A 121,896-nucleotide genomic window follows, 5' to 3' on the forward strand; every position below is an offset into this window, starting at 1 on the left:
GACGAGAAGCGGGAGCTGCGGGCCATCCGCCTCTCGCGGGAGGAGTGCGGCTGCGACTGCCGCCTCTACTGCGACCCCGAGGCCTGCGCCTGCAGCCAGGCCGGGATCAAGTGCCAGGTGGGCGGCGCCGCGGGGGCGGAGGGGGCACGGCGCGGAAGGGGGCCCTGATGATAAGAACGATAATGACATTTATTTAGCGCCTACTGTGTGCAAAGCGCTGGGGAGGCTACGAGGTGATCAGCTTGTCCCACGGGGGGCTCACAGTCAATCCCCATTTTCCAGATGAGGTCACTGAGGCCCAGAGCAGTGAAGTGACTTGCCCACAGTCACCCAGCTGACAACCGGGGAGCCGGGATTTGAACCCATGACCACTGACTCCAAAGCCCGGGCTCTTTCCACTGAGCCACACCGCTTCTCACGCTGATCGTACCTGTGGTGTGCTTATTATGCGCCCACCACTGTTCTGAGCAGCGGGGGGAGGTTCAGGGTTAACACCTTGGACGTGGTCCCTGTCCCGCCTAGAGTTTATGGATTAAATCCCCATTTAATGATAATAATAATAACTTATTTAGCACTTACTACGTGCAAAGCGCTGGGGAGGCTACAAGGTGATCAGGTTGTCCCACGGGGGGCTCACAGTCTTCATCCCCATTTTACAGATGAGGTAACTGAGGCCCAGAGAAGTGAAGTGACTTGCCCGCAGTCACCCAGCCAACGATCGGGGAGCCGGGATTTGAACCCATGACCACTGACTCCAAAGCCCGGGCTCTTTCCACTGAGCCACACCGCTTCTCACGCTGATTGCATCTGTGGGGCACTTACTATGCGCCCGCCACTGTTCTGAGCACTGGGGGGAGGTTCAGGGTTATCACTTTGGACGCGCGGTCCCTGTCCCTCCTAGGGTTTGTGGATTAAATCCCCATTTAATAATAATAATGATGATGATGATGATGATGATGATAAGCAGCATGGCTCAGTGGAAAGAGCCCGGGCTTTGGAGTCAGTGGTCATGGGTTCAAATCCTGGCTCCGCCACTTGTCAGCTGGGTGACTTTGGGCAAGTCACTTCACTTCTCTGGGCCTCAGTTCCCTCATCTGGAAAATGGGGATTGACTGTGAGCCCCCCGTGGGACAACCTGATCACCTTGTAATAATAATAATAATGCTGGCATTTATTAAGCGCTTAATATGTGCAAAGCACTGTTCTAAGCGCTGGGGAGGTTACAAGGTGATCAGGTTGTCCCATGGGGGGCTCACAGTCCCTTGTAGCCTCCCCAGTGCTTAGAACAGTGCTTTGCACATAGTAAGTGCTTAACAAATGCCATCATTATCTTCTAGCTTGTGAGCCCGTTGTTGGGTAGGGACCGTCTCTATATGTTGCCAATTTGTACTTCCCAAGCACTTAGTACAGTGCTCTGCACACAGTAAGTGCTCAATAAATGCGATTGAATGGATGAATGATGGCATTTATTAAGTGCTTACTCTGTGCAAAGCGCTGGGGAGGTTACAAGGTGATTAGGTTGTCCCACGGGGGGCTCCCAGTCTTCAACCCCATTTTCCAGATGAGGGAACTGAGGCCCAGAGAAGTGAAGTGACATGCCCAAGGTCACCCAGCTGACAAGCGGCGGAGGAGGGATTTGAACCCATGGCCCAGTGCAGTTCAATTCAGTCGTACTTCTCGAGCACTTTGTGTGCGCAAAGCACCGTACGGAGCGTAACAGTCAGCACATCGGCTGCCCACAAGGAGAGTGCTTTGCCCGTAGTACGCGCTCAAGAAATACGATTGAAGGAATGAACGGGTGACTCGCCCAAGGTCACGCAGCGCGGGTGTGCCGGGGGGTGGGGGGATTAGAACCCGGGTCCTCTGCCTCTTAGACCCGGGGTCCTCCCGTATCGAGCGCGGGGACTCGCGGTGCGCGCCTCACGTCCGTCCGCCCGCCCGTCCCTCCCTCGCAGGTGGATCGCATGTCGTTCCCGTGCGGCTGCTCCCGGGACGGCTGCGGGAACGCGGCCGGCCGCATCGAGTTCAACCCGCTGCGGGTGCGGACGCACTACCTGCACACCATCATGAAGCTGGAGCTGGAGAGCAAGCGGCAGGTGGGCCGGGCGCCGCCGCCGCCGCCGCCACCTCCGCCGGCCCCGGCCCCCGCCGGCCCGCCGGGCGCCGAGACACAGGACTTCCAGGAGTTCCTCGCCGAGAACGAGACGGCCGTGCTGCACCTGCAGAGCGCCGAGGAGCGCGAGCGGCTCCAGGCCGGCGACCCCGGGGCGGCCGGCCCGGCCTCCGTCTGCCTCCTGGAGGAGGAGCCCCCGTGCCCCGGCCTGGCCGCCCCCCTCCTCATCCGGGCCCGCCTCCCGCCCGGCTCCCCGCTGCTCTGCTTCGCCGCCGAGGGGCCGCCCGCCGGGCCCGCGGACCCCGCGCACCCCGCGCTGGGGGGCGGCGGGGGCCCCGTGCTCTACTACCAGCTGGAGCCGCGGCCGGCCGGGGACGGGGCCCCGGACAAGGGGCTGGGCGTCTTCGCCCTCCCCGTGCCCGAGGGGGCGGCCGGCCCGGAGACTCCGCCGCCCGCCGAGGCCGAGGCGGGCGGCCCTCGCCCGCCCTGGGCCCCGGGCCCGGACAGCGCCGGGGGCGGCCCCCGCGAGGAGCCCCCGCTCCACCCCACGCTGGCCGTCTGACCCCGCCCCGCGATCTCTATTTATTCCCACGTCTGACGGAAGGCAGGGCCCCAGCGCCGCCCGGATGGACCACCTGCCCGGGCGGGGTGCCGTCCCCGGTCGGACGGCCCCGGCCCGGAGCGAGGAGGGGCCGTGCCCTCCCGCCGCCTCGGTCTCCGGACGTCATGCGGGTGATGCCCGGCTCCCGTGTGGTCACTTGTCCTCACGTTACGCGGAGGGAGGGGGCCTCCGGCCCCCGCCCCTCTCTCTGCCGGGGCCGGGGGGCCCTCTCCGCTCCCCACGGGTGCCCCCCGGCACAGCCGTCTGCCGCCGCGCCAGCGGGTCCCGGCTCAGGCCGCGTGCAATCCTTTCCCCGAGCACTTTGTGACTGCCACCGTGAAGGGCGGGCCCGCTCGGGCCCTCTGGCCCCTGGGGCTCCCGGGCGGAGCAGAGCCGTCTTTCCCCTCAACGCGGCCCCTTGCCCTCCTAAGGCGGTGGCCCGCCGGAGTAGAGGAGGGGTCGTCCTCGTCCCTATGAGGGGTGCCGTCCGAGGGGCCCGGCCTCCCCCAAACCCCCCGCGCTTCTGCTGTGAACGTCTCTGGGGGGACGGCGACGGGGACGGGGGCGGCGGCCGAGACCCCCACACCCCGTCGACCGTATTCTCAATGTGAATCCAAAGCTTGTCTGGTTCGCCTCAATTCCATCCACGCGTCCTCTCCAGGGTTTTGGGTTTTTTTGGGGTTTTTTTTTTTTGGCCTTTTCGGTTCACTACATTGTGATAACGCTGTATTTAAAGAAAATATTTAAATGTCAAATTAAAACACGTGCTCCGAGCGCGGGGCCTGCCGGTGGTCTGCGCCGCAGCACGGAGGGGGAAGGGGCGGAGTGCAGTCTGGTTGGGGGGGGGCGGCGGGCTCCCGCCGCTTCGGCCAGGCAGCCCACCGGGCTGACCCGCCTCCCCGGGCGGGCCCGAGGGTCGTGCGTCCCGTTGGCGTGGTGACGTCAACCGTGCCAGGCCTCTGTGGGGGTGGGGCCGCGTCTTCCCGGGAGGGCGAGGGGGGTCCCGGACCCCCCTCCGGTGACCCGTCGGGGGTCCGACCCCGCTCAGCGCTTCGTCCCCGGGTAGTTGGTGGCGAGCAGGACTAGGCTGTGCAGCAGGAGGGACAGCTCCTCCTCTGAAACGGGAAGCGCCGCCCGCGTCGGCCAGGGCACCGAGGGCCGGAGAGCCGGGGAACGGCCTCCCTGCCTCCCCTTCCCACCACGCTCTGCCCCCAGGACCGGGACGGGGGAGGGATGGACAAACCCGGCGAGCGGGAGCAGGGAGGGGCGGCCCCCAGGAAAGACCGCGTGGCCCCGGCCGGCCCCGGGGGAAGCCCCACGTTGGCTCGGGGCCTCTAGCTGATTTACGGTCATTGGGTGACCAAAACTGCAAGAGGAGGATGGAGGAAGAAGAGGAGGGGGCAGGAGGAGGAAGAGGAGCTCCTTGTGGACAGGGAGTCTACCAACTGTTGTGTTATCCTCCCCCAAGCGCTCAGTAAAGTGCTCGGCACACAGTAAGCTCTCAAAAACTACCATTGATTGATGGATGGGTGGACAGAGGTGGTGGGAGGAGCTCCTTGTGGAAAGGGAGTCTACCAACTGTTGAAGTATCCTCTCCTAAGCGCTCAGTAAAGTGCTGGGCACACAGTAAGCTCTTAAAAAATAACATTAATTGATGGATGGGTGGACAGAGGTGGTGGGAGGAGAAAGAGGAGCTCCTTGTGGACAGGGAGTCTACCAACTGTTGTATTATCCTCCCCTAAGTGCTTAGTAAAGTGCTAGGCACACAGTAAGCTCTCAAAAACTACCATTGATTGATGGATGGGTGGACAGAGGTGGTGGGAGGAGCTCCTTGTGGACATGGAGTCTTCCAACTGTTGTATTATCCTCTCCCAAGCGCTCAGTAAAGTGCTTGGCACACAGTAAGCTCTCAGAAAATACCATTGATTGATGGATGGGTGGACAGAGGGGGTGGGAGGAGCTCCTTGTGGACGGGGAGTCTACCAACCATTGTATTATCCTCTCCCAAGTGCTCAGTAAAGTGCTCGGCACACAGTAAGCTCTTGAAAAATACCATTGATTGATGGATGGGTGGACAGAGGGGGTGGGAAGAGAAAGAGGAGCTCCTTGTGGACGGGGAGTCTACCAACCGTTGTATTATCCTCCCCCAAGCGCTCAGTAAAGTGCTCGGCACACAGTAAGCTCTCAAAAAATACCATTGATTGATGGATGGGTGGACAGAGGTGGTGGGAGGAGCTCCTTGTGGAAAGGGAGTCTACCAACTGTTGAATTATCCTCCCCGAAGCGCTCAGTAAAGTGCTGGGCACACAGTAAGCTCTCAGAAAATACCATTGATTGATGGATGGGTGGACAGAGGGGGTGGGAGGAGCTCCTTGTGGACGGGGAGTCTACCAACCATTGTATTATCCTCTCCCAAGTGCTCAGTAAAGTGCTCGGCACACAGTAAGCTCTCGAAAAATACCATTGATTGATGGATGGGTGGACAGAGGTGGTGGGAGGAGAAAGAGAAGCTCCTTGTGGACAGGGAGTCTGCCAACTGTTGTATTATCCTCTCCCAAGCGCTCAGTAAAGTGCTCGGCACACAGTAAGCTCTTAAAAAATAACATTAATTGATGGATGGGTGGACAGAGGTGGTGGGAGGAGATAGAGGAGCTCCTGGGCGGGGAACGTATCTACCAACTCTGTTAAATGGCGCTTAGTACAGTGCTGTGCACCCAGGAGGCTCTCAAACGCCGCTGACTGATTGCTGGAGGAGGCGGCGGGGTCCGGCAGGCTGACCTTTCAGGTTGCAGGAGAGCTTGAGCCACTCCCCCAGCCAGTCCCGACACTGGGCTTCCCCGAGGTGTGTGGAGTCCAGGCCGCGGGTGTAGCACGCCTGGACACAAGGGAGGAGAAGAGGGTCAGTGAGAATAATAATAATAACAATAATACTAATAATGGCATTTATTAAGCGCTTACTATGTGCAATGCACTGTTCTAAGCGCTGGGGAGGTTACAAGGTGATCAGGTTGTCCCACGTGGGGCTCACAGTCTTAATCCCCATTTTATAGATGAGGGAACTGAGGCCCAGAGAAGTGAAGCAACTTGCCCAAAGTCACACAGCTGACAATTGCCAGAGCCGGGATTCGAACCCATGACCTCTGACTCTAAAGCCCGGGCTCTTTCCACTGAGCCTCGCGTTCATTCAATCGTATTTATTGAGCGCGTACTGTGTGCAGAGCACTGGACTAAGCGCTTGGGAAGTCCAAGTTGGCAACGCATAGAGACGGTCCCTACCCAACAGTGGGCTCACAGTCTAGAAGGGGGAGACAGAACAAAACAAAACATATTAACAAAACAAAATAAATAGAATAAATATGTACAAATAAAATAAATAGAGTAATAAATACATACAAGCATATATACATATATACAGGTGCTGTGGGGAGGGGAAGGAGGTGAGGCGGGGGGGTAAATATGTAATATATATATATATATATATATTTACAGGTGCTGTGGGGAGGGGAGGTGAGGCGGGGGGATAAATATGTAATAAATATATATATATATATATATACAGGTGCTGTGGGGAGGGGAAGGAGGTGAGGTGGGGGGATAAATATGTAATATATATATATACAGGTGCTGTGGGGAGGGGAAGGAGGTGAGGCGGGGGGATAAATATGTAATATATATATATATATATATATATATATATATACAGGTGCTGTGGGGAGGGGAGGTGAGGCGGGGGGATAAATATGTAATAAATATATATATATATATACAGGTGCTGTGGGGAGGGGAAGGAGGTGAGGTGGGGGGATAAATATGTAATATATATATATATACAGGTGCTGTGGGGAGGGGAAGGAGGTGAGGCGGGGGGATAAATATGTAATATTTATTATAATACTTATAATGTAATATTTATATATATTTATTTATATATATATATATACACAGGTGCTGTGGGGAGGGGAAGGAGGTGAGGCAGGGGGATAAATATGTTCTCTCTATATATATAGAACATATTTATCCCCCTGCCTCATATATGTATATATATATATATATATATATATATACATATACATACATACATATATATACATATATATATATACATACAGGTGTCAGGGGACGCCTGGGTTCTTCCGGGCTGAAGGGAGCACGGAGAGCTGGGGGGTCACTCAAGAGTCGGGGCAACCCAAAGGGCAGCCTAGGGAGAGTACACGATTGAATTCCAACTTAATAATGATGGCATCTATTAAGCGCTTACTACGTGCAAAGCACTGTTCTAAGCGCTGGGGAGGTTACAAGGAGATCAGGTTGTCCCACGGGGGGCTCACAGTCTTCATCCCCATTTTCCAGAGTCACACGGCTTGCCCAAAGTCACCCAGCTGACAGTCGGGGGAGCCGGGTTTCGGACCCCTGACCCCCGACTCCAAAGCCCGGCCTCTTTCGGCGGGGCCTAGTGGACGGAGCCCGGGCCTGGGTTCTAATCCCAGCTCCGCCACTCGTCCGCTCCGTGACCTCGGGCCAGTCGCTTCACTTGTCTGTGCCTCAGTTCCCTCCTCTGGAAGATGAAGACTGGGAGTCCTGTGTGGGTCAGGGACTGCGCCCAACCTGATTATCTTGTATCTACCCCAGCACTTAGAGCAGTGGCTGGGACATAATAAGCGCTTAAATCATCATCAATCGTATTTATTGAGCGCTTACAATGTGCAGAGCACTGTACTAAGCGCTTAAATAACAACAAAAAAACGCACAAAAAGACTTCCTTCACCTTGGCAGGAGATCCAGTGTGTACTTGTGCTTTCTTCTACCCTCTTTCTTCTTTGGTCCCAGTCCCTTGTCCGGGACTGGGGTCCACCCCACCCCGCCGAGGGTCCCGGGAGACGTCGTGGGGACGGGGAACTCACCGACTTGACTTCGTGGACGGTCAGCTGGCCAGGCCCCAGCCTGACCAGGGCGCGGTCCAGGTGGAGGAGCTCGACCGTGTGGCTCTTCAAGCGGCGTCTCAGGACGGGGGCGGGCAGATACGGGGTCAGGAACAGCCCTCGGCTCAAGGCTCTCTGGGACGGGCGCAGGGAGTCAGCGGAGCGGAAGCTTTCGGGACGGACGCGGGCCCGAGACGCTTCCTGGGCGGGAGGGCGGGGGTCCGAGACGGAGGAGGAGGACAGGCGGGGCACTCACCAGGTGGGCGGCGGGGAGCCTGCGGAGGCCCAGGGGTCGGTCTGTGAAACAGTCTCGCACGGCGAGGAGCTGGGCCACTTTGGGGTGGTCTCCGGCCTGCAGCTGATGGGGCAAACGGGCGGCCCTCAGGGGTCCCGACTGGCCCCCTTCCCACCCGCCCCCGCCCACCACCCCACACGGAGCCGGGCCGGGCGGGTGGTCGGTGCCGGGCTCCGCGTGCCCCCGTCTCCGCCCCTCGGCCCCCCGCGAGGGGAGGGAAGCGCCAGCCGTCGGCGTCCGGCCGTTACCCGGGCGCAGAGCCGCTGCAGGTGGCGGCGGGCGGCGGGGCCGGCGGCCCGGTCCAGCCCGCTGAGGACCAGCGGGTGCGCCCGGCGCCGGACGGCGTGGTACACGTCCAGGAATTCCGCCCGCTGGGCCGGCGTCCAGAAGTGCCGGATCAGCAGCTGCCGGGGGAACAGGTACCTGGGCCGGGGGTCGCGCCGGGCGCTTCCCGGCCCTCCCTTTCCCACCCCGGGGGGCCGCCGGTGGCATCACTCACATGAGCAGGAACACCAGGTAGTTGGCAAACGGCGGGATGGACAGGATGCCCAGCAAGAGACACTTCATCACGTCTCGGCGGAACTGGCCGGGGACGATAGGCGGTGAGCCCCGCCTCGGCCCGGGCGCCGGGCGAGAGGCAGGACGGGGGGGCGGCCTCCCTGCCTCCCCGGGGCTGCCAGTCCAAAACGGGAGACTTGGCAAGCGGGCCCGCGGGCTGCCCCGGCTGCCCGGGGTCGGGGGGCAGAGAGGGAGGGACCGCCCCCGTCCTCCAGCGGCCTTCGGTTCATTTGGGGCGACAGGTAATCGATCAATGCCTTCGGTTCATTTGGGGCGACAGATAATCGATCAATGCCTTCGGTTCATTTGGGGCGACAGATGATTTCTAGACCGTGAGCCCGCTGTCGGGTAGGGACCGTCTCTATATGTTGCCGATCAATGCCTTCGGTTCATTTGGGGCGATAGATAATCGATCAATGCCTTCGGTTCATTTGGGGCGACAGATGATTTCTAGACCGTGAGCCCGCTGTCGGGTAGGGACCGTCTCTATATGTTGCCAACTTGGACTTCCCAAGCACTTAGTACAATGCTCGGCACGCAGTAAGCGCTCAATAAATACGATTGATTGATTGTAACCTCCCCAGCACTTAGAGCGGTGCTTTGCACATAGTAAGCGCTTAATAAATGCCTTTATTATTATCATTATTAGGAGGCCAGCAAACAATGCCCAGTAGGAACGGCGAGCCCGTGAGTGAGCCTTTTAGACTGTGAGCCCACTGTTGGGTAGGGACCATCTCTATATGTTGCCAACTTGGACTTCCCAAGCGCTTAGTACAATGCTCGGCACGCAGTGAGCGCTCAATAAATACGATTGATTGACTGATTGTAACCTCCCCAGCACTTACAGCAGTGCTTTGCACATAGTAAGCGCTTAATAAATGCCTTTATTATTATTATTAGGAGGCCAGCAAACAATGCCCAGTAGGAACGGCGAGCCCGTGAGTGAGCCTTTTAGACTGTGAGCCCACTGTTGGGTAGGGACCGTCTCTCTATGTTGCCAACTTGGACGTCCCAAGCGCTTAGTCCAGTGCTCTGCCCGCAGTAAGCGCTCAATAAATACGATCGATTGATTGATTGAGCAGGGTGCGGGGCTGGCACGGGGTGGGGGGGAGCGATCTGCGGCCAGAAAGCGACCCAGGCCGCCCCCGGCTTCGGCTCTGCTGCTCCAAGTTGAGAGTGGTGGGGTGCTGGGGGGGGTTTTGGGGAGCGCCCGGCCCCCCGCCCACCCCACCGCGGACCCCCGGGGTACCTGGCGGAGGTGCTCCATGTCTCTGTAGGGGAGCTGCTGCCGGCTGAGCCCCTGGTCCAGCCTCCTGAGCCGGATGCGGCGGGCCTCCTGGGCGTCCGCCACCAGCCCCCGAAACCCTGTCGCCGGGCGGGGACCGGGGTCACGGGGGGCCGCCGGGCCCGGCCCCCCGGGGTCAGTGGGACTCCGCCATTCGCAATGACGGCATTTATTAAGCCCTTACTCTGTGCAAAGCACTGTTCTAAGCTCTGGGGAGGTTACAAGGTGATCATCATCATCAATCGTACTTATTGAGCGCTTACTATGTGCAGAGCACTGTACTAAGCGCTTGGGAAGTACAAATTGGCAACATCTGGAGACAGCCCCTACCCAACAGCGGGCTCACAGTCTAAAAGGGGGAGACAGAGAACAAAACCAAACATACTAACAAAATAAAATAAATAGATATGTACAAATAAAATAAATAAATAGAGTAAAAAAAAAATATGTACAAACATATACATATATACAGGTGCTGTGGTTAGACTGTGAGCCCACTATTGGGTAGGGACCGTCCCTCTATGTTGCCAACTTGGACTTCCCAAGCGCTTAGTCCAGTGCTCTGCACACAGTAAGCGCTCAATAAATACGATTGATGAGGATGATCAGGTTGTCCCACGGGGGGCTCACACTTTTAATCCCCATTTGACAGATGAGGTCACTGAGGCCCAGAGAAGTGACCCACCCAAAGTCACACAGCTGGCAATTGGGATTTGAACCCATGACCTCTGACTCCAAAGCCCGGGCTCTTTTCCACTGAGCCACGCTGCTTCCTCTTCATTCATTCAATTGTATTTAGTGAGTGCTCACCGTGTGCAGAGCACCGTACTAAGCGCTTGGGAAGTCCAAGTTGGCAACATAGAGAGACGGTCCCGACCCAACAGTGGGCTCACAGTCTGGAAGGGGGAGACAGACGACAGAGAAGCAGCGTGGCTCTGTGGAAAGAGCCCGGGCTTTGGAGTCGGAGGTCATGGGTTCAAATCCCAGCTCCGCCAATCATCAGCTGTGGGACTTTGGGCAAGTCACTTCACTTCTCTGGGCCTCAGTTACTTCGTCTGCAAAATGGGGGATGAAAATAGTGAGCCCCCTGAGGGATGATCTGATCACCTTGTAACTCTCCAGTGCTTAGAACAGTGCTTTGTGCATAGTAAGCGCTTAATAAAAATGCCATTATTATTATTATGGGTTCAAATCCCCACTCTGCCAATCATCAGCTGTGGGACTTTGGGCAAGTCACTTCACCTCTCTGGGCCTCAGTTCCCTCATCTGCAAAATGGGGGATGAAGACTGTGAGCCCCCCATGGGACCATCTGATCACCTTGTAACTCCCCAGCGCTTAGAACAGTGCTTTGCACATAGTAAACGCTTAATAAAAATGCCATTACTATTATTATTATTATGGGTTCAAATCCCCGCTCTGCCAATCATCAGCTGGGTGACTTTGGGCAAGTCACTTCACTTCTCTGGGCCTCAGTCCCCTCATCTGCAAAATGGGGGATGAAGACTGTGAGCCCCCCGGTTGCAACCTCCCCAGCGCTTAGAACAGTGCTTTGCACATAGTAAGCGCTGAATAAAAATGCCATTACTATTATTATTATTATGGGTTCAAATCCCCGCTCTGCCAATCATCAGCTGTGTGACTTTGGGCAAGTCACTTCACTTCTCTGGGCCTCAGTCCCCTCATCTGCAAAATGGGGGATGAAGACTGCGAGCCCCCCGGTTGCAACCTCCTCAGCGCTTAGAACAGTGCTTTGCACATAGTAAGCGCTGAATGAAAATGCCATTAGTATTATTATTAGGGGTTCAAATCCCCGCTCTGCCAATCATCAGCTGGGTGACTTTGGGCAAGTCACCTCACTTCTCTGGGCCTCAGTTCCCTCATCTGCAAGATGGGGGGTGAAGACTGTGAGCCCCCCGTGGGACCATCTGATCACCTTGTGACTCCCCAGCGCTTAGAACAGTGCTTTGCACATAGTAAGCGCTTTATACATGCTATTATTATTATTATTATGACCCTCTAGGCCGCGTTTTGGGAAGGAACTGAGGGAGACTCGTGCCCCCTCGCCCCGGGGGGCCCAGCGGCCGCCCGTCCCGTCCCCCGCCGGGGTTACCTTTGAAGAAGGTGGTGTACAGGACGTAGAACCCGGGAAAACGACGCTCCAGGAACCGGTGGTATTGCTCGTTGACCATCTTGGCTCCGGCCCGGACGGAGGCCCAGAGGCCCCGACCGCTGGCCCGGGGGGACACGTGGAGCCCGCGGGGCCTGCAGGGGGGTGGACGGACACGCCTTGGCCAACGGGGGTCCCGCCGCCCGTGGCCCGCGGAGTGGGGGACGGACGGACGGACGGGACCCCGGGATGGAGGGTGGGATCCGGGAAGCCGGGAAGGGGTCAGATTTGGGAAGGAGCCCTGTGAGTAGGGGGCCAGGAAAGCCAAGGGAGGGGACAACGTGGGAGGATTAGGGAGACCCGGTGACGGGGGGACGCGCGCTGACTGGGCGGGAGTTGTCAGTCGTCAATCAATCAATCAATCAATCAATCACCCCACTAGCTGCTGAGCACCTAGTAAGTGGTTGAGGAAGCACAGCGGAAGCGAGGAGCCTGGCCTGGTGGAAACGGCCCAGGACCCGGGAACCGGAAGGCCCGGGGCTCTAATCCCGGCTCCGCCACTTGCCTGCTGTGTGACCTTGGGCAAGTCCCTTCACTTCTCTGGGCCTCAGTTTCCTCATCTGGAAAATGGGGATTCGAGTCCTCCTCAGACTGCGCGCCCCGGGTGGGACGGGTAGGGTGTCCGAAGCGGCGTGGCTCGGTAGGAAAGAGCCCGGGCTTTGGAGTCAGGGGTCGCGGGGTCCACTGAGGCGGCCAGCCTCTGCCGCCTCGCTCTCGCCCGTCCCGCCGTCGACCGCCGGCCCCCGTCCTCCCCCTGGCCCGGGACGCCCTCCCTCCAAACATCCGCCCGCTGTTGGGTAGGGACCGTCTCTATATGTTGCCAACTTGGACTTCCCAAGCGCTTAGTACAGTGCTCTGCACACAGTAAGCGCTCAATAAATACGATTGATGATGATGATGATCCGCCAAGCTCGCTCTCTTCCTCCCTTCAAAGCCCTACTGGGAGCTCACCTCCTCCAGGAGGCCTTCCCACGCTGAGCCCCCCTTTTCCTCTGCCCCTACTCCCTCTCTCTGCTCTACCCCCTTCCCCTCTCCACAGCACTGGTGTATATTTGTAATCAATCAATCAATCGTATTTATTGAGCGCTTACTTTGTGCAGAGCACTGTACTAAGCGCGTATACATATTTATTATTCTATTAATTTTATTAATGATGCATATGTAGCTCTAATCCTATTTATTCTGACGGTATTGACAGCTATCTACTCATTTTGTTGTCTGTCTCCCCCCTTCTAGACTGTGAACCCGTTGTTGGGTAGGGGCCGTCTCTAGATGTTGCCCACTTGGACTTCCCAAGCGCTTAGTACAGTGCTCTGCACACAGTAAGCGCTCAATACATGCGACTGAATGAATAAATGTCTACCTCAGCGCTTAGAACAGCGCTTGGCACATAGAGAAGCATCTTGGCTCAGTGGAAAGAGCACGGGCTTGGGGGGTCAGAGGTCATGTCTCCCCCTTCTAGACTGGGAGCCCGTTGGTGGGTAGGGACTGTCTCTGCTGTCGACTTGTAATAATAATAATAATAATAATGGCATTTATTAGGCGCTTACTATGTGCAAAGCACTGTTCTAAGCGCTGGGGAGGTTGCAAAGTGATGAGGTTTGTCCCACGTGGGGCTCACAGTCTTCATCCCCATTTGACAGATGAGGGAACTGAGGCCCAGAGAAGTGAAGTGACTTTCCCCAAGTCACCCAGCTGACAAGTGGCGGAGCCGGGATTTGAACCCCTGACCTCGGACTCCAAAGCCCGGGCTCTTTCCACTGAGCCACGCTGCTTCGTGGCTTGTACTTGTGTGGCTCAGTGGAAAGAGCCTGGGCTTGGGAGTCAGAGATCATGGGTTCGAATCTCTGCTCTGCCCCTTGTCAGCTGGGTGACCTTGGGCAAGCTACTTAACTTCTCTGTGCCTCAGTTCCCTCATCTGTAAAAAATGGGGATGAAGACTTTGAGCCCCCCGTGGGGCAACCAGAAGCAGCGTGGCTCAGTGGAAACAGCACGGGCTTTGGAGTCAGAGCTCAGTGGGTTTAAATCCCGACTCCGCCACGTCTGCTGTGTGACCTTGGGCAAGTCACTTAACTTCTCTGAGCCTCCATGACCTCCTCTGTAAAATGGGGATGAAGACTGTGAGCCCCACATGGGACAACTTGATCACCTTGTATCCCCCCCAGCGCTTAGAACAGCACTCTGGACATAGTAAGCGCTTAACAAATGCCATTATTATTATTATTAAGACTGTGAGCCCCACGTGGGACAACTTGATCACCTTGCATCCCCCCCAGCGCTTAGAACAGCGCTCTGCACATAGTAAGCGCTTAACAAATGCCATTATTATTATCATCCCCCCAGCGCTTAGAACAGTGCTCGGCACATAGTAAGCGCTTAACAAATGCCATCATTATTATGATTATCCCCCCAGCGCTTAGAACAGTGCTTGGCACATAGTAAGCGCTTAACAAATGCCATCATTATTATGATTATTATCATCCCCCCATGGCTTAGAACAGCGCTCAGCACATAGTAAGCGCTTAACAAATGCCATCATTATTATGATTATTATCATCCCCCCATGGCTTAGAACAGCGCTCGGCACATAGTAAGCGCTTAACAAATGCCATTATTATGATGATTATTATCATCCCCTCAGTGCTTAGAACAGTGCTCGGCACATAGTAAGCGCTTAACAAATGCCATCATTATTATGATTATCCCCCCAGCGCTTAGAACAGTGCTTGGCACATAGTAAGCGCTTAACAAATGCCATCATTATTATGATTATTATCATCCCCCCATGGCTTAGAACAGCGCTCAGCACATAGTAAGCGCTTAACAAATGCCATCATTATTATGATTATCCCCCCAGCGCTTAGAACAGTGCTCGGCACATAGTAAGCGCTTAACAAATGCCATCATTATTATGATTATTATCATCCCCTCAGTGCTTAGTCCACACTGAGTGCTCAGTCAATACGACTGAATGAATGAATACGACTGAATGAATGAGTGAATGAATGCCACTGTTGTCACGGAGGGGAGAAGGGCCGGGACGATTCAATGAATGAATACGACTGAATGAATGAAGACGAATGAATGAATGGATGAATGAATGCCACTGTTGTCATGGAGGGGAGAAGGGCCGGTATGACTGAATGAATGAATGCGATTGAATGAATGAATGAAGACGAATGAATTAATGAATGCCACTGTTGTCAAGGAGGGGAGAAGGGTCAGTACGATTGAATGAATGGAGACGATTGAATGAATGAATGCCACTGTTGTCACGGAGGGGAGAAGGGCCGGTACGATTGAATGAATGAATGAATGCGAATGAATGAAAGAAGACGACTGACTGACTGACTGAATGAATGTCATCGTCACGGAGGAGAGAAGGGCCGATACGATTGAATGAATGAATACGACTGAATGAATGAATGAATACGACTGAATAAATGAATGCGATTGAATGAATGAATGAAGACGAATGAATTAATGAATGCCACTGTTGTCAAGGAGGGGAGAAGGGTCAGTACGATTGAATGAATGAAGACGATTGAATGAATGAATGCCACTGTTGTCACGGAGGGGAGAAGGGCCGGTGCGATTGAATGAATGAATGAATGCGAATGAATGAAAGACGACGACTGACTGACTGAATGAATGTCATCGTCACGGAGGAGAGAAGGGCCGATACGATTGAATGAATGAATACGACTGAATGAATGAATGAATACGACTGAATAAATGAATGCGATTGAATGAATGAATGAAGACGAATGAATTAATGAATGCCACTGTTGTCAAGGAGGGGAGAAGGGTCAGTACGATTGAATGAATGAAGACGATTGAATGAATGAATGCCACTGTTGTCACGGAGGGGAGAAGGGCCGGTGCGATTGAATGAATGAATGAATGCGAATGAATGAAAGACGACGACTGACTGACTGAATGAATGTCATCGTCACGGAGGAGAGAAGGGCCGATACGATTGAATGAATGAATACGACTGAATGAATGAATGAATACGACTGAATAAATGAATGCGATTGAATGAATGAATAAATGAATGAAGACGACTGACTGACTGAATGAACGCCACTGCTGTCACGGAGGAGAGAAGGGCCGGTGCGATTGAATGAATGAATACGACTGAGTGAATGAATGAATGTGAATGAATGAATGAATGCCACTGCTGTCACGGAGGGGAGAAGGGAGGGGGGAGGGGAGGAGTCGCGACACAAGCCCCCGCCCCCCGCCATATCGGCTCACCTAAGGACTTCCGGGGTCACGGCCGGGGTCAGGGCGGGGGCGGGGCCGAGCCCCAGCCCCGGCCCCGGCCCCAGCCGGCTCCAGCAGCCCCGGCCCAGCGCCATCTTCACCCCGCCGGGGCAAAGGGCGAGCCGGCCTCCCAAGGCGCATGCGCGCCCCGGGTCCCCGGAAGTGCGTCACGCCCCTCCCGCCTCCGAAACCGGAAGTGCCCGGCCCGACTTCCGGTGACCCGCGCGTGCGCGGCGGGGACCGGCCGCTGCTCTTCCGCATTTCTAATCACCCACCTTCATTCCATCGTATTGATTGAGCGCTTACTGTGCGCAGAGCACACGGGAAGGACAAGTTGGCAACATCTAGCGACGGTCCCTCACCATAATGATGGCATTTATTCACCGCTCACTGTGTGCCAAGCACTGTTCTAAGCGCTAGTGACGTTCCAAGGTGATCAGGCTGTCCCATGGCGGGGCTCACAGTCCTCATCCCCATTTTCCAGGCGAGGTCACTGAGGCCCACGGATACTAATAATGATGGCATTTAGTTATGTGCCAAGCACTGTTCTAAGCGCTGGGGAGGTTACAAGGTGATCGGGTTGTCCCCCGGGGGGCTCACAGTCTTCATCCCCATTTTATAGATGAGGTCACTGAGGCACAGATAATATAATAATAATAATGGCATTTATTAAGCGCTTACTATATGCCAAGCACTGTTCTAAGGGCTGGGGAGGTTACAAGGTGATCGGGTTGTCCCACGAGGGGCTCTCGGTCTTCATCCCCACTTTACAGATGAGGGAACTGAGGCACAGATAATAATAATGGCATTTATTAAGCGCTTACTATGTGCAAAGCACTGTTCTAAGCGCTAGGGAGGTTACAAGGTGATCGGGTTGTCCCACGGGGGGCTCACAGTCTTCATCCCCATTTTACAGATGAGGTCACTGAGGCCGACAGGTAATAATAATAATGATGGCATTTATTAAGCGCTTACTATGTGCCAAGCACTGTTCTAAGCGCTAGGGAGGTTACAAGGTGATCGGGTTGTCCCTCGGGGGGCTCACGGTCTTCATCCCCATTTTACAGATGAGGGAACTGAGGCACAGATAATATAATAATAATAATAGCATTTATTAAGTGCTTACTATGTGTAAGGCACTGTTCTAAGAGCTAGGGAGGATACAAGGTGATCAGGTTGTCCCATGTGGGGCTCACAGTCTTAATCCCCATTTTACAGATGAGGTCACTGAGGCCCAGAGAAGTGAAGCGACTTGCCCAAAATCACCCAGCTGACAGTTGGCAGAGTGGACATTTGAACCCATGACCTCGAACTCCAAAGCCCGGGCTCTTTCCACTGAGCCACGCTGCTTCTCTATTTACTATTCTATTTATTTTATTTTGTTAGTATGTTTGGTTTTGTTCTCTGTCTCCCCCTTCTAGACTGTGAGCCCACTGTTGGGTAGGAACCATCTCTATGAGTTGCCAACTTGTACTTCCCAAGCGCTTAGTACAGTGCTCTGCACACAGTAAGCGCTCAATAAATACAATTGAATGAATGAATGAATGAATGAATGAATGCTTCCAACATGGCACCCGCTCGACCACCGGGCGGCGGCGCCCTCTGGCGGCAGAGGGTGGAGATTGAGCCTCGGCCAGGCGGCAGCGCGCCCTCTTGTGGTAATAATAATAATGATGATATTTGTTAATAATAATAATAATAATAATGGCATTTGTTAAGCGCTTACTATGTGCAAAGCACTGTTCTAAGCGCTGGGGGGGATACAGTGTGATCAAGTTGTCCCACGTGGGGCTCACAGTCTTAATCCCCATTTTTACAGATGAGGTAACTGAGGCTCAGAGAAGTGAGACTTGCCCAAGGTCACACAGCAGACTTGTGGTGGAGCCGGGATTCGAACCCATGACCTCTGACTCCAAAGCCCGGGCTCTTCCCACTGAGCCTCGCTGCCCTCCCGCTTGTTAAGCGCTTACTGTGTGCCAAGCACCGTTCTAAGCGCTGGGGAGGTTATAAGGTGATCAGGTTGTCCCACGTGGGGCTCACAGTCTTAACCCCATTTTACAGATGAGGTCACTGAGGCACAGAGAATAATAATAATAATAATAATAATGGCATTTATTAAGCGCTTACTGGGTGCCAAGCACCGTTCTAAGCGCTGGGGAGGTTACAAGGTGATCAGGTTGCCCCACGGGGGGCTCACAGTCTTCATCCCCATTTTACAGATGAGGTCACTGAGGCCGACAGGTAATAATAATAATGATGGCATTTATTAAGCGCTTACTATGTGCCAAGCACTGTTCTAAGCGCTAGGGAGGTTACAAGGTGATCGGGTTGTCCCCCGGGGGGCTCACGGTCTTCATCCCCAGTTTACAGATGAGGTCACTGAGGCACAGATAATATAATAATAATAATAGCATTTATTAAGTGCTTACTATGTGCAAGGCACTGTTCTAAGAGCTAGGGAGGATACAAGGTGATCAGGTTGTCCCATGTGGGGCTCACAGTCTTAATCCCCATTTTACAGATGAGGTCACTGAGGCCCAGAGAAGTGAAGCGACTTGCCCAAAATCACCCAGCTGACAGTTGGCAGAGTGGAGATTTGAACCCATGACCTCGGACTCCAAAGCCCGGGCTCTTTCCACTGAGCCTGGCTGCTTCTCTATTTACTATTCTATTTCTTTTATTTTGTTAATATGTTTTGTTTTGTCGTCTGTCTCCCCCTTCTAGACTGTGAGCCCACTGTTGGGTAGGAACCGTCTCTATGAGTTGCCAACTTGTACTTCCCAAGCGCTTAGTACAGTGCTCTGCACACAGTAAGCGCTCAATAAATACAATTGAATGAATGAATGAATGAATGAATGAATGAATGAATGAATGCTTCCAACATGGCGCCCGCTCGACCAGCCGGGAGGTGGCGCCCTCTGGCGGCAGAGGGTGGAGATTGAGCCTCGACCAGGCGGCAGCGCGCCCTCTTGTGGTAATAATAATAATGATGATATTTGTTAATAATAATAATAATAATGGCATTTGTTAAGCGCTTACTATGTGCAAAGCACTGTTCTAAGCGCTTGGGGGATACAGTGTGATCAAGTTGTCCCACGTGGGGCTCACAGTCTTAATCCCCATTTTTACAGATGAGGTAACTGAGGCTCAGAGAAGTGAAGTGACTTGCCCAAGGTCACACAGCAGACTTGTGGTGGAGCCGGGATTCGAACCCATGACCTCTGACTCCAAAGCCCGTGCTCTTTCCACTGAGCCACGCTGCCCTCCCGCTTGTTAAGCGCTTACTATGTGCCAAGCACCGTTCTAAGCGCTGGGGAGGTTATAAGGTGATCAGGTTGTCCCATGTGGGGCTCACAGTCTTAACCCCCATTTTACAGATGAGGTCACTGAGGCACAGAGAATAATAATAATAATAATAATAATAATAATTATGGCATTTATTAAGCGCTTACTATGTACCAAGCACCGTTCTAAACGCCGGGGAGTTTACAAGGTGATCAGGTTGCCCCACGGGGGGCTCACAGTCTTCATCCCCATTTTACAGATGAGGTCACTGAGGCCCAGAGAAGTGAAGTGACTTGCCCAAAGTCACACAGCTGACAGTTGGCAGAGCTGGGATTTGAACCCATGACCTCTGACTCCAAAGCCCATGCTCTTTCCAGTGAGCCACGCTGCTTCTCCATAATAATGATAAGGGCATTAATTAAGCGCTTACTATGTGCCAAGCACCGTTCTAAGCGCTAGGGAGGTTACAATAATAATAATAATAATAATAATGGTGGCATTATTAAGCGCTTACTACATGCCAAGCGCCATTCTAAGCGCTGGGGAGGTTACAATAATAATAATAATAATAATAATAATAATAATAACATTTATTAAGCGCTTACTATGTGCCAAGCACCATTCTAAGCACTGGGGAGGTTACAATAATAATAATTAATAATAATAATAATAATAATAATGGCATTTATTAAGCACTTACAATGTGCCAAGCACCGTTCTAAGCGCTGGGGAGGTTACAATAATAATAATGATGTCATTTATTAAGTGCTTACTAAGTGCCAAGCACTGTTCTAAGCACTGGGAAGGTTACAATAATAATAATAATGGCATTTATTAAGCGCTTACTATGTGCCAAGAGCTGTTCTAAGCACTGGGGAGGTTACAACAACAACAATAATAATAATAATAGCAATGGTGGTATTTATTAAGCACTTACTATGTGCCAAGCGCTGTTCTAAGCGCTGGGGAGGTTACAATAATAATAATGATGGCATGTAACCTATTATTATTATTATTTATTCTGTTGGTATTGACACCTGTCCACGTGCTTTGGTTTTTTTGGTCTGTCTCCCCCTTCTAGACTGTGAGCCCGTTGTTGGGAAGGGACCGTGTCTAGATGTTGTCCTTCCCAAGCGCTTAGTCCAGTGCTCTGCACACGGTAGGCGCTCAATAAATACGATTGATTGAATGAATGAATGAAGAGGCTGTTGGAGAGGGGATGGGGTGGGTTCATTCAATCAAAGGGAAGGATGGGGAGCAGGAGGTGGGTTGGACTGGGGGGATTGGAGAGGGTGTGGGGAGGGTGGAGGGAAAGGATTTCACCTTCACCCACCATTGGTAGGAATAGAAATAATAATAATAATAATAATAATAATAATAATAATAATAATAATAATGGCATTTATTAAGCGCTTACTATGTGCAAAGCAGTGTTCTAAGCACTGGGGAGGTAACAAGTTGATCAGGTTGTTCCACAGGGGGCTCACAGTCTTCATCCCCATCCCCAGATGAGGGAACTGGGGCCCAGAGAAGTGAAGTGACTTGCCCAAAGTCACCCAGCTGACAAGTGGCGGAGCTGGGATTAGAACCCACGACCTCTGGCTCCCAATAATAATAATAATGATGGCATTTGTTAAGCGCTTACTATGTGCAAAGCACTGTTCTAAGCGCTGGGGAGGTAACAAGGTGATCAGGTTGTTCCACAGGGGGCTCACAGTCTTCATCCCCATTTTCCAGATGAGGGAACTGAGGCCCAGAGAAGTGAAGTGACTTGCCCAAAGTCACCCAGCTGACAAGTGGCGGAGCCGGGATTAGAACCCACGACCTCTGGCTCCCAATAATAATAATAATGATGGCATTTGTTAAGCGCTTACTATGTGCAAAGCACTGTTCTAAGCACTGGGGAGGTAACAAGGTGATCAGGTTGTTCCACAGGGGGCTCACAGTCTTCATCCCCATTTTCCAGAAGAGGTATCTGAGGCCCAGAGAAGTGAAGTGACTTGCCCGAAGTCACCCAGCTGACAAGTGGCGGAGCCGGGATTAGAACCCACTACCCCTGGCTCCCAATGATAATAATAATGATGGCATTTGTTAAGCGCTTACTCTGTGCAAAGCACTGTTCTAAGCGCTGGGGAGGTAACAAGGTGATCAGGTTGTTCCACAGGGGGCTCACAGTCTTCATCCCCATTTTCCAGATGAGGTATCTGAGGCCCAGAGAAGTGAAGTGACTTGCCCAAAGTCACCCAGCTGACAATTGGCAGGGCTGGGATTCGAACCCATAACCTCTGACTCCCAAGCCTGTGCTCTTTCCACTGAGCCACGCTCCTTCTCCTTGTAACCTCCCCAGCGCTTAGAACAGTGCTTTGCACATAGTAAGCGCTTAACAAATATTATTATTATTATTATTATTATTATTATTATTATTATTATTATTACAAGGAGTAGGAGCATGGCTCAGTGGAAAGAGCCCGGGCTTTGGAGTCAGAGGTCATGGGTTCGAATCCCGGCTCCGCCACTTGTCAGCTGTGTGACTTTGGGCAAGCCACTTCACTTCACTGGGCCTCAGTTCCCTCATCTGTAAAATGGGGATGAAGACTGGGAGCCCCCCGGGGGACAACCTGATCACCTTATAACCTCCCCAGCGCTTAGAACAGTGCTTTGCACATAGTAAGCGCTTCATAAATGCCATCATCATTATTATTATTATTACAAGGCAATCGAACCCATGACCTCTGACTCCAAAGCCCGGGCTCTTTCCACTGAGCCACGCTGCTTCCCGACTGCTGTGACTGGGGGGGTCCTCGGCTGGGGCGGAGGGGGCAGAGGCCGAGGCAGCCATCATCATCATCATCATCAATCGTATTTATTGAGCGCTTACTGTGTGCAGAGCACTGTACTGAGCGCTTGGGAAGTCCAAGTTGGCAACATCTAGAGACGGTCCCTACCCACCAGTGGGCTCACGGTCTAAAAGGGGGAGACAGAGAACAAAACCAAACATACTGACAAAATAAAATAAATAGAATAGATAGGTACAAGTAAAATAAATAAATAAATTTATGACAGAAGGGACGTGGGGGTGGCACAGGGCGAGGCGGCTGGGCCACGGTTTCACCCTGACTCACTCTTGAGATAAAGCTCCTGTGTGGGTGTGCTATGTGTGTATAGCACACAAGTGGCTATATATGTGTGCGTGTGTGTAAATATATATATATATATATATATACACACACACATACATATACATTATATGTATGTGTGCGTGTGTGTATATATACACACATATATATACACGTATATGTGTGTGTGTACACACACACATATAAATACACATATATATGCATGTGTGTGTACACACACACACATATATACACATACACATGTATATGTATGTGTGTGTACGTATATATACATATATATGTATATATGTGTGTGTGTATATACACACACATGCATATATATGTATGTGTGGCTATATATACATATATATACACATACACACATACATATATATGTATATGTGTGTGTATATATATACACACACACACATATATACACATATACATGTATATGTATGTGTGTGTATATATACACACACACATACATATACATGTATATGTATGTGTGTGTATATATACACACACACACATATATATACACATATACATGTATATGTATGTGTGTGTACGTATATATACATATATGTGTATATATGTGTGTATATACACACACACATATACATATATATGTGTGTATGTATATATATATGCATATGTAGCCACACATACAGCGTGGCTCAGGGGAAAGAGCGTGGGCTTGGGAGTCACAGGTCATGGGTTCGAATCCCGCCTCCCCCACCTGTCTGCTGTGGGACCTTAGGCAAGTCACTTCACTTCTCCGGGCCTCAGTTCCCTCATCTGTAAAATGGGGATTAAGACTGTGAGCCCCACATGGGACAACCTCATCTCCTTGGATTCCCCCCAGGGCTTAGAAAGGTGCTTTACACATAGTAAGTGCTTAACAAATACCAACATTATTATTATTATTATTATATACATATATAAGTGTGTATATATGTGTGTGTGTGTGTATATATATATATATATATATATATACATATCTCCCTCCGCCCATCCGCCAAGCTGGCTCTCTTCCTCCCTTCGAGGCCCTACTGCGAGCTCACCTCCTCCAAGAGGCCTTCCCACACTGAGCCCCCTCCTTCCTCTCCCCCTCCTCCCCCTCTCCATCCCCCCCCGCCTTACCTCCTTCCCTTCCCCACAGCACCTGTATATATGTATATATGTTTGTACGGATTTATTACTCTATTTATTTATTTTACTTGTACATATCCTATTTATTTTATTTTGTTCATATGTTTTGTTTTGTCGTTCGTCTCCCCTTTCTAGACTGTGAGCCCGCTGTTGGGTCGGGACCATCTCTATATGTTGCCAACTTGGAGTTCCCAAGCACTTAGTACAGTGCTCTGCACACAGTTAGTGCTCAATAAATACAAGCTCTCTTCCTCCCTTCAAATCCCTATTGAGAGCTCACCTCCTCCAGGAGGCCTTCCCACACCAAGCCCCCTCCTTCCTCTCCCCCTCGTCCCCCTCTCCATCCCCCCCATCTTACCTCCTTCCCTTCCCCACAGCACCTGTATATATGTATATATGTTTGTACATATTTATTACTCTATTTATTTTACTTGTACATATCTATTCTATTGATTTTATTTTGTTAGTATGTTTGGTTTTGTTGTCTGTCTCCCCCTTCTAGACTGTGAGCCCACTGTTGGGTAGGGACCGTCTCTATATGTTGCCAACTTGGACTTCCCAAGCGCTTAGTACAGTGCTCTGCACACAGTAAGCGCTCAATAAATACGATTGATTGATTGATTAACGCTTAACGCAGAAGCAGCGTGGCTCAGTGGAAAAGAGCCCGGGCTTTGGAGTCAGAGGTCATAGGTTCAAATCCCGGCTCTGCCACTTGTCAGCTGGGTGACTTTGGGCAAGTCACTTCACTTCTCTGGGCCTCAGTTCCCTCATCTGTAGAAATGGGGATGAAGACTGTGAGCCCCCCATGGGACAACCTGATCACCGTGTGACCTCCCCAGCGCTTAGAACAGTGCTTTATTTTTATAATGACATTTACTAATCGCTTACTATGTGCCAAGCACTGTTCTAAGCACTGGGGAGGTGACAAGGTGATCAGGTGGTCCCACGTGGGACTCACAGTCTTAATCCTCATTTTACAGATGAGGGAACTGAGGCCCAGAGAAGTCAAATGACTTGCCCAACGCCACCCAGCTGATAAGTGGTGGAGCCGGGATTTGAACCCATGACTTCTGACTCTAAAGCCCGGGCTCTTTCCACTGAGCCACGCTGCACATAGTAAGCGCTTAATAAATGCCATCATTATTATTATTATTATTATTATTATTATTAACGCCCACTGTTGGGTAGGGACCGTCTCTCTACGTTGCCAACTTGTACTTCCCAAGTTGCTCTGCACACAGTAAGCGCTCAATAAATATCATCATCATCATCATCATCAATCGTATTTATTAAGCGCTTACTGTGTGCAGAGCACTGTACTAAGCGCTTGATTGATTGATTGATTAACAAGCGCTTAGTCTCGTCTCCCCCTCGTCCCCCTCTCCATCCCCCCGTCTTACCTCCTTCCCTTCCCCACAGCACCTGTATATATGGATATATATTTGTATATATTTATTACTCTATTTATTTATTTATTTTACTTGTACATATCTATTCTATTTATTTTATTTTGTTAGTATGTTTGGTTTTGTTCTCTGTCTCCCCTTTCAGACTGTGAGCCCACTGTTGGGTAGGGACTGTCTCTATATGTTGCCAATTTGTACTTCCCGAGCGCTTAGTACAGTGCTCTGCACACAGTAAGCTCTCAATAAATACGATTGATGATGAAATGCGATTGATGATGATCTGTAAAAACGGAGATGAAGACTGCAAGCCCCCAATGTGGGACAACCCGATCACCTTGCATCTGGTACAGTCCTGGCACATAGTAAGCGATTAAGGCCCGCTGTTGGGTAGGGACCATCTCTCTATGCTCTGCACACAGTAAGCGCTCAATAAATACGATTGATTGATTGATTGATTGATTGATTACCAAGCGCTTAGTCTCGTCTAGACCGCGAGCCCGCTGTCGGGTAGGGACCGTCTCTCTAGGTTGCCCACTTGGACTTCCCGAGCGCTTAGTCCGGTGGTCCGCCCACAGGAGGTGCTCAATAAATACGACTGAATGAATGAATGAACAATTGCCATTACTATTATTATCAATAATAAGTGGCTCTGCCACTTGTCAGCCGTGTGACTTTGGGCAAGTCACAACTTCTCTGGGCCTCAGTTCCCTCATCTGTAAAATGGGAACGAAGACTGTGAGCCCCACGTGGGACAACCTGATCAGCTTGTATCTTCCCCAGCGCTTAGAACAGTGCTTTGCACAGAGTAAGCGCTTAACAAATACCATCGTTTTATTATTATTACGATCTCAGTCCGGTGGCGGGAAGGGATGGCGGGAAGGCGGTGATTTCTCACCTGTCGGTGCGGCCTTCCCGCCCCCGGACGGGGCGGACTGGGAACCGGCCGGACGGCGGGCGGGGACCGGCCGGATTGGCTCCCCCGAATCCGCGTGGCCCCGGGTGGGTCTCGGGGGGGACCGCCAAGGAAAACCTGTTTGTCACCATGGCCCGGCGACAGGCGAAGAAGTCCGCCGTTTCCCTCTGCCAACTGAGTGAGTATGAGGAATGTGGGCAGAGGAGGGAATGGGAGAAGGAAAAATGGAATCGGATTCAGGCCAGAGGCCTCGTCAACCGCTCATCCGTCGATCGTATTTACTGAGCGCTTACCGTGTGCGGAGCACTGTGCACACTGGTGGGGAAACGCTGGAGAGAACCCAGGCTTTGGAGTCAGAGGTCGTGGGTTCGAATCCCGGCTCCGCCAATTGTCAGCTGTGGGGAATGGGAGAAGGGAGAATGGAATCGGATCCAGTCCAGAGGCCTCGTCAACCGCTCATCCGTCGATCGTATTTACTGAGCGCTTACCGTGTGCGGAGCACTGTGCATACTGGTGGGGAAGCGGTGGAAGGAGCCCGGGCTTTGGAGTCAGAGGTCGTGGGTTCGAATCCCGGCTCCGCCAATTGTCAGCTGTGGGGAATGGGAGAAGGGAGAATGGAATCGGATCCAGTCCAGAGGCCTCGTCAACCGCTCATCCGTCGATCGTATTTACTGAGCGCTTACTGTGTGCGGAGCACTGTGCATACTGGTGGGGAAGCGGTGGAAGGAGCCCGGGCTTTGGAGCCAGAGGTCATGGGTTCGAATCCAGGCTCCGCCAATTGTCAGCTGTGGGGAATGGGAGAAGGGAGAATGGAATCGGATCCAGTGCAGAGGCCTTGTCAACCGCTCATCCGTCGATCATATTTACTGAGCGCTTACTGTGTGCGGAGCACTGTGCACACTGGTGGGGAAACGGTGGAGAGAGCCCGGGCTTTGGAGTCAGAGGTCGTGGGTTCGAATCCAGGCTCCGCCAATTGTCAGCTGCGGGGAATGGGAGAAGGGAGAATGGAATCGGATCCAGCGCAGAGGCCTTGTCAACCGCTCATCCGTCAACTGTATTTACTGAGCACTTACCGTGTGCGGAGCACTGTGCACACTGGTGGGGAAACGGTGGAGAGAGCCCGGGCTTTGAAGCCAGAGGTCATGGGTTCGAATCCAGGCTCCGCCACTTGTCAGCTGCGGGGAATGGGAGAAGGGAGAATGGAATCGGATCCAGTGCAGAGGCCTTGTCAACCGCTCATCCATCGATCGTATTTACTGAGCGCTTACTGTGTGCGGAGCACTGTGCATACTGGTGGGGAAGCGGTGGAAGGAGCCCGGGCTTTGGAGCCAGAGGTCATGGGTTCGAATCCAGGCTCCGCCAATTGTCAGCTGCGGGGAAGGGGAGAAGGGAGAATGGAATCGGATCCAGTGCAGAGGCCTTGTCAACCGCTCATCCGTCGATCGTATTTACTGAGCGCTTACCGTGTGCGGAGCACTGTGCACACTGGTGGGGAAACGGTGGAGAGAGCCCGGGCTTTGGAGTCAGAGGTCGTGGGTTCGAATCCAGGCTCCGCCAATTGTCAGCTGCGGGGAATGGGAGAAGGGAGAATGGAATCGGATCCAGCGCAGAGGCCTTGTCAACCGCTCATCTGTCAACTGTATTTACTGAGCACTTACCGTGTGCGGAGCACTGTGCACACTGGTGGGGAAACGGTGGAGAGAGCCCGGGCTTTGAAGCCAGAGGTCATGGGTTCGAATCCAGGCTCCGCCACTTGTCAGCTGCGGGGAATGGGAGAAGGGAGAATGGAATCGGATCCAGTGCAGAGGCCTTGTCAACCGCTCATCCATCGATCGTATTTACTGAGCGCTTACTGTGTGCGGAGCACTGTGCATACTGGTGGGGAAGCGGTGGAAGGAGCCCGGGCTTTGGAGCCAGAGGTCATGGGTTCGAATCCAGGCTCCGCCAATTGTCAGCTGTGGGGAATGGGAGAAGGGAGAATGGAATCGGATTCAGGCCAGAGGCCTCGTCAACCGCTCATCCGTCGATCGTATTTACTGAGCGCTTACCGTGTGCGGAGCACTGTGCACACTGGTGGGGAAACGGTGGAGAGAACCCGGGCTTTGGAGTCAGAGGTCGTGGGTTCGAATCCCGGCTCCGCCAATTGTCAGCTGCGGGGAATGGGAGAAGGGAGAATGGAATCGGATCCAATCCAGAGGCCTTGTCAACCGCTCATCCCTCGATCGTATTTACTGAACGCTTACCGTGTGCAGAGCACTGTGCACACTGGTGGGGAAACGGTGGAGAGAACCCGGGCTTTGGAGTCAGGGGTCGTGGGTTCGAATCCAGGATCCGCCAATTGTCAGCTGCGGGGAATGGGAGAAGGGAGAATGGAATCGGATCCAGTCCAGAGGCCTTGTCAACCGCTCATCCGTCGATCGTATTTACTGAGCGCTTACCGTGTGCGAAGCACTGTGCCCACTAGTGGGGAAACGGTGGAGAGAGCCCGGGCTTTGGCGTCAGAGGTCATGAATTCGAATCCAGCTCCTCCAATTGTCAGCTGTGGGGAATGGGAGAAGGGAGAATGGAATCGGATTCAGTCCAGAGGCCTCGTCAACCGCTCATCCGTCGATCGTATTTACTGAGTGCTTACCGTGTGCGGAGCACTGTGCACACTGGTGGGGAAACGGTGGAGAGAACCCGGGCTTTGGAGCCAGAGGTCGTGGGTTCGAATCCAGGCTCCGCCAATTGTCAGCTGTGGGGAATGGGAGAAGGGAGAATGGAATCGGATTCAGTCCAGAGGCCTCGTCAACCGCTCATCCGTCGATCGTATTTACTGAGCGCTTACCGTGTGCGGAGCACTGTGCACATTGATTGGTGGGGAAGCAGTGGAAAGAGCCCGGGCTTTGAAGCCAGAGGTCATGGGTTCGAATCCAGGCTCCGCCAATTGTCAGCTGTGGGGAATGGGAGAAGGGAGAGTGGAATCGGATCCAGTCCAGAGGCCTTGTCAACCGCTCATCCGTCGATCGTATTTACTGAGCGCTTACTGTGTGCGGAGCACTGTGCATACTGGTGGGGAAGCGGTGGAAGGAGCCCGGGCTTTGGAGCCAGAGGTCGTGGGTTCGAATCCAGCTCCTCCAATTGTCAGCTGTGGGGAATGGGAGAAGGGAGAATGGAATCGGATCCAGTGCAGAGGCCTTGTCAACCGCTCATCCGTCGATCGTATTTACTGAACGCTTACCGTGTGCTTAGCACTGTGCACACTGGTGGGGAAATGGTGGAGAGAACCCAGGCTTTGGAGCCAGAGGTCGTGGGTTCGAATCCAGGCTCCGCCAATTGTCAGCTGCGGGGAATGGGAGAAGGGAGAATGGAATCGGATCCAGTCCAGAGGCCTTGTCAACCGCTCATCCGTCAACTGTATTTACTGAGCGCTTACCGTGTGCGGAGCACTGTGCATACTGGTGGGGAAGCGGTGGAAGGAGCCCGGGCTTTGGAGCCAGAGGTCATGGGTTCGAATCCAGGCTCCGCCAATTGTCAGCTGTGGGGAATGGGAGAAGGGAGAATGGAATCGGATCCAGTGCAGAGGCCTTGTCAACCGCTCATCCCTCGATCGTATTTACTGAATGCTTACCGTGTGCAGAGCACTGTGCACACTGGTGGGGAAACGGTGGAGAGAACCCGGGCTTTGGAGTCAGGGGTCGTGGGTTCGAATCCAGGATCCGCCAATTGTCAGCTGCGGGGAATGGGAGAAGGAAGAATGGAATCGGATTCAGTCCAGAGGCCTCGTCAACCGCTCATCCGTCGATCGTATTTACTGAGCGCTTACCGTGTGCGGAGCACTGTGCACATTGATTGGTGGGGAAGCAGTGGAAAGAGCCCGGGCTTTGAAGCCAGAGGTCATGGGTTCGAATCCAGGATCCGCCAATTGTCAGCTGTGGGGAATGGGAGAAGGGAGAATGGAATCGGATCCAGTCCAGAGGCCTTGTCAACCGCTCATCCGTCGATCGTGTTTACTGAGCGCTTACTGTGTGCGGAGCACTGTGCACACTGGTGGGGAAGCGGTGGAAAGAGCCCGAGCTTTGGAGCCAGGGGTCATGGGTTCGAATCCAGGCTCCGCCAATTGTCAGCTGTGGGGAATGGGAGAAGGGAGAAGAATTGGATTCAGGCCAGAGGCCTTGGCAACTGCTCATCCGTCGATCGTATTTACTGAGCGCTTACTGTGTGCGGAGCACTGGACTAAGCGCCGGGGAAGTCCAAGTTGGCAACATCTAGAGACGGGCCCTCCCCGACAGCGGGCTCACCGTCTAGAAGGGGGAGACGGACGACAAAACCAAACATATGAACAAAATAAAATGAATAAATGTGTGATTTGCCTCAAGAAACCACCTCCCTGCGCTTTCCTCTAAGCCAAGCTGCCAAAAATCAATCGTATTTACTGAGCGTTCACTATGTGCAGAGCACTGTACTAAGTGCTTGGGAGAGTAGCACATGGCCTAGTGGATAGAGCAGAGGCCCGGGATGATGGGTAGGGACTGTCTCTCTATGTTGCCAACTTGTACTTCCCAAGCGCTTAGTCCAGTGCTCTGCACACAGTAAGCGCTCAATAAATACAATTGATGATGATGATGATGGCATTTGTTAAGCGCTTACTATGTACAAAAGCACTGTTCTAAGCACTGGGGGAGGTTACAAGGTGATCAGGTTGTCCCACAGGGGGCTCACAGTTTTAATCCCCATTTCACAGATGAGGTAACTGAGGCACAGAGAAGTGATGCGACTTGCCCAGAGTCACACAGCTGAGAGTTGGCGGAGCCAGGATATTTCACAGATGAGGTAACTGAGGCACAGAGAAGTGAAGCGACTTGCCCAGAGTCACACAGCTGAGAGTTGGCGGAGCCAGGATTTGAACCCATGGCCTCTGACTCCAAAGCCCGGGCTCTTTCCATTGAGCCACGCAGAGACGGTCCCTACCCGACAACGGGTTCACAGTCTAGAAGGGGGAGACGGACAACAAAACCAAACCTGTGGACAGGTGGCAAGTCATCAGAATAAATAGAAGTAAAGCTAGATTCATTCATTCATTCATTCAATCGTATTTATTGAGCGCTTACTGTGTGCAGAGCACTGGACTAAGCGCTTGGGAAGTCCAAGTTGGCAACATAGAGAGGCGGTCCCTACCCGACAGCGGGCTCACAGTCTAGAAGACGGAGACATTCATTCATTCATTCAATCGTATTTATTGAGCGCTTACTGTGTGCAGAGCACTGGACTAAGCGCTTGGGAAGTCCAAGTTGGCAACATAGAGAGACGGTCCCTACCCAACAGCGGGCTCACAGTCTAGAAGATGGAGACATTCATTCATTCATTCATTCATTCAATCGTATTTATTGAGCGCTTACTGTGTGCAGAGCACTGGACTAAGCGCTTGGGAAGTCCAAGTTGGCAACATCTAGAGACGGTCCCTACCCGACAGCGGGCTCACAGTCTAGAAGACGGAGACATTCATTCATTCATTCATTCATTCATTCAATCGTATTTATTGAGCGCTTACTGTATGCAGAGCACTGTACTAAGCGCTTGGGAAGTCCAAGTTGGCAACATCGAGAGACGGTCCCTACCCAACAGCGGGCTCACAGTCTAGAAGGGGGAGACGGACAACAAAACAAAACATAACAAAACAAACATCCCAGCTCCGCCAACTGTCAGCTGTGTGACTGGGCAAGCCACTTAACGTCTCTGGGCCTCAGTTACCTCATCTGTAAAATGGGGATAAAGACTGTGAGCCCCCCGTGGGACCACCTGATCACCTTGTATCCTTCCCAGCGCTTAGAACAGTGCTTTGCACGTAGTAAGCGCTTAACAAATGCCATTATTATTACTACTATATTAGCAAAATAAGATAAATAGTTTTTATTAAGCGCTTACTATGTGCACTGTTCTAAGCGCTGGGAAGGATACAAGGTGATCAGGTTGTCCCACGGGGGGGCTAACAGTCTTCATCCCCATTTTACAGATAGGGGAATTGAGGCACAGAGAAGTTGTGACTGGCCCAAAGTCACCCAGCTGACAACTGGGGGAGCCGGGATTTGAACCCATGACCTCTGACTCCAAAGGCCGGGCTCTTTCGCTGCTTCTCACCCTTCGCTTCTCTGGGCCTCAGTGACCTCATCTGGAAAATGGGGATGAAGACTGGGAGCCCCCCGTGGGGGCAACCTGATCACCTTGGAACCTCCCCAGCGCTTAGAACAGTGCTTGGCACATAGTAAGCGCTTAATAAATGCCATCGGCACTGTGCGCAGAGCTCGGGGCGAATATGATGCAACGGAGTTGGTTGAGGCGTTTCCTGCCGGTAAGGAGCTTATCAGTCAATCGATTGATGGCATTTATGAGTTCTTGGCTGGGAAATATGTCCACCAATTATGTAACAAATGCTTATTTATTCATATTAATAGATGTCAGACTGAGCCCTCTCCTTCCTCTTCCCCTCCCCATCCCTCCCGCTTTAATAATAATAATAATAATGATGGCATTTATTAAGCGCCTACTCTGTGCAAAGCACTGTTCTAAGCGCTGGGGAGGTTACAAGGCGATCAGGCTGTCCCGGGGGGACTCGCAGTTTCAATCCCTATTTTACAGATGAGGTAACTGAGGCACAGAGAAGTTAAGTGACTTGCCCAAAGTCACACAGCTGACAACTGGCGGAGTCGGGATTTGAACCCGAGCTTTACCTCCTTCCCCTCCCCACAGCACCTGTATAGATGTATATATGTTTGTACCTATTTATTACTCTATTTATTTTACTTGTACATATTTATTCTATTTATTTTATTTGGTTTATATGTTTTGTTTTGTTCTCTGTCTCCCCCTTCTACACGGTGAGCCCGCTGTTGGGTAGGGACCGTCTCTAGATGTTGCCAACTTGGACTTCCCAAGCGCTTAGTCCAGTGCTCTGCACACAGTAAGCGCTCAATAAATACGATTGATTGATTCTCTCCCCCTCCTCCCCGTCTCAATCAATCAATCAGTCGTATTTATTGAGCGCTTACTGTGTGCAGAGCACTGTACTAAGCGCTCTCCATCCCCCCCTCCTTACCTCCTTCCCTTCCCCACAGCACCTGTATAGATGTATATATGTTTGTACGGATTTATTACTCCTCTATTTATTGATTTCTTTTACTTGTACATATTTATTCTACTTTTTTAATTTTGTTAATATGTTTTGTTCTGTTCTGTCTCCCCCTTCTAGACTGTGAGCCCGCTGTTGGGTAGGGCCCGTCTCTCTGTGTTGCCAACTTGGACTTCCCAAGCGCTTAATGCAGTGCTCTGCACACAGTAAGCGCTCAATAAATACAACTGAATGAATGAGTGAATGAATGAATGAATGAATGAAGGGGCGGCTCTGCGGCCCGCTCCGGGAGGCCCCGCCCCCGGACCCGCTGACGTCACAGCCCCCCCTCCTTCCGCGTCTCCCCTCCGGCCGCGCGGGGGCGCTGCGTCAGGCTCCGCGCTGGTCCCCGCCGGCCACGCGGCGCCCCGCCCTCCCGCCCCCGCCGGGGCGGTCGTCCAATGGGAGCGCGGGGCCGTGCGGCGTCGGCCAATAGGAGCGCGGGACCGCTCGGAGGCGGCGGCTGCCAATGGGAGCTTGAGGACGCGGCTGCGTCGGCCAATGGGAGATTGAGGACGCGGTGGAGTCGGCCAATGGGAGCGCGGGGCCGCTCGGTGGCGGCGGCCAATGGGAGCGCGAGGACGCGCGGCGGCGGCGACCAATGGGACCGCGGAGCCGCGGCGGCCAATGGGAGCGCGGGGCCGCGGCGGTATCGGCCAATGGGAGCGCGGGCCGCTCGGTGGCGGCGGCCATTGGGAGCGCGAGGACGCCCGGCGGAGGCCACCAATGGGAACGCGGAGACGAGGGCGGCCACCAATGGGAGCGCGGGGCCGCTCTGCGGCGACGGCCAATGGGAGCGCGAGGACGCGCGGCAGCTGCCACCAATGGGAGCGCGGGGCCGAGAGGCGGCGGCCAATGGGAGCGCGGGGCCGTGGCGGCGGCGGCCAATGGGAGAGCGGGTCCTGGTCCCGGCGTCGGGCGCGAGCTGGGGGTCACGGGATCCCGGGGATGGAGGCGCGGAGGGCGTCGCGGAGGAGGTGAGCGCCGCCAAGGGGGGTCGCGGGGTCAGGGGTCAGGGGGCAACGGGCGGGGCCAGCAAGGCCGGGAGGAGCGGAATACAGGGGGGCCTCGCCTTCTTAGAATAATTATAATAATAATAATAATGATGGCATTTATTAAGCGCTTACTATGTGCCAAGCACTGTTCTAAGCGCTGGGGAGGTTACAAAGTGATCGGGTTGTCCCACAGTCTTCATCCCCATTTGACAGATGAGGGAACTGAGGCCCAGAGAAGTGAAGTGACTTGCCCAAAGTCAGCCAGCTGACAAGTGGCGGAGCTGGGATTTGAACCCATGACCTCTGACTCCAAAGCTCGGGCTGTTTTCACTGGGCCAACAGTGCTTCGCACATAGTAAGCGCAGCGTGGCTCAGTGGAAAGAGCATAGGCTTTGGAGTCAGAAGGTCATGGGTTCAAATCCCGCCTCCGCCACTTGTCAGCTGGGTGACTTTGGGCAAGCCACTTCACTTCCCTGGGCCTCAGTTCCCTCATCTGTAAAATGGGGATGAAGACTGTGAGCCCCCCGTGGGACAACCTGATCTCCTTGTAACCTCCCGAGCGCTTAGAACAGTGCTTGGCACATAGTAAGCGCCTAACAAATGCCATCATCATTAACTCTGTCCCTTGTCTGCTGGGTGACTTTGGGCTAGTCACGTCAATCACGCGTATTTACTGAGCGCTTACTGTGTGCAGAGCCCTGTACTAAGCGCTTGGGAAGTGCAAGTTGGCAACATATAGAGACGGTCCCTACCCAGCAGTGGGGACATCGTAATATCATCATCATCATCATCAATCGTATTTATTGAGTGCTTACTGTGTGCAGAACACTGTACTAAGTGCTTGGGAAGTCCAAGTTGGCAACATATAGAGCCAGTCCCTACCCAACTGTGGGCTCACAGTCTAAAAGGGGGATGATGGCATTTGTTAAGCGCTTACTATGTACCAAGCACAGTTCTAAGCGCTGCGGGGGGGTACAAGGTGATCAGGTTGGCCCACATGGGGCTCACACTTTTAATCCCCATTTTACAGAGGAGATAACTGAGGCCCAGTGAAGTGACTTGCCCAAAGTCACACAGTTGATAAGCGGCGCAGCCGGGATTAGAACCCATGACCTCTGACTCCCAAGCCCAGGCTCGTCTCACTGAACCACGCTGCTGTGAGCCCGCTGTTGGGTAGGGACCGTCTCTGTCTGTTGCCAACTTGGACTTCCCAAGCGCTTAGTACAGTGTTCTGCACACAGTAAGCTCTCAATAAATACGATTGATTGATTGCCTCTACTCCTGTGAGGAAGGGGGGAATAAAGGGAGGAAATTAAGTGGCGCATCCTCCTCTCCCCCCAGATCTGATCCCTCTTCATTCCAGCGCTTAGAACAGTGCCTTGCACATAGTAAGCGCTTAATGAATACCATTATTATTATTATTATTCATTCAATCGCATTTATTGAGCGATTACTGTGTGCAAAGCACTGTACTAAGCGCTCGCCCCCTGTAACCCATCCTGGTGTCTCCCCAACTGCCCCTTGGTGCCCGCTGCTGCTGGGCCTTTCCTTGAGCAGAGCAAGGGCTTCCAACACCCAGGGCCTGGTTGCCCCTTCGTGGGAGGGGAGGGGATACATTCATTCATTCATTCAATCGTATTTATTGAGCGCTTCCTGTGTGCATAGCACTATACTAAGCGCTTGGGAAGTTGGCAACATCTAGAGACGGTCCCTACCCGACAGCGGGCTCACAGTCTAGAAGGGGGAGACAGACGACAAAACAAAACATGTTAACACATTAGAGAAGCAGCGTGGCTCAGTGGAAAGAGCCCGGGCTTTGGAGTCAGAGGTCACGGGTTCGAATCCCAGCTCCACCACTAGTCTGCTGTGTGACCTTGGGCAAGTCACTTCACTTCTCTGAGCCTCAGTGACCTCATCTGTAAAATGGGGGATTAAGACTGTGAGCCCCCCGTGGGACAACTTGATCACATTGTATCCCCCCCAGCGCTTAGAACAGTGCTTTAGCACATAGTAAGCGCTTAACAAATGCCATTATTATTATTATTATTATATTAACAAAATAGAATAGTAAATATGTCCAAGTAAAATAGAGTAGTAAATCTGTCCAAACATCTATACAGGTGCTGTGGGGAGGGGAAGGAGGTAGGGCGACGGGGATGGGGAGGGGGAGAGGAATGGGGGGCTCGGTCTGGGAAGGCCTCCTGGAGGAGGTGAGCTCTCAGTAGGAGTAGTGACTCTTTTACTTCCATTGTATTTACGATTATTATATTTGTTCAGCACTTACTACATGTCAAGCACTGTTCTAAACACCGGGACTGTACTGAGTTCTAAGCACTGTATATATGTATATATGTTTGTACATATTTATTACTCTATTTATTTATTTTACTTGTACATATCTATTCTATTTCTTTTATTTTGTGAATACGTTTGGTTTTGTTCTCTGTCTCCCCCATCTAGACTGTGAGCCCACTGTTGGGTAGGGGCCGTCTCTAGATGTTGCCAACTTGTACTTCCCAAGCGCTCAGTACAGTGCTCTGCACACAGTAAGCGCTCAATAAATACAATTGATTGATTGATTGATTTTACTTCCACTGTATTTACAATTATTATATTTGTTCAGCACTTACTACATGTCAAGCACTGTTCTAAACACCGGGACTGTACTAAGTTCTAAGCACTGTATGTATGTATATATGTTTGTACATATTTATTACTCTATTTTACTTGTACATATCTATTCTATTTCTTTTATTTCGTGAATACGTTTGGTTTTGTTCTCTTTCTCCGCCTTCTAGACTGCGAGCCCACTGTTGGGTAGGGGCCGTCTCTAGATGTTGCCAACTTGGACTTCCCAAGCGCTCTGCACACAGTAAGCGCTCAATAAATACGATTGATTGATTGATTGATTGGGACGATACGAGTTAATCAGGATGTGTATTCCCAAGCACCTGCTCCACACAGAAGATGTACTGGCCGCCCCCGGGGTCTCCGTCAGAACATTTCGGAGGGTGATCGAGGGTGGAAAGAAGGCCGCTCGCGTCCCTAATCGCATCAGACGCAGTCCCTGCCCCACCTCCCCGGGGCCCACAATCTAAAAGGCAGGGAGCCGCTTATCTTATCCCCCAGATGAGGAAACTGAGGCCCAGAAAGTTTCGGTTACTTGCCCCGGGCCACTGGCAGAGCTGGGACTAGAACCCGGATCTGCCGGTCCCGTGGTTTTTTGGGTTTTTAAAAAATGTTGTCTGTTAAGCCCTCAATATGTGTCAGGCGTTATTCTAATCATAATAATAATAATGATGGTATTTCTTAAGCGCTTACTATGTGCAAAGCACTGTTCTAAGCGCTGGGGAGATTACAAGGTGATCAGGTTGTCCCACGGGGGCTCACAGCTTTAATCCCCATTTTCCAGATGAGGGAACTGAGGCCCAGTGAAGTGACTTACCCAAAGTCACACAGCTGACAGTTGGCGGAGCCGGGATTTGAACCCATGACCTCTGACTCCAAAGCCCGGGCTCTTTCCACTAATAATAATGATGGCATTTGTGAAGTGCTTACTATGTGCATAGCACTGTTCTAAGCGCTGGGGAGATTACAAGGTGATCAGGTTGTACCACGGGGACTCACAGTTTTAATCCCCATTTTCCAGATGAGGGAACTGAGTCCCAGAGAAGTGAAGTTTTTTACCTGTACATATTTATTCTATTTATTTTATTCTGTTAATATGTTTTCTTTTGTTGTCTGTCTCCCCCTTCTAGACTGTGAGCCCACTGTTGGGTAGGGACCGTCTCTAGATGTTGCCAACTTGTACTTCCCAAGCGCTTAGTACAGTGCTCCGCACACAGCAAGCGCTCAATAAATACGATTGAATGAATAAATGAATGAATGAAGTGACTTGCCCAAAATCCCCCAGCTGACAAGTGGCGGAGCCGGGATTTGAACCCATCACCTCTGGCTCCAAAGCCCAGGCTCTTTCCATATATGTTGCCAACTTGTACTTCCCAAGCACTTAGTACAGTGCTCTGCACACAGTAAGCGCTCAATAAATACTATTGATTGGTGATTGATTGATTTCCACTGAGCCACGCTGCTTTTATTATATTCTTCCAAGCGCTTAGTACTTCACTTCTCTGGGCCTCAGTGACCTCATCTGTAAAACGGGGATGAAGACTGTGAGCCCCAGGTAGGACAAGCTGATCACCTTGTAACCTCCCCGGCGCTTCGAACAGTGCTTTGCACATAGTAAGCGCTTAACAAATGCTGTCATTATTATTATAGTACGGTGCCGTGCACACAGTAGGCGCTCAATAAATACAACTCCCAGGCCTGGGCTCTGCCCATTAGGCTGCTCCTCTTTGGGGTCTGCTCGTCTTCTGCCAGACTCCTCTGTTTGCTTTGCTTTGCTTTTAGACTGTGAGCCCACTGTTGGGTAGGGACTGTCTCTATATGTTGCCAACTTGGACTTCCCAAGCGCTTAGTACAGTGCTCTGCACACAGTAAGCACTCAATAAATACGATTGATTGATTGATTGATTGATGACCGGCACGTTCGGCGGCACTGCCGGCAGAGAACGGGGACTTGGGGCGAGAGGCTGGCAGGGCTGAGGCCCTCTATTTCATCATTATCAACATCATAACTGTGGTAATAATAATAATGCTGGCATTTGTTAAGCGCTTACTACGTGCCCAGCACTGTTCTAAGCGCTGGGGGGGATACAAGGTGATCAGGTTGTCCCCCGTGGGCCTCACGGCCTTCATCCCCATTTTACAGATGAGGGAACTGAGGCTCAGAGAAATTAAGTGGCTTGCCCAAGGTCACACAGCAGACACGTGGCGGAGCTGGGATTAGAACCCATGACCTCTTTACCTGTATATAGACTGTGAGCCCACTGTTGGGTAGGGACTGTCTCTGTATGTTGCCAACTTGTACTTCCCAAGCGCTTAGTACAGTGCTCTGCACACAGTAAGCGCTCAATAAATACGATTGATGATGATGCCATCATTATTATTATCATTATTATGTGTATATATGTTTGTACGTATTTATTGCTGTATTGATTCACAGTCTTCTAGACTGTGAGCCCACTGTTGGGTAGGGACTGTCTCTCTATGTTGCCAACTTGGACTTCCCAGGTGCTTAGTACAGTGCTCTGCACACAGTAAGTGCTCAATAAATGCGATTGATTGATTGATTTTATTAGTACATATTCTATTAATTTTATTTTATTATTTTATTTTATTTTGTTAATGTTTTGTTTTGTCGTCCATCTCCCCCTTCTAGACTGTGAGCCTGCTGTTGGGTAGGGACCGTCTCTATTTGTTGCCAACTTGGACTTCCCAAGCACTTAGTCCAGTGCTCTGCACACAGTAAGCGCTCAATAAATACGATTGAATGAATGAATGAATGAATGAATTACTCCCTACCCCGGGCTCTCTCCACCGAGCCACGCTGCTTCTCGGTGTTTGCCAAGCGCTTACTATGTGCCAAGCACTTTACTACACACCAGGGTGGCCACAAGATAATGACAGGGGTCACCATCTCTGTGCCACCCGGGACTCCCGGGCCGAGGGGGAAAAAAAACCAATGGCCACCGGTGCCCAGCTCTTCCCGGCTGAGAAAGGGGAGTTGGGGCTAGAGGATGCATGTCAGGGCCCTCTATTTCATCATCATCAAAATCGTAATTGTGGTATTTGCCAAGCGCTTACTATGTGCCAAGCACTTTACTACGCACCACGGTGGCCACAAGATAACAACAGGGGCCACCAGCTCTGTGCCACCCGGGACTCCTGGGCCGAGGGAGAAAAAACCAATGGCCACCCGTGCCCAGCTCCTCCCGGCTGAGAAGAGGGGAGTTGGGGCTAGAGGATGCGGGCCAGGGCCCTCTATTTCATCATCATTGACGTCGTAATTGTGGTATTTGCCAAGCGCTTACTATGTGCCAAGCACTTTACTACACACTACGGTGGCCACAAGATAACGACGGGGGCCACCGGCTCTGTGCCACCCGGGGGGTGGGGGGGGGAAACTAATGGCCACCCGTGCCCAGCTCTTCCCGGCTGAGAAAAGGGGAGATGGGGCTAGAGGATGCGGGCCGGAGCCCTCTATTTCATCATCATCAGCGTCGTAATTGTGCTATTTGCCAAGCGCTTACCATGTGCCAAGCACTGTACTACACACCACGGTGGCCACAAGATAACGACAGGGGCCACCAGCTCTGTGCCACCCGGGACTCCCGGGCCGAGGGGGAAGGACCCAATGGCCACCCGACTTCTGGATTGACCCCAGCCGAACCCCCGTCCAAGGAAGCCCTTTCCTGTTTCCCCATCTGTTTTTCCAGAAATCTCTGGAAGATGAGGAGGGCAAGGCTAGTCCTTCCCAGGATTTCAGAGAGGTGGGAAAACTGGTGCCACTTTCCCCTCTCTCCCCATCCCTGCCACCTCTAACACCCGGGAGGGATCTCGGCTTTCGGCTCACCCCGGGCCCGGCCTCTAATCCCCCCGGCCCACCGAGGTTATTTTCCTCGATCGGCACCGAGGCCGCTAATCCCCCAAAAAGATTAGACTCCGCGGGGCAAGAAATTTGCCGATTCCTGCACGTTCCCTGCCAGGGTGTTGGCGGGACGCCAGGAGGGGAACACGTCCCGGTCGTGACTAAGACCTCGTGGGGCCCAAAGGGAAGATTTTCCACTTCCTCCCGGCCGGAATCCAGACAGAGGGAATCAATCAATCAATCAGTCGTATTTATTGAGCGCTTACTGTGTGCAGAGCACTGGACTAAGCGCTTGGGAAGTACAAGTCGGCAACAACAGAGGGAAGGGCCAGCGGACGGGGGAACTGACCCACACAGGGTGTTTCGGGGGAGGCGGCGGCGGGGGGCTGGGGGAGATGACCCTCCCGCTCTCTTAAGGAGCCCTTTGAGAGAAGAAGTGCGGCCTAGTGAAAAGGGACCGGACTGAGAGTCGGGATGTGGGTTCATTCATTCAATCATATTTATCGAGCGCTTACTGTGTGCAGAGCAATCAATCAATCAATCGTATTTATTGAGCACTTACTGTGTGCAGAGCACTGGACTAAGCGCTTGGGAAGTACAAGTCGGCAACACATAGAGACTGTCCCTACCCAACAGCGGGCTCACAGTCTAGAAGGGGGAGACAGGGAACAAAACCAAACATACTAACAAAATAAAATAGATATGTACAAGTAAGATAAATAAGTAAATAGAGTAATAAATATGTACAAACATATATACATATATACAAGTGCTGTGGGGAAGGGAAGGAGGTGAGATGGGGGGATAGAGAGGGGGACGAGGGGGAGAGGAAGGAGGGGGCTGAGTGTGGGAAGGCCTCCTGGAGGAGGTGAGCTCTCAGTAGGGCCTTGAAGGGAGGAAGAGAGCGAGCTTGGCGGATGGGCAGAGGGAGAGCACTGTACTGAGTGCTTAGACTGTACAGTTCAGCAACAAATAGAGACCATCCCTACCCAACAACGGGTTCCCGGCTCCGCCACTTGCCCGCTGGGTGACCTTGGGCGAGTCACTTCACTTCTAGACCGTGAGCCCACTGTTGGGTAGGGACTGTCTCTATATGTTGCCAACTTGGACTTCCCAAGCGCTTAGTACAGTGCTCTGCACACAGTAAGCGCTCAATAAATATGATTGATTCTGTGAAGAAGCAGCGTGGCTCAGTGGGAAGAGCCCGGGCTTGGGAGTCAGAGGTCAGGGGTTCGCATCCTGGCTCTTCCACTTGCCCGCTGGGTGACCTTGGGCGAATCACTTCACTTCCGTGAAGAAGCAGTGTGGCACGTGTCAGCGTGTCACTCGCCCAAAGTGACGCAGCTGACAACTGGCGGAGCAGGGATTTGAACCCATGACCTCTGACTCCAAAGCCCGGGCTCTTTCCACTGAGCCACGCGGCTTCTCAGCGCAGGGCGCTTAACGAATGCCATCATCAGCGACTTCCCTTAAATAGTCGAAGTAGGGGGGAGGACAGGTACTGAGCGCCCGTTTTGCCAGTGAGGGACCGGAGAACCGGAGAAGTGAAGCGACTTGCCGGCGATTCTTCTTCTTCGAGGGCGACCCAGGAGACGGCGAGGGCAGCGAGGAGCCAGGGGTCAGAGGACTTCTCCTCCCCTTTCTTCATCATCATCATCAATCGTATTTATTGAGCGCTTACTATGTGCAGAGCACTGTACTAAGCGCTTGGGAAGTACAAATTGGCAATATATAGAGACAGTCCCTACCCAACAGTGGGCTCACAGTCTAAAAGCTTTCTTCAGTGGAAAGAGCCCGGGCTTTGGAGTCAGAGGTCATGGGTTCAAACCCCGGCTCCGCCAATTGTTAGCTGGGTGACTTTGGGCAAGTCACTTCACTTCTCTGGGCCTCAGTTCCCTCATCTGTAAAATGGGGGTGAAGACTGTGAGCCCCGCCAGGGGATAACGTGATCACCTTATAACCTCCCCAGCGCTTAGGACAGTGGTTTGTACATAGTAAGCGCTTAATAAATGCCATTATTATTATTATTATGGGGTGCTGGATGCTGGCTCGCTGAGGGCCCCCGGGCCAGGCCTCAGTCTCCCCATCTGGGAAGTGGGAGCACTGGCTTGGGGCGCACCTCTCCCGGGGGGCCGGGGGAGGCGGGGGTAGAGGGCGGGACCCCTGCTGGAGTCATAACTGCCGACTTGGACTTCCCAAGCGCTTAGTCCAGTGCTCTGCGCACAGGAAGCGCTCAATAAATACAATCGAATGAATGAAAGGGTCTCCCCAAAGAGGTCAGTCTGGTTCCGGAAGGCCGGCAACGTGTCCGGTGGCGAAATTGGCCATCGGCTCACGGTTGGTTGGAGGGTTATTTCAGGTCTGGATTTCATCTTGTAGACTGTGAGCCCGCTGTTGGGTAGGGACCGTCTTTATATGTTGCCAACTTGGACTTCCCAAGCGCTTAGTACAGTGCTGTGCACACAGTAAGCGCTCAATAAATACGACTGAATGAATGCCTGGAGCTGCCTCCTCCTTCACTGGCCTCTTCTCCCCCTTCTAGACTGTGAGCCCGCTGTTGGGTAGGGACCATCTCCATATGTTGCCAATTTGTATCTTCCCAAGCGCTTAGTCCAGTGCTCTGCACACAGTAAGCGCTCAATAAATACGATTGATGATGATGAATAAATACGATTGATTGATTTATTGATCTCTGGAGCGGTTTGAGAGACGCCAGAGAGGGGGTGATGGTGGTAGTCCTGGAGCTCTTCCTCTTTCCGGAGAGGCCTTCCTTCTTGGAATGAAAGGCTCCTTTGATCCTTCGTGGGTGTGGAGGAGGAGGACTGAACTTTTTACAATTAGTAGGTATTTATAGAGCTCCTATTGTATGCAGAGCAGGCTCTCCTAAAGCCAGTAGAGTTTGATCTCCAGGAATTCCCAGCTGGCTGGGACAGGGAAAATTAATTAAGGATGGGGGGGGAGGAATAAGTTCTCAAGGGCTCAGGGAGTGCTGAAGTAGCAGTGTGTGGTGGGGGGGAGATGAGAGGTCAATATGTTTTGTTTTGGAATATGTTTTGTTTTGGAATATGTTTGGTTGTCTGTCTCCCCCTTCTAGGCTGTGAGCCAGCTGTTGGGTAGGGACCGTCTCTAGATGTTGCCGACTTGGACTTCCCAAGCGCTTAGTCCAGTGCTCTGCACACAGGAAGCGCTCAATAAGTACGATTGAATGAATGTATACATGTTTGTACGAATTTATTACTCTATTTTATTTGGACATATTTATTCTATTTATTTTATTTTGTTAATGTGTTTTGTTCTCCGTCTCCCCCTTCTAGGCTGTGAGCCCGCTGTTGGGTAGGGACCGCCTCTATATGTTGCCAACTTGGACTTCCCAAGCGCTTAGTCCAGTGCTGTGCACACAGTAAGCGCTCAATAAATATGATCGAATCCGGGAAGGCTTCCTGGTGGAGGTGGGGTTGCCCCAAGGGCTCTGAATCAATCAATCAATCGTATTGAATCAATCAATCAAATCAGCGCTTTGAACAGTGCTTTGCACATAGTAAGCGCTTAATAAATGCCATCATTATTATTATTATTATTAGCCCTCATTTTCCAGATGAGGTAACTGAGGCCCAGAGAACTGAAGGGACCGGCCCAAAGTCCCACAGCTGACAATTGCTTAGTGCAGTGCTCTGCACACAGTAAAGCGCTCAATAAATATGATTGATTGATTGATTTTTCTGGGGTGGGGCTTGACCAGGTTGTAGTCTGAGTAAGCGCTTAATAAATGCCATCATTATTATTATTAGCCCTCATTTTCCAGATGAGGTAACTGAGGCCCAGAGAAGTGAAGGGACCGGTCCAAAGTCCCACAGCTGACAATTGGCGGAGCCGGGATTTGAACCCGTGACCTCTGCTTCCAAAGCCCCTACCCTTTCCACTGAGCCACGCTGCTTCATATGTATTCACATGCTGAAACGTAGAACACAGTTATCCATAAAAAGTGTCCGTAGGTATGCTAGTTTTGATTCTCATTATTAGGGAGGCTCTTTGGCACTTACTACGTGCCAAGCCCTGTGCTAAGGACACTGTTTATCCATAAAATGTGTCCGTAGGTAGGTATGCTAGTTTTGATTCTCACTATTAGGGTGGCTCTTCGGCACTTACTACGTGCCAAGCCCTGTGCTAAGGACACCATTATCCATAAAAGGTGTCCATAGATATGCTAGTTTTGCTTCTCATTATTAGGGAGGCTCTTTGGCACTTACTACATGCCAAGCCCTGTGCTAAGGACACCGTTATCCATAAAATGTGTCTGTAGGTATGCTAGTTTTGATTCTCATTATTCGGGTGGCTCTTTGGCACTTACTACGTGCCAAGCCCTGTGCTAAGGACACCGTTATCCATAAAATGTGTCCGTAATTATGCTAGTTTTGATTCTCATTATTAGGGTGGCTCTTCGGCACTTACTAGGTGCCAAGCCCTGTGCTAAGGACACCGTTATCCATAAAATGTGTCCGTAGGTATGCTAGTTTTGATTCTCATTATTAGGGTGGCTCTTTGGCACTTACTAGGTGCCAAGCCCTGTGCTAAGGACACCGTTATCCATAAAATGTGTCCGTAGGTGTGCTAGTTTTGATTCTCATTATTCGGGTGGCTCTTTGGCTCTTACTACGTGCCGAGCCCTGTGCTAAGGACACCGTTATCCATAAAATATGTCTGTAGGTATGCTAGTTTTGATTCTCATTATTAGGGTGGCTCTTCGGCACTTACTATGTGCCAAGGCCTGTTCTAAGGACACCGTTTGTCCATAAAATGTGTCCGTAGGTATGCTAGTTTTGATTCTCATTATTAGGGTGGCTCTTCGCCACTTACTACGGGCCAAGCCCTGTGCTAAGGACACTGTTTATCCATAAAACGTGTCCATAGGTATGCTAGTTTTGATTCTCATTAGTCGGGTGGCTCTTTGGCTCTTACTACGTGCCGAGCCCTGTGCTACGGACACCGTTATCCATAAAACGTGTCCGTAGTTATGCTAGTTTTGATTTTCACTATTAGGGTGGCTCTTTGGCACTTACTACATGCCAAGCCCTGTGCTAAGGACACCATTATCCATAAAATGTGTCCGTAGGTATGTTAGTTTTGATTCTCATTATTAGGGAGGCTCTTCGGCACTTACTACGGGCCAAGCCCTGTGCTGAGGACACCGTTATCCATAAAATGTGTCCATAGGTATGCTAGTTTTGATTCTCATTATTAGGGTGGCTCTTTGGCACTTACTACGTGCCAAACCCTGTGCTAAGGACACCGTTATCCATAAAATGTGTCTGTAGGTATGCTAGTTTTGATTTTCACTATTAGGGTGGCTCTTTGGCACTTACTACATGCCAAGCCCTGTGCTAAGGACACCATTATCCATAAAATGTGTCCGTAGATATGTTAGTTTTGATTCTCATTATTAGGGAGGCTCTTCGGCACTTACTACGGGCCAAGCCCTGTGCTGAGGACACCGTTATCCATAAAATGTGTCCGTAGGTATGCTAGTTTTGATTCTCATTATTAGGGTGGCTCTTTGGCACTTACTACGTGCCAAACCCTGTGCTAAGGACACCGTTATCCATAAAATGTGTCTGTAGGTATGCTAGTTTTGATTCTCATTATTAGGGTAGCTCTTTGGCACTTACTACGTGCCAAGCCCTGTGCTAAGGTCTGGGGTAGCTCAGGTCAGACAGATGGGGAAAGTGAAGGCCCAGAGAGGGGAGGTGACTTGCCCGTGGTCACCCAGCAGTACGGGGGGTGGGTGGGGAGGGTGTCTTTTCTAGACTGTGAGCCCACTGTTGGGTAGGGACCGTCTCTATAGGTTGCCAACTTGTACTTCCCAAGCGCTTAGTGCAGTGCTCTGCACACAGTAAAGCGCTCAATAAATACGATTGATTGATTGATTGATTTTTCTGGGGTGGGGCTTGACCAGGTTGTAGTCTGAGGGTGTGGACAGCCCTTTCAACATAGACAGGGAAGGGGGAGCAAAGGTTAGCACACAGGGGCTCTTTTTGTGTGTGTGTGTGTGTGTGTGTGTGTGTGTGTGTGTGTGTGTGTGTGTGTGTGTGTGTGTGTGTCCCCGTCTGTTGGGCTGGGGGTAGGGGGTAGGGGGGTGGCAGTGCCAGGATCCTTATCAGGCTCAGGCCGGTCGGGGGCGGCTGGCAGCGGCTGGCATCGGTCCACAGTGGCCGCGGTGGCAGAGAGAAGGAAAGGAGTGTAACGGGGTGGGAGTCGGTGGGCAATTCCCAGCAACCTCGAACTTCCTGGAACCCAGAGGGAGGGAGACCCCGGAAGACCAGGCCGGACGGGACCGGATCGCCCATGCCCGCCCATCCTCGGCTGGACCCGGTCGTTGGTGGGTGCCAGGGGCAGCCGTCCGGCCCCCAAAGCAGCTGGCTTCAACCCCACTGGTGTGTTTGGTGGGAGAGGGGAGGTTTCCAGCTCTCATTGTGGGGGGGTGAGGCGGTGTGCATGCTTGGGAGGGGGTGGGTTTCTAGCCCCACCCCAGAAGAGACACCCTCCCCATCCCCCGTACTGCTGGGTGACCACGGGCAAGTCACCTCCCCTCTCTGGGCCTTCACTTGCCCCATCTGTCTGACCTGACTGTCTAAAGTTAAGTGGCTTGCCCAAGGTCACCCAGCTGACAAGTGGCGCAGCCGGGATTCGAACCCACCACTTCTGACTCCCAAGCTCGTGCTCTTTCCACTGAGCCACGCTGATGGGCATGCCGGGTGGTTTACATGGGCATGTATGGGTTTGGCAGGGAGAGGAGAGAGGGGGGTGCATTCCAGGTCGGATTGGGGGGGTGGGAGAGGGTGTGTGTGTGTGTGTTTCCAGCTCTGATCAATCAATCGTATTTATTGAGCGCCTACTGTGTGCAGAGCACTGTACTAAGCGCTTGGGAAGTACAAGTTGGCAACATATAGGGACAGTCCCTACCCAACAGTGGGCTCACAGTCTAAAAGGGGGAGATGGAGAACAAAACCAAACATACTAACAAAATAAAATAAATAGAATAGATATGTACAGGTAAAATAAATAAATCAATAAATAGAGTAATAAATATGTACAAACATATACAGGTGCTGTGGGGAAGGGAAGGAGGTAAGATGGGGGGATGGAGAGGGGGACGAGGGGGAGAGGAAGGAAGGGGCTCAGTCTGGGGAGGCCTCCTGGAGGAGGTGATGGGGGAGTCGTGTGTATTTGTGTGTGATGGTTGGGGTGTGTTTCCAGCTCTGATGGGGGTGTCAATGTGTGTATTTGTGTGTGATGGTTGGGGGGGACGGGGGCGTAGGCGGGAGGGGTTCCAGATTCGGTTTATGTTAGGCGGGGGGTGGTGAGGGGGATGCTTTCCAGCTCCAGTTGATATTTGTATATGGATAATAATAATAATAATAATAATAATAATAATAATGTTGGCATTTGTTAAGCACTTACTATGTGCAAAGCATTGTTCTAAGCGCTGGGGGGGGGGAGATACAAGGTGATCAGGTTGTCCCACTTGGAGCTCCCAGTCTTCATCCCCATTTTCCAGATGAGGTCACTGGGGCCCAGAGAAGTTTAAGTGGCTTGCCCAAGGTCACCCAGCTGACAAGTGGCACAGCCGGGATTTGAACCCGCCACCTCTGACTCCCAAGCTTCGCGCTCTTTCCACTGAGCCACACTGATGTGCACGCATGGTGGTTTACGTGTGCGTGTGTGTGTTTGGCGGGGGGGGGGGGGGGGGCATTCCAGGGGGGTGGGAGGGTGGGTGTGAGTGTGTGCGTGCGCACACGCATCGCTTAGAACAGTGCTTTGCACATAGTAAGCGCTTAATACATGGCATCATCATTATCATTAATAATTATTATTAATAGTAATTATTAATTAATAACAATGGCATTTATTAAGCGCTTACTATGTGCAAAGCACTGTTCTAAGCGCTGAGCACTGTTCTGAGCGCTTATTATTATTACTCCGTCAGAGCTGGAAACACAGACACATACACACACACATACAGACACACAACACGTGCCTGTTCATGCTCACATGTGCGGGGGCCAAATTCCCCACATTCCCAGCCTATCACCCAGTGGTATTTATTGATTGCTTACCTTGCGCAGAGCTCTGTAGTGAGTGCTTGGGAAAGGGCAGTGCGGCCCAGTGGGTAGACGTGATCCCTGCCAATAAGGAGCTTCCATTCCAGAGGGGGCTGACCCCCTCTAGACTGTGAGCCCACTGTTGGGTAGGGACCGTCTCTAGATGTTGCCAGCTTGTCATCATCATCAATCGTATTTATTGAGCGCTTACTGTGTGCAGAGCACTGTAATAAGCGCTTGGGAAGTACAAGTTGGCAACATATAGAGACAGTCCCTACCCAACAGTGGGCTCACAGTCTAAAAGGGGGAGACAGAACAAAACCAAACATACTAGCTTGTACTTCCCAAGCGCTTAGTACAGTGCTCTGCACACAGTAAGCGCTCAATAAATACGATTGATTGATTGATTGATTGACCCCGGCCCCCCTCCGGGGCAGTTCAGCCCCCTTTTTCCCGGACTGAGCCCCCTTTTTCCTCTCCTCCTCCCCATTCCCCCCGCCTTACTTCCTTCCCCTCCCCACAGCACCCGTATAGATGTTTGTACAGATTTACCATTCTATTTATTTTACTTGTCCACATTTACTATTCTATTTATTTTGTTAATGATGTGCATCTAGCTTTATCTGTATTTATTCTGATGACTTGACCCCTGTCCCCATGTTTTGTGGTCCGTCTCCCCCCTCTAGACTGTGAGCCCACTGTTGGGTAGGGACCGTCTCTATATGTTGCCAGCTTGTACTTCCCAAGCGCTTAGTACAGTGCTCTGCACACAGTAAGCACTCAATAAGTACGATTGATTGATTGATTAATTGATTGACCCCAGCCCCCCTCCAGGGCAGTACAGCCCCCTTTTTCCCGGACTGAGCCCCCTTTTTCCTCTCCTCCTCCCCATTCCCCCCGCCTTACTTCCTTCCCCTCCCCACAGCACCCATATATATGTTTGTACAGATTTACCATTCTATTTATTTTACTTGTCCACATTTACTATTCTATTTATTTTGTTAATGATGTGCCTCTAGCTTTATCTCTATTTATTCTGATGACTTGACCCCTGTCCCCATGTTTTGTGGCCCATCTCCCCCCTCTAGACTGTGAGCCCACTGTTGGGTAGGGACCGTCTCTATATGTTGCCAGCTTGTACTTCCCAAGCGCTTAGTACAGTGCTCTGCACACAGTAAGCACTCAATAAATACGATTGATTGATTGATTGATTGATTGACCCCGGCCCCCCTCCGGGGCAGTTCAGCCCCCTTTTTCCCAGACTGAGCCCCCTCTTCCCTCTCCTCCCCATCCCCCCCAACCCTACCTCCTTCCCCTCCCCACAGCACCCGTATATATGTTTGTACAGATTTACCATTCTATTTATTTTACTTGTCCACATTTACTATTCGATTTATTTTGTTAATGATGTGCCTCTAGCTTTATCTCTATTTATTCTGATGACTTGACCCCTGTCCCCATGTTTTGTGGCCCGTCTCCCCCCTCTAGACTGTGAGCCCACTGTTGGGTAGGGACCGTCTCTATATGTTGCCAGCTTGTACTTCCCAAGCGCTTAGTACAGTGCTCTGCACACAGTAAGCGCTCAATAAATACAATTGATTGATTGATTGACCCCGGCCCCCCTCCGGGGCAGTTCAGCCCCCTTTTTCCCAGACCGAGCCCCCTTTTTCCTCTCCCCCTCCCCAGACAAGTGGCGGAGCCAGGATTAGATTCCAGGTCCCTCTGATTCCCAGGCCCGGGCTCTATCCACCAGGCTACACTGCTTCTCACAGGGTCACACGGCAGCCCCGTGGCGGAGCCGGGATCAGAACCCGATTCTGCTCCCGCCTTCGGTCCCTAGCAGCGTGGCTCAGTGGCAAGAGCCCGGGCTTTGGAGTCAGAGGTCATGGGTTCAAATCCCGGCTCCGCCAACTGTCAGCTGGGTGACTTTGGGCAAGTCACTTCTCTGGGCCTCAGTTCCCTCATCTGAAAAATGGGGATTAAAATCTGTGAGCCCCCTGTGGGACAACCTGATCAATCAATCAATCGTATTTATTGAGCGCTTACTATGTGCAGAGCACTGTACTAAGCGCTTGGGAAGTGCAAATTGGCAACATATAGAGACAGTCCCTACCCAACAGTGGGCTCACAGTCTAAAAGGGGGAGACAGAGAACAAAACCGAACATACTAACAAAATAAAATAAATAGGATAGATATGTACAAGTAGAATAAATAAATAAATAGAGTAATAAATATGTACAAACATATATACATATATACAGGTGCTGTGGGGAAGGGAAGGAGGTAAGATGGGGGGGATGGAGAGGGGGAACCTGATCACCTTATAACCTCTCCAGCGCTTAGAACAGTGCTTTGCACATAGTAAGCGCTTAACAAATACCATTATTGTTATTATTATTATTCCGGGAATCCGTCCGGGACCGTCGATCCCAGTCCTACAGGCGGAGGGCATTATCCTAGTTAACCTCCTGTCCCTTCTCCTTTCTGCTCTGCCTAGAATCCTATTCCACTAAGGATCCCGACTGCCAACCACCCACCATGGCACCAGGGACGGAGCGGCAGCCCCCGGACGGTAAGTGGGGGCCCAGCCCTCCGCCGGAGTCATTTTAAACCAGCTTGCATTCATTCATTCAGTCGTATTTATTGAGCGCTTACTCATCATCATCATCAATCGTATTTATTGAGCGCTTACTGTGTGCAGAGCACTGGACTAAGCGCTTGGGAAGTCCAAGTTGGCAACATATAGAGACAGTCCCTACCCAACAGCGGGCTCACGGTCTAAAAGGGGGAGACAGAGAACAAAACCAAACATACTAACAAAATAAAATAAATAGAATAGATAGAAGTAAATAGAATCAATCAATCGTATTTATTGAGCGCTTACTGTGTGCAGAGCACTGGACTAAGCGCTTGGGAAGTCCAAGTTGGCAACATATAGAGACAGTCCCTACCCAAAAGCGGGCTCACAGTCTAAAAGGGGGAGACAGAGAACAAAACCAAACATACTAACAAAATAAAATAAATAGAATAAATGGAAATAAATAGAATCAATCAATCGTATTTATTGAGCGCTTACTGTGTGCAGAGCACTGGACTAAGCGCTTGCAAATAGCGCGGAGGTCTTACCGGCCTGTTGTCATCCTTGGAGGTAATAATAATAATAATAATGGTGGCATTTATTAAGCGCTTACTCTGTGCCGAGCCCTGTTCTAAACGCTGGGGAGGTTCCAAGGTGATTAGGTTGTCCCACGGAGGGCTCAGTTCTCATCCCCATTTTACAGATGAGGTCACTGAGGCAGAGAGAAGTGAAGTGACTTGCCCAGAGTCACCCAGCTGACAGTTGACGGAGCCGGGATTTGAACCCGTGGCCTCCGACTCCAAAGCCTGGGCTCTTTCCACCGAGCCACGCAGCTTGACACTAGGTTGGGGACAGAGGGCAGTGAAGCCTCAGAGAAGCAGCGTGGCTCAGTGGAAAAGAGCCCGGGCTTTGGAGTCAAAGGTCATGGGTTCAAATCCCGGCTCCGCCAATTGTCAGCTGTGTGACTTCGGGCAAGTCACTTCACTTCTCTGGGCCTCAGTTCCCTCATCTGTAAAATGGGGATGAAGACTGTGAGCCCCCCGCGGGACAATCTGATTACCTTGTAACCTCCCCAGTGCTTAGAACAGTGCTTTGCACATAGTAAGCGCTTAATAAATGCCATTATTATTATTATTATTATTATGCCCCACTCGAAATGATGTCATTCGTGGTCACAAGACCCCTGACTTCCCCCTTCCAACCGGGTTCCTCATGTATTGCCTTTATTTACTCCTCTTTTTTTATGGTTGAGAAGCAGCGTGGCTCAGCGGGAAAAAGAGCCCAGGCTTTGGAGTCAGAGGTCGTGGGTTCAAATCCTGGCTCCGCCAATTGTCAGCTGGGTGACTTTGGGCAAGTCACTTCACTTCTCTGGGCCTCAGTGACCTCATCTGGAAAACGGGGATGAAGACTGGGAGCCCCCCGTGGGACAACCTGATCACTCTGTAACCTCCCCAGCGCTTAGAACAGTGCTTTGCGCATAGTAAGCGCTTAATCAGTGCCATTATTATTATTTTTACGGTACTTGTTAAGCGTTTATTACGTGCCAGGTATTGTTCTAAGTGCCGGGGTAGATACAGGCTGAATCGGGTTGGACGCAGGTGCCCTTCAGGTGTCATCATCATCATCAATCGTATTTATTGAGCGCTAACTGTGTGCAGAGCACTGTACTAAGCGCTTGGGAGGTACAAGTTGGCAACATCTAGAGACAGTCCCTACCCAACAGTGGGCTCACAGTCTAAAAGGGGGAGACAGAGAACAAAACCAAACATACTGACAAAATAAAATAAATAGAATAGATATGTACAAGTAAATGTACCGGGAGGCGAGCGGGCTGGCCGCTATGGGCACCCGACGCATCCCTCAACCTGTGCCGAAATGCCACCTCCACTCGTGAGGGCTCTGAGATCTTTCTCTCCCCACAGCCACCGGCCGGCTTTCTCTATATGTTGCCAACTTGTCCTTCCCAAGCGCTTAGTACAGTGCTCTGCACACAGTAAGCGCTCAATAAATACGATTGATTGATTGGCCAGGAGTTGACCACTTAGCCGGGAATCCCTGACTGGCATTGTCTGAGGGTGGGCATGCGGGGAGGCAAGGAATGCCACAGGCCGGATGCCAGTTAGAACCCTCCCACCCCGCCAAAATAGCCACACCAGCATTCCCTGGATTTTGGATTCCGGGAGCGGGGCGGAGTGTCAGATCCCAGGGCGGTGAGTCCTGGCACGGGCCGCTAGCCCACGTGCTGGACAGGTTTCCACGACTCTCCCTCGACCCCCTCTGATCTCCCCCACTGGACATTCAGTACAGTGCTCCGCATCCAGCAGGCACTCAGTACAGTGCCCCGGCCTCAGCTTCCTTTCCCCCTCGTCCCCCTCTCCATCCCCCCCATCTTACCTCCTTCCCTTCCCCACAGCACCTGTATATATGTATATATGTTTGTACATATTTATTACTCTATTTTACTTGTCCATATCTATCCTATTTATTTTATTTTGTTAGTATGTTTGGTTTTGTTCTCTGTCTCCCCCTTTTAGACTGTGAGCCCACTGTTGGGTAGGGACTGTCTCTAGATGTTGCCAATTTGTACTTCCCAAGCGCTTAGTACAGTGCTCTGCACATAGTAAGCGCTCAGTAAATGCGATTGATGATGATGATGATGATCCGTGACCTATTGACGGGACCCAGAAATCCCCGTACGGATGTCAGGCCGTGTGTCTCTGAAGCCGGGGTGACGTTGTAGGACTTAAGAGAAGCAGCGTGGCACAGTGGAAAGAGCCCGGGCTTTGGAGTCAGAGGTCATGGGTTCGAACCCCGGCTCCGCCAATTGTCAGCTGGGTGACTTTGGGCAAGTCACTTCACTTCTCTGGGCCTCAGTGACCTCATCTGTAATATGGGGATTAAGACTGTGAGCCCCCCGTGGGACAACCTGATCACTTGTAACCTCCCCAGCGCTTAGAACAGTGCTTTGCACAGAGTAAGCACTTAATTGAGAAGCAGCACGGCTCAGTGGAAAGAGCCCGGGCTTTGGAGTCAGAGGTCGTGGGTTCGAACCCCGGCTCCGCCACTTGTCAGCTGGGTGGCTTTGGGCGAGTCACTTTATTTCTCTGTGTCTCGGTGACCTCGTCTGTAAAATGGGGATGAAGACTGTGAGCCCCCCGTGGGACAACCTGATCACCTTGTAACCTCCCCAGCGCTTTGAACAGTGCTTTGCACGTAGTAAGCGCTTAATAAATGCCGTCATTAGTATTATTATCATCATCATTCCCTGCCTGGGAGCGATGGAGACCCCATCCGGGGGTCAGGGGTCGGGGGACGACACCTCTCCACCCCAGTCTTGGTTTTCAGGGGGCCGGTTCCCCTCACCGGGCTATTTAGGCCCTGAGGTTTATCGGCCTAAAGCTTGAGAGTGGAGGAGTCCAGGGCCTGGAGCTTAAGAGACACCCCTCCCCCTATTCTTGGGGCAGAGAGGAGGCCGGGAGCCAATCACCGGGCCCCACTGGGGCCTGTGACCTGCCCCTTCTCCTGCCCCGGCCCAGCTGGAAGTCAGGTGTCCCGGGGAGGGGCCCATCCCGGTGGGATCCCTGCTTCCTGGGGGCTGAGGTCCACTCCTTGGACCCTGATACTTCCCGGAAGGCTGCCGATGGGGGGCAAGGGACGACTCTGAGCGAGTCGATGGCATTTGTCGAGCCTGGGCTGGGTGCCGAGCGCTGTGCTAAGCGCTGGGGAGAGGGCAGTGCGATCGAGTTGGTAGGCCCTCCCCCCGGGGGGGTGTGCTCACACTTCACCCACCCCCTCCACACGGCCTCTGCCCCATCTCCCCCCACAAACCGCGGGGCGACGCCGGGGCCGGAGGGAGGCCACAGCCCAAGCTGCCCGGCCGGGGAGCCCCCCCAAACCCGTCCTCTCCGTGTCCCCTCGGGCTGTCGGGAAGATGGATCCGGGGACGCGCGAGATGCGGTCAGTACCCTCTACAGCAGCCCGGCCGCCCCGCACCCCGCCGACCCCCCCGAGGAGCCCTTCGCCACCTATTTCGACGAGAAGATCCCCATTCCCGAGGACCAGGAGGTCAGAGGTCGCAGGGGACGGGAGGAAGGGAAGGGGCCTGGGCGGAGTGGGGGGTCCGGCGCAGGGTGGGCTACCGGTCAACGCTAGATCCCCCGTGGTTGAGCCCGGTTGGGAAGGCCAGAGGATCCCGGCCCGGTTAGTGGGGAGAGGCTGGGCAGCCCCCATCCTGCGGGGAGGAGACCCACGCTGTAGCCTCAGGGGGCTGCCGGTCTGGAGCGGAGGGGATCCAGTGGCCGGAGAAACCCGGGCCTCGCGTGAGCGGGCAAGTCCCGGAGGTGGAGGGGGTCAGACCCCCCGGGGAAACCGGGCGGTGGCTGGAGAGGAAGGGTAACCTGGGAAGGCCGCCTGGAGGAGGCCCGACCTTCCCCTCTCCGGCCCCACAGTCCTCCTGCTTCAGCTTCCGCAAGCTCTGGGCCTTCACGGGCCCCGGCTTCCTCATGAGCATCGCCTACCTCGATCCGGGGAACATCGAGTCCGACCTGCAGTCTGGGGCCGTGGCCGGCTTTAAGGTGAGAGCGGGGGCCCCCCCGGACGCCCCCCGCCCCCAAGCCCCTCCCATCCCAACCCCCCAACTCGACAGGGGCGCGAGCGGTCTTCTCCGTTCTCTAATCAATCAATCAATCAATCGTATTTATTGAGCGCTTACTATGTGCAGAGCACTGTACTAAGCGCTTGGGAAGTACAAATTGGCAACACATAGAGACAGTCCCTACCCAACAGTGGGCTCACAGTCTAAAAGGGGGAGACAGAGAACAGACCCAAACATACCAACAAAATAAAATAAATAGGATAGAAATGTACAAGTAAGATAAATAAATAAATAGAGTAATAAATATGTACAACCATATATACATATATACAGGTGCTGTGGGGAAGGGAAGGAGGTAAGATGGGGGGATGGAGAGGGGGACGAGGGGGAGAGGAAGGAAGGGGCTCAGTGGGGGAAGGCCTCCTGGAGGAGGTGAGCTCTCATCTAATCGGAGATGCCGAGGCCCAGAGAGGTCGTGCGACCCAGCCGGGGCCATCCAGCGGGGAGGAAGGGGGTGGGACCGGCCAGCCGGCGGTGTGCCCCCCGTGACGGGGGGTGGCCCACTGCCCCGCAGCTGCTGTGGATCCTCTTGCTGGCCACCGTCGTGGGCCTCCTGCTGCAGCGCCTCGCGGCCCGGCTGGGAGTGGTCACGGGGTTGCACCTGGCTGAAGTGTGCCACCGCCAGTACCCCAAGGTGAGACCCTGCGCCATCCCCCCTCTCCCCGACCCGCACACTCTGCGTCAGCCCGTTCGCCCACCCCGACCCAGCTGATCATCATCAATCGTATTTATTGAGCGCTTACTATGTGCAGAGCACTGGACTAAGCGCTTGGGAAGTACAAATTGGCAACATCTAGAGACAGTCCCTACCCAACAGTGGGCTCACAGTCTAAAAGGGGGAGACGGAGAACAAAACCAAACATACTAACAAAATAAAATAAATAGAATAGATATGTACAAGTAAAATAAATAAATAAATAGAGTAATAAGTATGTACATCATCATCATCAATCGTTTTTATTGAGCGCTTACTATGTGCAGAGCACTGTACTAAGCACTTGGGAAGTACAAATTGGCAACATATAGAGACAGTCCCTACCCAACAGTGGGCTCACAGTCTAAAAGGGGGAGACAGAGAACAAAACCAAACATACTAACAAAATAAGATAAATAGAATAGATATGTACAAATAAAATAAATAGAGTAAAAAATATGTACAAACATATATACATATATACAGGTGCTGTGGGGAAGGGAAGGAGGTAAGATGGGGGGGATGGAGAGGGGGACGAGGGGGAGAGGAAGGAAGGGGCTCAGTGTGGGAAGGCCTCCTGGAGGAGGTGAGCTCTCAGCAGGGCCTTGAAGGGAGGAAGAGAGCTAGCTTGGCGGATGGGCAGAGGGAGGGCATTCCAGGCCTGGGGGATGACGTGGGCCGGGGATCGATGGCGGGACAGGCAAGAATGAGGTACGGTGAGGAGATTAGCGGCGGAGGAGCGGAGGTTGCGGGCTGGGCAGTAGAAGGAGAGGAGGGAGGTGAGGTAGGAGGGGGCGAGGTGATGGACAGCCTGGAAGCCCAGGGGGAGGAGTTTCTGCCTGATGCGCAGATTGATTGGTAGCCACTGGAGATTTTTGAGGAGGGGAGTAATATGCCCAGAGCGGGCATCCCCGGGGCTGCCCCGAGGGTCCGTGTTGGGAGGGGAGAGGGCCCGACCCGTGACTCTTCAGCACCCGGGTGGGTGGGCAGAGAAAGAGGGCACCCACCCAGTACCCAGGTGTTCCTCATCGCCCCATTCCACGCCACCCCCCGCTCCCTCCTCCTCCGTTCCCAGGTCCCCCGGATCATCCTGTGGCTAATGGTGGAGACGGCCATCATAGGGTCCGACATGCAGGAGGTCATCGGCTCCGCCATCGCTCTGAACCTCCTGTCCGTGGGCCGGTGAGCCGGGGGCCTGTCGGGGTGGGAGGCGCGGAGCCGCCAGGGCCCGGGGGCTTAGAGAAGCAGCATGGCTCAGTGGAAACAGCCCGGGCTTTGGAGTCAGAGGTCCTGGGTTCGAATCCCGGCTCCACCACATCATCATCATCATCATCATCATCATCAATCGTATTTATTGAGCGCTTACTATGTGCAGAGCACTGTACTAAGCGCTTGGGAAGTACAAATTGGCAACATATAGAGACAGTCCCTACCCAACAGTGGGCTCACAGTCTAAAAGGGGGAGACAGAGAACAAAACCGAACATACTAACAAAATAAAATAGAATAGATATGTAGAAATAAATTAAATAAATAGAGTAAAAAAAATATGTACAAACATATATACATGTATACAGGTGCTGTGGGGAAGGGAGGGAGGTAAGATGGGGGGATGGAGAGGGGGACGAGGGGGAGAGAAAGGAAGGGGCTCAGTCTGGGAAGGCCTCCTGGAGGAGGTGAAGGCCTCCTGGAGGAGGTGAATACATGTCTGCTGTGTGACATGGGGCAAGTCACTTCACTTCTCTGGGCCTCAGTTCCCTCACTTGTAAAATGGGGATGATGACTGTGAGCCCCACGCGGGACAACCTGATCGCCTTGTATCCCCCCCGGCGCTTAGAACAGTGCTTTGCACATAGTAAGCGCTTAACAAATGCCATCATTATTATTATTATTATGAGGAGTTTGGGGAGACGGTCCATATTGCCGGGAGGTTGGTAGGTGGGGGCGGAGGGCAGAGTGGCTGAGAGGGTGGGCGCAGATCTCGGAGTTTTGTCCTCCACGGCGCAGGGGTCTCTGGGGTCGTTGGGGTGGGAAGTTGGCGAGGGGAGCCTGTGGGTGGGGGGACTCCCCTTCCCCTCACACATGTTGTGTTCCCTCTCAGGATTCCCCTGTGGGCCGGAGTCCTCATCACCATCGCGGACACGTTCGTCTTCCTCTTCTTGGACAAGTACGGTAAGTGGGGCCTGGGGGTTGGCGGGGCGGGGAGGTTTTTGGGGGGGACACCGGGGCCGCTCAGGCGGAAGGCTGAGTGTCCCGGGCCGGGATTCCCCCCCCAAGGCCTGCGGAAACTGGAGGCGTTTTTCGGCTTCCTCATCACCATCATGGCCGTCACCTTTGGCTACGAGGTAACCTCTCCTTGGGCTCCCCTCCTCTCCCGACTCGGGCCGGTTTTGCATCTGACCCCTCCTGGGTCCTGCCAATCACATGCCCCCGTGGGCCAGCCTGATCACCTTGTAACCTCCCCAGCGCTTAGAACAGTGCTTTGCACACGCAGTAAGCGCTTAACAAATACCATCATTATTATTATTATTATTATTATTATCATTATTACTATTACCTGGGGCAGAGCTTCAGTGCCCCGGTGGTTCCCGGCAGAGGCTGGGGGGAGGGCTTCCTGGGGGTCAGGGCGGGCCCGTGCGTGTGTGTGCGCGCGTGTGTGCGTGTGTGAATGCATGTATGTGCGTGCGTGTGTGTGTCCAGTACGTGACAGTGAGACCGGACCAGAGCCAGGTGCTGAGAGGCCTGTTCGTCCCCAGCTGCCAGGGCTGCAAGACCCGGCAGCTGGAGCAGGCGGTGGGCATCGTCGGGGCCGTCATCATGCCACACAACTTGTACCTGCACTCGGCCCTGGTCAAGGTCAGCGGGGACGGGGCGGCGGAGGGGAGGGAGGGCGGGCAAGGTGGGGCCCCCCGAGGGCCAACCGCCCCCCGATCTCCCTCCACCGTGTCGTCCCCCAGTCGCGCCAGGTGAACCGCGCCGACAAGAAGGAAGTGCGCGAGGCCAACAAATACTTTTTCATCGAGTCCTGCATCGCCCTCTTCGTCTCCTTCATCATCAACGTCTTCGTCGTGTCCGTCTTCGCCGAGGCCTTCTACAACCAGACCAACCAGCAAGTGGTGAGAATCGGGGGCCGGGGGAGGCGGGAGCCTGGAGGTTGCCTCGGCCCCCCGGCCCATCTGGCCCCCTCGGTCACCTCGAAGCCAAGAGAGTTGAGCCGCTGGCGCCTGGACTAATTGTCCCGGCCCCCTTCCTCCCACCGCCCGGACCCCCCCAACTCCGTGGTCATGATGAACACTGCCCGTTTAGCACTTTTCCTACCGGTTGCCAAGCAATTGGGGACCTGGGGACCTCGTCCCCATTTTACAGATAAGGAAACGGAGGTTCAGAAAGGCCTGGTGACTTGTTTCATTTGTTTTCTTTTGTTTTAATGGCATTTATTAAGCGCTTTCTATGCGCAAAGCACCGTTCTAAGCCTGGAGCGGTTACAAAGTGATCCGGTTGTCCCACAGGGGGCTCGCAGTCTTAATCCCCATTTTCCAGATGAGGGAAGTGAGGCCCAGAGAAGTGAAGTGACTTGCCCAAAGTCACACAGCGGACAGTTGGCGGAGCCGGGATTTGAACCCATGACCTCTGACTCCAAAGCCCGCGCTCTTTCCATTGAGCCACGCTGCTTCTCATTGAGACTGTGGGACTTGCCCAAGGTCCCACAGTGGGCCAGTAGCAGAGCCGACTCCGTGTCCTTTCCACTGGGCCACCCTGCCTCCCTCGTAACCCCTGCCGGAGATTCTGATGACCGTTTCTCTGTTGATGATTGATGATGATAGTATTTCTTAAGCGCTTACTATGTGCCAGGCACTATTCTAAGCGCTGGGGTAGAGATAAACTACTTTCGTTCATTCATTCATTCATTCATTCATTCATTCATTCATTCATTCGTATTTATTGAGCGCTTACTATGTGCAGAGCACTGTACTAAGCGCTGGGGAAGTCCAAGTTGGCAACATACAGAGACGGTCCGTACCCAACAACGGGCTCACAGTCTAGAAGGGGGAGACAGACAACAAAACAAAACATGTAGACGGGTGTCAAAGTCGTCAGAACAAATAGAATTAAAGCTCGATGCTCATCATTAACGAAATAAACAGAATAGTAAATGCGGACAAGTAAAAGAAATAGAGTAATAAATCTGTACCAATATCTATACAAGTGCTGTGGGGAGGTCCCAGTCCCTGTCCCACCTGGGGCTCACGGCATTAATCCTCATTTTAGAGATGAGGGAACTAAGGTTCAGAGAGGTGAAGTGACTCGCCCGAAGTCACACAGATGACAAAGTGGCAGAGCCGGGATTCGAACCCATGTCCTTCTGACGCCCGGGCCTGGTCTCTGGCCACTAGGCCATGCTGCCTAGTTCCAGCCCTTCCCCGCGACCCACCAGAAGAGACTTAGTTTACCTCCTGTTCTCCCCCTACCTTCACCCGCCCCCCACAACCCCGAAGCCTGTGGTTGTGGCATACGGTTCCCATTTTACAGCTGAGAAAGTGGAGGTTCAGAGAGGCCTAATGACATGCCCAAAGTCCCACAACGGGCCAGTGGTTGAATTCTTGACTCCCAGCCCTGTGCCCCGGTCACTAGGCCACACTGCCTCCCTATGTGTCTCCTGATCCCCGTATAACCCCCGCCGAGGGTTCTGACTCATTCATTCAATCAATCGTATTTATTGAGCGCTTACTGTGTGCAGAGCACTGGACTAAGCGCTTGGGAAGTCCAAGTTGGCAACATCTAGAGACGGTCCCTACCCAAAGTGGGCTCACAGTCTAGAAGTCTTTCCGTTCCAGCCCCTCCCCGCAACCTACCACAAGCAGAGAAAGCAGCGTGGCTCAGTGGAAAGAGCCCGGGCTTTGGAGTCAGAGGTCATGGGTTCAAATCCCGGCTCCGCCACTTGTCAGCTGTGTGACTCTGGGCAAGTCACTTCACTTCTCTGGGCCTCAGTTACCTCATCTGTAAAATGGGGATTCATTCATTCATTCAATCGTATTTATTGAGCGCTTACTGTGTGCAGAGCACTGGACTAATCAGTCAATCAATCAATCGTATTTATTGCGCGCTTACTGTGTGCAGATCACTGTACTAAGCGCTTGGGAAGTACAAGTTGGCAACATCTAGAGACAGTCCCTACCCAACAGCGGGCTCACAGTCTAGAAGGGATTAAGACTGTGAGCCCCACGTGGGACAACCCGATCACCTTGTATCCCCCACCAGCGCTTAGAACAGTGCTTGGCACATAGTAAGCGCTTAATAAATGCCATTATTATTATTATTATTCCCACAAGAGACGGTCTGGTTGACTTCCTGTTCTCTCTTGCCCCTTCCCCTGCTCTCCTCCCGCCTCCCCTCGACCTCGCCTCTTCCCCGCCGCAAAGCAGACTGATACCAGGCAGGCCACTCAGGCGGGGGCTACCAGGCCGGGGTGGGTGGGCGAGGGGCAAGCGGGTCCGTGCGCCTTCGGAGCCCCCCGGCCCCATCTCAGCCGCCCACCTCTTCCCCGTCTTCCCCTCCCCGGTGTTCTGCTCCCAGCACGAGGTCTGCACCAACAGCAGCAGCCCGCAGGCTGGACTCTTCCCGCAGAATAACGCCACGCTGACCGTGGACATCTTCAAGGGGGTGAGTAAATCCCCCTTCCCTCCCGCCCAGGCCGGGGGGCACGGAGAGGCCCGGCCTCTTTGGCGGAGACCGAGCCTCCGGAGCCTCCCGTCCGGGCCCTCCTGACAGGTGGGAAGGGCAGCCTTGAGTCGCGGTGCCAGAATCAATCAGTCAATCGTATTTATTGAGCGCTTACTGTGTGCAGAGCCCTGTACTAAGCGCTTGGGAAGTCCAAGTTGGCAACATATAGAGACAGTCCCTACCCAACAATCAATCAATCAATCGTATTTATTGAGCGCTTACTGTGTGCACAGCACTGTACTAAGCCCTTGGGAATTCCAAGTTGGCAACATATAGAGACAGTCCCTACCCAACAATCAATCAATCATATTTATTGAGCGCTTACTGTGTGCACAGCACTGGACTAAGCGCTTGGGAAGTCCAAGTTGGCAACATATAGAGACAGTCCCTACCCAACAATCAATCAATCAATCGTATTTATTGAGCGCTTACTGTGTGCAGAGCACTGTACTAAGAGCTTGGGAAGTCCAAGTTGGCAACATATAGAGACAGTCCCTACCCAACAATCAATCAATCGTATTTATTGAGCGCTTACTGTGTGCACAGCCCTGTACTAAGCGCTTGGGAAGTCCAAGTTGGCAACATATAGAGACAGTCCCTACCCAACAATCAATCAATCTATCGTATTTATTGAGCGCTTACTGTGTGCACGGCACTGTACTAAGCCCTTGGGAAGTCCAAGTTGGCAACATATAGAGACAGTCCCTACCCAACAATCAATCAATCATATTTATTGAGCGCTTACTATGTGCACAGCACTGGACTAAGCGCTTGGGAAGTCCAAGTTGGCAACATATAGAGACGGTCCCTACCCAACAGCGGGCTCACGGTCTAAAAGGGGGAGACAGAGAACAAAACCAAACATACTAACAAAATAAAATAAATAGAATAGATATGTACAAGTAAAATAAATAAGTAAACCCATCCCAAGAACCCATCCCGGGGGGCCATCAGGACCAGTTCTCTGCCCCTGGGCCGGGATTTGGTCTCCCTAAGCCATCAGGGATTTAGGGGGGGGATCAGGCCCTGCCAACTCCTTTGCTTAACCTCGAAAATTCATTCAGTGATATTTATTGAGTGCTTACCGCATGCAGAGCACTGTACAGCGCTTAGTACAGTGCTTTGCACATCGTAAGCGCTTAATAAATGCCATCGTTATTATTATTATTACTTAGCGCTTGGGAGGGTTAAACAGAACAATAAATAGACGCATTCCCTGCCCACGATGAGCTTACAGTCTCAGCGCGGCTCAGTGGAAAGAGCCCGGGCTTTGGAGTTAGAGGTCGTGGGTTCAAACCCCGGCTCCACCAATTGTCAGCTGTGTGACTTTGGGCAAAGTCACTTCACTTCTCTGGGCCTCAGTTTCCTCATCTGTAAAATGGGGATGAAGATTGAGCCCCCCGTGGGACAACCTGATCACCCTTGTAACCTCCCCAGCGCTTAGAACAGGGCTTTGCACATAGTAAGCGCTTAATAAATGCCATCATCATTATTATTACTAGAGGGGGAGACAGACATTAATGTAAATAAATAAATTGCAGAAATGTACGTAAGTACTATGAGGCTGGGAGGGAGGTTGAATAAAGGGAGCAGGTCAATCAATCATATTTACTGAGCACTTACTATGCGCAGAGCACTATATTAAATGCTTGGGAGAATCCAATACAACAGAATTAGCAGATGTGTACCCTGCCCGTAATGAGCTGTCAGTCTAGAGGGGGAGACAGATACTACCATGGGTCTAACCTGACTGTTTCTCGTTAATCAATCAATCAATCAATTGTATTTATTGAGCGCTTACTGTGTGCAGAGCACTGTACTAAGCGCTTGGGAAGTACAAGTTGGCAACATATAGAGACAGTCCCTACCCAACAGTGGGCTCACGGTCTAAAAGGGGGAGACGGAGAACAAAACCAAACATACTAACAAAATAAAATCAATCAATCAATCATATTTATTGAGCGCTTACTGTGTGCAGAGCACTGTACTAAGTGCTTGGGAAGTACAAGTTGGCAACATATAGAGACAGTCCCTACCCAACAGTGGGCTCACAGTCTAAAAGGGGGAGACGGAGAACAAAATCAAACATGCTAACAAAATAAAATAAATAGAATAGATATGTACAAGTAAAATAAATAGAGTAATAAATATGTACAAACATATATACATATATACAGGTGCTATGGGGAAGGGAAGAAGGTAAGATGGGGGGATGGAGAGGGGGACAAGGGGGAGAGGAAGGAAGGGGCTCAGTCTGGGAAGGCCTCCTGGAGGAGGTGAGCTCTCAGTAGGGCCTTGAAGGGACCTAATATTAATATTATATATTAAAAGTGGTATTAATATTAATAGTTAATATTAATAGTGGTATTTATTCAGCACTTACTGCGTGCCTGGCGCTGTCTAAGCGCCAGAGTCAGACACAGTCCCTGTCCCACATGGGGCTCCTAGTCTAAGCAGAAGGGAGGGCAGGTCTTGAATCCTCATTTCACAGGTGAGGGAAATGAGGCCAAGAGTAGCCAAGTGACTTGCCCAAGGTCACCCAGCAGGTAGGGGGTGGAGCCGATGGGAACCCAGGACCTCTGACTCCCAGGGGAGTCCGTTAGGCCTCGCCGCTCCTCCGAGCTGATTTCCCCCCTCTTTGGCCTGAAGACCCCCGACTCCTCACCCCAAACCAAGGCCAGACACCCCCCCCCGGTCCCCCATTGGGGGTCATGCTCGGTGACGGGGGGGCCGCGAAGAAGGGTTAAGTGTCAGGGACAGCCCCCACCGGGCGAACCACAGGCCCATTTTAACGGGCTTCTGCCGTCTTGCCTCCTCTTCCCTCCCTCGGTCCCACCGCGTGCCAGGGCGTCGTGCTGGGCTGCTACTTCGGCCCCCCGGCCCTCTACATCTGGGCCGTGGGCATCCTGGCAGCCGGGCAGAGCTCCACCATGACGGGCACCTACTCCGGCCAGTTCGTCATGGAGGTACGTGCGGGGTGAGGGTGGCGGGGGAGACCCCGGGCCCACCCGCTCTGAGTGCCCCCCAGCCCGGCCGTTGGCCCTCCCCTTCCCTCCGACCAAGTTCGCCATTTTCCGGCCCTCCCGTCCCGGCGTCTGTCCTTTTATTCATTCATCCAATCGAACACGGTGTGCGGAGCACTGTACTAAGCGCTTGGGAGAGTACAACAAGAAACACATTCCCTGCCCACGATGCGCTTACAGTCTAGAAGTGGGGAGACAGACATTAATAGAAATAAATAGATTACAGATATTGACTCCCCCAGTGGGACCAGGAGGCCTCTGAGGGCAGGGGGTGGGAGAGGACCGGCCCCCTCGGAAGCCCACCCATCCCGGGACGGCCGGCGAGCCCATCGCTCTGCGCTCCTCTCCCGCAGGGCTTCCTGAACCTGAAATGGTCCCGCTTCGCCCGGGTGATCCTGACCCGCTCCATCGCCATCATCCCCACCCTGCTGGTGGCCGTCTTCCAAGACGTGGAGCACCTGACGGGCATGAACGACTTCCTCAACGTCCTGCAGAGCCTGCAGGTGAGATCCGGGCCCCGGGTGGGCACAGCCCAGGGGTCCGCGGGCGCTCGTCGCCGGTTACCGGGGCCTTCAATCCATCGATCAATTGTAGTTTTCGAGCGCTTACTGTGTGCAGAGCACTGTACTAAGTGCTTGGGAGAGTACGACATAACAGTGTATCACATTCCCCGCCCACAACAAGCTTGCAGTCTAGAGGGAGAGACAGACATTAACAGAAATCAATCAATCAATCAGTCGTATTTATTGAGCGCTTACTATGTGCAGAGCACTGTACTAAGCGCTTAATAATAAATAATATATAATATATATATATAAATATATAAAATAAATAATAAATAATAAAATAAACAAAGTACAGAGATGGACATAAGTGTTGTGGGGCTGGGAGTCTTTTAGACTGTGAGCCCACTGTTGGGTAGGGACTGTCTCTATATGTTGCCAATTTGTACTTCCCAAGCGCTTAGTACAGTGCTCTGCACATAGTAAGCGCTCAATAAATACGATTGATGATGATGATGGGAAGGGGGCTGAATAAAGGGAGCAAGTCAGGGTGATGCAGAGGGGAGTGGGAGAAGAGGAAAGGAGGGCTTAATCAGGGAAGGTCTCTTGGAGGAGGTGTGCCTTCAATTCATTCATCCATTCAGTCGTATTTATTGAGCACTTACTGTGTGCAGAGCACTGGACTAAGCGCTTGGGAAGTCCAAGTTGGCAACATAGACGGTCCCTACCCAACAGCAGGCTCACAGTCTAGAAGGGGGAGACAGATGACAAAACAAAACATGTGGACAGGGGGCAAGTCATCAGAATAAACAGAAGTAAAACTAGATGTACATCATTAAGAAAATAAGAGTAGTAAATATGTACAAGTAAAATAAATAGAGTAATAAATCTGTACAAACATATATGCAGGTGCTGTGGGGAGGGGAAGGAGGTAGGGTGGGGGAGAGGAAAAAGGGGGCTGAGTGTGGGAAGGCCTCCTGGAGGAGGTGGGCTCTCAGTAGGGTTTTGAAGGGAGGAAGAGAGCGAGCTTGGCGGATGTGCGGAGGGAGGGAATTCCGGGCCAGGGGGAGGATGGGGGCCGGGGGTCGATGGCGGGACGGGCGAGAACGAGGCCTAACAGTGAGGAGATTAGCGGGGGCAGAGGAGCGGAGGGTGCGGGCTGGGCTGGACAAGGACAGAAGGGAGCTCGTGAGGTAGGAGGGGGCGAGGGGATGGATGGCCAGCCTGGAAGCCCAGGGTGACGAGTTTCTGCCTGATGCACAGGTTGATTGGTAGCCACTGGAGATTCAATAAGGCTTTGAAGCGGGGGAGAGTAAATGTCTGTCGGATAGGAGGAGGGCGGGTGTTCCAGGCCAGAGTAATTGAGGCACAGAGAAGTGAAGTGTTGGAGGTGGGATTAGAACCCGCGTTCTCCGACTCCCAACCCCGTGCTCTTTCTACTGAGCCATCTCCCACTCCCAGAGAAGTAGATTCCGGCTGGGAGTTGTGGAGTTAATGTCTCGTGCCCCTGGGAGCAGCAAATGGGAATCAACCGGAGGGGCCGTGACCTGATCCGGAATATGTTTTATTTTGTTAATATGTTTTGTTGTCCGTCTCCCCCTTCTAGACTGTGAGCCCGCTGTTGGGTAGGGACCATCTCTATATGTTGCCAACTTGGACTTCCCAAGCGCTTAGTCCAGTGCTCTGCACACAGTAAGCGCTCAGTAAATACGACTGAATGAATGAATGAATGGGCGAGAGGTGGGCGGTGAGATGGATGAGATTGAGGAATAGGATTAGGCTGGCATTGGAGGAGCCAAGTGTGCGGGCTGGGTTGGAGTAAGTTGAGGGGGGTCTCGCCACACCCATCACCGGGCTTTCTCCCCCCCCCAGTTGCCCTTTGCCCTCATCCCGGTCCTCACGTTCACCAGCCTGCGCCCTGTGATGAGCGACTTTGCCAACGGACTGTGAGTGAAGCGGGTGGGCACGGCGGGTTGACGGGGTGGGGGGCGAGCAGGCCGCGCTAAGGAGGGGAGCCGGGAGGAATGGACAACACAGGGTCGGCCCGGTTTCTCGGGACCCCTGGGAAAATCTGAATACGCATGTGTGGCCTTGGGCAAGTCACGTAACCTCTCTGGGCCTCAGTTTCCTCATCTGTACATCGGGGATTAAATCCTACTCCTACCTAGACTGTGAGCCCCATGGGGAACCGGGACCGTGTCCAACTTGATACCTTGTATCTATCCCAGTGTTTGGCATATCGTAAGTGCTTAACAAATACCATTATTATTATTACTATTGTCTTGTATCTATCACACTGCTTAGTACAGTGCCTGGCACGTAGTAAGCACTTAAATACCACAATTATTATTAGTAATAATAATATTATTCACTGTCCCTGTAGCTCAAACCCCACTGGGCTTAGCACAAAGGGAGTGCTGACATTGCTCCCCCCGGCCCCGTGATGCCACTTACCTTCTCTAGGCCTCAGTTTTCTCATCTGTATAATGGGGATAATAATAATAATGATGGCATTTATTAAGCACTTACTATGTGCAAAGCACTGTTCTAAGCGCTGGAGAGGTTACAAGGTGATCAGGTTGTCCCATGGGGGGGCTCACAGTCTTAATCCCCATTTTACAGATGAGGGAACTGAGGCACAGGGAAGTGAAGTGACTCGCCCAAAGTCACACAGCTGACAACTGGCGGGGCCGGGATTTGAACCCCTGACCTCTGACTCCTAAGCCCGGGCTCCTTCCGCTGAGCCACGCTGCTTCTCCGATGGGGATGAAGACTACGAGCCCCATGAAGGACCGCCCTGGCCCCGTGACACCACTTCTCCAGGCCTCAGTTATCTCATCTGTATAATGGGGATGAAGACTGTGAGCCCCATGAAGGACCGGGACAGCGTCCAACCCGATTTGCTTATATCCAAATCGCCTTGGAATCTCCCCAGCGCTTAGAACAGTGCTTTGCACATAGTAAGCGCTTAATAAATGCCATCATTATTATTATTATCATCCACCCCAGCGCTTAGTACGGTGCCTGGCACATAGTAAGCGCTTAACGCGTGGAAGAAGCAGCGTGGCTCAGTAGGAAAGAGCCCGGGCTTTGGAGTCAGAGGTCACGGGTTCAAATCCCGGCTCTGCCAACTGTCAGCTGTGTGACTTTGGGCAAGTCACTTCACTTCTCTGTGCCTCAGTCACCTCATCTGCAAAATGGGGACTGAGACGGTGAGCCCCATGAGGGCCAACCTGATAATCTTGTAGCCTTCCCAGCGCTTAGAACAGTGCTTTGCACATAGTAAGCGCTTAATAAATCATCATCAATCGTATTTATTGAGCGCCTACTATGTGCAGAGCACTGTACTAAGCGCTTGGGAAGTACAAAATTGGCAACATATAGAGACAGTCCCTACCCAACAGTGGGCTCACAGTCTAAAAGATAAATAAATAATAAATAAATAAATAATAAATGCCATTATTATTAACGGTGGTAAGGGACGCGCGGCCTCAGGGGTCGGCATCCGTCCCGAACCAGGGCCACCCGCCGAGTCGCGCGCCCACCCCTCACCCCCTGCAGCCCCCCGAAGTCCGGGATCTGTCCTCTGGCGGGTGGGCCCGCTCCCTCCCTCCCCGCTGAGCCGGGTCTTCCCCGCAGGGGCTGGAGGATTGCCGGCGGGATCCTCACGCTCATCATCTGCGGGATCAACATGTACTTCGTGGTCACCTACGTCCAGGACCTGGGCCACTTAGCCCTGTACGTGGTGGCCGCCGTGGTCTGCGTGGCCTACCTGGGCTTTGTGGCCTATCTGGTGAGCGCCGGGCCCCGGGGGAGGAGGGCGCTGGGGCCGAGGGGCGACGGTTGGCGTGGCTTTGGGGGGAGAGGGAGAGAGGACGGGGGCGGAGAGGAGAGGAGAGGACGGACGCCTTCCCAGACTGAGCCCCTTCCTTCCTCTCCCCCTCGTCCCCCTCTCCATCCCCCCCATCTTACCTCCTTCCCTTCCCCACAGCACCTGTATATATGTTTGTACATATTTTTTACTCTATTTATTTTATTTGTACATATCTATTCTATATATTTTATTTTGTTAGTATGTTTGGTTTTGTTCTCTGTCTCCCCCTTTTCGACTGTGAGCCCACTGTTGGGTAGGGACTGTCTCTAGATGTTGCCAATTTGTACTTCCCAAGCGCTTAGTACAGTGCTCTGCACATAGTAAGCGCTCAATAAATACGATTGATGATGATGATGATGATGACAGAGGGGCAGTGGCTGCAATCTCTCCGGGGTGGCTTTCATAATAATAATAATAATGATGGCACTTATTAAGCGCTTACTATGTGCAAAGCACTGTTCTAAGTGCTGGGGAGGTTACAAGGTGATCAGGTGGTCCCACGGGGGGCTCATGGTCTTCATCCCCATTTTACAGTTGAGGTAACGGAGGCCCAGAGAAGTGAAGTGACTTGCCCAAGGTCACACAGCTGACAGTTGGAGGAGCTGGGATTTGAACCCGTGACCTCCGACTCCAAAGCCCAGGCTTTTTCCACGGAGCCACACTGCTTCTCTATAATAATAATAATTATTATAATAATAATAATAAGAAGAAGAATGATGGCATTTATTAAGTGCTTACTATGTGCAAAGCACTGTTCTAAGCACTAGGGAGGTTACAAGGTGATCAGGTTGTCCCACGGGGGGCTCACAGTCTCCATCCCCATTTTACAGTTGAGGTAACTGAGGCCCAGAGAAGTGAAGTGACTTGCCCAAGGTCACACAGCTGACAATTGGAGGAGCTGGGATTTGAACCCATGACCTCTGACTCCAAACCCTGGGCTCTTTCCACGGAGCCACACTGCTTTTTGCTGCTGCTACCGGGCAGGGCAAGTTCAGTCAGTCAGTCATATTTTTTGAGCACTTACTGTGTGCAGAGCATTCATTCGTTCATCCAGTCGTATTTATTGAGCGCTTACTGTGTGCAGAGCACTGGACTAAGCGCTTGGGAAGTCCCAAGTCGGCCACATCTAGAGACGGTCCCTCCCCGACAACGGGCTCAGAGTCTAGAAGGGGGAGACAGACGACAAAACAAAACATGTTAGACAGGTGTCAATCGTCAGAACAAACAGAATTATAGCGATAGGCACATCGTGAACAAAATAAATACACTAGTAAATATGTACAAGTAAAATAAACAGAGTAATACATCTGTACAAATATATATGCAGGTGCTGTGGGGAGGGGAAGGAGGTAGGACCCGGGGGGATGGGGAGGAGGAGAGGAAAAAGGGGGGCTGAGTGTGGGAAGGCCTCCTGGAGGAGGTGAGCTCTCAGTAGGGCTTTGAAGGGAGGAAGAGAGCGAGCTTGGCGGATGTGCGGAGGGAGGGAATTCCGGGCCCGGGGGAGGACGGGGGCCGGGGGTCGATGGCGGGACGGGCGAGAACGAGGCCTAACGGTGAGGAGATGAGCGGCAGAGGAGCGAAGGGTGCGGGCTGGGCTGGAGAAGGACAGAAGGGAGGGGAGGTAGGAGGGGGCGAGGGGATGGATGGACAGCCTGGAAGCCATGAGCACTGGCCAGAGCGCTTGGAAATGTACAGTATAACAACAGAACGGACGCATTCCCCGCCCAAAATGAGCTTCCAGTCTAGATGGGGGAGACAGATATTAATATAAATAAATAAATGACAGCTATGGATGTAAGTGGTGGGTGGCTGGGAGGGGGTTGAATAAAGGGAGCAAGTCAGGGCGATGCAGAATGGAGTGGGAGAAGAGGTAGGGACCATCTCTCTATGTTGCCAACTTGTACTTCCCAAGCGCTTAGTACAGTGCTCTGCACACAGTAAGCGCTCAATAAATACGATTGATGATGATGATGATGATGATCCCGCTCCGCCACTTGTCAGCTGTGTGACCTTGGGCAAGTCACTTAACTTCTCTGTGCCTGTTACCTCATCTGTAAAATGGGGATTAAGACTGTAAACCCCACATGGGACAAACTGATCACCTTGTATCCCCCCAGCGCTTAGAACAGTGCTTTGCACATAGTAAGCGCTTAATACCATCATCATCATCATCATCAATCGTATTGAGCGCTTACTATGTGCAGAGCACTGTACTAAGCGCTTGGGAAGTATAAATTGGCAACATATAGAGACAGTCCCTACCCAACAGTGGGCTCACAGTCTAAAAGGGGGAGACAGAGAACAAAACCAAACATACTAATAAAATCATCATCATCATCATCAATTGTATTTATTGAGCGCTTACTATGTGCAGAGCACTGTACTAAGCGCTTGGGAAGTACAAATTGGCAACATATAGAGACAGTCCCTACCCGACAGTGGGATCACAGTATAAAAGGGGGAGACAGAGAACAAAACCAAACATACTAACAAAATGAAATAAATAGAATAGATATGTACAAATAAAATAGAGTAATAAATCTGTACAAACATATATACATATATACAGGTGCTGTGGGGAAGGGAAGGAGGTAAGATGGGCGGGATGGAGAGGGGGACGAGGGGGAGAGGAAGGAAGGGGCTCAGTCTGGGAAGGCCTCCTGGAGGAGGTGAGCTCTCAGCAGGGCCTTGAAGGGAGGCCTTTTTTCATGATGAAAAAAGAGCTTAGTCAGAGAAGGCCCCTTGGCAGAGAAGGGCCTTCAGTAAGGCTCTGAAGGTGGGGAGAGTGGTGATCTGTCGGATAGGAGGAGCGAAGGCGTTCCAGGCCAGAGGCAGAACGCGGGTGAGAGGTCGGGGACGAGATAGACGAGGTTGAGGGTATTAGAGGGGCAAAAAGTGCAGTCTGGACGTCCCCCCGACACGCGTACCCCCCGAAAGAGCCCCATTTGGGGAAAGGAGCAGAGAGGAGGTATTAGAGGAGCAAAAAGTGCAGTCTGGATGTCCCCCCCGACCCCCAGAAAGAGCCCCATTTGGGGAAAGGAGCAGAGAGGAGGGGAGGCCTTACCTTGTAACCTCCCCAACACTTAAAACAGTGCTTTGCACATAGTAAACGCTTAATAAATGCCATCATTATTATTATTGGGATTTTTTTTAATGCCCGCACTACTGATTTCCAAAGAGCCCACAGCCTGGGCAGGTGGCCCCGGGGGGTGGTTTGGGGGTTTGGGGTGAGGAGGTCTCAGCACCACCAAGGTGGGACCCTGGGGTGAGGGGAACCTCTAGCAACTTTCCCCTGCATGTTGGGAGACACAGCACTCCCCCTCTCCATCCCCCCCATCTTACCTCCTTCCCTTCCTCACAGCACCTGTATATATGTTTGTACATATTTATTACTCTATTTATTTTACTTGTACATATCTATTCTATTTATTTTATTTTGTTAGTATGTTTGGTTTGGTTCTCTGTCTCCCCCTTTTAGACTGTGAGCCCACTGTTGGGTAGGGACTGCCTCTATATGTTGCCAACTTGGACTTCCCAAGCGCTTAGTCCAGTGCTCTGCACACAGTAAGCGCTCAATAAATACGATTGAGTGATTGATTGACCTAGAGAAGCAGCGTGGCTCGGTGGAAAGAGCCCGGGCTTTGGAGTCAGGGGTCATGGGTTCGAATCCCAACTCGGCCCATTGTCAGCTGTGTGACTGTGGGCAAGTCACTTCACTTCTCTGGGCCTCCGTTCCCTCATCTGTAAAATGGGGATTAAGGCTGTGAGCCCCCTGTGGCACAACCTGATCTCCTTGTAACCTCCCCAGCGCTTAGAACAGTGCTTCGCATGTAGTAAGCGCTTAATACATGCCATCATTATTATTAGTGGAAAGAGCCCGGGCCTGATAGAAGGCCTGGGTTCCAATCCCGGCTCTGCCAATTGCTCATTGGCAGGCCGCTTCGCTTCTCTTTTCCTCAGTGCCCTTGACTGCAAAATGGGGAGTCAATCCCTCTTCTCCCTCCTATAATGATGGTATTTGTTAAGCGCTTACTATGTGCCGAGCACTGTTCTGAGCACTGGGGTAGGTACAAGGTCATCAGGTGGTCCCACTGGGGCTCACAGTCTTAATCCCCATATTACAGATGAGGTCACTGAGGCACAGAGAAGTGAAGTGGCTTCCCCAAGGCCGCACAGCAAAGTGGCAGAGCTGGGATTCGAACCCATGTCTTTTGACTCCCAACCCCCGTGCTCTTTCCACTGAGCCACGCTGCTTCTCGTGAACCTTACACATGCTACCGTGAACCCCAGGCGGGACAGGGACTGTGTCTGACCTAATGAACCTGTACTTACCCCAGCGCTTAGAGAAGTGTTTGACACATAGTAAGTGCCTAATGATGGCCTATGGTTAGAGCCCAGGCCTGGGATTCAGAAGGTCGTGGGTTCTAATCCCGGCTCCGCCTCTCGTCTTGCTGTGTGACTTTGGGCAGGTCACTTCTCTGGGCCTCAGTTCCCTCATCTGGAAAATAGGGATTGAGATTGTGAGCCCCAGATGGGACAGGGACTGTGTCCAGCCTGATTTGGTTGTAATAATAATAATAATGATGGCATTTGTTAAGCGCTTACTATGTGCAAAGCACTGTTCTAAGCGCTGGGGATACAGGGTGATCAGGTTGTCCCACGGGGGGCTCACAGTCAATCCCCGTTTTCCAGATGAGGTCACTGAGGCCCAGAGAAGTGAAGTGACTTAATGATAGCATTTACTAAGCGCTTACTATGTGCAAAGCACTGTTCTAAGCGCTGGGGAGGTTACAAGGTGATCAGGTTGTCTCATGGGGGGCTCACAGTCAATCCCCATTTTCCAGATGAGGTCACTGAGGCCCAGGGAAGTGAAGTGACTTAATGATAGCATTTATTAAGCGCTTACTATGTGCAAAGCACTGTTCTAAGCGCTGGGGAGGTTACAAGGTGATCAGGTTGGCCCACGGGGGGCTCACAGTCAATCCCCGTTTTCCAGATGAGGTCACTGAGGCCCAGAGAAGTGAAGTGACTTGCCCAAAGTCACACAGCTGACAACCGGCGGAGCCGGGATTTGAACCCACGATCACTGACTCCAAAGCCCGGGCTCTTTCCACTGAGCCACGCTGCTTCTCAGCCATTCCAGCACTTAGTACAGTGCCAGGCACATAATAAGCGCTTAACAAATGCCACAATTATTATTATTATTACTAATTATTATTAGTAGTATTATTACTACTAGTACTGCAAACCCTAATTATTAGTAGTAGTATTATTACTACTAGTACTGCAAACCTTGTACAACCATCTAAACCTCGGCTTCTCCCTCGGGCTGTGGGTGGAGGCAGGTTTCAGCCTCCCTCTCTCGGTCTCTCCGCGTCAGTCTCTCAGTAGTGGAGAGAGACTCCCAACCACAGTAGTACCCACAGTAGTAATAATGATGGCATTTGTTAAGCGCTTACTATGTGCAGAGCACTGGTCTAAACGCTGGGGGTGGATACAAGGTGATCAAGTTGCCCCACATGGGGCTCCCAGTCTTAATCCCCATTTTACATATGAGGGAACTGAGGCTCAGAGAAGTTAAGTGACTTGCCCAAGGTCACGCAGCAGACATGTGGCGGAGCCGGGATTTGAACCCATGACCTCTGACTCCAAAGCCTGTGCTCTTCTCCACTGAGCCACGCTGCTCCTCTAATAATACAGTAATACCGTAGTACAATAATACTATAATAATAATACAATAATACAGTAGTAATAATAATAATAATAATTGGCATTTGTTAAGCGCTTACTATGTGCAAAGCACTGTTCTAAGTGCTGCGGGGGGATACAAGGTGATCAAGTTGTCCCACATGGGGCTCACAGCCTTAATCCCCATTTTACAGATGAGGGAACTGAGGCCCAGAGAAGTTAAGTGACTTGCCCAAGGTCACGCAGCAGACATGTGGTGGAGCTGGGATTCGAACCCATGACCTCAGACTCCAAAGCCTGGGCTCTTCTCCACTGAGCCATGCTGGTCCTCTAATAATACAGTAATACCGTAGTACAATAACACTATAATGATAATAATAATACAATAACACAGTACAATACAGTAGTAGTATCATTACTACTACTAATTAGTAGTATTATCACCACTACTAATTAGTAGTATTATCACTACTACTAATTAGTATTATTACTGCTACTAATTAGTAGTGTTATTACTGCTACTAATTAGTAGTATTATTACTGCTACTAATTTGTAGTATTATTACTGCTACTAATTAGTAGCATTATTACTACTAATTAGTAGTATTATTACTGCTACCAATTAGTAGTATCATCACTACTAATTAGTAGTAGTATTACTACTACTAGCTAGTAGCATTATTACTACCAATTAGTAGCATTATTACTACCAATTAGCAGTATTATTACTACTAATTAGTAGTGTTACTACTACTAATTAGTAGCATTATTACTACTAATTGGTAGTAATAATGCTACCAATTAGTAGTATCATCACTACTAATTAGTAGTAGTATTACTACTACTAGTTAGTAGCATTATTACTACCAATTAGTAGCATTATTACTACCAATTAGCAGTATTATTACTACTAATTAGTAGTGTTACTACTACTGATTAGTAGCATTATTACTACTACTGATTAGTAGCATTATTGCTACTACTGATTAGTAGCATTATTACTACTACTAATTAGCAGTATCATTACTACTACTAATTAGCAGTATTATTACTACTAGTACTAATAATGAATACCATGTAAAGAAGCGCCTGGCCCGGGGGCTACTGGCAGCCCCTGCTGCCCGCGGGGCGTCCCAGCTGGTGCTAACGGGGGCTGTTTCTGTCTTCCAGGGCTGGCAGTGCCTCGTTGCTCTGGGCCTGTCCTTCCTCAACTGCGGACGCACGGTAAGCGCCAGTAAGGTCCTGCTCTCTGAAGAGCCCGGCGGCGGCGGCTACCTTGATTAGACACCGGGCCAGTCGGTCTGCCCGCCCCACGCCGAGGACCCCGGGGGCCGGGCGTTCCCCTCCCCTCCGCCCCCCGTACCGCCTCACAGTTTCCGGGCCTCGGCTGCTCCTCCCGGGGAACCCACTGCCCCGAGAACGGACGAGAGATGGGTTCTCTCTCTCTCTCCCTACACTCCCGCCCCTCGATTCACTCCACGAGGATCACGGCGGAGGGAAGCGGGTTTGGTTTTCCCACTGTAACACTAAACTACTGAGCCAACATGAGCCACCTGACTGTCCCTTCCGCTGAGGCAGCTGAGTTTGGTTTTCTCACTCCAACTCGAAACTACTGAGCAGACGTGCCCCGCTGGAGCCGGCCGGCTCTCCCTTTCCCTCTTTCGGGCTTCTTCCTGCCCACTCCTCTGACTCCCTTATTTAGAGAGAGAGAGCAGGTGGGCACGGCAGGCCTCTTTGGGCCTTGGCAAGTCGCCATCCAAGCTGCCCCCATCTTGAGGGGGCCCGGATTAGAGCCTCCCCCCGGGTTGAGGCAGGGTTTCAAGGAGGCTCAGGGGAGGGAGGGCCCGGGGTCAGGCATTCCACACCGCTCCCACGCTGGCGCGGTGCCCGGCAACCAGTCTCGTCTTCCCCAAGAGCCGGACCTGATGCCAACCCGACTCTCCGGCGCCCGGGTCGGGGGGAGGCTTATGGGGGGGGAAGAGAGAACGAGACCCACGAGACTGAGAGACTGACGCAGAGAGACCGAGAGAAGGAGACTGAAACCAGCCTCCTCCCACAGTCCGAGGGAGAAGCCGAGGTTTACAGGGGTTTGGAAGGAAGTGGCACCGATCACACTGTTGCGTCTCCCTCCCACAAGGGATTTTCGTCAGCTGAGTCGTCCAAATCCCAATCTTTCGTTATCATTATTATTTTGACTATTGTTATTATTACTTTCACCCCCCGAGCCCCCCGCCTCGGTGTGGGCGATGGCTCACAAGGCTTTTCGGGGAGAGGAAGGAAGCTGGCCCTAGTGGGAAGGGGGGGGGCATTGTTTGGGGAGGAGTTTTGCTCCAAGGATATTCCCATGCCTGCCTTTTCTACTTTCCAAGTAAGGACCAGCCTCCAGGTCCAAAAATAAACTACGGGGGGGCCTTGACAAATCACTGTCTGAGGTGCCCGCCTCTTGAGAGGGCCCAACGTGGGTCCTTGAGGCAAGATTGGGGTGCTGCCCCTCCTCCCGCAGCCCTCTGGCAATGGCAGTCCGGCCCTCTGCCTGCTCCATACCCTTGGTGGGGGAGCGGTTTTGCTCTCCACCAACCCCACAGCCCTCTAGGAACGGCCATCCGTCCAAGTGAGCCATCTTGCCCGGCTGGGATCGGGCGGGACCTCCCCAGGTGTGACATGACATTTTCCCAAGCACCACCACACAAAGGCCAGCTTGGTCACCCCCCTAGGGTCTGCCCGGATTTGCCCCGTCACCCGCCTTAGTAAACCCCCTCTTTGCCCCCGCTGCACCCCCTTCTCTGCTCTGCTTGCTCTGCCCCTTGCCCTCTGCCAGCCCAAGCTCTCTCCACGTTCACCAATCGGGCCAGGTCCTGCCCCCTGGCCCTGGGACCCCTGAGGAAAGGGGGAGGAAGGTCTGGAGCTGCTAGGGCAGAGCCCACCAGATGAGAGTGAGGGAGGGCAGCCCCCAACCCGGGATGGACCTGTTGGGGTCTACCTCCTCCCCCAGCAGTCCTCAATGCCCCGCACCAAGGGGAGCACTTGTGGATCAAAAGCCGCGTATAAAGAACCCACCCCCGTCTCCAGCACCAGGCCCAGACAACGCCGGCACTTGGGGCTAGCATAATCAGAGACTTCGGGGCTCCCAGTCATATTTTCCGCACCTTAAATAAAAGGATCCAATCCCCGCCCCAAAACCCGGAAGGAGGAAGCTGGCAGGGGCTGCCCTGGTCCGGGCTCTGACAGAAGCCCACAACACCAGCTCAAAACCCCTCCGCACCGTGAAATTCCCCACTCCCGATGACCTCGGGACTCTGTGTGAACTTGATGTATAATTAAAAGAGGATCGTATTTCCCCACCACCCCCACCACCCCTCCCGCCCCGTGTGGTTTTTGGGTCTTTGTCCAAACGGCGCCCTCACTTTGACACAGAGTCAGGGTTGGCCAGCCAAGAGCGGGCAAGCCCAGCCCCTCTCCCCTTTCGGTGGGGTGGGGGCAAAGTTGGGCGCTTTGCAGTAGGACACCCCTGCCCAGGTTCATTCCTCCAAGGGCCCAGCTGCAGCCCGGACAGTCCGGGCCCTTGACCTATGTTTGGACAAGTCCCATCGTGGGCCTTTGGACCGGCCAGCGGGGACGAGCGTGACCTTCCGCGGACAAACAGGGCCCTCCTCCGTCCGAGAGAACGTTCAGCCAATCTCCCGCCACCCCTGCGGTGGATCCGAGTGGGTCAGTTTAAGGACCACCACCTGCCCCCTCTTCCACCGAGGGGGTCCGGGCCCCCGGCCTCGATTGCGCTTCTGTAATTCCTCCTCTCTCCCTGTCTGTCGCAAGCTCTCCCTTCCTGTCCTAAGCGAACCGGATGCTGTAAGTAGCCCCGTCCGGAGCACGGGCACCCTCGGCTCAGAACCTCCGAGGGTCGTCTCCCCCGTCTCCCTTCCCCCGCCAGGACACTTGGCTTGCTAAGGGCCGTCACAGTGGTGCGGCCGGCTCCTGCGGTCTGGCCTCTCGAGTTTCCCGGGCAGGAAAGCGGCCTCAAAGCTCTAAACGGGGGCAAGTGCCCACCCGGCTGCCCGCTCTCAGGCCAGCCAGGGGCTGGGAGGGAACATTTGGGGCGCTTGGCCCCAGCGCCCCAGGGGAAGACCTGGCCGGAGCCCCACCACCCTCAGGTTCAGATGCCGCTGATGGACAGAGGGATTGAGTAAGGACAGTTGAGGGTAGAAGGGCCTTCTCTTTCCTCTGTACCACCGACTGATTAATTGAATGGGGAGGGGCCTTCTCTTCCACACCACTGTGACTGATTAAATAATTTGGGCCTGAGAGGCTTCACTCTCCCAGTCACCAAGGACCTGGTGGGCTGCCGGGGCAGGGCCAGAAGACCACCCGGTGCCCCCCGTGCTGACCCAGCCGCTCCCCTGAGTTCTGCCCACTTCCAGAAGCGGAGGGTCCCCATCACCCCTAACCCCAACCCCAACGATGCCCTCTCTCCAAACCGACTATGGCCCGGCACTAAGCAGCAACTCCACTCAAAAACCGTCCCAACCCGCCCTGCCTCCCTTTCATCGCTCCCTGGGCCTCCAGGAGCTTGTTTATTTTTGTTACGCACTTATTGTGTGCCAGGCACTGTGCTAAGCACTGGGATAGATACAAGCTAATCAGCTGGGACGCATCCCCCATCCCACGTGCGGCACCCAGTCTTAAACCCCGTTTTACAGATGAGGTCCCTGAAGCTCAGAGAAGTGAAGTGACTTACCCAAGGTCACACAGGAGACAGGCAGCGGAGCAGGGGTCGTTCTGACTCCTGGGCCCCAGACTCCATCCACTAGGCCGTGCTTTTTCTCGTCTGGATTTTCTTCAGAACCTGGGTCCCCAAAGTGATAAACTCCTGAAGGAGCAGATTAGGAGCGGGATAAGGCAGGGTTGGTTGTGAACTGGCGTCTGGCCTCCCGTCACTTCCGCCACCTCACAGTTCCCCCCAGCACAATCCACCCCCACAACCAGTACCTCTCAAATCAATCAATTAGAAACTCCTTACCATCAGCTTCAAAGCACTTAATCGGTTCACCTCCCATCTTACCTCATTCATTTCTTATTTCAGACTGTACACTCACTCCTCCATCACCCACCTACTCACTGTTCTTTGATCCAGTCTATCTTGCCGCCGACCGCTTGCCTCCATCCTCCTGCCAGCTTCAAAGCCTTATTAAAAATCACTTTTCCTGCAAGAGGCCTCCTCCAACTAAGCCCTCATCTCCCTGCCCTTCCTGCATCGCCAATGCACTTGGGTCTGTGTCCTTCAAATGCTTGATATTCACCCCACCGCACTTACCTCCTTATCCATAATTTATTTTAATGTCCGTCTCCCCCCTCTAGACTGTAAACTCCCAGCGGGCAGGGAACGCGAATACCAACTCCGTTGTACTCTTTCAGACGCCACTGGAGGATGAACTGGTATTTACTGAGCACTTACTGGGTGCACAGCACTGAACTAAGTGCTTGGGAGAGTACAACACGACAGAGTTGGTAGACATCCCCTGCTCACAACAAGCTTCCTGTCTAGAGGAGTTGGTGGCCGCTTTTCTGGCCCACAGTGAGCTTACAGTCCAGAGGAGGAGGTTAGTTTAGAACTTACAGTTTAGCCTCTCCTATTTTATCTTCAGTAGCTGCAGAAGCCTTATCCGTAAACACCCTGTGGGCAGGGAATGTGTCTGCCAACTAATAATTAATAATAACTATGCTACTTGTTAAACACTTACTATATGCCAAGCACTGCGGAAGCAGAAGCCTTATCCATAAACACCCTGTGGGCAGGGAATATGTCTACCAACTAATAATTAATAATAACTATGCTACTTGTTAAACACTTACTACATGCCAAGCACTGGGGAAGCAGAAGCCTTATCCATAAACACCCTGTGGGCAGGGAATGTGTCTGCCAACTAATAATTAATAATAACTATGCTACTTGTTAAACACTTACTATATGCCAAGCACTGGGGAAGCAGAAGCCTTATCCGTAAACACCCTTTGGGCAGGGAATGTGTCTGCCAACTAATAATTAATAATAACTATGCTACTTGTTAAACACTTACTATATGCCAAGCACTGCGGAAGCAGAAGCCTTATCCGTAAACACCCTGTGGGCAGGGAATGTGTCTACCAACTAATAATTAATAATAACTATGCTACTTGTTAAACACTTACTATATGCCAAGCACTGCGGAAGCAGAAGCCTTATCCGTAAACACCCTGTGGGCAGGGAATGTGCCTACCAACTAATAATTAATAATAGCTATGCTACTTGTTAAACACTTACTATATGCCAAGCACTGGGGAAGCCTTATCTGTAAACACCCTGTGGCCAGGGAGTGTGTCTACCAACTAATAATTAATAATAACTATGCTACTTGTTAAACACTTACTATATGCCAAGCACTGGGGAAGCAGAAGCCTTACCCGTAAACACTCTTTGGGCAGGGAATGTGTCTACCAACTAATAATTAATAATAACTATGCTATTTGTTAAACACTTACTATATGCCAAGGACTGGGGAAGCAGAAGCCTTATCCGTAAACACCCTGTGGGCAGGGAATGTGCCTACCAACTAATAATGAATAATAACTATGCTACTTGTTAAACACTTACTATATGCCAAGCACTGGGGAAGCAGAAGCCTTATCCATAAACACCCTGTGGACAGGGGATGTGTCTACCAACTAATAATGAATAATAACTATGCTACTTGTTAAACACTTACTATATGCCAAGCACTGGGGAAGCAGAAGCCTTATCCATAAACACCCTGTGGGCAGGGAATGTGTCTACCAACTAATAATTAATAATAACTATGCTACTTGTTAAGCACTTACTATATGCCAAGCACTGGGGAAGCCTTATCCGCAAACACCCTGTGGGCAAGGAATGTGCCTACCAACTAATAATTAATAATAACTATGCTACTTGTTAAACACTTACTATATGCCAAGCACTGGGGAAGCCTTATCCGTAAACACCCTGTGGGCAGGGAATGTGCCTACCAACTAATAATGAATAATAACTATGCTACTTGTTAAACACTTACTATATGCCAAGCACTGGGGAAGACGCACGTTAAATCAGGTCGGACGCGGTCCCTGTCCCACCTGGGGCTCACAGTCTTAATCCCCACATTACAGTCGAGGTAACTGAGGCCCAGGGAAGTTAAGTGATTTGCCCAAGGTCACACAGCAGACACGTGGCAGAACTGGGATTAGAACCCAGGAACTGTTACATTGCATTATTCCAGTCGCGGATTAGAACCTAGGAACTCTGACACATTGTACTCTTCCAGTCGCTCCGTACAGTGCTCTGCGCCCAATAAGCGCTCGATAAATACGACGGATCGATTCATCCAACCACTCCCAATCCCTTCCCTTCTCTCTGGTGGCGGAGCTGGGCCCTGTCCTGACACCTCTCTAACCCGCCTTTCTCTTTGCCTTTAGTTTCACCTGGGACTGACCGCTCACCCCGAACTCTTCCACCTGAACAATGTCGATGCCGACTCCCTCGTGTCTAAATGATTGCCGGCGGGCGGGGGCGGCAGGGCGGACGCAAAATCCGGACTTCCCAGATCCCACCGCGGCCCCCTTCCCCGTCCTCCCTCCACCCACCCCAAGCGGCCTGTTACATTTCACTCCCTCCTGTCCGAAGGTGAGTGTTGGTCAAGGACCTTGGCCAGGCGCCGAAAGAAAAGCAAATTTCCTCACGGGAAGGTTGAAAAGGGGAGCAGCCAGTCAAGGGCCGTCCACTCCGGAATCGAGGCCAAGGGTCCGGCGACCTGTAGGCCCCGCGGGTCGCTGTCCGCGTGCCTGGCCGTCCTCCCGGAGCCTTAAGTTATAGTTTGTATTTATGCCACTCACGACCGAGGGCTAGCGTCGGTTTTTTAACTTATACGCGACAGATGAAACTTGACGGTGGTGGTGGGTTTTTTTTTTTTTTTTGTAAAAAATGCCAGCGTTTGAGATAAAGCCAACCATCTGCGGTTATCTCTGATGAGGTGACCAAGGGTAATTCCTTGTTCGGAACGGGATGTTTTTCTAGGGAATGTTGACTATGCTGATTAAATAAAAAACAAAGCAAATACCAGGAGTGGAGGAATGGATCGACTCCCCGTTCTTCTCTTGGGAAGGTCCGTCCTCTCGGATTTTCCCTCTCCACTTGGTGTTCGGTTCCCTCCCAATTTCTCTGAGATTCCTCTTGGACTTCCATCTGACAGTAGTTTGCCCCGAGGCGCAACATGATAATAAGTAGAGAAGCAGCGTGGCTCAGTGGAATGAGCCCGGGCTTTGGAGTCAGAGGTCATGGGTTCAAATCCCGGCTCTGCCACTTGTCAGCTGGGTGACTTTGGGCAAGTCACTTCAGTTCTCTGGGCCTCAGTGACCTCATCTGGAAAATGGGGATGAAGACTGTGAGCCCCATGTGGGGACAACCTGATCACCTTGTAACCTCCCCAGCGCTTAGAACGGTGCTTTGCACATAGTAAGCGCTTAATAAATGCCATCATTATTATTATTATTAAGTAATAATTATTATAATTATTATATATTATATATTATATATATTATAATATTATAATTATTATAATTATTAAGTATAATTATTAAGTAATAACTGCAGTATTTGCTAAGTGCTTGTGGCAAGGACTGCTAAACACATACACACAAGATCATCCCGCTGCTGTCCCTGTCCCACACAGGGCTCACAGTCTTAGGGGGAAGGAGATAGGTATTTCATCCCCATTTTACAGTTGGGGAAACCGAGGCATGGAGAGGTTAGGCGACGTGCCCAAGCTCCTACAGCAGGCAAGTAGCAGAGCTGGAACGAGAAACCAGGTCCCTTGACTCCTGGGCTCTTTCCACTAGGCCACACTGCTTCTCAAAAGCTGCAGTGGCATCCAGTGATCTTGCAATCCACTGGTTCAATCAATCAATAGTATTTATTGAGCACTTACTGTTTGCAGAGCACTATACTAAGCGCTTGAGACAGTACAATGTAACCGAGTTGGTAGACACGTTCCTAAGTAGCCGTGATCATGGTATTTACTGAGGGCTTACTCTGGGTAGAGCACTGTACTACTACTAATAAAAATACATGTGGCTGAGAAACTTTCAGTGGAAAGAGCCCGGGCTTGGGAGTCTGAGGTCATGGGTTCTAATCTCGGCTCCGCCGCTTGTCAGCTGTGTGACTCTGGGCAAGTCACTTAACTTCTCTGTGCCTCAGTTCCCTCCTCTGTAAAATGGGGATGAAGACTGTGAGCCCCACGTGGGACAACCTGGTCACCTTGTATCCCCCTCAGCGCTTAGAACAGCGCTTCGCACATAGTAAGCGCTTAACAAATACCAATATTAGTATTATTTGGTAAGTGCTTACTATGAGCCAAGCACTGTAGTAAGCCCTGGAGTATGTAATAATAATAATAATGGTGGTGGAATGAATTAAGCGCTTACTATATGCAAAGCACTATTCTAAGCGCTGGGGGGGAGGATACAAGGTGATCAGGTTGTCTCACTTGGGGCTCAGAGTCTTAAACCCCATTTTATGGATGAGGTAACTGAGGCACAGAAAAGTTAAGCGGCTTGACCAAGGTCACACAGCTGACAAGTGGTGGAGCAGAATTCAAACCCATGACCTCTGATTCCCAAGCCCGCACTCTTTCCACTGAGCCACGCTGCTTCCTCTGAAGGTGCAAGATAATCAGGCCGGGCCCTTTCCCTCTCCCAAATGGGGCTCACAATCTAAGCAGGAGGGACAACGAGCACTGAATTGCATTTTAATCATGAGGAAACTGAGACCCAGAGAAGTCAAGTGACAGGCCCGAGGTCACACAGCAGCCAAGTGGTGGAGCCGGGATCTGTTGCGGGATCTAAGGTAAGTCACATCACTTCTCTGTGCCTCAGTTTCCTCAACTGCAAAATCAATCAATCAATCATATTTATTGAGCGCTTACTGTGTGCAGAGCACTGTACTAAGTGCTTGGGAAGTACAAGTTGGCAACGCACAGAGACGGTCCCTACCCAACAGTGGGCTCACAGTCTAGAAGGGGGAGACAGAGAACAGAACCAAATATATTAACAAAATAAAATAAATAGAATAGATATGTTCAAGTAAAATAAATAAATAAATGAATAGAGTAATAAATATGTACAAACAAAATGGGGGGCCGATACCTGTTTTCCCTCTTGCTTAAACTGGGAGCCCCATGTGGGACAGGGACCATGTCCAATGTGATAAACTGGTATCCACCCCAGTGACTTAGACCAGTGCTTTATACATAGTAAGCGCCCAACAAATACGATAATCAGTAATCGATGGTATTTATTGAGCACGTCCTATGTGCAGAACACTGTACAAAGCGCTTGGGACAGTCTAATACAAGAGAATTAGCAGACATGGTCCCTGCCCACAATGAGCTGACAGTCTAGAGGGGGAGACAGGCATTAATATGAATAAATAAGTAATCTATAATATATAATAAATTAAATGCTGTGTGGTTGGGGTGAATATCCTATGTCCTAAGGTCACATGATAATAGTAATACTTCTATGAGTGCTTAGTTCAGTGCTTTGCACATAGTGGATGCTCAATAAATCCTTGGGAGTCCAGTGGAGAAGCTCACTGCCCTGGCATCCTGAGGACCTTCCTGGAGGAAGCAGTAGCGTGAAGGGATGGGTAATCAATCAATTAATGGCATTTATTGAGCACTTAATATGCACAGAGCACTGTACTAAATCAATCAATCATATTTATTGAGCGCTTAACTGTGTGCAAAGCACTGTACTAAGCGCTTGGGAAGTACAAGTTGGCAACGTATAGAGACAGTCCCTACCCAACAGTGGGCTCACAGTCTAGAAGGGGGAGACAGACGACAAAACAAAACATATTAACAAAATAAATTAAATAGAATAGATATGTACACGTAAAATAGAGTAATAAATATGTATGTATATGTAATATACATTACATTACATACATTTTACATATGTAATATGTAATATGTATGTAATAAATAAATATGTAGAGAAGCAGCGTGGCTCAGTGGAAAAGAGCACGGGCTTTGGAGTCAGAGGTTATCGCTCGGGAGAGTACAATATGATAGAATAATAATAATAATGATGGCATTTGTTAAGCCTTTACTATGTGCAAAGCACTGTTCTAAGCGCTGGGGAGGATACAATGTGATCAGGTTGTCCCACGTGGGGCTCAGTCAATCCCCATTTTACAGATGAGGCAACTGAGGGGCAGAGAAGTTAAGCGACTTGCCCAAGGTCACACAGCAGACACATGGCGGAGCCGGGATTAGAACCCATGCCCTCCGACTCCCAAGCCCGGGCTCTTTCCACTGAGCTACGCTGCTTCTCTACTGATCGGGTTCCCATCCCACATGGGGCTCCCAGTTTGAGAAAGGCAGAGAACAGGTAGCAAACTGCCATTTTTCAGCTGAGGAAACTGAGGCACAGATGAGCCACCCGATCCCTGCCCGCGGTGTCTGGAGAGGGTCGACCAGCTGGCCCGAGTGAGCCGCTCTGAGCCGGGGGGAGACTCCCCCTGGAATTAGGGCAACTCGGAATGAATTGTTTTGTTATCAACCTCTGATCCTTCTTGTGCTTGGGTCGAGGCTTCATTTTCTTTTCCTGTCAGAGGTCGGACGAAATCCTTATACATGGAGTAGAGAACGCCTGTCTTTAGAGACAGAACGGGGGTGCGGCTTGGAGGACGAGGGGCAGCGGGAGCTGCCCCCGGGATCACCTCCCTCCACCCCTGATCCCGGGCTTCCCCCTCGCTTTCAATCATTTGTTCAATTGTATTTCAATCAATCAATCAATCAATCGTATTTATTGAGCGCTTACTGTGTGCAGAGCACTGGACTAAGCGCTTGGGAAGTACAAGTTGGCAACATATAGAGACAGTGCCTACCCAACAGTGGGCTCACAGTCTAAAAGGGGGAGACAGAGAACAGAACCAAACACACTAACAAAATAAAATACATAGAATAGATATGTACAAGTAAAATAAATAAATAGAGTAATAACTATGTACAAACATACATACATAAATACAGGTGCTGTGGAGAAGGGAAGGAGGTAAGATGGGGGGGATGGAGAGGGGGACGAGGGGGAGAGGAAGGAAGGGGCTCAGCCTGGGAAGGCCTCCTGGAGGAGGGGAGCTCTCAGCAGGGCCTTGAAGGGAGGAAGAGAGCGAGCTTGGCGGATGGGCAGAGGGATTGGGGGCATTCCAGGACCGGGGGAGGACGTGGGCCGGGGGTCGATGGTGGGACAGGCGAGAACGAGGTACGGGGAGGAGATTAGCCGCGGAGAAGCGGAGGGTGCGGGCTGGGCTGGAGAAGGAGAGAAGGGAGGTGAGGTAGGAGGGGGCGAGGGGATGGACAGCCTGGAAGCCCAGGGTGAGGAGTCTCTGCCTTATGCGCAGATTGATTGGTAGCCACTGGAGATTTTTGAGGAGGGGAGTGATATGCCCAGAGCGTTTCTGGACAAAGACAATCCGGGCAGCAGCATGAAGTATGGATTGAAGTGGGGAGAGACACAAGGATGGGAGATCAGAGAGAAGGCTGATGAAGTAGTCCAGACGGGATAGGATGACAGCTTGAACGAGCAGGGTAGCGGTTGGGATGGAGAGGAAAGGGCGGATCTTGGCAATGTTGCGGAGCTGAGCGCTTGGGAAGTACAAGTTGGCAACATAAAGAGACGGTCCCGGCCCAACAGTGGGCTCACAGTCTGGAAGTGTCTAGAAGGTATTTGTTAAGCACTTACTCTGTGCCAGGCACTGTGCTAAGCACTGGGGTAGATACGAGATAATCGGGGTGGACTCAGTCCATGTCCCATGTGGGGCTCACAGTCTTAATCTCCATTTTACAGACGAGGGAACCGAGGCACAGAGAAGGGAAGCGACTTGCCCTCAAACATACTGAAGACAAGCGGCAGAGCCGGGACTAGAACTCGGGTCAATCAATCAATCAACAGGATTCCCTGGATGCTGACTGCGTAGAGAACGCTTCTACAGTCTCTAGACAATTACTCTCCCCTCCTTCAAAGTCTTATTGAAGCCATCAATCGTATTTATTGAGCGCTTACTGTGTGCAGAGCACAAGTTGGCAACATATAGAGAAGCAGCGTGGCTCAGTGGAAAGAGCCCGGGCTTTGGAGTCAGAGGTCATGGGTTCAAATCCCAGCTCCGCCACTTGTCAGCTGCGTGACTTTGGGCAAGTCACTTCACTTCTCTGAGCCTCAGTTACCTCATCTGTAAAATGGGGACTAAGATTGTGAGCCCCACATGGGACAACCTGATCACCTTGTATCCTCCCCAGCGCTTAGAACAGTGCTTTGCACATAGTAAGTGCTTAACAAATACCAAAATTATTATTATTATATAGAGACGGTCCCTACCCAACAGCGGGCTCAGTCTAGAAGGGGGGGACAGAGAACAAAACAAAACATATTAACAAAATAAAATAAATAGAATCGATATGTACAAGTAAAATAAATAAATAAATAGAGTAATAAATACGTACAAACATGTATACATATATACAGGTGCTGTGGGGAAGGGAAGGAGGTAAGGCGGGGGCGATTGAAGGCACATCTCCTTCCAAGAGGTCTTCCACTAATAATAATTATGGCACTTGTTAAGTGTTTACTACGCACCACGCACTGTACTAAGCACCGGGGCTAGATACAAGCTTATCAGGTTGGACACAGTCCCTGTCCCACATGGGGCTCACTGTCTTAATCCCCGTTTCACAGATGAGATAACTGAGGCCCGGAGAAGTGAAGTGACGTGCCCGAGGTCACACAGAGGACAAGTGGCAGGGCCTGGATTAGAACCCAGGTCCCTCGATGACTCCCAAGCCTGTGCTCCCTCCACTAAGCCACGCTGCTTTTCTTATCGGTTGCTTCAGACAGGAATCTTAGGTCACTGGGCCGGGCCTAATTTCCTCTCGTACCCTTTTCCATTCCTCGCCCGGCATTCCCGCTAGAAGCAGCGTGGCCTGGTGGATAGCTCAGTACAGTGCTCTGCACACAGTAAGCGCTCAATAAATACGACTGAATGAATGAATGTTAGGGCCTGGGTCTCAGAGTCACAGTAGCGCTGTGAGGCTAAGAGAAGAAGGGAAAATATCAACGTGTATAAGCAAAGTCTGTGAACGTCTTACCAATAGTCATCGCTCCCACGACAAATCCCTGGGCGGCCACCCTCGTGTGGATGAGATAAAGCTTCTAGACTGTGAGCCCACTGTTGGGTAGGGACCGTCTCTATATGTTGCCATCTTGTACTTCCCAAGCGCTTAGTACAGTGCTCTGCACACAGTAAGCGCTCAATAACTACGACTGATTGATTGATTGACAAAACGACATTTTCCGCTCCTCTCTGTGTCTTAATTTGCACATCATCATCAGTCGTATTTATTGAGCGCTGACTGCGTGCAGAGCACTGGACTAAGCGCTTGGGAAGTCCAAGTTGGCAACATATAGAGACAGTCCCTACCCAACAGTGGGCTCACAGTCTAAAAGGGGGAGACAGAGAACAAAACCAAACATACTAACAAAATAAAATAGAATAGATATGTACAAGTAAAATAAACAGAGTAATAAATATGTACAAACATATATACAGGTGCTGTGGGGAAGGGAAGGAGGTAAGATGGGGGGGATGGAGAGGGGGACGAGGGGGAGAGGAAGGAAGGGGCTCAGTCTGGGAAGGCCTCCTGGAGGAGGTGAGCTCTCAGAAGGGCCGTTTCTGCTTGTGCACGTGAGAAATCACCATCAGAAATGATGAAGGAGAAAGGGAATAATATATAATACATAAGGATAAGAATAACAAATAAACATTTATTGTACAGGCTGAAGCAGACCACAGCTACGCATCCAGCTAGCCCTGCCAGAGAACAGAAACCGAGAGAGAAAGAGAGAGAAGTAGTGTGGCCTATTGGATAGAGCCTGGGCATCGGAAGGACATGGTTCTAATTCCCGGTCTTCCAACTGTCTGCTTCGTGACCTTGGACAAGTCACTTTACTTCTCTGGGCCGCTGTTCCCTCATCTGTACAACGGGAATTAGGACCACGAGCCCCATGTGGGACAGAAACTCTGTTCCGCCCAATTAGCTCCTACCTATCCCAGCGCTTAGTACAGTGCCTGACACGTAGTAAGTGCTTAGCAAATACCACTAAAAAAAGACGGGGAGGAACCTGTTGTCTGCATCAAAAGGATTTCACGTGGGCTTGGGAGAATTTCGGTCACAGCTGGTATATTCATTCATTCATTCAATCATATTTATTGAGCGCTTACTGTGTGCAGAGCACTGTACTAAGCGCTTGGGAAGTACAAGTTGGCAACATCTAGAGACAGTCCCTACCCAACAGTGGGCTTACAGTCTAGAAGGGGGAGACAGACAATGAAACAAAACATGTGGACAGGTGTCAAGTCATCAAGGCTCAGCATCATGGAGAAGCAGCATGGCTCAGTGGAAAGAGCACGGGCTTCGGAGTCAGAGGTCATGGGTTCGAATCCCGGCTCCACCCCGTGTCTGCTGTGTGACTTTGGGCAAGTCACACTTCTCAGAGCCTCAATTACCTCATCTGTAAAATGGGGACGATAACTGTGAGCCCCATGCAGGACAACCTGATCACCTTGTATCCCCCCCAGCGCTTAGAACAGTGCTTTGCACATAGGAAGGGCTTAACAAATGCCATCATTATTATTATAATCAGAATAAATAGAAGTAAAGCTAGAAGCACATCACTGACAAAATAGTAAATATATACAAGTAAAATAGAGTAATAAATCTGTACAAACATATATACAGGGGCTGTGGGGAGGGGAAGGAGGTAGGGCGGGGGGGATGGGGAGGGGGAGAGGAAAAAGGGCTCAGTCTGGGAAGGCCTCCTGGAGGAGGTGAGCTGACCACCCTGACCATCTTTTCGACTCTGTCCTCCCTATCCCTAGCTTTACTTCTATTTATTGTAATGAATTGACACCTGTCCACATGTTTTGTTGTCTGTCTCCCCCTTCTAGACTGTGAGCCCGTTGCTGGGTAGGGACCGTCTCTCTATGTTGCCAACCTGTACTTCCCACGTGCTTAGCACAGTGCTCTGCACACAGTAAGCGCTCAATAAACACGACTGAATGAATCAGTGAGAAGGAAATGAACCCAAAAGAGTTAACCCACTTCCTCAGTCACATTCGCAAACCGGATCATTTTTTACCGGGCTGCTACCCAGTACCCGAACCCCAGTCCGCTCAATAAACACTTTGAACCTGTTCTCTCAAATTGGATTTGACCTGCATTTGGAGATCTGGCTATGCTTCCCCCCGCCCCTCCCAATTCCTTCCTTTGATTGTACATCATTTAATCTAACTAAAGAGTCTTTCATCTTTCACTGAACTCACCACGGAGCTCTCCGGAGAGACAGATTGAATCGCACCAAGCTGCTGAACGGACAACAGATCTCCCCAGTTAGCGTTGGAGACAGGAAAAGGGGAGGGACCGCCCAAACCCTCTTGAAATGTTGTGTTTTTTTTGGATTACGGATATACTAAACCAAGCACAGAGATTCATTTTAATGTGACTGTTTTCCCCAAATACAAATGAAACATTGCCCGCCCCCGACACACACACACAAAACCCCAACAATGGTAGCTCCAAGTGGAAATTTGACTTTCCTGACAGGAGTTAACTAGTCGGCCAACAAAATCAACGTTGGAATAGCCAAACGATGAAATCAGAAGGTAGGTGCATTTAGAAGGGGACACATCACCACCATTATAACTTGCCACTCATAAGGTCGCAGAGTTCACCGTGAAAGAGGAGGAGTGTGGCCTAGAAGAAAGGGCCTGGGCATCAGAAGACCTGGGTTCTAATCCTGGCTCTGCCACTTCCCTGCTGCGTGACCTAGGGCCAGTCATTTGACTTCTCTGTGCCTCTGTTATCTCAAAAATGGGGATTAAGGCTGTGAGGCCGACGTGGTACACGGACTGTGTCCTGTCTTGATTATCTTGTATCTCCCTCAGCACTTAGCACAGGGCTGGACACATAGTAAGCGCTTAACGAATACCATTAAAAAATATAGATAACAGACACGGTCCCTGCCCACAACAAGTTTACGGTCTAGAGGGGGAGACGGACATTTATAGAAATAAATAAAATTTCAGATATGTACGTAAGTGCTGTGGGGCTGGGAAGAGGGATGAATAAGGGGAGCAAGTCAAGGCGGTACAGTATGGAGACGGAGAAGAAGAAAAGAGGGTTTAGTCAGGGAAGGCCTCTTGGAGGAGGTGGGTCTTCAATAAGGCTTTGACAAGCGCTTAGTACAGTGCTCTGCACATAGTAAGCGCTCAATAAATACGATTGATGATGATGGTGAGGGGGGTCATTGTCAGATATGAGGAGGGAGGACATGGGCGAGATAAAGAAATGGAGGTAGAGTGAGAAGGTTGGCGTTAGAAGAGCAAAGAGGGCGGGCTCGGTTGTAGTAAGAGAATCATCATCATCATCAATCATATTTATTGAGCGCTTACTGTGTGCAGAGCACTGTACTAAGCGCTTGGGAAGTCCAAGTTGGCAACATAGAGAGACAGTCCCTACCCAACAGTGGGCTCACAGTCTAAAAGGGGGAGACGGAGAACAAAACCAAACATACTAACAAAATAAAATAAATAGATATGTACAAGTAAAATAAATAAATAAATAAATAGAGTAATAAGATGTTGGGGGGCGAGGGGGATTGTAAAATTAGGATTATGTATGTTTTTGTGTCTATGTTTCTGGGATGCCTCCGCGGTGGGGCAGGGGGTGTGTGTGTCAAAATTTCCTCCAGGGAACAGTGGAAAATTAGCTCAATCCGTTCAATTACAGCTTAGACCTTGTCCTTTGCATTAGGGAGAGGAGATGAAGATCCCTGCCAACAGCCCATTAAGAGGGCAAGACAAGTCCTCAAGCTGGGGTCAGGCCAAGTTAAATAAATTTAAAAAATGGCCACAACCTTTGGTCTAATAGAGCACCTAGCTATCAACGGGGTTAATAATAATAATGGCATTTATTAAGTGCTTACTACGTGCAGAGCACTGTTCTAAGCGCTGGGGAGGTTACAAGGTGATCAGGTTGTCCCACGGGGGGCTCATAGTCTTCATCCACATTTTACAGATGAGGGAACTGAGGCCCAGAGAAGTGAAGTGACTTGCCCAAAGTCACACTGCTGACGAGTGGCGGAGCCGGGATTTGAACCCATGACCTCTGACTCCAAAGCCCGGGCTCTTTCCGCTGAGCCGCAGAAATCAGTGCTCTGGGTTCCAAGGAGGCGTTACTTACACTCTGAGCCCCATGTCTGTTTATTGTTATACTGTACTTTCCCAAGCGCTTAGTACAGTGCTCTGCACATAGTAATATCCCAGCTCTGCCACGTGTCTGCTGGGTGGCCTTGGGCAAGTCACTTCTCTGTGCCTCAGTTACCTCATCTGTAAAATGGGGATTAAGACTGTGAGCCCCATCTGGGACAGGCACTGTGTCCAACCCGATTTGCTTGTATCCACCTCAGCGCTTAGTACAGTGCCTTGTACATAGAAAGCGCTTAACAAAAACCACCATTATTATTATTATTATTAACAAATGCAATTGAATGAGTATGGGAAAGGGACTCTGTCCAACCCAATTAACTTGCATCTACTCCAGGGTTTAGAACAGTGCTTGACACAGAATAAGCGCTTTACAAAAACTCCGATACTAACAGAAGGGAAAACGAGGCACTCATATGGTGGTGTGCATTGGGAAGACACAATAAATCACTTGATCAGTGGCATTTATTGAGAAGACACAATAAATCACTTGATCAGTGGCATTTATTGACCACTTACTACAATAATAATAATAATAATAATAATAATAATGATATTTGTTAAGCACTTACTATTTGTTATAAGGGCTGGGGTGGATAATACGGGCAGAGCACTATATTAACCACTTGGGAGTACAATAAAACAGAATACTGAATCATTTCTCGAGAAGGAAAAAAAACTGGGAGGCTTCTGAATCTAATCATTTTGATTAGTAAATACCCCGTAGGACCAGGATTACGGGTATCCGAACTCACCCACGGGGATGAAAGGAAAATCTTGAGACTTCCTAAGCAGTTTAGACACTTGGCTTTCCTCTTCACCCGCAGACCAACGATCCTCAGAAGACATTTATTTTATTTTGTTAATATGTTTTGTTTGGTTGTCTGTCTCCCCCTTCCAGACTGTGAGCCCGCTGTTGGGTAGGGACCGTCTCTAGATTTTGCCAACTTGGACTTCCCAAGTGCTTAGTACACTGCTCTGCACACAGTATGTGCTCAATAAATATGATTGAATGAATGAATGAACGAACATTTTCCTCACTACAAAAGCGGAGTGAATTTAGCCGGTAAATCCAGTGCTCAACAATCAATCAACCAATCATATTTACTCATTCAATTGGATTTATTGGGCACTTACTGTGAGCACAGCACTGTATTAAGAGCTTGGGAAAGTTCAGCTCAACACTTGGTAAGTGCTCAATAAATATCGCTGAATGATTTAAAAAATGTCATTTTTTAACGGTATTTGTCAAGCGCTTGCTATGTGCCAGCCACTCTTCTAAGAGCTGAGCTAATGTGCTCAGCACATAGTAAGTGCCTAACAAATATCACTTTTTTAAAGGACCCATGGCACAAACCTCCTCTTCTTCCTTTTCTTCTACCTTGTATCGCCCCCAGCGCTTAATATGGCGCCCAGGACATAGTAAGTACTTAACAAATATCACTTTTTTAAAGGACCCATGGCACAAACCTCCTCTTCTTTCTTTTCTTCTACCTTGTATCGCCCCCAGCGCTTAATACAGCGCCCAGGACATAGTAGGTGCTTAACAAATATCACTTTTTTAAAGGACCCATGGCACAAACCTCCTCTTCTTCCTTGTATCGCCCCCCAGCACTTAATACGGCGCCCAGCACATAGTAGGTGCTTAAAAAATATCACTTTTTTTAAAGGACCCATGGCACGAACCTCCTCTTCTTCCTTTTCTTCTACCTTGTATCGCCCCCAGCGCTTAATACAGCACCCAGTACATAGTAGGTGCTTAACAAATATCACTTTTTTAAAGGACCCATGGCACGAACCTCCTCTTCTTCCTTGTATCGCCCCCCAGCACTTAATACGGTGCCCAGGACATAGTAGGTGCTTAACAAATATCACTTTTTTAAAGGACCCATGGCACGAACCTCCTCTTCTTCGTTTTCTTCTACCTTGTATCGCCCCCAGCGCTTAATACGGCGCCCAGGACATAGTAGGTGCTTAACAAACATCACTTTTTTAAAGGACCCATGGCACGAACCTCCTCTTCTTCGTTTTCTTCTACCTTGTATCGCCCCCAGGGCTTAATACGGCGCCCAGGACATAGTAGGTGCTTAACAAATATCACTTTTTTAAAGGACCCGTGGCACAAACCTCCTCTTCTTCTTTTTCTTCTACCTCTTCCTTCTCTTCCTCCTCCTCCTTCTCTTCTTCTTCCTCCTCCTCCTCGTCGTGCAGCTGCAGGTCCTGTGCCTTCTGAGGGTCCAGGGGAAGGCAGGTGGTGGCCATTAAGGCCCTAGGCCCCAGCCCAGATGGCAGCCCCTCCCCAACCCCAGCAGAGACCCCCGGGGTCGGGGGGAATGGGGCGGGACAGAGCTGGGCTAATAGAAAAAAATAAATGTTACGTTTTGGGGGCCAACAAAGAGGGCAAATCCAAGTCCAAGGGCGGTTCGGAAGGCAGTGGGAGAAATGGAAATGAGGGCTTACTCAGGGAGGGCCGACCGCAGAGTGGCTCAGTGGAAGGAGCCCGGGTTTGGAGTCGGAGGTCATGGGTTCAAATCCCGGCTCTGCCACTCACTTAGCTGTGTGACTTTGGGCAAGTCACTTCACTTCTCTGGGCCTCAGTTACCTCATCTGGAAAATGGGGATGAAGCCTGTGAGCCCCCACCATGGGACAACCTGATCCCCTTGTAACCTCCCCAGCGCTTAGAACCGTGCTTTGCACGTAGTAAGCGCTTAATAAATGCCATCATCATTATTATTATTTTGACCATGAGCCCCCCGTGGGACAATCTGATCACCTTGTAACCTCCCCAGCGCTTAGAACAGTGCTTTGCACATAGTAAGCGCTTAATAAATGCCATCATTATTATTATTATCTCGAGAGCGGTGCTTGGCACAGAATAAGCGCTTCACCAATACCATCTTGAGATGGTACAGAATAGGCACTTCACAAGTACGTGTGGCTCAGTGGAAAGAGCCCGGGCTTGGGAGTCAGAGGTCATGGGTTCTAATCCCGGCTCTGCCACCTGTCTGCTGTGTGACATTGGGCAAGTCACTTAACTTCTCTGAGCCTCAGTTACCTCACCTGTAAAATGGGGCCTAAGACTGTGAGCCCCACGTGGGACAACCTGATAACCCTGTATCTATCCAGCACTTAGAACAGTGCTTTGCACATGGTAAGCGCTTAACAAATACCATCATTATTATTATTATTACTACGTGCCAGGCTGGCGGAGATAAAAGGTAATCCGGCTGGACACAGTCCCTGTCCCACGTGAGCACCCAAGTCTGAATCCCCATTTTACAGATGAGGAAACTGAGATCCAGAGAAGTGAAGTGACCTGCCCAAGTTCACACAGCAGACAAGTGGAGGAGTTATTAACACCCAGGTCTTCACACCAAGTCTGGGGCTCTTTTCATTATATAATAATAATGATAACAATAACTATTATACCTATAACAGCTAATATAACTATAATAACAAATAATAACTTTAACTACTATTATTAACTATATATTTATAGTTATATACAACTACATAGAACTAGGTATATTATTATATAGAGAAGCAGCGTGGCTCCGTGGAAAGAGCTTGGGCTTTGGAGTCAGAGGTCATGGGTTCAAATCCCACCTCTGCCACGTGTCAGCTGTGTGACTTTGGGCAAGTCACTTCACTTCTCTGGGCCTCAGTTCCCTCAACTGTAAAATGGGGGTGAAGACTGTGAGCCCCCTGTGGGACAACCTGATCACTTTTTAACCTCCCCAGCGCTTAGAACAGTGCTTTGCACATAATAAGCACTTAATAAATGCCATTATCATTAGTATTAACTATATTATATATTAAATATATTAACTATTATATTAACTACATTAATTATTATTATTAACTATAATGATTATTATTAGACCCCCCCCTTTTCCCTCACCTCCTCCCCATCCCCCCCACCCTACCTCCTTCCCCTCCCCACAGCACTTGTAAATATTTGTACAGATTTATTACTCTATTTATTTTGCTTGTACATATTTACTATTCTATTTATTTTGTTAATGATGTGCATATAGCCTTAATTCTATTTGTCCTGACGATTTTGACACCTATCTACATGTTTTGTTTTGTCATCTGTCTCCCCCTTCTAGACTGCGAGCCTGTTGCTGGGTGGGGACCGTCTCTGTATGTCGCCAACTTGGACTTCCCAAGCGCTTAGTCCAGTGCTCTGCACACAGTAAGCGTTCAATAAATACGATTAAATGAACTGAATGAATGAACATATTTATAGTTATATATAAGTACATATAACATATAATTATATATTATGTAACCATCATTATTAACTATATTATTAACTGTATACTTAGAGTTATATATATAGCTATATATAACTATATAAGCTCTGCACACTGTAAGCATTCAATAAATACGATTGAATGAATGAATGAATGCTGAGCCCCCTCCTTCCTCTTCTCCTCCTCCCCCCGCCTAACCTCCTTCCCCTCCCCACAGCACCTGTATATATGTATATATGTTTGTACATATGGTTATACATATAACCATACATATAGCCATATATATGCTACTAACTATATAAACTATATAATACATACTTATTAACTGCAAACTACATAATACATATAATATTAACTATTATATTAACTATATTATCAACTATATATTTAGTTATCAACATATAAACTAGATAATACATGCAATATATTAACTATTATATTAACTATTATTATTAACTATAAGCTATATGCTATATTAAGTACTAACAACCATACACTCAGTTATATGTATAACTACATATATTAACTATATAAACTATATAATACATACAATATACTATTATTAACTATAAACTGTATGCTATATTAACTACTAACAACCATATAGTTAGTTATATATATAACTACATATAACTACATATATTAACTATATAAACTATATAATACATACAATATACTATTATAAACTATAAACTATATGCTATATTAACTACTTACAACCATATACTTATATATATATAACTACATATAACTACATATATTAACTATATAAACTATATAATACATACAATATACTATTATTAACTACAAACTATATGCTATATTAACTATTAACAACCATATACTTAGTTATATATATAACTACCTATATTAACTATATAAACTATATAATACATACAATATACTATTATTAACTACAAACTATATGCTATATTAACTATTAACAACCATATACTTAGTTATATATATAACTACATGTAACTACATATATTAACTATATAAACTATATAATACATACAATATACTATTATTATTAACTACAAACTATATGCTATATTAACTATTAACAACCATATACTTAGTTATATATATAACTACATATAACTACATATATTAACTATATAAACTATATAATACATACAATATACTATTATTATTAACTACAAACTATATGCTATATTAACTACTAACAACCATATACTTAGTTATATATATAACTACATATATTAACTATATAAACTATATAATACATATAATATACTATTATATTAACTATAATGATAACAGTTATTGTTATTATTATTCTACCACAATGCCTCTCACAACTGACTGGTGGGAGGGCAGATGGAGGACGGAAAGGAGGGAAAGCCACCCGCACCACTGTGAGCCCGCTGTTGGGTACGACCGTTTCTCTATGTTGCCTATTTGTACTTCCGAAGCGCTCAGTACAGTGCTCTGCACAGTGTAAGCGCTCAATCAATACGATTGAATGAATGAATGAATGAAAGGATGGCGCCAACACGTGGCCCGCTGGCGAGGCGCGGCCTTGCCTTCGAGCCGCCGCGCGCATGCTCGGAGCGCGAGGGCGCGGCCCCGCCCTCGAGCCGCCGCGCGCATGCTCGGAGCGCGAGGCTCGCGGGCGCGCGAGGCGCGGCCCCGCCCCCGAGCCGCCGCGCGCATGCTCGGGATCGGCTTCGCGCCCCGGGCTCCGCGGCGCCCCCTGCCGGCCGCTCGCCCGATGGACAACGTGTCCGCGCCCCCCGCCAAACCCTCTGCTCGGCCTGCTCACCTCCAGCGGCCCTTTCTTCTAGTCTGTTCGCGGGGCGGTTATTTATTACTATTATTATCATTATTAGTGCATTATATAATATATTTAAACATCTCATTATTAGTGCATTATATAATATTACAGTATATTAAAACATCTTATGATGTTACGTATGTATACCTGTATATATGTATATGTTTGGTGCATTACATAATATTATAATATATTAAAACATCTTATGATGTTATATAACTCTTTATGTATTTTTTTTAATACAGTTACTCCAAAGCAAAATTCCTTTAATTCACTAAATGATAGTGTGTGCACTTGGGTCCTTGACCTTTGGACATTTAAGAGCACGGGCTTTGGAGTCAGAGGTCATGGGTTCGAATGCCGACTCCGCCTCATGTCTACTGTGTGACCTTGGGCAAGTCACTTAACTTCTTTGAGCCTGTTACCTCATCTGTAAAATGGGGATTAAGACTGTGAGCCCCACGTGGGACAACTTGATCACCTTGTATCCCCCCCCCAGCGCTTAGAACAGTGCTCTGCACATAGTAAGTGCTTAACAAATGCCATTATTATTATTATTATATGTATGCCTGTATATATTTGTACATATTTATTACTCTTTATTTTACTTGTACATATTTATTCTATTTATTTTATTTTGTTAATATGTTTTGTTTGGTTGTCTGTCTCCCCCTTCTATACTGTGAGCCCGCTGTTGGGTAGGGACCGTCTCTAGATGTTGCCAACTTGTACTTCCCAAGTGCTTAGTACAGTGCTCTGCACACAGTAAGCGCTCAATAAATACGATTGAGTGAATGAATGAATGCTGAGCCCCCTTCTTCCTCTTTTCCTCCTTCCCCTCCCCACAGCACCTGTATATATGTATATATGTTTGTACGTATTTATTACTCTATTTTATTTGTACATATTTATTCTATTTATTTTATTTTGTTGTCTGTCTCCCCCTTCTAGACTGTGAGCCCGCTGTTGGGTAGGGACCGTCTCTATATGTTGCCAACTTGGACTTCCCAAGCGCTTAGTCCAATGCTCTGCACACAGTAAGTGCTCAATAAATACGATTGAATGAGTGAATGAATGAATGAATACTGAGCCCCCTCCGTCCTCTTCTCCTCCTTCTCCTCCCCACAGCACCTGTATATGTTTGTATGTATTTATTACTCTATTTAACTTGTACATCATTTATTCTATTTATTTTATGATGTTAATGTTACTGCTTACACAGCACTCTGTACATAGTTACTACTCTATTTTGTTAGTCATGTGCATAGAGATATAATTCTATTTATTCCAACGGTTTTGACACCTGTCTACATGTTTTGTTTTGTTGTCTGTCTCCCCCTTCTGAGCCCGCTGCTGGGTAGGGACCGTCTCTACATGTTGCCAACTTGTACTCCCCAAGCGCTCTGCACACACTAAGCGCTCAATAAATACAATTGAATGAATGAATATTATATTAATATCATACATACTCTGATTATTGTTAATATTATTCCCTCTAGACTATGCTCACATGGGCACGGAATGTGTCTACCAACCCTTGTCAACTCTGTCAGATGAGGAAACTGAGACACAGAGAAGTCAAATGACTTGCCCAAGGCCCCACAGCACGCAAATGGTGTGCTCTGCACACAGTAAGCGCTCAAGAAGTGGCGTGGCTGAGTGGAAAGAGCCCGGGCTTTGGAGTCAGAGGTCATGGGTTCAAATCCTGGCTCCACCAGTTGTCAGCTGTGTGACTTTGGGCTAGTCACTTAACTTCTCTGTGCCTCAGTTACCTCATCTGCAAAATGGGGATTAAGACTGTGAGCCCCCTGTAGGGCAACCTGATCACCTTGTAACCTCCCCAGCGCTTAGAACAGTGCTTTGCACATAGTAAGTGCTTAATAAATGCCATTATCATCATCATCATCATCAATAAATATGATTGAATGAATGAATGAAATGGTGAAGCTGGGATCATTCACTCATTCAGTTGTATTTATTGAGTGCTTACTGTGTGCAGAGCACTATACTAAGCGCTTGGGAGAGTACAATACAACAAAAGGACTGACTCTCAGTCCTTTTTTTTTTCCAGTGGCATTTGTTAAGTGCTTACTGTGCGCCAAGCACTGTATTAAGCCCTGAGGTTAATAAAGGCAAATCCAGTTGGACACAGACTATGTACCACATAGGCCTCACAGCCTTAATCCCATTTTATAGGTGAGATAATTTATATAATAATAACAATAATAATGGTATTTATTAAGCGCTTGCTCTATGCCAAGCACTGTTCTAAGCGCTGCTCTCCACTACACCACGCTGCTTCTCCTACCTCCTTATCTCCCAAAAGATTATAAACTCTCTGTGGGCCGGAATTGGATCTTCTTTATCTGGTTTGTTTCCAAATGCTAAACGCAGCCAGTTCTTAAAGGATGTTTTTTTCCTTTGGAATTACAGGCTGAATGGGATTCTCTTTCATATCTTTTATGAGCTAAGGATTCCTGTGCCAGGGAAACTGAAGCGCTTAATCCGTTTCCACAACCTGAGAAGCGGGAGAAAATTTGAGCCACTGTTGTTCTAATCCATCCGCCTTCTAAAATGGCCTCGATGATCCGGCTACTTCCCGTTTGGTCCTGCCTGGAAGCTGGGCTTGAGGGGGTAAAACAGGAACAGAGGCTGAAGGGGTTTGGATTTTAAGAGAATCATTCATCAGTCAATCAGTGGTGTTTACTGAGCACTTACGGGGTGCAGGGCACTCAATCAATTGTATTTACTGAGCGCTTAGTGTGTGCAGAGCCCTATACTAAGCGCTTGGGAGAGGACAACAGACTTGGTAGATTCGTTCATTCATTCATTCAATCGTATTTACTGAGCGCTTACTGTGTGCAGAGCACTGTACTAAGCGCTTGGGAAGTACAAGTTGGCAACATCTAGAGACGGTCCCTACCCAACAGTGGGCTCACAAGGAGTTTACAGTCTTAGCGGGGATGGTAGACACGTCCCCTGCCCACAGCGAGCTTGGAGTCTTGGAAGGGGAGACAGATGTGAAAATACATTACAGATACGGGTGACAATGATGATGGTATTTGTTGAGGTCATGGGTTCGAATACTGGCTGCTATGTGACCTTGGGCAAGTCACTTAACTTCTCTGAGCCTCAGTTACCTCATCTGTAAAAATGGGGATTAAGACTGTGAGCCCCATGTGGGACAACTTAATCACACTGTATCCCCCCAGCGCTTAGAACAGTGCTTTGCACATAGTAAGCGCTTAATAAATGCCATCATTATTATTATTATTATTATTATTATTATTATGTGTCAAGTACTGTTCTAAGCGCTGGGGTAGATACAAGCTAATCAGGTCGGACAGAGTCCCTGCCCCATATAGAGCTCCTGGTCTTAATCCCCATTTTCCAGATGAGGTCCACTGAGGCCCAGAAAAGTGAAGTGACTTAGCCAAGGTCACCCAGCGGACAAGTGGCGGAGTCAAGATTAGAACCCTCGACTTCTATGGAAATAAGAGCTGGGTTCCGCTCTCAGTAATTGCTCAATAAATACCCCTGTTTGCTCGCTTGACTGATCAGGGAATTTTAACTGTTTCCGAACAGTTTCTTCAGCCCCTAGATCAGGGCTGCCTCCACCCAGCCACCTATAATTTCCCGAGACCCCCAGGACCCCGGTGGACATAATCGAAGAGAAGAACATCCCCCGAGGGAACGAGATGCGAAGTAAACACTTGAGCCGTAGGTTTTATTTTGCCCTTCCTAAAACCGGCCGGGATCTTTATTCATTTATTTCTCAAAATCGCCTCCCTCCCCACAACCGCATTAAGCCTCTGAAAACACACAAGTTCTAAAAATAACGACGGCACGGCGTTGGTTAAGCGTCCACCGAGGCAGCTACCAGACGAGCAGGTGGGACGCGGCCCCGGTCCACCTTGGGGGTCGCGGTCGTATGGGGAGGGAGAATAAGGATTTCGCCCCCATTTTACAGAGGAGGACGCTGAGTCCCGGAGAAGTTAGGTAGCTTGCCCAGAGACATGCAGCAGGCAAGGGGCAGAGCCGTGATGAGGAGAAACCAGGCCAGGCAGCGTCGTCCTCTCCCAAGCGCTCAGTACAGTGCTCTGCACCCAGTAAGCGCCGAAGATTGATTGATGGCCGCCCCCCGCTTCTCCAGGCCAACCGGAGTCGCAGAGCTCGGCCCCTGACCGTTGGTTCTCCTTTTTGCTTTTCACCCTTACCCTGAAGTCGGTCAACAGGATGAGTGATTAATCCCACTCATGCGATACCAGGCGTCCACACCACCCTAAAAGCTACTCAACTCGACGCGCTCCGTCAAGCCGGGAGCGACAGGGTTTCGGTCGGTCGGGGCCAGAACAAAACAAACCGAACCGAATCGAAATGATTACTCTCGGGCTGACCCCATGTTCTCACGATGATTTAGCAACTGCGCTCTGTTGAGGTGCGTCAGGGATTTAACGGGATTATCAAGATGAATAGTGAAATTTATCCGGACCGTCTCCGTCTTTGGCACTCAAAGAGGGGGGAAGCTGAACGCCCTTTTCTTTAGTTTCCTGCTGTTCTGTCTGGGGATTGTCCTGTTCATTTGTAATGTTTGTGGAGGGGAGAGGAAGGAGGTGGGGGAAGTGCTGAAGTTCAGCCGGGTGAAACAATCTGCCTGAGGATCCCAAGAAAACAGCAGAGGGATAAAATCCTCACAGGCAGCAATTTCTTCTTTTACCTTATTACTAGAGGACTAGTGTCCTCTCCCGGGCGTCTAGTACAGTGCCCTGTACGCAGTAAGTGCTCGATAAATGCCATTGATTCGTCTGGCTCGGGAACAGGCAAAATTTCAGTTTCTTCTTTTACCTCCACTGTACTCTTCCCAACGCTTAACTTCACCCAGTCTGTGCTCTGTAAATACCGATTTATTCAACCACAAAACATCTTCTAGACTGTGAGCACACTGTTGGGTAGGGACTGTCTCTATATGTTGCCAACTTGTACTTCCCAAGCGCTTAGTCCAGTGCTCTGCACACAGTAAGCGCTCAATAAATATGATTGATTGATTGATTGATTGATATCCAGCTTGCCCCAGGAACACCCCCTCCCCGCCGCACCCATGCTGAATGTCACCTGATTTTCAGGACCTCTTGGCAGACACGCTCCCTGTCGACTAATTCTGTTATAGTGTCCTCTCCCGGGCGTCTAGTACAGTGCCCGGCATGCAGTAAGCGCTCGATAAATGCCATTGATTCGCCTGGCTCGGGAACAGGCAAAATTTCAGTTTTCCCAAGCCTTGGCTCCCAAATCTGAGGATTATCCAGATCTGTTGCTTCACTTCCTCTCTCCCTCTGCCCAATTTGGGCTTTCTCCAGGGCAGAGGATAGTCTCCAGCAAAGTTCACCGGCCCCGGGAGGATTGGGCTAAAAATTAACTTTTCTTTCCTTTATCACTGGAGGATTTCGGTCGTCCGACCCGCCCCCGGCCTCTTAATCGAGTGCGGATAATGGAGAACTGGGAGAAAAATCCGGCATCTACCCCAGCGACAAGCACAGAGCTCAGCACCCCAACTAATCACTAAAAACCCTAATTCTTCATTACTCAATCAGGAAGCGTGCCCACGGCCTGTTGCCTATATCCGGATCATCATCACCATCATCAATCGTATTTATTGAGCGCTTCCTATGTGCGGAGCACTGTGCTAGGCGCTTGGGAAGTCCAAATTGGCAACATATAGAGACAGTCCCTACCCAACAGTGGGCTCACAGTCTAAAAGGGGGGATCGACCAAGGCGTCATCTCCCTGATATCCACCTGTGAGCACCCCTGCGGGAGCCCTTCCTGGGACAACCTCCCCAGCGCTTAGAACAGTGCCTTGTACATAGTAAGCGCTTAATAAATGCCATTATTATTATTATTATTATTACCTCAGCGCTCCAGCAATCACTAAACACACTAATTATTGGCTAGTCTGTCGGGAACTGTGCACACAGTCTCCAAGCAGCTGGATCGAACCAGAGCATCTCCCCTCCCGGCCCACCGCCGCCCGGACTACTTCCGCGGCCCTTGGAAAGCGGCCGGGACGGGCTACGTCACGGGGCTACTTCACGGCGAAGCCCACGATGTGCGGACGGATGATCTTCCAGCTCACCGGGGCCTGGATTCGTTGCAGCTGCAGCTCGGAGAAGCCGGCTCGCTCCAGGGCCTTCCATGTCTCCCGGGTGAGGTCGCAGCCGTCGAAGATCAGCCGCCAGGTTGGGGCCAGGACTTGCTGCCAGAAGGCCGTCCAGGTGTTGGGCTCCGCGGCCACGTGCTCCAGGAAGTAGAAGGCGCCTCCCTGTAGTGGGACGACGGTACCGACGCTTAGCACAGTGCCCGGCACGTAGTAAGGCCCTACTGAGAGCTCATCTCCTTTTAGGCTGTGAGCCCACTGTTGGGTAGGGGCTGTCTCTATATGTTGCGAACTTGTACTTCCCAAGCGCTTAGTACAGTGCTCTGCACCCAGTAAGCGCTCAATAAATACGATTGATGATGATGATGATGACTGGGAGCCCACTGTTGGGCAGGGACTGTCTCTATACGTTCTATTTATTTTATTTTGTTAGTATGTTTGGTTTTGTTCTCTGTCTCCCCCTTTTAGACTGTGAGCCCACTGTTGGGTAGGGACTGTCTCTAGATGTTGCCAATTTGTACTTCCCAAGCGCTTAGTACAGTGCTCTGCACATAGTAAGCGCTCAATAAATACGATTGATGATGATGATGATATGTTGCCAATTTGTACTTCCCAAGCGCTTAGTACAGTGCTCTGCACACAGTAAGCGCTCAATAAATACGATTGATGATGATGATGATGATCTCCTCCAGGAGGCCTTCCCAGACTGAGCCCCTTCCTTCCTCTCCCCCTCATCCCCCTCTCCATCCCCCTCATCTTACCTCCTTCCCTTCCCCACAGCACCTGTATATATGTTTGTACATATTTATTACTCTATTTATTTATTTATTTTACTTGTCCATATCTATTCTATTTATTTTATTTTGTTAGTATGCTTGGTTTTGTTCTCTGTCTCCCCCTTTTAGACACTGAGCCCACTGTTGGGTAGGGACTGTCTCTGTATGTTGCCAACTTGTACTTCCCAAGCGCTTAGTATAGTGCTCTGCACACAGTAAGCACTCAATAAATACGATTGATGATGATGATGATGATCTCCTCCAGGAGGCCTTCCCAGACTGAGCCCCTTCCTTCCTCTCCCCCTCATCCCCCTCTCCATCCTCCTCATCTTACCTCCTTCCCTTCCCCACGGCACCTGTATATATGTATATATGTTTGTACATATTTATTACTCTATTTTACTTGTGCATATCTATTCTATTTATTTTATTTTGTTAGTATGTTTGGTTTTGTTCTCTGTCTCCCCCTTTTAGACTGTGAGCCCACTCTTGGGTAGGGACTGTCTCTATATGTTGCCAATTTGGACTTCCCAAGCGCTTAGTACAGTGCTCTGCACACAGTAGGCATTCAATGAACACGATTGATTGATTGATAGCGCTTAACGGAGAACATCATCACAGTAATAATACTCGCTCGGTCACTCAGTCATATTTTTTTTTGATGGCATTTATTAAGCGCTTACTATGTGCAAAGCACTGTTCTAAGCGCTGGGGAGGTTACAAGGTGATCAGGTTGTCCCACGGGGGGCTCACAGTCTTCATCCCCATTTTACAGATGGGGGAACTGAGGCCCAGAGAAGTGAAGTGACTTGCCCAAAGTCACCCAGCTGACAAGTGGCGGAGCCGGGATTTGAACCCATGACCTCTGACTCCAAAGCCCGGGCTCTTCTCCACTGACCACGCTGCTTCTCGGTATTTGTTGATGATGATGATGATGATGGCATTTGGTAAGCGCTTACTATGTGCAAAGCACTGTTCTAAGCGCTGGGGGAGGTTACAAGGCGATCAAGTTGTCCCACAGGGGGCTCACAGTTTTAATCCCCATTTCACAGATGAGGTAACTGAGGCCCAGAGAACTGAAGCGACTTGCCCAAAGTCACACAGCTGACTGTTGGCAGAGCCGGGATTTGAACCCATGATCTCTGACTCCAAAGCCCGGGCTCTTTCCACTGAGCCACGCTGCTTCTCCATTTGTTGAGTGCTTACTGTGTGCAGAGCACTGTACTAAGCACTTGGGAGAGGACAAAAGAACAAACCATCATTCATTCATTCATTCAATCATATTTATTCATCATCACCATCATCATCAATCGTATTTATTGAGCGCTTACTATGTGCAGAGCACTGTACTAAGCGCTTGGGAAGTACAAATTGGCAACATCTAGAGACAGTCCCTACCCAACAGTGGGCTCACAGTCTAAAAGGGGGAGACAGAGAACAAAACCAAACATATTAACAAAATAAAATAAATAGAATAGATATGTACAAATAAAATAAATAAATAAATAGAGTAATAAATCTGTACAGACATATATACATATATACAGGTGCTGTGGGGAAGGGAAGGAGGTAAGATGGGGGGATGGAGAGGGGGACGAGGGGGAGAGGAAGGAAGGGGCTCAGTCTGGGAAGGCCTCCTGGAGGAGGTGAGCTCTCAGCAGGGCCTTATTTATTGAGTGCTTACTATGTGCAGGGCACTGTACTAAGCGCTTGGGAAGTCCAAGTTGGCAACATAGAGAGACGGTCTCTACCCAACAGTGGGCTCACAGTCTAGAAGGGGGAGACACGGACATGGACACGGTCCCTGCCTACAACAAGCTTACAGTCTCGGAGGGGGGAGACAGACATTAATAGAAAGAAATTATTTCTCCTCATTGTGCCTCGTTCTTGCCCATCCCGCCATCGACCTCCGGCCCACGTCCTTCCCCCATCCTGGAATTCATTCGTTCACTCAATAGGGAAGCAGCGTGGCTCAGTGGAAAGAGCACGGGCTTTGGAGTCAGAGGTCACGGGTTCGAATCCCGACTCGGCGACGTGTCTCCTGTGTGACCTTGGGCAAGTCACTTAACTTCTCTGAGCCTCAGTTCCCTCATCTGTCCAATGGGAATGAAGACTGTGAGCCCCACGGGGGTCAACTTGATCACCTTGTATCCCCACAGTGCTTAGAACAGTGCTTTGCACATAGTAAGCGCTTAACAAATGCTATCATTGTTATTATTATTATAGTAAGCGCCTTGATCATCTTGCTTAGAACAGTGCTCTGCACATAGTAAGCGCTTAACAAATGCTATCATTGTTATTATTATTATTATTATAGTGAGCGCTTAACAAATACCATCACTGTTATTGCCATTATTATTATTATTCGCTGAGACAAGTGCTTGGCACATAGTGAGCAGTTCACAAACACCATCATCATTATGATTATGATTAGAATTAATGCCCATTTTCCAGAGGAGGGAGCCGAGGCCACGGGGGCAGTGAAAGGAGTCTCCCACAGCGCCTGGCACATAGTGAGCGCTCAACAAACACCCTCATCATTATTATTAGTTAGCCTCAGTTCCCTCATCTGTAAAATGGGGATGAAGACTGTGAGCCCCCCGTGGGACAACCTGATCACCTTGTAACCCCCCAGCGCTTAGAACAGTGCTTTGCACATAGTAAGCCCTTAATAAATGCTATTATTATTATTATTATTATTATTATTATTATTAATTCCTGTTAATGCCCAATTTCCTTAGGAGGGAGCCGAGGCCCCGGGGGCAGTGAAAAGGGTCTCCCATAGTGCCTGGCACATAGTGAGCGCTTAACAAATACCCTCATCATTATTATTATGGTTATGATGAATGCCCATTTTCTAGAGGAGGGAGCCGAGGCCGCGGGGGCAGAGAAAGGAGTCTCCCACAACACCTGGCACATACTGAGTGCTTTACACACATCATCATCATTATTATCATGATTATAATGAATGCCAATTTTCCATAGGAGGGAGCCGAGGCGCCAGGGGCACTGAAAAGGGTCTCCCACAGTGTCTGGCACATAGTGAGCGCTCAACAAACACCATCATCATTATTATTATTAATTACTGTTAATGCCCAATGCTCAACAAATACTGTAATCATTATTGCCATTATTATTATTCGCTAACAGTGCTTGACACTTAGAAAGCACTCAACAAACACCATCATCATCATTATTATTATCATGATGATTATAATGAATGCCCATTTTCCAAAGGAGAGAGCAGAGGCCGCAGGGGCAGTGAAAGGGGTCGCCTATAGTGCCTGGACATAATGAGCGCTCAACAAACACCATCATCATTATTATTATGATTATAATTAATGCCCATTTTCCAGAGGAGGGAGCCGAGGCCGCGGGGGGCAGAGAAAGGAGTCGCCCACAGCGCCTGGGCACATAGTGAGCGCTCAACAAACACCATCATCATTATTATCATGATTATAATTAATGCCCATTTTCCAGAGGAGGGAGCCGAGCCCCGGGGGCAGTGAAAGGAGTCTCCCACATTGCCTGGCACATAGTAAGCACTCAACAAACACCCTCATTATTATTATTATTATTAATTACTGTTAATGCCCAATTTCCACAGGAGGGAGCCGAGGCCCCAGGGGCAGTGAAAGGGGTTGCCCACAGTACCTGGCACATAGTGAGTGCTCAACAAATGCCATCATCATTATTGCCATTAGTATTATTTGCTGAGAACTGTGCTTGGCACTCAACAAACACCATCATTATTATTATTATTATTACAATTAATGCCCATTTTCCAGAGGAGGGACCCGAGGCTGCGGGGGCAGAGAAAGGAGTCTCCCACAGCGCCTGGCACATAGTGAGCACTTCACAAACACCGTCATCATTGTTATTATGATTATAATGAATGCCCAATTTCCATAGGAGGAACCCGAGGCCGCGGGGGCAGTGAAAGGAGTCTCCCACAGCGCCTGGCACGTAGTGAGTGCTCAACAAATACCATCATCGTTATTGCCATTATCATTATTCGGTAAGAACAGTGCTTGGCACATAGTAAGCACTCAACAAACACCATCATTATTATTATTATTATTATTATTATTATTATTATTATTATTATTATTACAGATGCCCAATTTCCAGAGGAGGGAGCCTAGGCCGCAGGGGCAGTGAAAGGAGTCTCCCACAGCGCCTGGCACGTAGTGAGTGCTCAACAAATACCATCATCATTATTGCCATTATTATTATTCGCTGAGAACAGTGCATGGCACATAATAAGCACTCAACAAACACCATCATCATCATTATTATGATGATGATGATTATAATGAATGCCCATTTTCTAGAGGAGGAAGCCGAGGCCGCGGCGGCAGAGAAAGGAGTCTCCCACAGCACCTGGCACATAGTGAGCGCTTTACACACACCATCATCATTATGGTTATGATTATAATGAATGCCCATTTTCTAGAGGAGGGACCCGAGGCCAAGGGGGCAGAGAAAGGAGCCGCCCACAGCACCTGGCACATAGTGAGCGCTCAACAAACACCCTCATCATTATGATGATGATTACAATGAATGCCCATTTTCCAGAGGAGGGAGCCGAGGCCGCGGGGGCAGTGCAAGGAGTCTCCCACAGTGCCTGGCACATAGTGAGCGCTTCACAAACACCATCATCATTATTATCATGATTATAATGAATGCCCAATTTCCATAGGAGGAACCCGAGGCCGCGGGGGCAGTGAAAGGAGTCTCCCACAGTGCCTGGCACTTAGTGAGTGCTCAACAAATACCATCATCATTATTGCCATTATTATTATTCGCTGAGAACAGTGCTTGGCACATAGTAAGCACTCAACAAACACCATCATCATTATTCTTATTCTTCTTATTATTATTATTATGAATGCCCAATTTCCAGAGGAGGGAGCCTAGGCCGCGGGGGCAGTGAAAAGGGTCTCCCACAGCGCCTGGCACATCGTAAGCGCTCAACAAATATCATCATCATTATTGCCATTATTATTATTCGCTGAGAACAGTGCTTTGCACATAGAAAGCACTCAACAAACACCATCATCATCATTATTATTACGATGATGATTATAATGAATGTCCATTTTCCAGAGGAGGGACCCAAGGCCGCGGGGGCAGAGAAAGGAGTCTCCCACAGCGCCTGGCACTTAGTGAGCGCTTCACAAACACCATCATCATTATTATTATGATTATAATGAACGCCCATTTTCCATAGGAGGGAGCCGAGGCCCCGGGGGCAGTGAAAACGGTCTCCCACAGCGCCTGGCACATGGTGAGCGCTCAACAAATACCATCATCATTATTGCCATTATTATTATTCGCTGAGAACAGTGCTCGGCACATAGTAGGCACTCAACAAACACCGTCATCATCATTATTATTATGATTAATAATGATTAATAATGAGACGCAGCGTGGCTCAGTGGAAAAGAGCCCGGGCTTTGGAGTCAGAGGTCATGGGTTCAAATCCCGGCTCTGCCAATTGTCAGCTGTGTGACTTTGGGCAAGTCACTTCACTTCTCTGGGCCTCAGTTCCCTCATCTGTAAAATGGGGAATAAGACTGTGAGCCCCCCGTGGGACAACCTGATCACCTTGTAACCTCCCCAGCGTTTAGAACAGTGCTTTGCACATAGAAAGCGCTTAATAAATGCCATTATTATTATTAACAAACACCATCATCATCATATTATTATGATTAGAATGCCCATTTTCCATAGGAGGGACCCGAGGCTGCGGGGGCAGAGAAAGGAGTCGCCCACAGCGCCTGGCACATAGTGAGTGCTCAGCAAACACCCTCATCATTATTATTATTAATTACTGTTAATGCCCAATTTCCATAGGAGGGAGCCGAGGCCCCGGGGGCAGTGAAAGGGGTCTCCCACAGCACCTGGCACATAGTGAGTGCTTAACAAATACCATCATCATTGGTGCCGTTATTATTATTCGCTGAGAACAGTGCTTGGCACATAGAAAGCACTCAACAAACACCATCATCATCATGCCGAAGCAGCGTGGCTCAGCGGAAAGAGCCCGGGCTTTGGAGTCAGAGGTCATGGGTTCAAATTCTGACTCTGCCAATTGTCAGCTGGGTGACTTTGGGCAAGTCACTTAACTTCTCTATGCCTCAGTGACCTCATCTGTAAAATGGGGATTAAGACTGTGAGCCCCCTGTGGGACAACCTGATCACCTTGTAACCTCACCAGCGCTTAGAACAGTGCTTTGCACATATTAAGCGCTTAATAAATGCTATTATTATTATTATTATTATTATTATTATTATGAATGCCCATTTTCTAAAGGAGGGGGCCGAGGCCGCGGGGGCAGAGAAAGGAGTCTCCCACAGCACCTGGCACTTAGTGAGCACTTCACAAACACCATCATCATTATTATTATGATTATAATGAATGCCAGTTTTCCATAGGAGGGAGCCGAGGCCCCGGGGGCAGAGAAAGGAGTCTCCCACAGCGCCTAGCACATAGTGAGCGTTTCACCGCTCCCCCACCCCCGATCATACCATCCTTCTCATCCCCTCCTCATCATAGAGAAGCAGCGTGGCTCAGTGGAAAGAGCCCGGCCTTGAGAGTCAGAGGTCATGGGTTCTAATCCCGGCTCCACCACTTGTCTGCTGTGTGACCTTGGGCAAGTCACTTCACTTCTCTGAGCCTCAGTTCCCTCATCTGTAAAATGGGGATGAAGACTATGAGCCCCATGAGGGCCAACCTGATCACCTTGTGACCTCCCCAGCGCTTTGCACATAGTAAGCGCTTAATAAATGCCATTATTACTATTATTATGATTAGAATGAATGCCCATTTTCCGGAGGAGGGAGCCGAGGCCGCGGGGGCACAGAAAGGAGTCTCCCACAGGGCCTGGCACATAGTGAGTGCTTCACCGCCACCCCCCCAGCCCCGATCATACCATCCTCCTCATCATAGAGAAGCAGCGTGGCTCAATGGAAAGAGCCCAGACTTGGGAGTCAGAGGTCATGGGTTCTAATCCCGTCTCCGCCACTTGTCTGCTGTGTGACCTTGGGCAAGTCACTTCACTTCTCTGAGCCTCAGTTCCCTCACCTGTAAAATCGGATGAAGACTGTGAGCCCCACGAGGGACAACCTGATCACCTTGTATTCCCCCCCCCAGCCCTTAGAACAGTGCTTTGCACATAGTAAGCGCTTAACAAATGCCATTATTATTATTATCTGTAAAATGGGGATGAAGACTGTGAGCCCCACGAGGGACAACCTGATCACCTTGTGACCTCCACAGAGCTCAGAACAGTGCTTAAAGACTGTGAGCCCCACGAGGGCCAACCTGGTCACCTTTTAACCTCCCCAGCGCTTTGCACATAGTAAGCGCTTAATAAATGCCATTATTACTATTACTATGATTAGAATGAATGCCCATTTTCCAGAGGAGGGAGCCGAGGCCACGGGGGCAGAGAAAGGAGTCTCCCACAGGGCCTGGCACATAGTGAGCGCTTCACACACACCCCCAGCCCCGATCATACCATCCTCCTCATCATAGAGAAGCAGCATGGCTCAGTGGAAAGAGCCCGGCCCTGGGAGTCAGAGGTCATGGGTTCTAATCCCGCCTCCGCCACTTGTCTGCTGTGTGACCTTGGGCAAGTCACTTCTCTGAGCCTCAGTTCCCTCACCTGTAAAATGGGGATGAAGCCTGTGAGCCCCACGAGGGACAACCTGATTACCTTGTAACCTCCTCAGCGCTTAGAACAGTGCTTGAAGACTGTGAGCCCCACAAGAGACAACCTGATCACCTTGCAACCTCCCCAGCGCTTTGCACATAGTAAGCGCTTAATAAATGCCCTTATTACCATTATTATGATTAGAATGAATGCCCATTTTGCAGAGGAGGGAGCCGAGGCCACGGAGGCAGTGAAAAGGGTCTCCCACAGGGCCTGGCACATACTGAGCGCTTCAAATCCCCCCCCACCCCCGATCATAAGCATCTTCCTCATCCCCGTTCTGGGGGGTTGGTTCCTTAGAGTTAGGACTGAAAGAGGGGTCTGACCGTGGCCTGGCACATAGTAAGCGCTTAATAAATGCCATTATTACCATTATTATGATTAGAATGAATGCCCATTTTGCAGAGGAGGGAGCCGAGGCCGCGGAGGCAGAGAAAGGAGTCTCCCACAGGGCCTGGCACATAGTGAGCGCTTCACACCCCCCCCCCCCCCCCCCCGATCATAACCATCTTCCTCATTCCCGTTCTGGGGGGTTGGTTCCTTAGAGTTAGGACTGAAAGAGGGTTCTGACCGTGGCCTGGCACATAGTGAGCGCTTCACACACACACACACACACACACCCGGATCATAACCATCTTGCTCATCCCCGTTCTGGGGGGGTTGGTTCCTTAGAGTTAGGACTGAAAGAGGGGTCTGACCGTGGCCTGGCACATAGTAAGCGCTTAATAAATGCCATTATTACCATTATTATGATTAGAATGAATACCCATTCTGCAGAGGAGGGAGCCGAGGCCACGGGGGCAGAGAAAGGAGTCTCCCACAGGGCCTGGCACATAGTGAGCGCTTCACACACACCCCCAGGATCATAACCATCTTCCTCATCCCCGTTCTGGGGGTTGGTTCCTCAGAGTTAGGACCGAAAGAGGGGCCTGATCGTGGCCTGGCACATAGTGAGCGCTTCACACACACCCCCCGATCATAACCATCTTCCTCATCCCCGTTCTGGGCATTGGTTCCTTAGAGTTAGGACTGAAAGAGGGGTCTGACCGTGGCCTGGCACATAGTAGGCACTTAATAAATGCCGTTATCACCATTATTATGATTAGAACGAATGCCCATTTTGCAGAGGAGGGAGCCGAGGCCGCGGGGGCAGAGAAAGGAGTCTCCCACAGGGCCTGGCACATAGTGAGCGCTTCACACACAACCCCCGATCATAACCATCTTCCTCATCCCCGTTCTGGGGGGTTGGTTCCTTAGAGTTAGGACAGAAAGAGGGGTCTGACCGTGGCCTGGCACATAGTGAGCGCTTAATAAATACTGTTACTACCGTTCTTATGATTAGAATGAATGCCCATTTTGCAGAGGAGGGAGCCAAGGCCGCGGAGGCAGTGAAAAGGGTCTCCCACAGGGCCTGGCACATAGTGAGCGCTTCACCACCCCCCCCATCGAACATAACCACCGTCCTCATCCCCGTTCTGGGCGTTGGTTCCTTAGAGTTAGGACTGAAAGCGGGGTCTGACGGTGGCCTGGCATATAGTAAGCGCTTAATAAATGCCATTATCACCATTATTATGATTAGAATGAATGGCCATTTTGCAGAGGAGGGAGCCGAGATCACGGAGGCAGTGAAAAGGGTCTCCCACAGGGCCTGGCACATAGTCAGTGCTTAATAAATGCCATTATTACCATTATAATGATTAGAATGAATGCCCCTTTTGCAGTGGAGGGAGCCAAGGCCGAGGGGGCAGAGAAAGGAGTCTCTCACAGGGCCTGGCACATAGTGAGCGCTTCACACCCCCCCAAGATCATAACCATCTTCCTCATCCCCGTTCTGGGGGGTTGGTTCCTTAGAGTTAGGACTGAAAGAGGGGTCTGACCGTGGCCTGGCACATAGTGAGCGCTTCGCACACACCCCGAACATAACCATCTTCCTCATCCCCGTTCTGGGGGGTTGGTTCCTTAGAGTTAGGACTGAAAGAGGGGTCTGACCGTGGCCTGGCACATAGTAAGCGCTTAATAAATGCCATTATTACCATTATTATGATTAGAATGAATGGCCATTTTGCAGAGGAGGGAGCCGAGGCCGCGGGGGCAGAGAAAGGAGTCTCCCAAAGGGCCTGGCACATAGTGAACGCTTCACACCCCCCTCATCATAACCATCTTCCTCATCCCCGTTCTGGGGGGTTGGTTCCTTAGAGTTAGGACTGAAAGAGGGGTCTGACCGGGGCCTGGCACATAGTGCGCGCTTAATAAATGCCGTTATTACCATTCTTATGATTAGAACGAATGCCCATTTTGCAGAGGAGGGAGCCGAGGCCGCGGAGGCAGTGAAAAGGGTCTCCCACAGGGCCTGGCACATAGTGAGCGCTTAATAAATGCCATTATTACCATTATTATGATTAGAATGAATGGCCATTTTGCAGAGGAGGGAGCCGAGGCCGCGGGGCCGGTGAAAAGGGTCTCCCACAGGGCCTGGCACATAGTGAGCGCTTCACACACACACCCCCATCATAACCACCTTCCTCATCCCCGTTCTGGGCGTTGGTTCCTTAGAGTTAGGACTGAAAGAGGGGTCTGACCGTGGTCTGGCACGTAGTGAGCGCTTCACACACCCCCCGATCATAACCATCTTCCTCATCCCCGTTCTGGGGGGTTGGTTCCTTAGAGTTAGGACTGAAAGAGGGGTCTGACCGTGGCCTGGCACATAGTAAGTGCTTAATAAATGTCATTATTACCATTATTATGATTGGAATGAATGCCCATTTTGCAGAGGAGGGAGCCGAGGTCGCGGGGGCAGAGAAAGGAGCCTCCCACAGGGCCTGGCACATAGTGAGCATTTCACACACACCCCGATCATAACCATCTTCCTCATCCCCGTTCTGGGGGGTTGGTTCCTTAGAGTTAGGACTGAAAGAGGGGTCTGACCGTGGCCTGGCACATAGTGAGCGCTTAATAAATGCCATTATTACCATTCTTATGATTAGAATGAATGCCCATTTTGCAGAGGAGGGAGCCGAGGCTGCGGGGGCAGTGAAAAGGGTCTCCCACAGGGCCTGGCACATAGTGAGCGCTTCACACACACACCCCCATCATAACCATCTTCCTCATCCCCGTTCTGGGCGTTGGTTCCTTAGAGTTAGGACTGAAAGGGGGGTCTGACCGTGGCCTGGCACATAGTAAGCGCTTAATAAATGCCATTATTACCATTATTATGATTAGAATGAATGCCAATTTTGCAGAGGAGGGAGCTGAGGCCGCGGGGGCAGAGAAAGGAGTCTCCCATAGGGCCTGGCACATAGTGAGCGCTTCACACACCCCACCCCACCCCGATCATAACCATCTTCCTCATCCCCGTTCTGGGGGGTTGGTTCCTTAGAGTTAGGACTGAAAGAGGGGTCTGACTGTGGCCTGGCACATAGTAAGCGCTTAATAAATGCCATTATTACCATTATTATGATTGGAATGAATGCCCATTTTGCAGAGGAGGGAGCCGAGGCCGCGGGGGCAGGGAAAGGAGTCTCCCACAGGGCCTGGCACACAGTGAGCATTTCACACACACCCCGATCATAACCATCTTCCTCATCCCCGTTCGGGGGGGTTGGTTCCTTAGAGTTAGGACTGAAAGAGGGGTCTGACCGTGGCCTGGCACATAGTGAGCGCTTCATAATTGCCACTACTACCATTCTTATGATTAGAATGAATGCCCATTTTGCAGAGGAGGGAGCCGAGGCCGCGGGGGCAGTGAAAAGGGTCTCCCACAGGGCCTGGCACATAGTGAGCGCTTCACACACACACACACACACACACACAGACACACACGATCATAGATCATAACCATCTTCCTCATCCCCGTTCTGGGGGGGCCTGGCACATAGTGAGCGCCACACACACACACACACACACACACACAGACACACGATCATAGATCATAACCATCTTCCTCATCCCCGTTCTGGGGGGGCCTGGCACATAGTGAGCGTTTCACACACACACACACACAATCATAGATCATAACCATCTTCCTCATCCCCGTTCTGGGGGAACCTGGCACATAGTGAGCGCTTCACACACACCCCCCCCAGGATCATAACCATCTTCCCCATCCCCGTTCTGGGGGGTCGGCTCCTCCGAGTTGGGACTGACCGTCCTGAGGACGCGGCGGACCTCCCGGAGGACGTCCCCGAGGCTGGAGACGGAGCAGAGGACCAGGGTGCAGACGACGGCGTCGACGGAGGCGTCGGGCACCCGGGGCAGGCGCTCGGCGCTGGCCCGGAGGAAGGCCAGGCCGCGGACGTGCGGGTGGGCCTCCAGGCTCCGCCGCACCAGCCGCTCGAAGCCCGGGTTGGGGTCCACGCAGGTGACGGCCGTGCCGGCCGGGAAGAAGGCGAAGTTGGCACCGGAGCCGCAGCCCAGCTCCAGCAGGGTCAGGCGGCCCGGGGTGCGGGCCCGCCCGGGCAGGCCCCCGAACAGCGCCCGCTTGGTGCCCGCCATCTCCTCGTTGTACCGCGCCGACAGCCAGCGCATGCAGGGCGGGAAGTAGCGTTGGCACAGCGGGGCCCACAGCCCCAGCACCCCCAGAAGGTGCACGGGGGCCGTCAGGATCCCCAAAACCAGCCGCAGCGCCCACACCACCCACTCCATGCCAGGGGAACGCCGGGCACCGAGCGCCAGGACCGGCGGCTCTGTCTCCTCCTCCTCCTCCGCCGCCTCCTCGCCAATCACAGGCCCCTTGGGGTGGGCGCGGTGACGGTTGAGCGTGATTCATTCAGTCAGTCCTATTTATTGAGCGCTTACGGTGTGCTGAGCGCTGGAGTAATCAATCAATCAATCGATCGTATTTATTGGGCGCGTACTGTGCGCTGAGCACCGGACTAAGCGCTTGGGAAGTCCAAGTTGGCAACATAGAGAGACGGTCCCTACCCAACAGCGGGCTCACGGTCTAAAAGGGGGAGACGGAGAATCAATCAATCGTATTTATTGAGCGCTGACTGTGTGCTGAGCGCTGGGCTAATCAATCAATCGATCGTATTTATTGAGCGCGTACTGTGCGCAGAGCACCGGACTAAGCGCTTGGGAAGTACAAGTTGGCAACATCTAGAGACAGTCCCTACCCAACAGCGGGCTCACAGTCTAAAAGGGGGAGAAGGAGAATCAATCAATCAATTGTATTTATTGAGCGCTGTGTGCTGAGCACTGGACTAATCAATCAATTGATCGTATTTATTGGGCGCGTACTGTGCGCAGAGCACCGGACTAAGCGCTTGGGAAGTACAAGTTGGCAACATAGAGAGACAGTCCCTACCCAACAGTGGGCTCACAGTCTAAAAGGGGGAGACAGAGAATCAATCAATCAATCAATCGTATTTATTGAGCGCTTACTGTGTGCTGAGCACTGGACTAAGCGCTTGGGAGACAGAGCAGCCCCCACCCAACAGCGGGCTCACAGTCCAGAAGGGGGAGACAGACGACAAAACATGTGGACGGGTGCCAAGTTAATCAATCAATCAATCAATTGTATTATTTATTGAGCGCTTACTGTGTGCAGAGCATTGGACTAAGCGCTTGGGAAGTCCAAGTTGGCAACATACAGAGACGGTCCCTACCCAACAGTGGGCTCACAGTCTAAAAGGGGGAGACAGAGAATCAATCAATCAATCGTATTTATTGAGCGCTTACTGTGTGCTGAGCACTGGACTAAGCGCTTGGGAGACAGAGCAGCCCCTACCCAACAGCGGGCTCACAGTCCAGAAGGGGGAGACAGACGACAAAACATGTGGACGGGTGCCAAGTTAATCAATCAATCAATCAATTGTATTATTTATTGAGCGCTTACTGTGTGCAGAGCATTGGACTAAGCGCTTGGGAAGTCCAAGTTGGCAACATACAGAGACGGTCCCTACCCAACAGTGGGCTCACAGTCTAAAAGGGGGAGACAGAGAATCAATCAATCAATCAATCGTATTTATTGAGCGCTTACTGTGTGCTGAGCACTGGACTAAGCGCTTGGGAGACAGAGCAGCCCCTACCCAACAGCGGGCTCACAGTCCAGAAGGGGGAGACAGACGACAAAACATGTGGACGGGTGCCAAGTTAATCAATCAATCAATCAATTGTATTATTTATTGAGCGCTTACTGTGTGCAGAGCATTGGACTAAGCGCTTGGGAAGTCCAAGTTGGCAACATACAGAGACGGTCCCTACCCAACAGTGGGCTCACAGTCTAAAAGGGGGAGACAGAGAACAAAACCAAACATACTAACAAAATAAAATAAATAGAATAGCTATGTACAAGTAAAATAAATAAATAGAGTAATAAATATGTACAAACATATATACATATATACAGGTGCGCTTGGGAAGTTCAAGCTGGCAACATAGAGAGATGGCCCCTACCCAACAGCGGGCTCACAGTCTAGAAGGGGGAGACAGAAGACAAAACAAAACATGTGGACGGGTGCCAGGTCATCAGAACAAATAGAATTCATTCATTCATTCAATCGTATTTATTGAGTGCTTACTGTGTGCTGAGCACTGGACTAAGCGCTTGGGAAGTTCAAGCTGGCAACATAGAGAGACAGCCCCTACCCAACAGCGGGCTCACGGTCTAGAAGGGGGAGACAGAAGACAAAACAAAACATGTGGACAGGTGGCAAGTCATCAGAACAAATAGAATTCATTCATTCAATCGTATTTATTGAGCGCTTACGGTGTGCTGAGCACTGGACTAAGCGCCTGGGAAGTACAAGCTGGCAATATAGAGAGATGGTCCCTACCCAACAGTGGGCTCACAGCCTAGAAGGGGGAGACAGATGACAAAACAAAACAAAACATGTGGACAGGTGGCAAGTCATCAGAACAAATAGAATTAAAGCTAAATGCACATGATTAACAAAATAAATAGAATAGTAAATATGGACAAGAATGGGAATAGGTCACTTGCTTGTTTTGTATTTCCCAAGTACTTTTAGTACGGTGTGCTGCACCCAGAGGATGTTGAGTGTGGACATCAAAGAGGGAACAACTGGAAAGGAGGCCTGAAGAAAAGGGGAAAATAGTTTGTCTGGACTTGTTCCTCCGCAGTCATTCATTCATTCAATCGTATTTATTGAGCGCTTACTGTGTGCAGAGCACTGGACTAAGCACTTGGGAAGTACAAGCTGGCAACATATAGAGACGGTCCCTACCCAACAGCGGGCTCACAGTCTAGAAGGGGGAGACAGACAACAAAACAAAACATATTAACAAAAGAAAATAAATAGAATAAATATGTACAAGTAAAATAAATAG

The 121,896-nt window shown here is 50.6% G+C and overlaps 5 protein-coding genes across 8 annotated transcripts in view; 2 read left to right on the top strand and 3 right to left on the bottom strand.

The window, feature by feature from the left end:
• The window catches only part of CSRNP2 (cysteine and serine rich nuclear protein 2), a 5,441-nt gene extending 1,953 nt beyond the window's left edge, over positions 1-3,488 (top strand). Inside the window, exons 3-4 of the mRNA XM_038752859.1 lie at positions 1-117; positions 1,956-3,488. The exon at positions 1-117 is cut by the window's left edge and continues 180 nt beyond it. Of these exons, the coding sequence (XP_038608787.1) occupies positions 1-117; positions 1,956-2,675 (837 nt within the window). The 3' untranslated portion in view covers positions 2,676-3,488. The remainder of the gene's footprint in view (positions 118-1,955) is intronic.
• Positions 3,433-16,243, bottom strand: LETMD1 (LETM1 domain containing 1). Of its 3 annotated transcripts, XM_038752860.1 has the most exons (9): positions 16,200-16,243; positions 11,883-12,034; positions 9,736-9,851; positions 8,428-8,601; positions 8,177-8,351; positions 7,890-7,991; positions 7,616-7,768; positions 5,493-5,589; positions 3,433-3,829 (listed from the first exon to the last, which is right to left on the bottom strand). In XM_038752860.1, the coding sequence occupies exons 2-9, from the start codon at positions 11,959-11,961 to the stop codon at positions 3,445-3,447; spliced, it is 1,281 nt and encodes a 426-aa protein (XP_038608788.1). In that variant the 5' UTR covers positions 11,962-12,034; positions 16,200-16,243; the 3' UTR covers positions 3,433-3,444. The 3 variants fall into 3 exon arrangements, with proteins under 3 accessions (XP_038608788.1, XP_038608790.1, XP_038608789.1); XM_038752862.1 differs by lacking the exons at positions 9,736-9,851; positions 16,200-16,243 and adding an exon at positions 12,445-12,694 and having other exon boundaries at positions 3,671-3,829; positions 8,428-8,510; XM_038752861.1 differs by lacking the exons at positions 9,736-9,851; positions 11,883-12,034; positions 16,200-16,243 and having other exon boundaries at positions 3,671-3,829; positions 8,428-8,574.
• A 9,953-nt stretch (positions 16,244-26,196) lies between these two features.
• SLC11A2 (solute carrier family 11 member 2) lies at positions 26,197-83,639 on the top strand. Of its 2 annotated transcripts, none has more exons than XM_038752237.1 (17): positions 26,197-26,258; positions 51,304-51,378; positions 55,316-55,449; positions 55,833-55,958; positions 56,553-56,672; positions 57,808-57,914; positions 58,833-58,903; positions 59,009-59,076; positions 59,432-59,587; positions 59,689-59,847; positions 62,306-62,392; positions 65,299-65,418; positions 65,829-65,978; positions 67,851-67,924; positions 69,618-69,771; positions 76,711-76,764; positions 83,002-83,639. In XM_038752237.1, the coding sequence occupies exons 1-17, from the start codon at positions 26,210-26,212 to the stop codon at positions 83,077-83,079; spliced, it is 1,782 nt and encodes a 593-aa protein (XP_038608165.1). In that variant the 5' UTR covers positions 26,197-26,209; the 3' UTR covers positions 83,080-83,639. The 2 variants fall into 2 exon arrangements, with proteins under 2 accessions (XP_038608165.1, XP_038608166.1); XM_038752238.1 differs by lacking the exon at positions 26,197-26,258 and adding an exon at positions 46,960-47,082.
• HIGD1C (HIG1 hypoxia inducible domain family member 1C) lies at positions 83,262-94,750 on the bottom strand. Its single transcript, XM_038752044.1, has 4 exons — positions 94,657-94,750; positions 89,727-89,786; positions 87,146-87,234; positions 83,262-83,336 (listed from the first exon to the last, which is right to left on the bottom strand). Exons 1-4 carry the CDS (start codon positions 94,748-94,750, stop codon positions 83,262-83,264), a joined length of 318 nt encoding a protein of 105 aa, XP_038607972.1.
• A 10,903-nt stretch (positions 94,751-105,653) lies between these two features.
• On the bottom strand, positions 105,654-119,277 carry METTL7A (methyltransferase like 7A). Its single transcript, XM_038752816.1, has 2 exons — positions 118,753-119,277; positions 105,654-106,277 (listed from the first exon to the last, which is right to left on the bottom strand). The coding sequence occupies exons 1-2, from the start codon at positions 119,248-119,250 to the stop codon at positions 106,041-106,043; spliced, it is 735 nt and encodes a 244-aa protein (XP_038608744.1). The 5' UTR covers positions 119,251-119,277; the 3' UTR covers positions 105,654-106,040.
• Between the last annotated feature and the right edge of the window lie 2,619 nt (positions 119,278-121,896).

The sequence above is a fragment of the Tachyglossus aculeatus genome, chromosome 10, assembly GCF_015852505.1.
Source record: "Tachyglossus aculeatus isolate mTacAcu1 chromosome 10, mTacAcu1.pri, whole genome shotgun sequence".
Taxonomy (NCBI): Eukaryota; Metazoa; Chordata; class Mammalia; order Monotremata; family Tachyglossidae; genus Tachyglossus; species Tachyglossus aculeatus.

Coding starts and splice junctions, on each gene's coding strand:
- LETMD1 (XM_038752860.1), bottom strand. CDS start 11,961: ATGGTCAACGAGCAATACCACCGGTTCCTGGAGCGTCGTTTTCCCGGG. Junction 7,992..8,176: donor TGCAGCGGCTCTGCGCCCGG/GTAACGGCCGGA, acceptor TTGCCCCATCAG/CTGCAGGCCGGAGACCACCC. Junction 3,830..5,492: donor GCTCTCCTGCAACCTGAAAG/GTCAGCCTGCCG, acceptor TTCCCGTTTCAG/AGGAGGAGCTGTCCCTCCTG.
- SLC11A2 (XM_038752237.1), top strand. CDS start 26,210: ATGGCCCGGCGACAGGCGAAGAAGTCCGCCGTTTCCCTCTGCCAACTG. Junction 55,959..56,552: donor GGGCCGTGGCCGGCTTTAAG/GTGAGAGCGGGG, acceptor ACTGCCCCGCAG/CTGCTGTGGATCCTCTTGCT. Junction 67,925..69,617: donor AGCGACTTTGCCAACGGACT/GTGAGTGAAGCG, acceptor TCTTCCCCGCAG/GGGCTGGAGGATTGCCGGCG.
- HIGD1C (XM_038752044.1), bottom strand. CDS start 94,750: ATGTCTTCTGAGGATCGTTGGTCTGCGGGTGAAGAGGAAAGCCAAGTG. Junction 89,787..94,656: donor TTTTCCTTTCATCCCCGTGG/GTGAGTTCGGAT, acceptor CAGTCTAGAAGC/TTTATCTCATCCACACGAGG. Junction 87,235..89,726: donor CGTGGGAGCGATGACTATTG/GTAAGACGTTCA, acceptor CTCTAAAGACAG/GCGTTCTCTACTCCATGTAT.
- METTL7A (XM_038752816.1), bottom strand. CDS start 119,250: ATGGAGTGGGTGGTGTGGGCGCTGCGGCTGGTTTTGGGGATCCTGACG. Junction 106,278..118,752: donor TCCGCCGCGTCCTCAGGACG/GTCAGTCCCAAC, acceptor GTCCCACTACAG/GGAGGCGCCTTCTACTTCCT.